The sequence below is a fragment of the Carettochelys insculpta genome, chromosome 19 (genome assembly GCF_033958435.1).
Source record: "Carettochelys insculpta isolate YL-2023 chromosome 19, ASM3395843v1, whole genome shotgun sequence".
Taxonomy (NCBI): domain Eukaryota; kingdom Metazoa; phylum Chordata; order Testudines; family Carettochelyidae; genus Carettochelys; species Carettochelys insculpta.
The window spans coordinates 4,594,123-4,700,746 of NC_134155.1; the positions used below are offsets into that span (position 1 = coordinate 4,594,123).

Here is a 106,624-nt window from a genome sequence, read left to right on the forward strand (position 1 = left end):
TGAAAAACGTGACATTCTCCCTCTCCCCCGCATAGCCGATGCCAGAGGCCCTCCTGTGCACGCATTTGATGTGTCCTCCTCTTAGGCTCGGGAGTGAAGTAATTAAAACAGAGATTTTTCTCTGGTCCCTCTTGCCCAGACGCTGTCACCAGCTGCCGCGTTTGGGAGGCTGGTTATTTTCTCTCTCCTTGGCCCATGCGTTGCTCTTGCAAAAATCTGCCCAGGGAACCTTGTGTCTCTCACACGCACAATACATGAGCTTGGCCCCTGTGGTGTGTCCCCATCCCAGCCGCAAGCCCCCTTGTGCATTGCTACGGCCCCTTCTCTCCAGCAGGGGGAAGCAGGGCTCCTCGGCAGGGCGGCGCCCCTGGCGCAGGGAGATGAGCTCACTCCTTCCTCTCCACGTGGGCCGGGCCGTAGTACCCACATGGCCGGGGCTGGCTGGGTGAGTCGGGGGGCCCCCGGCAAACGCCCTTCCGGCGAGAGCTGCTGGCTCGTCCCCGGGGGAGCCCGGTGGCTGCAAACAAGGCCAGAGCAGCCCAGAGAAGGAGCTGGAAGGAGGGGCCCTGCCCCCATCCCGTTCTTCCTTTGGGGAGGCCTAACTGCTCCTGGGGTTGGAGGAGGGCGCTTCCCCCTATGGAGACGGGCCTAGGGGGGTGCTAAATTCCCGCCAGCTGCCGGGAAAGGGGGCTGCAGAAACTACCGAGGGGAGGGGAGTTCCCCTGGCGCCCCCTCTGCAGGTGGCGCCCAGTTTGGGCTGAGAGATTTCCTGGATGTGGGTAGCAAGGAGCTGCCCCACCGTCCAGCCCCGGGGGCAGAGTTTGGAGGGGAAGATGGGGGTTGAGCTACAGATGGGAGGCGTTGGCTGAGTGGCCTGAGCTTTGGGATTACTCGTTCAAAGGAGCCCAAGGCAGCGTGCCCAGGTAACGTGGGGGTGCTCCCTGGTGCTAACAGGCTGAGGGTGGCTCAGCTGGCTGGCAGGGATGGGTGTCAGGTACAAAATGGGCTACGCTATCGCTGCTGGGTAGCCTGGACCTTTGTGCCCATTTCCAACCTGTGACATGGGGGTAATGTTCAGGGGGGCAGGTGGGAGGGTTATTGGCAGGGAAGCACGTAGAGACCCTCCCATGACAGTCGCTGTGGAAAGTTCCTGGTCATGGGGCCTGTGGAGCAGCTCTCTGAGTGGGGTGTGCTCAGCGGCAAGTGAGTTTGCTGTTGTGGGTCACTGTCAGATCGCCCTTTGGAGCAGCGGGTGTGGTTCTGAGCGCTGCGGAGCTTTGTCTGGTGTGGGGCCTGCCCCCTGATACAGGAACACACTTGCAGGTCACCGTGATGGAAGGGGATGTGCAGAGGCTGCTGATCCAGTTCAAAGATGAGGCTGGCGAGATCCTGGGGTCCCCCTTTGATGTTCCTATCAGTATAACACCCGAGAAGCTGCAGCTGGTCTGCAACGCACTCCTCCAGAAGGTACAGCCCATGGGCCTGCCTGTGCCCCCACATCCAGTCGCTTTGGTGGGGGAGCAGCTGGCTGCAGGGGTCTCATGCCAGCCTGGTGTGGCGAGTGCCCAGAGGGATGGGGCTTTTCTTGGCAGGGCTTAGAACCACGTCTGCTGGGCCAGGGCTGCAGGGCGTTAACTCAGCAAGATCTGGACCACGTGGCCAGGGCTCCCAGTCAGACAGCAGTGGGAAAGTCAGAGATTAGGAGTGGGGTCTCTGCTGCTGGGCCCACAGCTTTGCCCCTGCTGGTAGTATGAACACCATTCATACCACGGTCTGAGCCTGTTCCCCCTCTTTCCCCCACTCCGCTGCTCAGAGATAGGCACAGAGATGGATGGGGGAGGTGAGCGGGGGAGTTTTCCCATCTACCCTGGGCAGATTTGTCAGCTATTGCCTTGATTCTGAGTGAGTGCTGCCCTGGGCAAGGGGGAACAAGATGTGCCTGGGACCCCAAATTGTTTTCCTTTTTGGGGGTGAGGAGACCAAGGCTGTGTGAACCAGTCCTGGCTAAATCTGTCCCTGGCTAGTGCCTCAGCTTCTTTTCCTCCAGGATGAGCCGCTGCCGTTGGTCTTCTATGTCCACAATGCTGAAATCATCACATCGCTGGAGAAGACGCTGGCAGGGCAGGTGGTGGAGACGGAGAGAGTCCTGGATGTCATCTACCAGCCCCAGGCTGTGTTCAAAGTGCGGGCGGTGACACGATGCACTAGCTCCTTGGAGGGCCACACTGAAGCCGTCATCTCTGTGTCCTTCAGCCCCACTGGAAAGTAAGGGGGGCAGCCAGAAGGCCAGAGTGTGCCAGGCAGGGCAGCACCGAATGGGTGGGCTGGCCGAGGAATGGGGTTGCCGAGGGTTCTGACCGCCTGGTGATGGGGAGACAGGCTACAGTGTGGGGAGCAGACACAGGACGAGTGGTGGCTCTACCTGCCGCCTGAGCCTAGACAGCTTGTTCCTCCCTGTCTCAGGTATCTGGCGAGTGGATCTGGCGACACCACCGTGCGCTTCTGGGACCTCAGCACGGAGACACCGCACTTCACAGCCAAAGGTGAGCACAGGGGGAGAGGGGAGGCATCGGGGGATGTTCTCAGTCTGTGCCCATCCCTCCCGATAGCCTGGCTGGGCAGCAGAGCGCAGTACTGGGTTCCCTCAGTCACTCATGCACCAGAAGCTACTGGCGGCTCTGTGGTCACCCCAGCCACGGGCCTCTCCAAAGCGGGCTCCCCTCTGGGGGCAGGCTGCTGAGCTGGGCTCATTGCAGTGACTTGCCTCCCTGGCTCAGCTCCCTGATGTGTGCGTGTGAGCCCCTTGCCTGTGGCCCTGGGGCTGTGGGCCCGGCCCCGGCCCCGGCGAGGTGCTCATCCCAGAGCGAGCACCATGTGCACTGCCCCACATGTCTCCAGGCCTCAATTCCTAGGCCCAGGCCTTCCCCAGCCTTGGCAAGGCCTCCCTGCACATGCTCGGGAAGTGCCCAGGCCACCACTCAGCAGCAAGAGCACCTGCCTGCCATGAACCTGCAAAGCAGACAGGTCCAGGGCGAGGCAGGGGAGTCCCGCTGCCTGTGGGGACAGGGACAGTCCCGGGAGGAGGGCCAGCCTCACCCCTGCACTCTCTCCTCTTGGCAGGTCACAGGCACTGGGTCCTCAGCATCGCCTGGGCGCCTGATGGCAGGAAGCTGGCATCAGGATGCAAAAACAACCAGGTCAGTTTTGGCAGAGGTGCAGGGTGGCCTGAGCTCTACCATCGCAGGTTAGCTCCTTGCTTCGGGCCTGACTGCTGCCTGGAAATGGGCCCCGAGGAGGCAGCTCTACTCTTAAAGAACAGCAGTGGGCCATGCCTGGGCCTTTAGTATGTGGATCTATGATGTTCGTGCTACTGAGAGGTTTGGTTATTTCAGAAGCCCAGCTGGTCACTGCCCGCTCAGGGCCTGCTGGGCCCCCTCCCGAGTACTCTTCTCTCTGGGACCGGCTGTGCCTGAGTGCAGTGGCCGTTCAGGACAGTGAGTTGCTTGAGATAGGGATGTGAGACTGAGAAGATCTGCTTCTGTGCCCAGCTCTTCAGAACCCTCCTGGTGCAATCTTGGGCCAGGTCCTTCCTCTCGTCAGGCCTAGGTTTTCCCATCTGTAAAATGGGGATAATAATCCTTCCTCTCCCTCTCGGGTCTTGCTGTATGCTTGTACAGCGTCTAGCACAGCAAGGCTCCAGTCACGGCTGGCATCTCTAGGCCTTGTGGAGTGCTGCCAACAGCTACTCATCACTCAGCCGCTGACATGCTTGGGAAAATGCTGCTTCACTCTGAGTAACCTGGGATTGCGCCACTGCTGAGAAGAGAGGGACTGGCTTCCCCGGGGCCTGTTCAGAGAAATGAGACCCCAGAGCCAGAGCAGTGCCAGGGGTGGCCCCTTTGTACAATTAACTCTTCATTAGCTGCATGCCAAGCATGTGCAGTAAGAGGCTACACCGGAGGGCTACCTCCAGGGTTCTCTGTAAGCTGAGCACATGGGCGGCCACTCAGGAGAGAATCGGGTGCCACCCAGCTGATAAGCAGAGTGCCCCAGTGTGAGTTCTGTGGGAGGTTCACATCCACACAGGCTTCAGTTCAGAGAACAAAATTTACTGTGCTCATGGATGTTAAAAAATAGAGGTAACCCCACAAGCTGTTCTGCTCTGGCTTCTGGCTTCCTCTGGGCTCTCAACCAGCAGACGATCAATGCCTCAGCTCTGTTGACGACCCTTTCTTCCGGGGCTGAGAAAAAGACAGTGCATGTCCTGCCCAGCGGAGTCGGGCAGGAGGAACTATTGAACATGTTGTGGCTCTCCTGAGGCTCAACAAACCCTTGCTGGCCCCGGGTACTGACAGCTCCGGCTGGCTGTCGAAGAGAGCTGGGTCACTTGATTGCTGATTGTTTCGCTGCCCTGTGGGCTGAGACGGGGGAATGAAAATCTCCAGCTGACTGAGTCACAGCCGAGGTCCGGAAGGGAAGCTGCTCGCCCCTCTTCCTCCTGCTGCCTATGCCAAGGGGCATCCCGGCACCTCTGGTTGGGAAGGGCAGGGCCACCTTTTCCCATGGACTGGGCTATCCCTGGGAAGCAGGGCTGCGGCGTCCCTGACTTACCCGTCTCACTCTGTCATCCAGATATTTCTCTGGGACCCGGACACAGGGAATCAGATTGGCAGGGTGCTCACCGGACACTCCAAATGGATCACATGGCTCTGCTGGGAACCGCTCCACATGTAAGTGAGCTTCCAGCCATCCTCCTTGCTTTTCCTGGGGGAAAGGCCTGCCCCCTGCCTTGGGGATGGCCCTGCCTGCTGTGGCCCAGCTGCCATGGCAGTGGACAGAGTAGATTTCTGCAGAAGGAGGCTGAAGAGCGGCCTTTGGGTGCCAGTGGTTTGGGGGCCTGGCTGGGAGGCCGGAGATACAGGTTCCAGCCCCGACTCTCTTGCCAACCTACAACGCAACTGGGGGGGTCATCGTGGTTCTCTGGTGAGGCTGTATCTGGAATAGTGTGTCTGATTTTGGTCCCGTCCGCCCCGTTGCCAAAAGGGTGTGGACGCATGGGGGAGAGTGCAGCTGAGGGCAACAAACAGGTTTAGGGGACTGGAGCATGTGACCTACGAGGAGAGGCTGAGGGATTTAGGGTTATTTAGTCTACAGATGGGAAGAGTGAGTGGGGATTTGACAGGGGCCTTCAGCTACCTGCCGGGAGTTACAAAGAGGATGGAGAGAGGCTGTTTTCAGATGATGGAACGAGGAGCAATGGTCTCAAGTAGCAGTGAGGGAGGTCTAGGTTGGATATTACAAAAAATCTGTTTCACTGGGAGGGTGGTGCAGCACTGGAATTGGGCTCCCTGGAGAGGTGGTAGGAGAGAGTCAGCTGCCACTCGCTGATGAGCAGAGCGCCCACAGCTGGCAGCATGTGTCCATTGGTCGTGCACATCCCCATATGCCTGGGTGCATATAACAAAATTTATTTCACACACAGATTTAAAAAAAAGTTAGAGGGAACCCTGGTGGCAAGGTTCTGATTCCTCTGACACACTCCAGGGAACCTGTCAGCGGTGCCGTGTGTCCAGCCGGGGTCAATTGCCAGGAATTTACCTTTTGTCTGGAAAGGGGCCTCCAGCCTCTCACCAGTGCATTGGCTGAGAGCTGGGGAGGTGGGCAGAGTGCCCTTGCCGCAAGCTTTGTCCATCCCTGTGGGTCTCCCAGCCAAGAACTCATCCCGCCTGCCCCTTCTGAGCTCCAGAGCAGAGAGTAGACAAGGGAGTTGCCTTTCTGTAAGGAAGCCCTTATCTCCTCTCCAGCGGTGGCACTGATCCAGGCAAGGCGGATGCTTGGGAAGAGGAGCAGGCTGGTGTGGCTACCCTGTACCTTAATGGCTTCATTTTTCCTTCCTTCCAGAAACCCCGAGTGCCACTACTTGGCCAGTGCCTCCAAGGACTGCAGCATCCGTATCTGGGACACTGTGGCAGGCCGGTGCGACAAGGTCCTCACCGGGCACACGCAGTCAGTCACGTGCGTGAGGTGGGGTGGGGACGGACTGCTCTACTCCTCCTCCCAGGACAGGACCATCAAGGTCTGGAGAGGCCAGGATGTAAGTGCCACGGCCTGGCAGGGGCCGGCTTTTGACGCAGGGCACCTGGGCAGGGACGCTGCTTACGTAAAATGAGGCATCAAACCGTAATTGTTGTGCCACCTAAAAGCCAGAAGTAACCCAGTGGTGCAATGTCCTGCAGCAGCCTGAGGCCCATTCAGGTTCTACCCGCGCTGTGGGTCCTCGGCCCCCCGTGCCTCTTGGGCACCAGAACCCCTCACTTCCCTGTTCTTCCCCCCTCCCAGTGGTGAAGTAGCCCGGAATCAGCTGTTTGCAGCGTTCCAGCCCTGGGAGGGAGGGGGAGGAGCGGCGACGGAGCGTGAATCAGGTGATTCGGACGTTCCAGATGTGCCGGGTGGGAGGAGGGGAGGTGCAGGGCTCTGGTGCCCCAGTGCGTGAGAGGCGTGGGGGTGGGGCAGACAGGGGCCCTGCGTGCTGCGGGCAGACCCCAGTGGACTGCATGTGGCCCTTGGGCCCCAGGTAACCCAGCACTGCGGTAGCTGCCTACGCTGTCTTGCATTCTGGGCAGAGGCAGCCCATGCTGCCCAGGACTCAGCAGTGCCCCCTTCTGCTGGCTTCTCGGAGCTGCAGGGCTGCTTTCCCCTTGGAATCTGGTCTGCTCCTTGGCAGAGCAGTTTGGTGGTTGTGTGGGGAGGGGATCCTTGGAGCAGCTGTGGAAATGGGAATGCCCCCAGAACGATGGCGGCCCGGCAGGCGTGGGTCTGGCGCTGCTTGCTAGTGCTAGGGGAGGGGGTTTTCCCCAGGGGCTGTGGTGCTTGGTAACGTAGGCTGGACCCATCTGCAAGAGGGAGGCAGTGCTGGCCCCCATGGGCGTCACACCTTGGCCCTGTCCATCGGGAGTGATGCTGGAAGACAGCACGGCCCTCACTGGAAGCTGGGCTGAGAGCCCGGGGCTTCCTGTTTTCCTGTCTTGGTGCTTCCTGGAGCAGATTGAAGGGGAGGCTGGAACATCTCCTTGTCTGAGCCCAGCACTGATTTAACATGGAGCTGGAACGTCCCATGGCCTGACCCTCGTGCTACCTGCAACTGTTTGAAGGTGGGGCCAGGAACTGACATGCCCCAAGGCCTGACTCGGGCACTGCTCATAGCTGATGGAGGGTGGGCCCAGGAGGTCCAGTGCTTTAAGCCTTGTGCTGCCCCTGTCTCTTTGTGAGTCCCTTTCTAAGCAGGCCAATGTTCTGCTTGCAGGGAGTTCTCTGCCGCACCCTGCAGGGCCATGCGCACTGGGTGAACACCATGGCCCTGAGCACAGACTACGTTCTCCGCACTGGGGCCTTTGAACCTGCTGAAGCCTCTGTCAACCCACAGGATATGAGCGGCACTCGTAAGAGCTTTATGTCCCTCGCAGGCCAGAGAGGAACAGGGGATGGAGGCAGTGTGGCCTGGCGGGTGGGGCACGGCACAGGCTTCAATTCCCAGGTCCGATCCAGCTTCTCTGTTTCTCTGATGGGAAAATAAATCCCCGAGTGCCAGAGACGGTGAACACTACACACAGCGCTGTCATTTATTGGAAAAAGTGTAACCCCCTTAAGAGGGCATTGTTTTAACACCCCTCCCCCCACCCCAAATTCCCTGTCCAAACCCTTCCTGACCCACAAACCTGGCAGGAGGAGGCGTCTCCGATTCTGGTGCTAGGGCCGTTACGCGGTTCCTTAACCCTCCTGCTCGCTGATCTCCCTCTCTCCGCCTCGCAGTGGCAGAACTGAAGCAGAGGGCACAGCACAGGTACGACCAAGTCAGGGTGAGTCTCCAGGAGGAAAACCCCCTCTCCCTCCATGAGCAAACGTAAATGAATAACTGGTGAAGCTTTGCCCTGGTCACGTCTGTGTCGGGTGCGCCTCTTCGAGGGCGAGGTGCTGTTAGCGTGAGCCGAGCTCGGTGCTGATTGTGTGTTTGTCGCAGGGGCAGGGACCGGAAAGGCTGGTGTCTGGATCAGATGACTTCACGCTGTTCCTCTGGGTCCCCGCAGAGGACAAGAAGGCGCTGGAGCGAATGACAGGCCACCAGGCCCTGATCAACCAGGTGCTCTTCTCCCCAGACACCCGGGTGATCGCCAGCGCGTCCTTTGACAAGTCCATCAAGCTCTGGGATGGCAGGACGGGGAGGTAGGTTCTCTCGTTCTGTGATAGCCGCCATGTCAGTCTGCGCAGGAGCACAGAAGTTCCCTCATCCCCTTGCCGTGTCCGAGTCAGGACCCTCTGCAGCCTTCCTTTCTCTCTCACCTACACCCCTCTGCTTTTGAGCTAGTACACCTAGTGGTTAGAGCCCTTGGGCACTGCGCTCCCCGTTCGCCGCTCTCCCACTGACTACCCGTAAGCTTGGGCAAGCCTGTGTACTTCTCTGGTTCAGCACACGCATGTTTAGTTCCCAGCCTCTCCCTCTCTCTGTCAGGTACCTCACCTCCCTGAGAGGGCATGTCTCTGCCGTGTACCAGATCGCCTGGTCGGCCGACAGCCGCCTGCTGGTGAGCGGGAGCAGCGACAGCACGCTGAAGGTCTGGGACACCAAGGTGGGGAAGTTGGCCATCGACCTCCCTGGCCATGCTGACGAGGTAGGAGGCCGTTCTTGGAGGGGCTCACGCTAGGCCACCCTGGAGGAGGCAGAGGGCTCTCAAACTCTGTGGCCCCCATCAGTGTCTGGGAAAAGCTGGGGCTTAGCGTTCTTCCCTGGCACGGGGGCTCTGTGGCTCCAAAGGAGAGAGACACCCGGGACAGGAACTCCTCTCTCTCCTTGGTGTAGGTGTTTGCTGTGGACTGGAGCCCAGACGGACAGAGAGTGGCAAGCGGAGGGAAAGATAAGTGTTTAAGGATGTAAGTACCCCGGGGCCTGTCCCCCGAGGCGCAGAGCACAGCTTGTGTGCGCTCTGTATATTAACACAGCCTGCAAAGGAGCACACTGAGGGGCACGGTCTCTGTACAGCACCCCGCAGCCCCCAGTGGAAGTCTCACCCAGCAATCAGGACTGCTGTTGATAGTCTTGTAACAGCACCAGGAGCCCAGTGGAGTTCAGGGCACCGTCCTGCCATGACTTGGGGTTTTGTGGGGGGTGAGGGGTAGTGGGGGAGAGCTTTAATTTTCTTTGCAAAGCAAAACACTGAGAAACTTTTCCCCAAAAAATCTTGTTTGCTTGAAAAGTCAATTTTCCATCAAAAATCAGTGTTGATGAAATTTCTTTCACACCCCCCCGCCCCCCAGGAATGGGAAGGAAAAGGTTAACAGGATATCACATTTACACACTAAACATCCTGATAGGGAGGGACAGCCCCCATCCCAGAGAGGTCACAATCAAGACCGCTTCAGGTGAGCAGCTCATTCCACTTAGCTAAACCATTTGGTTCTTTGCGTAATGGGGCCAGTGGACTCCGGACAAGATGTCATTGTGTGAACGGAAGAAGGGACTAGACTGAATAATCGTAACACTCCCTCCCTGTGAGTCCAGTCAGCCAGTCCCATATCTTCCTGTTGGCCACACAGTCACCACCACAGGTGAATGACTCAAGACGTGTTGGTCCTGCTGTTTTCCTAAAACCGTCTCCCTCACCAAACCCACTTCCTACTGTAGCTATCTCCTGCTCTGCTCACCTCCTGCCTTTGTGCAACACTTGTGTTGCACTCAGCTCTGATACGCCCACTCCTGAGGGTCTGGGGCCTGCCACTAGCCTTGGTCTCCTGCCCCAGGCTGAGCACAAAGGGAACCAGGACCTTGCTGGAGCACCAAGAACCCTCTAGCAGGCACCTCCTCCTGGTTTTTCCTGCCTTTGAAGGAGGCTTTTCCCTTGCAGGATCGGGGCTGCTGGGCCAAATTCCAGCTGTATTTCCGTGCATGTCTATCCTTCCGCCCTGGGGGAGGCAGCCCTTTTGCGTGCCCCAGGAGGGGGGCATAGACATGCATAGTAGTGAATAGGAGTGCAGAATTCAGCCCCAGTCTCCGTACCAGCTGTTGTTGCTGCACTAGTAGTTGGCTGGTCTTGGAGAAGGGCAGCAGAGCCCTTGGTCTCAGATCATCTCTTTGCAGCCTTGTTCTCCCTGACAGATCAGTGCATACGGAGATATACCCCCCGTTCCGTGGCCAGTTCACCTCATTCACCTATAAATCTAGTGTGGGGCGCCTGGCTGGGCTGCTCTGTGGCTGCCTGTGTGAGAGCAGGAGCCAGAGCTGTGCTCATGACCCCAATGTCTCTTGCTTTGGCAGATGGAGAAGATAGGAGCCGTGAAGAGCCACCCACGGATCCCGACTGACCTGTACAGTGTGGCCAGGCCTGGCAGCTCACCCGCACAGCGTGGGCTGTGGTGCCTGCCTCTTACACACCGTACAAGCATTCCCTGATTAACTTCCCTGAAGGGAGATTTGAATTCAGATCTAATACGAGCCCAGGGACTTGCCATGGTGGAGCCCAGGTGGCTTTGTCTGCAGCCCTCAGTTCCCCTGGACCTCTCTGAGCTCCAGTTCAGCCTGGTGGCTTTTGACGCTACAGCAGCCTGTTCTCTCTGGAGAGGCAAGTGCCGGGTTGGGGTGGGGGGGGAGCGGGGTCTGGTCAGGCTTTTTGCTTTCCCTGCAAATGGAGCCAGGGGAGCCAAAGCCAGGGGGGACAGAGCAGCCTGTCCTTTCCTGACCTCCGGGGAAGAGAGAGACTGGGGAAAACCATCACATTTACCTTGCAAAATTTTACACACCCGCTTTGCGGGCGGGCAGGGCAAAGAGCTGTTTAATGGGTGTGGAAGAGACCCTTGGCCGCCTACATCAGCAGGGGAGGAGAACAAGCTGGGCTGGTAAACTTCCCCTTAACTCATTGCTCACTCTTGGCAATGGTTCAACTTGCCTTAGTCTAAGGAGCCAACTTGTGACTCTGTTCTCAGCCAGCGTGGGAGGGAGCAGGTGCTGCACGGCATTTCCAGGGCTTGGTTGTGCTTTGAATTGCAGGGAAGTGGCTGGGCCCAGCTTGTTCCCTGCATAGCCCCTGGCTCAGGGGTATCATGCCCTGGGAACAGCACAGGAGGCTCCTACGATGTCTTTTCCGTCCTCTTGGGGGTTGGCTGTTGTTCTGCGATTATCTGTGGCGGCTGCTCCCGCGTCTTTGGAAGCACTGGGAAAATGCCCCTTGGCTTCCATGGTGCAGGGTTGGCCCTTCCTGAGGTTATCTAGTGCATTCCCTCTGCCTGATGGTGTGCAGCAGGGGGCTGAGCCACGTGTCCTGTTCAAAACCAGTGTGTTCACAGGTGTACAGATGTTTCTGACCAATGTGGGAAGGGTTCAGTTAACACAGCCCAACAGTCTTTCTGGGAGGCTGGTCTCCCTGGCTTTAATTTTTACCTCCTGTGAAGTTTAAGGGGAATGAATCTGATTTAAAAAAGGAACAGATAAAATACTGGCGAGCTCTCTGTCGCAATTGCAATACATTTACATTGAAGATAAAGACATTCTCGCTTTGGCGCTGCTTTGTTGTGGTTTGTGCTGGATGTTCAGAAAACAGTTCTTTGGGGTTGTTTTCAAACTCCATAGTAAATCAGAGAGTTGATTGATCCTGGTTTTGAGGTTGCCACACAAACCGAACACAGAGTGGAGGATGCCAACCACGGGCTTGGAAGGGAGGAGGCCAATGATTTGGGCTGTAGCTGAGGACTTCGGAGATGTGAGTTCGTCTCCCTCCTCTGCAACAGGCCTTCCCTCTGACCTTGGGCAAGTCATTTAGTCTCACTCTGTGCATTAGTTGGTAATGGGGAAGGTAATACTGAGCTACCTCCCAGGTGTGTGGCGAGGATAAATACAATAAAGCTTATGCTAAGAGCTGAGGAAAAAAAAGGTGGTGTGGGCTGTTTTGTTTTTTTTTGTGGGGGGCGGGGGTGTTTCGGTTCTTGGCAATTTGGCAGTGTGTGAGCTGTGTTAAACTGAAAGCAAAATGTACATTTTAAAAAAAAGTAAAATGCCCCAAGCCAAATGAAACACATTATTTTACCATAAACAAAATGTTTTGTTTCCATTTCCGGTGGGCTTTTTGGAACACTTTTTAATGTTTAAAAATAAGTTAAAGAAAACTTCTTTTGAAACAAAAAGTTGTTTCATATTGGAAGGTTTCATTTTTTTTTTACGTCCAAATGAAATGTTTTGATTTTTGTTCTACTTTCTGAATTTTCTAGGTTGTTTATTTCAACCAAAACAATTGGGCAAAACCAACACAAATTCACTAATTGTTTCCGTGCCCCCAAAATGGAGTCTCTTGCTTAAAAAGTTGCAGTCAAAATAATTTGCCCACCTCTAATGAGGGTCCTATAGTAACGGGGAGCCACTTATGCACCCAAAGGAGTAATGAGGCTCGTATCGCTCAGCAGGGAAGGACTCCGCTGTGGCATATCATGAGACCCTGAAATTAATGGAGCCAGAGTTGTTCTGTGAAAAAGTTACCTTCACAACAACTCTGGGCAGGTCTACACTAGCCCAGAAGATCGACTCACTCAGGGTCAATCTTCCGGGGTTCGATTTTACGCTTCTAGCAGGGATGCACGAAATTGACCTCTCAGGGGTCTACAGTTGACCGCCGTAGTCCGTGACAGATGTAAGGAAAGCGGATGGGAGAAAGGTTTTCATCAACCTTGTTCAGTAGGGGTGGCCAAGTAAGCTGAGAGCAGATAGGTGAATTCTAGCTACGCAATTGCCATAGCTAGAATTGCATATCTGCAGTCGACTTACTTTCCTCAGTGTAGATGTAGCCTATGTCTTGCACGTCACTCCAGACTGCACTTAGTGCTACTTAGCACCTAATTAGAGATCACATGTGCATTCATATTACCATAGCTCCTAGGAGCACTATTCATGGACCAGGACCTCATGGTGGCCCTGTACAAAGCAATCCAAAAACAGTCCCTTTCCCCGCAAGAGCTGACAGTCTGGTGCTGTCGTTCTTCAGCCCCAGAGCCTGACCCACTCGAGGAGTGGCTCTTTTCATTCCTCCAGGTGTGTCCTTAGAGTACCTCATCTGCCATGAGATTGCTGAGCCTGCTCTAGCACATCACTGTGGTAGGCACCAGGTAGCAGTGTAAGGCTTAAGTCAAAGCCCTATGAGATGTTTGGAGCCACCTCAGCAAACAAGCCCTGCACTGCTAGCTGTGTTGATCTATACTCAGCTGCCCTAGAGCCTGGCGTGGCCACACATGCTGGAGCAGTGAGGGAGATTTATGTATCTGCCAGGACGCTTTTGGCTTCCCAAACAAATCATTTTGTCCTCAGGCCACCTCCGAACCTCAATAATGCAGCTCCAAGTTGTCACCATCTCTTCTGCCCTTCTTCTCTGTTCTGGTGTCAGCATTCGCTGCGGCCCAGAATGCATGGAAAAGCTCCTGCACGTTGGCTGCAAAACCATTGCCTATGCAACAGAGTCAAAAAACCAATCGGGAGGATTCTTCTCGAAACAGTGCTGCTACAGGTGGAACCTCTCTAGTCCGGCATTCTCTTGCCCGGAGTATCTGTAATCTGGTTTGAGTTTAGTTAGTTGGATGATGACTTATCGTGAGTGTGGCCACGTTTCCTGTGGTTCCATAAAGATTGTTTACAGCCACCAGTCCTGGCTCTCTGTGCTCTAATTTACCCCTTGAATGTCTTCTAAGAGTCCAGTAAGCAGTAGAAGTGTTGGTAATGCTGCTAGACAATATTGACCTCCCGAAGTCCAGCAAATTCTCTTGTTCGGCACCAGTCAGTTCCCCAGGTGGCTGGATATGAGAGGTTCAACCTGTATCATTATTAGGAACTAATTGGCCTTCAATATTTTTACCATTTACACAGCACCAGTTTTCCTGTAAATAAACCCATAGTCCTTCCTATTTTTACTCATGAAAGAGCCCATGGTGACTTTTGTAAGAATATTGCGGTAAGCTCAATATCCCAATCAACCTTCAGTTTGTGTCTTGCTGGCTAGCTAGACCCTTCTCCCTGGAGTTTGGTGTGGATACAGCATTCCTCACTTCCTATCTCAGACTCTTTTGTAGGGCTGTTGTGCTGTGTTAATCTACGGCTGTGTTCCACCCCAGAGGCTGCTGCCTTTTTGAGGGTTGGTAAAGTGAGCAAGATACAACACTCCTCTTCTTCCAGGTGATGGTGTGAGCTTCCATGCCACCAAAGTGGAGTCTCTCGCTTAAAAAATTGCAGTCAAAATAACTTGCCCACCTCTAACGAGGGTCCTGTTGTAACAGGGGGACCACTTATGTACCCCCGTTGATGGTGTCTTCTTCCGGGTGGTAGAGTGGTCACTGATTATTGAAGCACTGAGAACTTGAGTAAAAGATGCTATAAATGTGCAAAATATCATTACTTGTAATAAAATCAAAATTTGAGGCAAGAATCTCATTTTTCACCTAAGATCCTTGGTGTGTTTTTAACAATCAAACGTCTCTTTGTAAAATACCTAGCCTTTGTCTTGGGAAAGCACTGCCACAGCCCTTCCTGGCAGGATGACAGCTCTGCTGGCCAGCTTGCCAAAATGCTTGTCCTGAAATGTTTAGGTTTTCCAGAGCCAATGCTGGGTGTAAATGTCAATACAAGTGCCCTTGTGTTTTCAGGCCAATTTCAGCTGAATTGTTTATGAGCTGTACCGCAAAAGTGTGCCTATTGCACAGGTATTAGCGTTCCTTGTCTGACACAGGAATTAAGTGCCTCCAGCTACCGCGGACTTCCTATTCCAAGGGTTTCTCCTCCTGCTTTCCGATATTGTGCCTGCGTCTACGCCACCGTTAAAACGCCATAGAACTGCCCCATTAATGCAGTACCTCTTTGCGCCTTGTGGTTTCTGAGGGCTTTGTGATGATGAGGGGGGAATTGCTCAGCTCTGTGAAGGAAAGTTTTGGGCCTGTGAGTGAAAAGTCAGGAGGAAGAAGCGGTGAGGGCAGTCGCTTTTCTCAGACGGGAATCAAACACACCTGCACTGCAGAGATTCTTGAGCCAGCCATGTGATGGAGCTCAAGATCCTTTGGTCACGTGTACGTGAGGCCTGGACTGCCTGCTGGTGTACACCATCAGTGCTCCAGCCTCTTCCAGCCAACGCAGAAGGCTCATGTAGTGGCTTATCTGTCATCTGCAAAACTGCAGAATCCCTCGAGCCTTCAAATGCCAACAAACTTAGTTCATCGCTTGGTTTTTCCCAGGTCAATAAACTTGACTCCCATGGGACTTACGGGCAGGGGTAAGTAACAGAGAGGTGGCCGTGTTAGTCTGTATTCTAACAAAACAAACCAGCAATCATGTAGCATTTTAACAAAATAATTTATTAGGTGATCAGCTTTCATTTCCAGAGCTGAAGAAGTGGGTCTACCCCACAAAAGCTCATCACCTAATAAATAATTTTGTTAGTCTTTAAAGTGCTACATGACTGCTGGTTTGTTGAGGCAGGGCAAAGGTAGAAGTCTTTCAGCGGAGACACTAAAACCCTAGCACCTTGTCTACTGTGTATGGAAGCTAAAGATCCTAAGGTGCTTTTTGTAACAGAGTTTGATAGTCCTTCACCAAAATTCCCTCTCCCTCTGCTTTGTGTGGGGTGTACTGTAAGCAGATTGGTGGCATCTGCATCACAGAGGTGGCTAACTTCCAGTGGCATTATAAGGACATGTTTGTAAGTTCTCAGATGTCCTTCAAGACGGAAACGTGGCTATGAAAAAATGCAAACATCTTCATTCCAGGCAGATGGAAGCAGGACTAACCTGTGTCATGTAAATACCAAAGAGTATTGAAATCTGTCCCCTCCCTGGAAGATACTGTAATTATTAATCTTGTATTTTAGATGGAGACTCTTCATGGCAGAGAGAGGAAATGACTTGCCAAGGACATGCAACGTTAGTGTCAGAGACAGGAGTACAACATGGGTTTCCTGACTCCCACTTGCCTTCTTTAACTTGATAGATCAGTGGCTCACAACATTTTCATGAGTGCGGACCTGTCACATCATCCCTCCAAACTCTTTGCGGACCCTAATCACCCCCCCATCCATTCACAGACCCCTATCAAAGCCAATTCTAGCTGCTACGTACACTTCATTAAATGAAACAGGAAACCACACCATAGATTTTTCAGACAGCTATTAACATTGGAAGAGATTTAATTGAAAAATAATTGCAACTTTGCAACCAACTTTGCAACTCATTTAAAACTTATTTTCTGTGATCACTTTTATTTATCTTTTTTTTTCCCCACAGACCTCCCACAATACCCTCCCAGACCCCCAAGTGTCCGCAGACCCCAGGTTGAGCACCACTGTGACAAATCACACTCCTTGACACACTGCATAACTTCAACACACAGGGAACTTGTAGGGTCGCTGTTTGTTTCTGGTGTAGTGCTGGTCGGGATAATTGGCTCCCTCCTGCGGAGATGTTCATTCCCTATACCTTTTGTGTCCTTGCCAGTGCCATATGACTGATAACTGCTCTCCAGGGGGTGCTGGGTGTGAAATGAGAGGCTCCTTTTATTTGTGCATTTTCCTGTTGCCTGATCCTCCCTCCTGGGCTTTGAATGGAGCTCTGGTGACTGTTGTGCATGCTGTTGGAGAGGTTAGAATACTCCCTTTTTTAGACCAATTTTTAAAATGTCACTTTGACCAGACAGAGCTAGAGTGAGGCCTTTATTGCCATTGTGGAGTGAACATCAGCAGTAACAGTACAGCTGCGTCTACACGTGCCGGCTACTTCGAAGTAGCCGCGACAACTTCGAAATGGCGCCCGCCACATCTACACGTGGCGAGCGCTATTTCGAAGTTGAAATCGACATAAGGCGGTGAGACGTCAAAGTCGCTATCCTCATGAGGAGATGGGAATAGCGCCCTACTTCGAAATTGAACGTCGAAGTAGGGCACGTGTAGCCAATCCGCGTCCCGCAACATCAAAGTAGCGGGGTCCGCCATGGCGGCCGTCAGCTGAGGGGTTGAGAGATGCTCTCTCCAGCCCCTGCAGGGCTCTGTGGTCACCGTGTGCAGCAGCCCTTAGCCCAGGGCTTCTGGCTGCTGCTGCTGCCGCTGGGGATCCATGCTGCATGCACAGGGTCTGCAACCAGTTGTTGGCTCTGTGGATCTTGTGCTGTTTAGTGCAAGTGTGTCTGGGAGGGGCCCTTTAAGGGAGCGGCTTGCTGTTGAGTCCACCCTGTGACCCTGTCTGCAGCTGTTCCTGGCACCCTTATTTCGATGTGGGCCGCTTTGGTGTGTAGACGCTCCCCTGCAGCGCCTACTTCGATGTAGTGCTGCCCAACGTCGACGGCACCAGCCCTGGAGGACGTGTAGAAGTTATTCATCGAAATAGCTTATTTCGATGTAGCATTCATGTGTAGACGTAGCTTATATGAGCTGTTCATTTACACTTCTTCCTGTTCTCCTGGAAGTGTGCCTCACCTCTGTGATCTCTGGGGTTCACCTCCTATAGGTGAGAGGGAGAAATACAGTTCACTTACTCTTTGGTCTCTCTACTGAGAGCACAAATGAAGGTGACACTTATGGATACCTGGTACTGAGCTGACACGCAGAAACTAATTTCAGACAGGCCAGCTGAGCTCCCAGTTCAAACTAGTGACCTAAGCCAGATCCTTAAAAATATGAAGGCTCCCAATGTCAATACAAGTTAGGAACGTAAATCCCTTTGAGGGGTCTGAACCCTAGAGTCAAACTACTCAGGTCTGTCATCTGAGCAAAATTTCCACTGATTTTCTGACTTTGCCACTCTGGAGCCAGTTATAAATCTCCATGCGATGAGCAGTAAATGTTACGCTGATTGAATTTTGCACCTTCTGCCTGTCACTGTTTTATTCTGGACCACTGATGTCCTGTACAGCTCCAGTCTTGCTCTCTGATGAAATTAAACCGTTCCAAGACAAGCAGATAAGGAAAGCAAAACAAACAGCTAGAGTAAAGCAGTGTGATCACTTGGTGTTGTGAAGGGAAATGAATGTATGATTTTTCTGGCTTAAACATTCTTAAAGTGATTATATGTCTCATGGCCTCTTTGTGTTGTCTTTCTTCCAAGCATGCTGTGTGAAGTAGAGCTGAAGGGCATGTTCTCTATAAGCCAATTTCTTGGTTAGCCACCCAGGAAAGATTCAGATGCTGTGCATCTGATTAGGAGAGCATTCGCAGCCAGCAGCATATGTTTCAACCAGTGTTACACATTGGCCCATGCCGTGGCGCACATAACAAAATTTATTCTGCCCATGTATGGAAAAAATTAGAGGGAAACCTGATGCAGGGTATATACCATTGTGGAGAGACAGGCTCATGTCTAAATGCAAAAACACAGTTAGTCATTTTCAAGAAACTGAATTCCTGAATCTGAATGTCTCACTTATTTAGATTGGTTTTGTTATTCTCCTGGTTTGATATATTTGATATTTAACTCAGTATTGTCAGTAGATATGCTTTTGGGTTACAGCCATCACCTTATATGATTATTAAACTGAATTCGTATGCAATTTTTTAAGCATTGATTTTATTTTTTGCCTTTATGCCGCTGACTTGCTGAATTTAATGTGCTCAGTTTCACATGTTGGTTCTTGTTTGTTAGCTCAGGCCTAAGATGCCATGATACAGAAAAAAAAAGTTTTTATGTTAAAAAAAATTCCTTTTGTTCTGTTCAAACTAAAGAATTTATATTGGTGTTTTATATCCCTACCTGCACATTTTCTTGTCTGTGAAGCCTAAAGTTGCCCTGTGTAAGGCTAACAGGGTCAGTATAATTTGCTGAGGCATGTCTTTTGTTTGCTTGGCTCTTAAAGAAAGGTTCTAATGGTTTTCACAGGAATGTTAAAAAAAAAAAATGTTGCAACTGTGGTGCATTAAAGAGAGGTTATTGAAAGCAGCAAAAAACAAAACCAAGCCCCACACCAATCAAAATAGAGCAATTAAGTCATGCTTCCCTGAATGTCTCGGGATACATGTGCCAGAATATAATATTGTTGTCACTGTTTCCAGATGCCAAAGTGGGGATTGAGCTACATATCACATGAGAGAATGTGTACTGATCTGGGCAGGACCCAGGTCACTAAACCTAAGTGGCAGCATTGACAGCTGTTTGCTAGGTGCACCTTGTGATGTTTATAACTGCTAGAGTGCCAAAAACAAAGCACAGGTGGTGTCTCCTATTCCAGGTATGTCAGTGTTTGCTGGAAGTCTGGCGCTCCAAAGGGGTGCAGCAGCGAGAGGGTTAATCCTCCATTACTGCTGACAGTGTGGAGAGAGGATGAGATCAGTGAACTCTAAGGAGTTATTTGAGGTAAAGGGAAAGCACTGGGCACAGAGATATAGGGATGCTGGTCCAAGCACAGGAGGCAGCTGGAAAAAGATGAAGGGGCAAAGAGAAACCGATGAGGGGAGGGGGGCAAGATTGTGAAAGGTCCTAGAAGTGAAAGTTAAAGGCTTCATGTGACTGGAATATGTTTTGCGATGTTTGAATTTGTAGAAATAACATTTCTAAAGCTATCAAAACAAAACAGCAGTCAAGTAGCACTTCAAAGATTAACAAAATAATGTATTAGGTGAGCTTTCGTGGGACAGACCCACTTCTTCAGACCGTAGCCAGACCAGAACAGACTCAATATTTAAGGCACAGAGAACCAAAAAGAGTAATCGAGGTGGACAAATCAGAAAAAAAATGATCAAGGTGAGCAAATCAGAGAGCAGAGGGGCAGATCAGAAAAAAAAAAACCCTTGATCATTTTTTTTCTGATTTGTCCACCTCGATTACTCTTTTTGGTTCTCTGTGCCTTAAATATTGAGTCTGTTCTGGTCTGGCTACGGTCTGAAGAAGTGGGTCTGTCCCACGAAAGCTCCCCTCATAAACTATTTTGCTAGTCTTTAAAGTGCTGGGATGAGAGGGATAGGGGGAGGTCTGGAAACCCCCACTGGGGATGCTGGGGTGCTGCGGTAAGGTGGGGTCTGGAAACCCCCACTGGGGATGCTGGGGTGCTGCGGTAAGGGGGGGAGTGCTGCAAACCCCCACTGGGGATGCGGGGGTGCTGCGGTAAGGGGGGGTGCTGCAAACCCCCACAGTAGAAGTGGGGGTGCTCTGACGGGGGACAGGTAAGCTCCGGGTATAAGAGGTGAGGGATGGACGATGGGGGTTCGGGCAAGCCCTACCTTCGGGCACGGAGCGCTGGAGAACCAGGGGTCGGTGGCTGAGCGGGGCTGTTACACCGGCTCCCGCCTGACGGACTCGTTGGCCTGCGGCGGAGGAAGCCCAGCGCCGGGATTTGCGCGCCGCGGCCTATAAGTGGCGCGGCGGCTCCCACTAGCCTAGTCGCAGCTGGGGCTGGCGGGTCCGGAGGCGGCGGCCTGAGACCGGCCCGCTGCCCGCGGGGATCGGCGGCGACAGGCCGGGCCGGGCCAGCCCTTCCCCTGCAGCCGCTGGTCGCAGCAGGCATGAGGCGCGGGTGCGGCCGCGGCCGCGGCCGCGGCGGGGACCCCTGAGGGTCTGACCCTCTCCAATCCTTCACCCCGCCTCGCGCTCCCCATGACAGACAGCGCCCGTCGCCTTGGAGACACCCGCCCGCCGCTCCCCGCCCGCCAGGCCCGGCGGGCTCCGCGCCGCCCCTAGCAGCATGCCCGCCGCTGCCCCCTCCCCCGGGGGCAGCCAGGAGAGAGCCCGCCTGCCGCCCCGCCGCGGGCTGCCCTGAGCCGCCCGGCCCTTCATGACCCCCGCGGGAGGATGGAGGCGGTGGGGGACTTTGAGTACAGCAAGAAGGACCTCATCGGGCACGGCGCCTTCGCCGTGGTCTTCAAGGGCCGCCACCGCAAGGTAACGGGGGGCGTCTTGAACGGGCCCCGGGATCCACCGCCTGCGCGAGAGGGGTGGGTGGCGATGCGGGTCCTGTTGCCTAGGCGACACCCTCCCCCACTCCGCCCCACCCCCCGGGAGTCTGGAGGAGGGGGCGGCTGGCCTTTGTGTGGCGTGTGACCCTCTCCACCGCTTGCCAAACCTCCCGAGCTCCGGGCTCGGACCTGTTACCGAGCAGAGCTCCACCTGCTGCCTGGGAGACGTTTGGAAGCTGCGTGGCTGCGTTGCCAGCTTGGGTACAGAGCAAATGCGGGGGCGGGGGGGCTGTTTGCCCCGTGCAATTGCTGTTTGGTGGCTCCCGTGTGCAGCTGCTGCCGGGGTGGGGAGTGGTGGTGACATCTGTAGGGACTGCTTTGTTTTGCAGCAGTCACCAGTGTTTATCTGTCTTGATAACTGGAGACCTCATGGAAAATTGGCTCCTCGGGGATTGACTGCAGATTTCTTAAATCGAAAGGTGTCCCCTTTCCCAGCCTTGCTTCCTGGTCACCCCAGATAGCATTAGTTCCATTACAGCCTCAGGCTGTTTATCATGAGGTTTTCGCCTATGTGTGTTGGGGTGGGGACAGAGAGAGCCACTGCCTCTGTTCTGATTTCCAAAGAAATGCGTGTAGTCAAGCAATATTTGGTCTGCTTTTATTCTTCATGGACGTTAGCGACATACTTTCAGAGGGCCCAGTATTTAGATTTTTTTTTCCCTCCTACAAACAAGTTCTTACAAAATTTAAGGGCAGTAGAAATGCTTCCACAACATTATAAATCATTATGCATAAGTATCAGATGTGTAGCTGTTAGTCTGTATGTGCAAAAAAAAGAAGTCCTGTGGCACCTGGGACTATAAGGTGCCACAGGACTTCTTACTGGTTTTAATTATGCATAACTCATTTTTAAACAAATAGTCCTCCCACGTTGTGTGCAGTGTAGACCTTGCAACATTAAGAGCTTGAAGGTGAAAGTGTGTAAACAGTGAAACTGACACAACAAATGTTGACCTTAGCTGTTGAAGATGAGAAGAAAAGAAAGAAGCCAGTAGTGAAAAACAGACTGGATTTACACAATCCTTTCCATTTTAACAATCTAAGGTGTAAACGTGATCTTGTTGTACTGGAATTGTCTCTCTCTGGAAACTGTTCACCATTGCAGCGTATAATGGTTTTGGTAGATGTGTAAAGTGTCAGTGAATGAAAATAACTAGAGCTATTGGTAGCCTTGATTGAAATTCACAAAAATAATTACAAAAGGGACAAATCAGGGATCCTTTTATTGTTTCCTCTGGCTAACTTATCCAGTCACTAATGGGGAAAAGTGAACCTCTTTCTGTTTTAAAAGACGTTTTTCCTTTGCAGAAAACTGACTGGGAAGTAGCCATAAAAAGCATCAACAAAAAGAATTTGTCAAAGTCACAAATCTTGCTTGGGAAAGAAATAAAAATCTTAAAGGTATGTTAATTTGCAGCATTTTTAAAGCCTTTTCAGTGTGCTTTATTTGAAAGGAAATGGGAATTTCAGTCCGGTTGTTACAAGAAGGGTGGCCATATAATCACTGTAGTTCTAGTTTTCATGGCTTTGTTAGTTGCAGCGGAAGTCAAGAAATGAATGGGCCAAGTAAATAGTCTGAATTTTTCTTTTATCTCTGGAAAAGTTTCCAGCACAGGTTTAAGATGCATAAAGGGCTGGTGGGGGGAGCTTCTGTTCTGTACCTTCTGTATGGATAGAAGATATTATACAGCTGCGGTGTTACTATGGCACCTTTCACTAGCACTATATTCCCTGCATATATAATGGGGGACAGGAGGAGAGAACACATCATCAATTTTTTTTTCTTTGTAAACATTACTTGAATTCTTTGCTTTCTGTGCTCAAAGGCCCAGGGTGGATATTTGAAAATTAGAATTTTTGTGTTGGGATTTGATTGTCAGGACAACTTCCACACTACTAAATAAAATGCTAACTCAAAATTCACAGCAAATGTTGGGTGGAGAAAACTTAATAGAAACCTGATTTATGCTGCCAGTTCTGAATTATGGGAAAATCTTCCATAGGGTTGTGCTCCATAGTGATCCTGTACCCCTGCTCTGCAAGCTTCCCTACCTGTCTCCTCTCCCCCTGTTTACTAGGCATCATATGCTTTATATTAATCTGCTATTTTTCAAGAATGTCATGACACATTGCTATCTGGAAAGTCCACTGTTATGAACATTATGGTGGCTCTGTTTGTTGTGTGCCTGTTGCATCCTCTTTAAAATAAGTTACAAAATTAAGTTTAGCCATTTGAGCTATCCTGGAGGTTTTGTTTAGCATCATTTTAACTTGTTTTCCAATTGCTTTATAAAGGGGAAGTTGTTGAGGTGAGAATAATAGACTAGTCAATTTATTTACCCCTCCCTAAGCAAGATGATGTGGGAGAATACAAAATACATTGTCAGGTTTTGGTATAAATTCAGGTATTTTATGATGTAATATTTAAAACAAAGCCTGGAAAATAAACTCTGGCAACACACTGTTAGAGAAATATACCCACCCCATGAGCTCTTCCTAGCACAATAAGTTGCTCATTAGCTGTTCAATATGTCAGACTGTATTTTCATAGTGTAATTATTTTATATTATAGGAGCTTCAGCATGAGAATATTGTGGCACTCTATGATGTCCAGGTAAAGAATCTGCCCTTTTTTTCCTGTAAAATTTGTATTAAAATATATCGTATGGATATGTTGGAAAAATACTTTTGTGCTTCCTTGAATGCTCAGATCATTCTGGTGTAAGATTTAATCACTTTTTAAAGGGGTGTTTGCTATTAAACAGGTATGGTTTCATATATGTAATAATTGTGAAAGGCTGCAGACCACAAAATATGAAGTTTGCATGGAGCACAGTGTCCTGGAGGCTGCAGGGTTCCAAGAGCAAGTGGAAGCTTGTGAATCTCTGCAGAGGCGGTTTGTGTAGTCTGGCCCAGAGGGAGAGCATCAGCTGGTGCTGATAGGTAACTGGCTGAAATTACATTAGCAGTAGCAGCTATTTTCCTTACTTAATTGGAAGATGGCGCCAAGGAAAATGTTGCTAACTGGGAAGTGGCAGCTGGCAGAGAATGAATGTTAGGACGTTCTTCTAACAGTTGTTGATTTGAAAGAGTGATTTTCAGCTAGTGAGGTGGATGGCAAGGACAAGTTCACATAATTTAAAATCCTAGCTGTAGAAGAGGGTCAGTGGCTTTGAGATCCCTGTACTGTGGAAATACGCTGTTTAATTCTGTATCAGTGGGGTGAAATCAAAAGGAATTGAAAACTTAGTGATGTGACAGTTATGTGTTGCTTATGTAGCTAACGGAAGAGACATACAATGAGGTATATAACACAGATGTGTGACTGGCCTCTAGAAACAGCTCCTGAGGCTTCCAAGTGTTTGGTACAGCTATGTATGAGATTATGTAAGTTATTCAGTTATCCTTTTCTACTTGAATAGGAGCTACGTGTTTATCTTTTGGACTTGATTCTAATCTTAAATACCGAGGCATATTTGTGAATAACATTGCTGTAAAGAATCCATGGGGCACGTCACCATTAAAATATAACTTTGTGTAGCTCCTGGTTGTGAACTGTGCTAAAGATAAACTATTTGGGGTGGATGGGGGGCAGATGGTAGGATGAGGACACCCCTTCCCCTTGTCCCCCTCCAAATTACACACTGCAATGTGCACGCTTTAGTATTTTTCCACTCTATTTCTTGTATTTGGGATTGTAGATCTCTCTTAACACTAGTTAACATCAAGACTACCTTAGAGTAGTGATAGCTTTTCTGCATTCGCTGCCCTGCTTCTTGAGGAGTTCAGGTCTGATGCTGAAGGTTGTTAAGTAGGAATTACAGACTCTCAGCATCTGGATTTGAATTATGTCTTCAACCATTGCAAAAGAAACTTTGACTCCTGAGCACTGGCTTTTGAGTTGTAAGGGGGGAGCCGACTTGTAACCTGTCACATTTTAGAGCTTTTAGTTCTACACATGTTCTGGTAATATGTTACCTATAAGCTGACAGGTGTTTACTTGAAAGAAAGAAGCAGCTTTGCAGTTCTCCTTTTAAGGCATGTTGTCTTGGTTTTCCATGTTTTGATGATCTAATTATTTACATATCTTTCCATTACAAATGGCAACTGATCTAATTCTCTTCCTGATTTATTCACAGAACTCTCACTAGTGTGCAGTGAAGGGAGAATAGTATCCCACATTTGTTTTTGGGAAGCCATTTTTTTGTATACATTTTATTTGGCAACATGAGTCTGACTGTCCTGGTCTGTTGCAGGTGGAAAGGTGCAAATATTAAATGTTAGTTATGAGACTTTTTGTACCATCAGGCCTGTATTCTCAGTTTGAGGTAGGGTCTGCTTGTCATTCAACCTTGCGCTTAACGGGCACAGTTGTAAGTAGGAAAGGGGCAGACTGCATGTCAGACCTTTTATGTATTTCAGACACATGCATAGCAATATGTAAAGCTTGACCTGCTGAGGTTGGTTCTACTGATGAAATATGTTCTATAGAGTATGACATTCACACAAACGGGACTTTAAATTTATGTACAGTGTGATGTTTGTGACCTACTATACAGTAATTTATAGCCCAGAAAGAAAAGTCACTATGGGGGGGAATCACACATCTGGTAACCATTGTACTTAGTCACTTGCTGTAGTGTGTCATGTTCTAGCATGTATTGCACTTTTTGTTTGCCATTACATCAAACATCTTGGGAATAAAATATAGTAGATTAAATCAAGCCAATATCAAATTACAGAAACTACAGTCTATGGGTCTGAATGATGGAGCCACTGGAGTCTGAATCACAGTCGGGAGTTCCCAGTGTGACTGGGAGTCTTAGTTTTGTAGGTCTGTCAGTCTAGCTTTCGTAAATCTTAGGCAGTTTGAAGCAGAAAATGTTCATGTTTTAAACAGCACTGTTTGGCAGACCAGTTTACTAAATAATCAAAGAACTGACTTTAATTTACTAGGTCTTCTGAGTGAAAATTATGTGGAGAAAAATATAAATGTATGTTAATGCAGAATAAATATCTTCAGTACCATTTAGTGTTAAGTGATTTATTTACACAATGCAGTTACAGCTGTACTTTTGTTTACATTCTATTCTGGAATGTATCAAATCTGTGAATTAGAGATACCTTAAAATGAATCACTGAATTCCTGATTTTGAAATAATTCTCATGTTTGATACATTTCAAGGATGCTCGTTTTCTATCACAGATTCCCTCTCCTTTTATCTCTATCCAGATCCACTTTTGTTGATATTGCATTGCCTATCTGGTGTCCCACGGTTGGTATTGTGAATCATAGTCTGCCAAAGCTTTTCATTAAATCTAAAAAGACCTTGATTGTGAACAATCCTGCTGTAAGCACATGGGTGTTTGGAAGCATCAGACATTGCTCTGACTTCATCTTTCTGAATTCAGAGGCTTAATATACAACTTAGCATATGTAGCCTTCACTCCATTACAATACTAAAAATGCCCATTCATCTGAAAATGTTCCCAAATGAATTGGTGAGCCATTAATGTGTCTGGATGGCTTGGCATTAATATTATGTTGTATTGATGCCAGCACGATAATTACGATTGATTTCCATAAGGTGACTGCGTGCAGCATTGGCAGATAGGAGCTGTAGTTAAGCATTTCATACAAGCAGAGACATACTTGCTATTAATGCTGTCTTGGGAGCCAAGAGATCTGTAGTGAGCTGTAGTATTAGAGAGTCTGCAGCTAGTTTTTAGTGAAGTTGATATGTAGAACAGATTGGTAGTGTGGACAGTAGTTCCTCAGAATTGTATTGAAATGCTATAATGCATATATTTAAAACTGATAAGGCCACAGTTACTAGAGATGTAAAATCCTGCTTAATTCATTGGTAAAATAAATTTAACCAGTTAACCAATTAAAATGGAGGGGGGGAGATGGAAGAGGACCCCTCCAGCCAAGCTGGGTTGGAGCCTCTCCCCTTGGCACCTGCAGCACTCCAGTGGCTGCTGTGGACCAGAGTGGCTCTGTCCAGACTGGAGTGCTCCCTGCCTGCAGCGCTCCTGGGTGGCGCTGGTGTGGATGAGGGCTGCTCTGCCCACGCAGGAGAATCTCACCTCCTTTGCCTGTGGCAGAACCCTCCAGTTAACTGTAACCAGAAGTCTCATCTGTTTAAGATGAGGCTTACCAGTTAACAATTAACATCCCTAACAGTCACCTGTCCCTGTATCGGTCCGTTAAGGACCAGTAGGGAAGGTTAAATGCCCAAAACGGGTTTAAGCTGGTGGTGCTTATTTTATTTCTGGAAACTTTTAAAAATATTTGTCATCTTATGTGAACAAAAGAAGAGTTATTGAGAGAATGAGGTTGAGATTCCAGGGCTTTGACGAGCTAATTTAAATATTTTATTTTTAAAACATCTTCACATAAGAATACCTGTATTTCATTAGTCTTTTAGGATATGAGAGAGTTCTGCCTTTATTTTTAAAGTTTTAAGTTTGCAATTAAAAGTAACATTATATTTGTTTTGTAGATCTTGAGTCCAACCTTCTAGGTCTTGCTGAAAAGTGGATTACTCCCAACCCCCTAAGCAGCATTAAGAACCTGTCTTTCCTGCTTTAGGAACAGAGACTCCTGATATCGGATCTTGACAGTTAATAAAAAACAAAAACAAAAAAAAAAAAACCAAAAAAAAAAACCACCCTCCTTCCCCAAAGTTTTAACCTGCCTTTTGTAAAATGCATTGAGATCCTTGCGTAAAAGTTGTCACTTAAGTGAAAAATATAGTTATTGATACACAAAAATGTACTGTATTGGAAAGTCTCTGTTTAGAATGAGCTATATTTAGGCTGCGCTTTTTTAGCGAAAGTGCGTGTTTCAAATGGAGATGGATCCTTTACATTGAGCTAAACTGCTTCTGTCTTAGTAAATTATCATTCAGAAAGTTATTTAAAATGTCAGACATCTGAATAAAAGTGGAACATACATGTTGGCAGTAGTGACATAATGGAGTAGGAACAGTAAAAGCTGTGTGATCTGGCACTCAGATAAATGGGACATTCTGTTAACTGGCATTCAAGGCAGCTGTCCTGGGGCTGGCTGCTGTGTGGGGTCAGCTGCACTGCTGAGGTTGGCAGCAGCGGGGCGCTCCTCCCTTACCCCCCCCCGCCCCAGGCAACCAGCAAATTTGACTATTCTGCAACCCCTGTTCCTGAGGGATGTGTGATAATCAAGCTTCTATTGTAAAAATATTCATCATATGGAGACTGGAGTTTGCTGCTTGAATAGCAGATCAGAAATCCTTGATTTCTGGTCTGTTATTAGAGAAATAACCTTTCTTTAAAGATACTGCCTTTGCAGAGTTTCCCTTTTCTGGGGCTTAGTTTACTGGTGGCCAGAATACCCTTAGCACTCCCTCTCATCCCTGAGGGCAGTGGTAGCAAGACGGAGCACAAACCCACCAGTATGTTGGCCGCAGTGCGTTGCTACCTGCGTAAATGTAAGTACTAACATTTGAACATTTCAATCAGTTGCTTCTTAGACTATAGTTGAGGAAGAAATTTCCTGTTGAGACTGCATTTTTGTGTCACTCTCTTTTAGCATCATTAGTGGTGTACCCTTACTACATTTATCCACAACTTACTCAGTCTGGCACGGCTACCTAAATTTTTGAGTTGGTTGCTTCAGTCACCCTAGCACATTCTTGTTCTTTGCTTCTTCTGGGGCTTGCTCCAGCACCTACTTTGGTGAAACTGCCTTTTTATTTCTTGTCGCACTTCAGCATGGGCCTCAGTGCCTGTCTGGTGCTTTCAGCACAGCATTCTTCTCAGAGCATCAACGTCTAAGGTAAGATGCTCCAGCTGTGTGTTTCTCTGGTTCTTGTCTGTTCCTGCTCCACTGTCTCAGCACAGCCATTCCATGTAGACCCTTAACTATTTCTGGGCTGGTCCACAAAACCACAATCCTCTCTTCTTTGTTTTAAATCACTCCCAAAATCCATTTCTTCTCTGATGCCACAAAGAAGTGTATGCTTTATATTCATTTCTCAACATACAAGTTTTTTGATTCAATATGTTATGCAGTAACTTCACAGAACAACTGAGTAATCTGTTGTTTCTCACCTACATCACTTTACTCTTTTGTTCTGTGGCATCTTGTGTCATATCCAATACTGTTTGGTAAGCTTCTTAGGGTAAAGATGTTTTCTCTTCTGGGAGACACCTCACAAGCTTTTAGGCACTGTTTAAATAGTTCATTTCCTACCTACTAAATAAGACCCTTATGGGTGATAAGTTCCAAATACTCTATTTCCTTGACTTCCCTATTGTTGGGAATGCAGCTCCGTGGAAAATACAATCAGCTTTTGAAGAGAAGGCTGCAGGCAACTAAAAGTCATGTATTTTTAAATAGAAAAGTTGAAAAAGTCACGCAAGAATCTCAATTTGTAAATCACACAACTTCGGAGTAAGTAGCTGGAAGACTCACTGCCATATTGCGAGCCTTTGAAGAATGAGGTAGAAGTAGGATCTAAAATTGGTGGGTTGTGAGACAGAACTGAGAGATAAGGAGAACCTTTTGAAAGTTTATTTGATCCTGTTGAAGCAAGGCTAATACATTGTCCTCAACTTACCCTGCAGTGCCTGATTATTACAGTTTGCGTATTATGGCCCTATTTCAAGCACTGATAAGTGGGTAGGTGCAGTGGAATCATTTGTGAAAGGCAGATGTTTGGTGTGACAGGGACATAATTTTGTCTTTACAGTATTTTGTATTAAGTAGTAGATCATTCTAAGAATGACTAGAATCATAGATTCTAAGACTACTCCCTTTAATTCCTCCTATAGCTGTTAAGTGCAGCATTTTACATAGCAGAAAGTGACTGGCATTGCTATCTTAGTACATTTTGCATGGCTGATTGCTCTTTTATATGAGTAATTGTCAGTATGTATGCTATTTGATCCTAGAGTTAGATGTCAACTGACATTTTGTCTAAGACATAACGTTTAGGCAGGACTGAACAAATGTTTGGACCTAAGTGGAGGATTGTTGTAGTACTGTATACACAGCAAAAATCTTAACCCATGACTGCATTGCTATGAGAAATAGCTAAATATTGTTGATCAAACTCTTATTAACTGAATCATTACGGCTTTTGCCGAATACTTCAGTGTCCCAGAGGGGTGAGAAATAGGCTTGGTCTAGAAATTGTGACATCTATGTCAAGTTAATTTTCTCATTGGTTAATCAGAAGATGATAGGTATACAAGCTGTCAGGCAGATGTCCGTACAGTTGGGACTCAGGTCATGAATGTGTGTTTGGAACTAATAAAGCAAGAGAATATCCATTTGATTTACTGCCATTTTTAGGAGGCTGGGGAATGTTAACAGGGTCCTTACTGAAATTATTCTTCTGGATGTTAAAATAATTGGTAACCCTTTAAGATTATTCTCTGCAGATGTTAATTCATTACAGAGAACACACTTATAAACCAAAAGAAATCTGGAATATATAACTAGAGCTATAGTTTATCAATGCCCACAACTGCTGTTCTTGGATATTGACTTGCATTTGCTTTCTGAAAAATGAATATGTTCTAAATGGAAATATTTTATTCTGTGCTACACCCCTGATCTTGGCTGGGACTTTATTCATTCCTCATCATGAGATATCGTCTCAATATCAGGGATTAAAAGAGAGTGAGTGTTAATTGACTTAATACATAATATTCCCCTCCTAAATATATGCATTTAGCTTTCAGAAGATCTGGAATGTTTTGTTAGTATTTTCTGTCTTCACTTCTCCTTGCTTGAGAAACCCTGAGTCAGTTAATTCAGGAGCATCAGTTGCAAAAAGGGGGACTGGAGACAGTGAAGCAAACCATGTAAAGGAAAAATAAGTTTGAATAGACTAGCAGGACATAAATTTGTTATGCATGTTATTCATCTAAAGCGAGTAGAAGCATCGGCTGGAACAGTGACAGCTGTAATGATTCTGTGATGTGTTTGTAAATTTGAAATCTGTTTATAAATGTTGAAAAAGGAGCTTTCAAAACCAGCTTTCAGTTCAGTTTTCTTGAATGTTAGGTCTGTAACACATTGGGTCACTGTACTTTTTCATTTTGAATGCTTTGTCTTACTCACTGTTCAGCAAGTCAAACCAAAGATAGGTTGAGGGGAATAATGGAGGATGTGACTGGTTCTGCTAATCAGCAAAATAATTCAAAAGGTTTCTGCATGTATCCCAGCATGGAGTTTACATTATTCTTGGTGTCCAAAAATACAGTTGACTGCTTGATGTGTACGAGATAAATCTATTGTGAATTTGGATGGTAATATGAGCCAGTTCAGCTCCATATTAGGGATCTTGTATTGGTGGATTGAGCTTGGGGTAAACTCAAATACTCTGTATGGTTGGTCAATCTAATGCCAGCAATCGACAAATTGTTGCTGACAGGATGTGAACTAGGTCTGACTTTTGATCAGATGGTAAAAGTCTCCTTGTGAATCATTGAATCTACTCATTTGACTGGTGGAAAGGATTCATCCATCTTAAATTAACGGTACCCACTTATGATTAAGAAAGTTTATCTGAAATAATAATTGTTACTAGCTATTTTATTTGGCCTCCAAAACACACAAAAAGCCCTTATCTAGAAATAGCGGTTACAGAAACACTACATAACTGCCTTAGTTTATGGAGAAAAAACAGATTTGCAATGGAGCTAACTTTGTTTAAACAACCATGTGAAACAACACAGATGTACCTGTACATGGCAAATCTTGGTGTATTTTTCCCATCTTATTTTATTGTGCTCTAGCATCTCATCCAAACTTGTATCTAAAGTAGGGGTACAAGTTATGAAGAAACTTGAAGGTAACTATGTCACCAGTGAAAGCAAAATGTTGTTGTATATGAAGGATTAGAGCTCTACTGTGGTCTAAAACAAACAGCAGTGTGTAGGGACAGATCCAAGTATAATTACATCATGCGACTCCTCAGGCCAACTAAAGGACGGACCCTTATACCATAATGTTTATCAGGTTGAACATAATCATTGCTGCAACTTGCTGTTGTGATAATCTGTGTCTTAAAGATGTTATTCACGTGAGTACAGCTCGGAGTTGTGCTCAACCCAGCACTCCATCTGTTTGGCTTCGTCAGCGATGACTTCACCAGATTTGGATTTCAGAGGTGCCATCTTGTTCTGGGTGGGTCCTAATGCCTCCTTCATACCCTCATACATTCCTCTGAGTTTACCAAAGTCAGCACAGGTCTGGATGTTGCTGCATAGCTGGAGCCAGTGGTTGTTGGCACAGCGCCTGGCTGTCTGCTGTACTGTTCTTCTGGCCGCTCTAAGTGCTTGCTGGGTACTCTGGCTCGGTGAGCGTTTGTACTCCAGGGCTACGTTTACACGTGCCGCAAACTTCGAAATGGCCACGCAAATGGCCATTTCGAAGTTTACTAATGAAGCGCTGAAATGCATATTCAGCGCTTCATTAGCATGAGGGCTGCCGCGGCGCTTCAAAATTGACGCGCCTTGCCGCCGCGCGGCGCGTCCAGACGGGGCCCCTTTTCGAAAGGATGCCGCCTACTTCAAAGTCCCCTTATTCCCATGACTTCGAAGTAGGCGGCATCCTTTCGAAAAGGGGCCCGGTCTGGACGCGCCGCGCGGCGGCAAGGCGCATCAATTTTGAAGCGCCGCGGCAGCCCGCATGCTAATGAAGCGCTGAATATGCATTTCAGCGCTTCATTAGTAAACTTCGAAATGGCCTTTGCGTGGCCATTTCGAAGTTTGGGGCACGTGTAGACACGGACCAGGAGTGCAGCGTGCTTCTTTTCAATTACTGGAATCATCTCATCGGAGTTAGCTTCGAACCAGGCGTTCGTGTTTCTAGCTCTTCTTCCAAACACCGAAAAGGCCATGTTGTAAACTGTGTCTCTCAGATGTTGCCATTTGGATGTCACATCGGTGCCCCCAGGCCTGCTACGCAGATTTTCCTGGAGGGTGTCTCTGAACTTTTCAGCTTTCTCAAGAGTTTGCTGTCTTTCTGGCGTCAATGCGGGGCCTTCCAGCAGGTTTAGAGCGGTACAGCTTCTTGGGTCTCGGCTTGAGCTTGGAGCAAACTAGACTGTGATACAGATCATTCGCAGCACTATGATAGTTGCATGTCAGAAGGACGTTTTTGCATCACTGGTAAACTGTTCGCTCGCGTCATCCTTGGCAGAGGGTGTACCCCAAATCGCAGTGCGGATTCCGCGCAGAGAGGTCTACCGTTGACATGGTCTTCTCTCTAAGGCAGCTGCAGGAGAAGTGCAAGGAGCAGAGGAAGCCACTCTACATAGCCTTCATTGACCTGACCAAGGCCTTTGACTTGGTCAGCAGGGATGGTCTGTTCAAACTGCTCCACAAGATAGGCTGTCCTCCATAGTTACTCAAGATGATCCAGTCGTTCCACGAAGACATGAGAGGAACCATCCAATATGACGGCGCATTATTGGATGCTTTCAGAATCAGGAGTGACATCAAACAAGGATGCGTGCTTGCTCTGACATTGTTCAGGATCTTCTTCGCATTCCTCCTGAAGCATGCCTTTGGATCTTCAACAGAGGGCATCTTGCTGCACACAAGATCTGATGGGAAACTGTTTAACCTTGCAAGGCTGAAAGCTAAGTCTAAGGTGCGAGAAGTCCTCATCAGAGACATGCTGTTCGCAGACGATGCTGCTGTAGTGTCTCACACAGAAGACCAGCTTCAAAAACTGCTGGATCAGTTCTCCAAAGCGTGCAAGGACTTTGGGCTTACCATCAGCCAAAAGAAGACAAACGTACTCGGTCTGGATGTTGCTGAATCCCTATCAATCAGCATTGACAACTATACGTTAGAGGTCATCCACGAGTTCATTTACCTCGGGTCCACCATCACTGACACCCTGTCATTGGACACTGAGCTAAATAGGAGGATCGGAAAAGCGGCCACAACTCTGTCCAGACTCAGCAAAAGAGTGTGGAATAACAACAAGCTGTACACTCACACCAAAATGCAAGTCTACAGAGCCTGCATCCCCAGCACCCTCCTTTATGGCAGCGAGACTTGGACCCTGTATGCCCGCCAGGAAAAGAGGCTGAACATCTTCCACTTGCGCTGCCTCAGGCGCATCCTTGGAATATCATGGAAGGACAGAGTGACCAACACCGCCGTCCTCGAGCAAGCTGGAATCCCAACCATGCACACCCTCCTCAGGCAGTGTCGGCTCCGCTGGCTTGGCCACGTCCACAGGATGAATGATGGAAGGATTCCAAAAGACATCCTGTATGGTGAGCTAGCCTCTGGCAAAAGACCTCTCTGACACCCCCAGTTGCACTACAACGATGTCTGCAAGAGAGACCTCAGAGAGGTAGACATCGAGCTGGACAACTGGGAAGAACTAGCAGATGACCACGGCAGATGGAGGCAGGGGTTACACAAGGGCCTTCAGAAGGGCGAGATGAGGATCAGACAGCTAGCAGAGGAGAAGCAAGCGCACAGAAAGCACACTAAGGACTTGCCAGACACCCACCACATCTGCAAGAGATGCAGCAAGGACTGTCACTCTTGTGTGGGTCTTCACAGTCACAGTAGGCGCTGTAAATGAAGTCCTCAATTGAAACTATAAAGGGCGTGATCCATAGTCTATGCAGACTGAAGGATGCCTACTACTGCTAAAGGTGTTATGTAAGGTGGATGTGCAAATTGGTAAGTCTAGTCAGTAATATTGTGTGGTGTATCTATGGGGAATGTATAAAGAATTACGTGTGTGTGTGTGTGTGTGTGCTGGAAATAAGTTCCTAAAATGTGTTGGGTAGATCGTGCCTAAGTCCAGTCTTTCTTGCACAGATGGTTTTATGGTCTTGACTATATCTTCAAAGTAAAGTAAAGAAAGTGAGACCAAAGACAGTGAAAACATGTTTTAAAAACAAAGCCATGAGGCAAGCAGGTGGGAGACTGACCCCACTGATTTAAGTAATATAGATTGTCTCCAAATAAATTGTCTGAACTCTAGAGCAGAGACAGGTTGAAATTTCATTTAAAACTACATTTCATATACACAGTTCTAAAAATTTAAATATTGTAGGAATTGATGGGGATGAACTTAGACAAAACAGAAATTCAGTTCGGTGTTTGGTCTGGGGCTCTCTGAGGGTGAGACGTTTTGAGTTAAGGTCAACGGGTTTGGTGAAGGGGAGAGGATTGCCAAATAACTGAGTTTGTAATCTTGATCCATTGCCACTTTCTACTGTTTCCCAGAGAAAATAAATGAAATCCTTTACTAATAGCCACAAGGGACACATGGGCTGCCTTCGGCGTGGGCAGCTAGCTTTTGAAGAGTGGCTGTGGAAACTGCAAAAACCAGCCCAGTTTTCTCAAATTCCCATGTACAAAAATGTGTGTTTCTGATCCAGCGCTGTCTGGCACCAGCCACCTCCCCAGCAGTCTAAGGGGAGTGTCTGAATATTTGTGGCATTACTGTGTTTGCTTTGATTTTTAAGTGATATTAAACTACCACTTTTTAGATTTCTCTTGCTTAGTTGGAGAAGGAACAGTTGCTTTCATGGGACAATTAAAGAGCCTCCTATTTCTGAACAGAGCAGTTTCAGTTGAAAAGATACAGCTTCACAGGGAATTCTGGAAAATTGGCTGTCTAATTCTTCAGTGAATAAATAACCAGCATTAACTGATTGTTGGATCTTGTCATGAGTTGCTGTTTTTGCACAAAGAAAACTGCATAGCTTGACTTGCAAATACAGTGAAATCTTCTGTTCCAGATTGTTCAGATTTTTTTCTCCATGAGTGGAGCATTGATGTATCATTCTATTTGCAAGTAGAAAGTAGATGGTGGAACTTGATGGGGGAGGAATTGCTTTGTAAAAGGGCAAGACAATTGAAACAGAATTTCAAGAGTTGGAGCACAGTATGATCTGACCAGTGTGGACAAGGTCAGTTCAATCAGCATGGATGTTGTTGACTCCCAACAGTTGATGAGAAGGTGGGAATACCAAAAGAGGACAAATTACTCTTTGCAGTGAGCTAGCCACTCCCAGTCTCTAGCCCAGTGATGGAAAAGCTGCAGGCCTCATGCAGCCCTCTCGGTTTTCACCTGTGATTCACACACTAGGGCTCGGGAGCCCCACACTTCCTACTCCTCCCTCTCCCTCTCAACACCTTTTGGAGTGCCATGAATCTGCTGATCTGCACTGCTTTCCTGCTCTTCCCCCTCACTCCCAGAGCTTGAACGCCATGGATGGCTCTGTGCTGCCCCTGGAAGCGGTGGCATGTCCCCCTCTGGCTCCTACACAGAAGGGCCAGATGACTTTGTGCGTTGCCCACACTTGCAGGTGCTGCCCCAGAAGTTCCAACTGGTTGTGGTTCCCAGCCAACAGGCGCTGCAGACCCTGTGTTTGGGGTTGGGGCAGTGTGGAGCGCCCATGCCTGTACCTGTGCCTAGGAGCCAGACATGTACCAGTCTTGGAAACACTGCATTACCAAGCTGATGCATGGAGTGGCTGAAGCAAGCTACTACGCCAAGTTTCCACACTCAAAAATCCACACAATACACAGTTCTCACAGAGAATGTAGGAGGTATTACACTGAGAAGAGTAGGTTAATGAGTTTTATTGAGTGAATGTTTACAACAAATTAACAGCCAAATTGCATAGGATGAGAAATAAAACACACAAGTCATCTGCAGTGCAGAGATGGGTTACAGCAATAAAAAGCACTGAACGTGGTTAACAACTATAGATCGTAGCCTGCCTTGCCTGGATACATGTGTTTTGTAAATTTATATTTTTAGCCAATATGTAACCCCTGGGCAAATATCCATAACATATAAGAGTCTTAATCTGTCAACATAAATAAATACAGTTACGGAGGAGTTTGCCCCTCTTGGGGTAAGTCCTAAGATTTCAGGAAAAAAAAAAAGCTCAGTCCAATTTAACTCAGTCCATCAGGCCATGGAAGCCAATTCTTCCCCTGACACAGTCTCTTGTCCTCAGCCATGTCCCTCAGCAGTTGTCTCATGTTCCTCTGTCCAGCTGCCTTTTTCTGTATGGAACAAACATTAACGTATCTAACAAAACGAAGCAGCAGAAATGTTGCAATTTGAAGACTAACAAAATTATTTATTTGGTGAAGTGGGTCTGTCCCACGAAAGCTCATCATCAGATCAATCTAATTTCCAATACAGACTGACATTTATAAATACAGAATTACAATAAAAACTGACAAATCAAGTACATAGAACTAAAGGCGGGGGCAGAGAGGTGGGGGATGTTGTGTCCTGCTTGAGATAATTACGCGCATCAAAGGAAGGGAAGCAGTCCTTGTAATGCGTTCAGGTAATTGGTGTCTTGGACAGGACACTCAGCAACCCCCATCTTCAGTCTATGTATTTCATTTGTCAGTTTTTATTGCAGGTTTCCTTTTCTTTTTTTTGACCTCTGTACTTATAAATGTCGGTCTGCATTGGAAAGGAGATTGATCTGATGAAGTGGGTGCTACATTTCTGCTGTTGTGTTTTGTTGGAGTAGACTGACAGCTACTTCTCTGTTGCTATTAAAATATCAAGTTCATCTTTCAAGTGAATAGAACTTAAGAACCTTCTGTAAAAACGAACTCCAAGAATTAGAATGCTGTTACTATTTGTCAGTAATTTGTTTTCAGTGTTCTTATGTAATTTTTCATTTTTCAGTCTTAGTTCATGATACCGGCTGAAATGTCAAGGGTCATTGAGGAAAAGCTTCATTTTGTTCTACGCAGGAATAGAAATGCTCAGCTTTAAACAAGCCTTATCATAATGAAAAAACATATACAGCGGAGAATCTTGGTTTTTTTCCCTCATTTGTAGTATACTTTTGGAATTTGAGTCCAGACCCATAAGAGGTTATGTACTATTTGATTGTCACACTTAGGCAAGTCAGCTCCCTTGTTTTAGGGCTGATCCAGTGCTTCTTGAAGTCGTTGGACAGGCTCCCACTGATGGCGTTGGTCTTTGGACCAGGCTTATAAAAGCCCAATTTTTTGTTGTACACTGAACTCTCAGCAAGAAAAAACAATCATGTTTACCAGTTGTCAGTGAACCCCTGAAAAATCACTTCATAGTTGAACAGAAGTTCGTGACTGTATGCTCAGATTTAAAAAGTTAACACATTTTCACGTAAGTACAGAAAAGACTGACTAATTTCACAGCTGCTGTTTTGCTGGATACTGCCCTTTCTGACCCCTTTTTGGTACTGGTATATGTACAGATAGTTCCTGACATATGAACAGGTTACGTTCCGAACACCTGGTCGTAACTCCGTTTGATCGTAAGTCGGAAATACCCTTCTACTGTAATCCCTCGAATTTCATGTAAATTGGAGAGGGATTGGGGCCCTGGGAGCAGGCAGCGGGATTAAGCCTGGGGTGGGTTAGGGCAGCAGGGGTGGTGGGAGGGGGCAGTTGAGCTGATGCTTGCAGTGAGTTGGGGCGGGTATTGAGCCGGGGCTGGTGGGTAGAGGGGTTAGGGCTGGAGCCCCAAGCACTGGGGGTTGGGAGCTGGGGCTGTGGGAGATGGGGGCGGGGGAATGAACGGTGGGGTTGAACAGGGGGAACTGCGGCAGGGGTGGGTTGAGCTGGCAGGGGGAGTAGAGGCTCCGCATATGCTGGCGGAGCCTCAAGCGTGGCAGGGGGTGAGCCAGGGCCACAGGAGGCAGGGGTTGAGCTGAGTGGGGGATTTCAGCAACAGGGGCGGGGTCCATTGGTGCAGGGCTGTAGAGTGAAAGGAGGTCGGAGCCCCGCCGGGTGCTGGGAGTCGGAGCCCCAGGTGGGGGGGGGGTTTGAAGGGGGGTGATCTGGGGTGGGGTGCTTGAGTGGGGTCCAGGTTGGAGCCCTGCACTTGCTGTGATCTAGGACGACACAGCTGTTGGGGGGATTGGGGCTGGGTTGGGGGGGGTGTCAAGGCCTGGGTTTACGGGGGGGGTTGGGGCACAAGGTTGGAGCTGGTCTGCAGGTGTTGGAGGTGAGCCCCCGGCATGCAGGTGGAGCCCCCTGCTGGGGGAGGTGAGCTGGGGGGCATGGGGGCATGAGCTGGAGGTTGGTCGGAAGTACGAATGGTCGGAAGTCGATGTGTTCGTAAATCAGCGAGTGCCTCTGTGTATAATTCTGCTTCCAAATGTGGAATGTCCCTTATCCTGTAGGGCAGGCAGCCAAACTCAAAGCCTACTGATGGCCACACAAACAAAAACAGATGTTGCTTTCAGGGCCACCAAAGAAAATCTTCTGTCAGAAAGTTGTAATTTATTATAGATTATATTTTAGGTGTATCTTATAATTTTTCAGGTCTTGTTTGAATACAATACAATAATTTTAATTGGGAATTCAATAATTAGGATGAAACTGATTTTTTTAATATTAATAGTTCATAAAAGTTGATGCATAAGATTATTTGTTCAAATATAATAACTTTTAATTTGCATATAAATTTAGGGTACTTCTCACCTTGGCTGGCTCCTGGCCCGGGGGCTGGAAAGGCTGCCGGGGTTTCCCCGGCCTTCGCCAGGTCCCTGGGGCTGGAGCTGCTGGTGGGGCTCCACACCCAGCTAGTACCTAGCCCCTGGGGCCGCAAAAAAAAATTTGATGGGGCCTCATGCGGCCTGCAAGTTCTATATGCTTGCTGTAGGGTGTGCTACCTTCCTCCTCCTCAAAAACACCTTTCAACAGACCTTGAAACCACCCCACCCTTCACATCACTTCCATTGCACGGGGATTGATTTCACTGTGCTGCTTTAGAGGAATCATGAGGTTTTTGTACATTCTTTTCTCCCTCTCACTTATTACCTTCTCCCAGCTCCCTCTGACTCTTCCTGCATTGTCTACTGTTATTATCCGATCAAAATGCAAATTCTGAGACAAGGACTAAGTTTTGTTTGTATATTAAAAGCCGTGGAACACCTGTGGTGTTTAGAAGCATATTACAAAATTGAGAATGAATTAATATAGAAATATCAGTTTTGCAGTGCGCTGTTACCAATGCATACAAATTGGGTTGGCTGTTGGTCAGATGAACAGACTTTCCCTAAAGTTCCACAATTCAAAGCATGATAAGTTGCATTCCGACTTGCAAAGAGTATGTACAATTTACAGATGGGGGTTAGCTAATCAGAATAACTCTTACCCAATTACCAGTCTGAGATTCCCAATTCCAAAGAGATGAGAACCTTGGAAAATCTCACTAGGGCTGCCGTATCAGTTTTCAGCCTTGTGGCCAGATGCTTAAATCTGCATCTGGGGCATGTCTCAGCCCAGGATTCATTTGGGAGATAATTTCCAGAGGTATGTAAGTAGCCTGAGTTAAGTACCCTGCGAGTTTGATAGCCCGTTCAGATATCCAGTTTATTCTAGGCATTTGGCAAACTGATTTGTGAGTGACTTTCAGCTTTTCAGGAGGCAGGACCAATGCTTATTTGGCTGAGGAGCTGGGAACCTTACTTTGAAATTTCTTTTAGGCTACTTCTGCACTATAGCGATCCTTTGAAAGAAATTCTTCTGGAATTTTCTTTTGATAGCGCACGTCCCCATACAAAAACACAGATTGAAAAAATTGATATTCTTTTGGTAGAGAGTGTGTGGCCTCTGCGCTTTCAAAATAACAGCCCAGGGATAAAAAAAAATCTGGTGCCATGAGGACTGCGCGTTTGAAAAAAGGGCTCCTGGGGCATCTACGTGTTTCTTTTTTTTTTCCTTGAAAGAATCTTTTGGAAAAAAAGCGCTCTTCCTTATCTGGGAGAAGAAGAGGACCCTGGAAAAAGTGCTGTGTTCTTCCAACTTAATATTGAAAGAACACATTTTGTGTGTAGACACTTTGTGGGATTTTGTGGAAGAGCCCTGGCTTTTTTGAAGAAACTCGCTAGTATTTAGATGTGGCCTTAGAAAGGATTGGCTGGCTCTGGAAAAATCTTAGGCAGCCTTTTACTGTGGCCACTAGTTCAAATTTGACCCAGGATGTTTATAACCAGCAGATGTTATATAATGGCTGATTATTTGGACTGGTGTCTACTTAAGGGGGTGTCCAGTATGTGGAGACACCTTATTAATGTAGTGTTGGCTGAGAAGTCAAGGACTGAGTAGATATGAAGGCTAAAGGAACCATATGTGAATGATGTACACACTGTTGCTCTGTTTGCTATGCGTTTTATGTGGATAGACATTGTCTGGCAATCCTCATGAGAACTAGTAAGCACTTTTAAAAAGATAAAATCTCTAAGGACTTGGGACTTCAGTTGGTACACTAAAACGTATCGATTTTGGGTAAGATAATTTCAGTTAATTGAAGATCTAACACTACATTTGGTTAGCGCAGGGTTGGTTGGTTGGTTTTCTCAGTTGGTTTTGTTTTGAAGGCTCTTTCTTGTCATCTACCTAAATAAAATTCATTGTGCTTTTCTTTCAGGAAATGCCCAATTGTGTCTTTTTGGTAATGGAGGTATGTATTTGTGTATGGCTTTTGTTTAATTAGATTTGACTTAGCCTTCCTTTACAAAAATGCAATAAAATGGATTGACTAAGCAGATATACCTGCAATGTAAACTTACCCATCTGAAATTTATAAATTTGAAGGCTGGACCATTAATTTCATATGCTCTGTTAAAGACAATAGGAATTGTGTGTGTTCTATAAATTATGCAGCATTTCTCTCACAATGCTGTAATTCTTAATGGAATGTTTCCATTATATACCAGAATTGATAGCTATGACTATTTGACAAAAATAATTTTAAAGTCAAACAGCTGGAAAAGATTTTCTAGATTTTTATTATGAAAAACATATAAGAAATTAAAATTTACATCTAATGAAGAGAGTGAACGTTCAGCCATGTACATTTTCAATACAAGCCTTTTTTTTCTTTTCAACAGTATTGTAATGGCGGAGATTTAGCAGATTACTTACAAGGTATTTGATTATCATGTGTCTCAGTACACTGTCATGCTAAACATTGTACTCTGCAATTGTAAAACCATCAGTATTTCTTTTTTGATTGTGATGTAGATATTTCATAGGTGTGTTTTTTCTAATAAAGCTAATGTAATTTCATAACTGTGTAGATGCAGAATGTGGTATTTAAGTCCTGCTTTCTAAAGGTCACTTTTATAGTGAAGCAGCTAATGTTGAATACCTTAAGTGACTTCTGTTTAAATGAAGTCTAAGTATGTTGCAACCAATTTTTACTTAACTCATTTTCCAAGTGTAAGGAGGAGTTTGCACCTTTAGAAAGGTATAATGAGGGTGTGTGTTGGTGACTATTTTCTTTTCGAGGTATTTCTTAGCACTCAGCACTTCCTGATACAAAAAGCAAATGGAAAAACTGTTATAATCCTGTATATAAAAGCAATCCAATTTACTACTTCTGGTTAAGTTCCAGGATATTCAAGCTTATTCTTTTGTGGCGTCCAAGCACACAGGAAATCGGAGAGCTCTTGTGTGGCTGAATTAGGCGAATGTGCTTAGTAAGGTGAAAGTTACTATGAATATTAGGCCAGAAGGTCATGTTTTTTTGGTTAGCAACGTGGATTAATTTGTATGCACCCTACAAATTCCTGTCAGTTGTTCCACTTTCTAATGTAAGTTACACTCCCACCACCTGTTTCAAAAATATAGTCTTTCTAGTGAAATTTCTCAATAACATTAATAGTGAACAGGTTTAAAACAGAAAGTACTTCTTCAAACTGCCCACAGGTTGTGGAACTCATTGGCCATCACAGCACCCTCTGGCAAAGCTATAACAGGGTTTAAAAAGGAAATAAGTTGAGGGAGGATAGGTCCAACAATGGATGTTCACTGTGATGGTGGGGGATTTCCCTAGCCACTAGTTGCCAGGAGCTGAGAGTGGACTTACTGATTTCCTGTTTTCATTCCCTCAAAGCACCTGGCGTTGGCCATTGTTGGAAACAGGACACTGGGCTAGAGGGACCATTGGTTTTGACCCAGTATTGCTGTACTTACATTTGGTAACTGTTCTTAAATCTAATGGAAGAAGTATTCCAATTACCAAGGGCACAACATGGAGCCGTGCAGGACATGCTGCACATACAGGTCCATGGCCAGAGGGGTGTCCAGTCCAGAGAAGCCTGCCCGCTGGGGCACTCAACTGCAGTTGCTCCCAGCGAGACGCCTAGGGCTCTCCTGCAGGCTGGCTTGCTAAGAAGCAGGCAGTGAGGCAAGTGAAAGTGGCTGGCTGAGGGTGTTTCCCTCCCTTGGTCTGGGTCTGCTGAAAGGACTTTTGTGTACCAATAGCTGCTATAACTACACCTGGGCTATACTAAGGGCTTGATCTTTCTTCCTTTTGAAATTACTGGAGAAACACTCCACTTGACTTCAAAGAGAGGTTGTTGGACCATAAGTTTAGTGGTGCGTGGGTGTGTTTTTGTTTGCTTTTTGTTTGTTTTTTTAACCTATGTATTTTTCCATACTGCATGGTATGTCCTTACACAAGTCATCTGTCTTTCTAAGAGCTGCACAGTAGCTTTTGTTTTCTTTAAAGCAGGGTTGCCATGCATGCATGTTGTTTCCAGTGTAACTTAGCCTTGCATGGAATGTAATTTAATTGAGAGAACAGGTGTAGGATTTAACATTGGTAGCTTGGTCTTGCACATATTTTATACTTGTGCAATTCTAATGTTTAATAAACTGTTTTCCTGTTGCTTTGCTCCTATAGTTCTATAGTTCAGATGGTTGAGCTTTCTGCAATAATGACAAGTTTCATGATCAAAATACCACAAAGCTGGGTAGACTACTGTAAATACAGATAATTCAGAAATACTGTTAGTGCTGTAGCTGTGGAAATGCATATTAAATGTGTAATTGGAGGTTATTCATATATAGAAAAACTTGAAAATGCCATTGTTATGTATTGAATGCAGGAATGTGACTGGTTTTCTTTTAGAATTCCAGTGAAGCTCAGTATGTTACATTTTACTCCATTTTGCTCATGATAATTACAGGTGGTGGTATTTTCTCATGTGTTTTCAGCTAAAGGAACGCTTAGTGAAGACACCATCCGAGTTTTCCTCCAGCAGATTGCAGCTGCTATGCGTATACTACATAGTAAGGGAATAATTCATAGGGATCTTAAACCACAGAACATCTTGTTGTCTTATGCAAGTCGTAGGAAGTCAAGCGTCAGTGGCATACGAATCAAAATAGGTAAATTCTTTTTTTCCTTAAAAGATAAACTTCAAATGCAGAGAAATCCTGTTTTGATTGTGGCTTTATATTGCAGTCAAATGCAGGGTTCTGCTTTAGGAATTTGTTCATTAAATTCCCGCAAATCACACACAAATCTGAAGAGAAAAATATATGCTAGAAATGTATGCTAGCAGATGGGTTTCAGTATTAAGAAACTTGAATTGTAATGAACATTTTTATTAAAATTGTTCTTACAGGTATACTGAAGAAACATTTATAAAATCATTCTGATTAATGGTTCTGTTAAACTATTTTAATTGAGAAAACATGAGTCTTTTGGTTCACTCTAGTTTTAAAAATTTGCTTAACTTTTAGACCATTTGAGAATTTGTGTGAATCAGTGGTTTGTATTTTGGCAGTAGCAGTCCAAAGACTTCTTTTTAAAGAGATTCTATGTGTAGTTTTTTTGTTAGGAAGGGGTATAGGATTGTAATTGAAATGCGATATGAACTGTTCTGTATACCTGTTGCCCTACCCTGACTTAATTTCTGAAAATGTTCCATTTCAATGAATTAGGGCAGTGAGTTTTCATTTAAACAGACATTTTTTTCTTAATTTGTTTCTTTTTTGTTGGACTAGGGCATATCCTAAACAGATCTCTTGTTTTCGACAAATTCATTCTCGTCTTCTAATCAGTACAGAAAGGGCAAATTCTTATCCTTGTTGATATATTTGGTTATTCTGCAGCTCTCTTGTTTGTGCAGAATGATTCAGATATTTGAAATTTAAATTTCCAAACTTTTACCTGATGTGATTTTAATTAAGCAAACTGTGTATTCATCACTCTAATGAACCATTTATATTTAGTAACTAACTTTAATCCTTTCCTGCTGATGCCAAACAGTGTACTCTGCAGCTGGAGAGTTGGCTGAGTAGCAGTGTGTACAAATGGTGCTGTTGCTATTTCTTGGCTTGCTGTTAGGGAGACTGGTGCATTGTTCCTTCTTGCTTCTCTTCCCATTTATAACACAACCTTCTGCTACTCCACTAAGCTGACATTTTGTGATGCTACACTTAATTTTCCCTCTAACTGGTGATTACAAGAGATGACGAAGGATAAATGCTTTGCAGACTGCATAGGTTTAAGCATTATTTTTCTTTCCAGTGACACTGTATTTCTTTAAACAGCTGATTTTGGCTTTGCTCGTTACCTGCATAGTAACATGATGGCTGCCACTTTGTGCGGGTCCCCTATGTACATGGTGAGTGCCAGTTTTTAAGCTGCATGCTATATTTGATACACACTGTTATCAAAGAAATAGGATTTGATATCTGGAGGCAGGTGAGAGCATGCTGTTTAATGAGAAAGATGTTAAGGAGAACATACAATTTACCTTTTCACTATCCCTTCAGCATATGCTCTTTTGAGGCTTGTAGGGTATGTTAAAATGAGGGATTGAGTTAAAAACCTGAGCATTCTTTGGCAATACAGTACAGAAATATTCTGCTAAATTTATAATAAGTAATCTGTGTGGTGTTATGGATCATGAGACATGTTGATTTTTGCATACTACTTGATGCACTAGAGTCTTTTTGCTAATTGGCTTTGTACTTTCTGGTATTGCCTACTGAAATAGGACACTACCTGAATCCCAGTTTGTGTGGAATAAGAAGAGTCAGAGTGGGAGGAAGGGAAAATAGCTCGATTGCAAACATGGGAAGGAGACTTGGAGTAAATATAATTTCAGTAGTTGGAATGAAAATGACATTTGTGTAGTGTCCCTTCATACTCATCACTCCAGGTAGCAGTGTCACTGTAGCTGCCTTTTGTCTTTCCCAGGCAGTGTGGTCTAGTATATAAAATACTGGACTGGGACTCAGAGGACCTGAGTTCTAAGCTTGGCACTCCTGCTAGCCTGTGGGGTAACACTGGACAAGTTGTCACCTGTGTGTGTATCCAGTTTCCCTGCCTGTACAATGGTGGCACTGCTTTCTTTGTAAAGCACTTGAGATCTGCTAATAAACAGCAGTGTATAAGAATGAGGCAGTAATCAATTAACATATCACCATGCATACAAATTCCCTCCTTTTCCCAAAGTAATACCCCAAGATTTATTCCTCCCCTCCTTTCTGCCCCCTCACCCCCAATAGTGCATGTGTTCAGAGTTTAAAAGGTAAACAGCGTGGGGTCTGTCTGAGAATGGTATAGACTAAAATGTTATACTTTGTCTTATCGGGATATTGACCTTGGTTGTGGTAATCTGGACATTCAGTTATTGCAGTTTGTTTTGTGGGATCATCCTACTGCAGTATGATAAATGGGAACTATTTAATTTGTACCATTGTCTTGCAGTCTTTCATAGTCCTTTCTGTAATTGTCCTGTATTTTCCAGGCTCCTGAGGTTATTATGTCACAACACTATGATGCCAAGGCAGACCTGTGGAGCATAGGAACTGTGATTTATCAGTGTCTTGTTGGGAAGCCACCTTTTCAGGTTAGATTTATGTTCCCCTCCTCTCATTTGCACGGTCACTTTCATTTGACAGAAGCAGTGTGGCATTGCCAGTCATCCTAGAGGATGCATGCGGTCCTCTTAGTCTGCTGTTGGTTTTTCTCCAGGACAGGGCTGTCCTTAGGAAGTATTGGGCCCCTCTCCAGTACGGTTAAACTGGTGCCCCTGTGGCTGATGGCAGCTCTGGAGAGGGAGAGGATGATTTTTTTCAAGAAATGTGATTTTTATTGTCTTCGGCAACAGACTAATGAAATAGTTTAAAATCTGCTTTTAAAATAAGGTCCTGTAGAACTCTAACACAGTAAATTCAAGTATCAGAGAGGTAGCTGTGTTAGGCTGTAGCTTCAAGAACAGCAAGAAGTCTTGTGGCACCTTTATAGACTAACAGATATTTTGGCACATAATCTTTTTTGGGCAAAGACCCGCTTCATCAGATGCATGAGTGGGGGGAGTGGTTTCAGGGGGGTATTTAAAGAGTGGAGTCCCAGTAAAAGGGAGGGCCAGAGGTGACACGGTCTGTTCAGCAAGGTGGAAATGGCCCAGTACCCACAGTACTGATCAAAGGAGGAAAAAACAAGTCAGCTCAGACAGGGGGATGTGAGCCTTTGTCAGCATCTAATGGGGAGATATTAACACCCAGAGCAGAGAAGCTGTCTTTGTAAACTGCGAGCCACTCCCAGTCTCTGTTTGTTTAATCCTTGGTTAATGGAGTCAAATTTGCAAATAAATTGCATATGACTTCTGAAATTTTTTTGTTTCAGGACTGCCACCCTTAAATCTTCCACTGAGTGTCCAGGGAGATTGAAGTGTTCTCTCACAGGCTCCTGTATATTATCGTTCCTGATGTCTGATTTATGTCCATTTATTCTTTTATGGAGAGACTGTCCATTTTGGCCAATATAAATTGCAGTGGGGCATTGCTGGCACATGGTGGCATATATTATATTAGTAGACGTGCAGGTAAAGGAGCCCCTGATGGTATAGTTGATGTTAGGTCCTGTGATGATGTTGCTGGTGAAGATATGTGAGCACAGTTGGCAGCGAGGACCGTTGCAGGGGCTGGTTCCAGGCCCAGAGTCACTGGCTTGTGATTTGTAGTGGCTGGTGAGGATTTGTTTAAGGTTGGCAGGCTGTCTGTAGGCGAGGACAGGCCTGCCTCCCAAGGTCTGTGAGAGTGAAAGATCATTGTTCAGATGGGTTGTGGATCACTGATGATGCTCTGGAGAGGCCTTAGGTGGGAGCTGTATGTGATGGTCAGTGATGTTCTCTTGTTTCCCTTGCGAGGCCTGTCTTGTAGCAGGTGGCTTCTGGGTACCCATCTGGCTCTGTATCAATCTGTTTCTTCACTTCCTTAGGTGGGTATTGTAATTTGAGGAAAACTTGGTAAAGGTCTTGTAGAAGTTTGTCTCTGTCTGATGGATCAGAGCAAATACAGTTGTATCTTAGTGCCTGGCTGTAAACAATGGATCATGTAGTATGCACTGGATGGAAGATGGAGGCGTGTAGATAAGCATAGTGGTCTGTGGGTTTTCGGTATAGGTTGGTATTTATGTGACCGTCGCTTATCTGCACAGTAGTGTCCAGGAAGTGAATTTCTTGTGTGGACTGGTCCAAGCTAAGGTTAATGGTGGGGTGGAAACTGCTGAAAACTCTGGCCCTCCTTTTTACTGGGACCCCACTCTTTAAATACTCTTCTGAAACCACCACCCCCACTCATTCATCTGATGAAGTGGGTCTTTGCCCACAAAAGTTTATGCTCCAAAATATCTGTTAGTCTATAAGGTGCCACAAGACTTCTTGTTCTGACAATAAATTCAGAAACTGGCTGTTTACACCTGGGGTTGGAAAATGCCCGTTAAATGACTTCATTACCATTTGAGTGGCTGTTTGACAGGTTTCTGCTAATACATATGACAGTTTTTTCTCTCTTAAGTTAACTGGATCCTCTCCAGAGGGAGCAGAGCCACAGAAGAGGGATAGGAAGAAGTGGGTGGGTGGACATGAAGACAAAGTGCCCCATATTTTTAGGTGCTCTACAACTGTGTATTCTGTGTATGAGTAAGGACATTCGTGCTTCAAGGACCAGGTGGCTGTGGATACTCAGAAGAGAAGGAAGCTCACATTTCAGTAGTCAGGGATGCATAAACCCAAGGATACTCAATAAAATTGTGTTCTTAGCTCATATCTCCCTAAGATACTGTAAACTTCCTTCCACTTAGTAACAGAGAGGAAGCCGTGCTAGTCTATACACTATCAAAACAAAAAGCAGTCAAGTAGCACTTTAAAGACTAGCAAAATAGTTTATTAGGTGAGCTTTCGTGGGACAGGCCCACTTCTTCAGACCATAGCCAGACCAGAACAGACTCAATATTTAAGACACAGAGAACCAAAAACAGTAAGGGAGGAGGACAAATCAGAAAAAGATAATCAAGGTGAGCAAATCAGAGAGTGGAGGGGTGGGGGGGAAGGTCAAGCATTAGATTGAGCCAAGTATGCAGACGAGCCCCTGTAGTGACTCAGAAAGTTCCCATTACGATTTAAACCATCACAATTTTCCTTCCACTTATCCACTTGAATTGGCCAAGTCTTTTTTTCTGTGCATATGCAAAGATCTCACTGCTGAAGCAAGTATTCTAACAAATGCATGTTTTTTTATTTGACAGGCCAATAGTCCTCAAGACTTGAGAATGTTTTATGAAAAAAACAGAAATCTGATTCCTAGGTATGTCTATTTTGTGATAGTAATTGTATATTTGTGGAAACCAAGTGATTTGGATGTAACATCTTCTTTTAAAATACAATTATAGTCTCTTTGTGAAATCATATAAAGAAGGAACCATCTCACCCAACACATCTGCTATATGTGCCTGTCAGATCATATCTACTGACTTCAGTGACAAAAACATTTTTTACTATTCTTGTTAGTTCTACAGAGCCAATACAGATGTGGGCAAGTGAGTTAGCTGTGTATAGCATTACAGCAGAATTGCCATATCTTTACTGATGAATAAGCCAAAAAGATCATCCAGCTTCAGCCTCAAGTGTCAGATGCAGTTTGCAGGCTGACAGAAAATGGTTGGGTTTTCTTGTTTGTTTTCTAATGCAGGTTTGCTGTATAAATCATATGCAGGTCTGGGAATTGTTTCAGAGCATAATACTATGTAAAGTTCTTCACCTTGGTTTTATTTTGTTTTTCATTTGTTTTTGTAATGCTATTAGACAATATTGAACTTAGTCTGGCAAATTCTCTTGTCCAGCATGGGGTCAGATCCCGAGAGTGCCAGATTAGAGAGGTTCAACCTGTAGTTATTTTTTGGGTGCCTTCGTTCTTGAGTGCTCATCTGAAGACCTGTTAAGTGGGCCTGTTCTTCTGGAAATTTGGAGCAGTACTCCTTTTCAGGTGTCAGAAGTTGGGATCTCAGTGTGAGGTGTCCTAAATTACTAGTCATTTTGGGAAAAACAGCCAAACTCTGTAGTTCTCATCCAAAGACTTTGAAATGCAGAGCTTCTTCAAAGTCTGTGTTTGCATGGGAAGTCTCTTTCGTATGTCAGTTCATGGAGCTGAGAACTCCACTAAGAAAGGTGAATAAGCAGAAGACTATCGGGTAAGGGTGATTGAGTTTAACTTAATATATTGAAATTAAAAGTCTTAGTTTACTCCAGGCTTATCAAGTACAAATTCTCCTTGTGCCTGATTTTAATTGCAGACCAGCTGAGTTCTTACAACCTTTGTCTTGGAACTACTCTTTTCCTCTTTGCCACCCAACTTGCATTTCCTTTGTGATGCCAGGACCCAGTAGCAATTGGCATTTAATGTTGCTGTGTGACTTGGGAGCAATGTATTGCCTGGTACGTATAATGTACCATCCTTTCATTGCTCTGCTGAGTCCAAATGTGCGTCCTCTGTAAGGCAGCCGAATGTTGGTCGTGAAGATGCAGTATTGTTCCAGAATGTTGGTTTCCTGGTTTGCAATATAATATTAATATAAACTAATGCATATTTATTTTTCTTTCTTTTTATATACAGTGTTCCTAGGGAAACATCAGCATATCTGGCTGATCTGCTGTTGGGTTTACTTCAGAGAAATCAAAAAGATAGAATGGACTTTGGTATGTAACTTTTTAATAAACACTTCCAGGGACTCTACTTTCTCCGTTAAACTTGATCTTTATGTACAGAATAATTTTCCAGTAACCTGATTTAATTGAGTACAGACACAGGTGAAGTGTTTTTGTTTTTGTTGGGTTTTTTGCTCACTCATCTCAGGGGGCATTGTGTACTTAGCCACAAATCAGTAGATAATTAACATCCAAGTCACTTACCAGGAATGTCTTCATATCTACATGAAAACAAATCCACGCCTATGACTTTGAATTGTTTTCTAAGACCATTTATAAAATGTGGATTGGTGTTGCTTATCACTATCAATTGTGGTCTCTTTCTCCAGTGTTTAATTTGTCACGGTCAAGGGAAAAGTGGCAGTAGATAGAAAACAAACAACTGAGAGTGGGCAACTTCCGTTTTTAAATTGCTGGTTGCTCCTCTGGTGTTGGATACCTGCCCTAAGAATGGTTGTTGTGGAGCAGCCAATCATATTTTATTAAGTGGTAAACAACCTCTGATGCTCTGCTTATGTTTCCCGGATCATTTCTCAGAACTGGAATTTCATAAATAATAATTCTAAACATGAACCAATGTTATAGAACCTGTAAACATTTAAATGTTAATGATGAAAAAAGAAAAGGAGCTTTGAAATAGTGGGTTGGGGCACTATTTATAGCATGTCTTGTCTAATGTCTGGTTGTCCTCTATAATTGTTTGGGAATGTTCCTGACTAAATCCTTGTTCTGCCAAGCCAGATTTATATCTCTTACTGACCAGCTGACACATGGTAGCTGTATGCTGAGGAGAGCTGTGTGTTTCTGTCTGGCTTGGTTTGTAGACCGTTTTTGAATGGCTGCAGCTACTTTCATTGAGAGAGACCTTGAATTTCATGGCATGGTGATTTATAGTTTGATTTTACAATGTTCTTTTGGCTTATATTTGCTGAAAACATATTTTCCATATCACTTTGATTAGAATAATACAACTTCCAAAATTGGATTCTGTCTTTGTTTTCCCTTATAAAGTATATGCTGTCTGTCAGCTCACCCTTAACAGTGCTATATGGATCATGTCAGGTTTGAGCTGAATCTTGTATTAGTGTGTGTATGTAGAAGGATTGTGAAGGACTGCTGTAACACTAGCTTTGTTCATATTTGGCAGAGAATGAGTTTCCAAGTATCTGTTATGCCTGGTATGATTTTTCTATATTTTCTTAAGATTACAGTTAGTGTTAGTAAAGAATTGCCGATGACTAGCAAAGCATAGAAAGAGCAGTAAATAATCTGGTCCCAAATGTAATAGACATGGCTGTGAGCTTTCAAAATCTGAATGTGTTATGTGCTACTTACTCTCTATGTCATAAATACAACTTGATGGATTCTGCTTTTGAAACCGTGCCATCACAACTTAACTGCACACGAGTGAAGCATTGTATATCATTTATGAAAATGTGAAGCTGAATTATAGTTTGGCCTCTGTCATTCCTGTGTATGTTAAATAAGGAGGATGTGGAGGAGAATATTCACCGCAGGCTTTTGAATTCTTCACTAAATTCTTAAGACCCTCTTCATATTACAAATATTTTTAATTCGCTATGTTCTGCTACCAGGATCCGTGTAGGATATCTCAAACACAAAAGCATTTTACGTTATTCAGACCAAAAAAAACCCAATGAAGTGCTTGATCCTGCAGACTTTTACTACAGGGATTAGCTTTGTTGAAGTCAGTGATGATGTTTATAGTAGGTGATGCACCTAATAGAAAGTTTTGCAGAATAAGCCCTTTAGCAAATTTTTGTAAATGTGGATAAAATACTATATTGACTGTTCCAGAAGAAGTTGATTTGTAAATTTATATAGGTTAAGAGAAAAGTCAATGGATAGCAATTAATATTTGAATTACACTAATACACATCTGCTATCAGAAAGGGAAGCCCTGTTGTAGTGGGTGCTTCACTTGGTTTTCAGCACTGCTATCTAGAAAGAGTGGCTGGCAGTACTTTTGGTGCGAGCTTTGTCTCCCTTTGCTATGGGAAATGAGGTTGTCTTCAGCTCACTGACTGCTAAGAAAGGGCTTTGAAGTGGGATGGCAGGAATGATGAGTAAATGAATGAAGAGTGATCATCTGAATTACTTGTGTTTTGCAGAATATAAATAGCATTTGAAATTTTGCCTATCACAGGAGAACAGATTGGAACAGCATGTGCTATACCCAGCATCAAGAACTCTTCACCCTCAGCTAAAGTTAATCCTTAGGCCCTGCAGCTAGGCTCACTTCCTTGTATCGTGCTTTTGAAGAAAATGTTGTTGCAGAAAAGAGGTTGTGCGGCCCTGAGAGTCCTGGTGGTCTTGTCTCTTGCTTAAGTCTAGAGAACAACATTCTTGTTCTTTTTAAGCTTCTTAATTGAGCAAAGGAAAGTGCAAAGTGTCACAAAGATTTAGGACTGTCTTCCATAGTTGATTCATTTTCTCTGTCTAATTAGCTGACTGGTTCTTCTGGAAGTATAAAATAAACCATGCATAGCGCTACCAAACTGGATGTGCTGAAGCAATTAAACTATTTTGTTACACCCAGTTACTAACGACAAATGCAAGTATTTTTGTTGTTGAAGCAATAACCAGTGAATTGCTACAGTTCATTGAACAAATTGTTGAGAAAAATTAAATTAATTCTGCTTTGAGCTGTGCAACCAGCTGCAGAGATAGCATTTTCTGCCCCTTGGGGAGTGGAAGGGAGAATGCCATTTGCTGCTCTGGAATATCATTGATAGGGTCCAAAGTAGTTTGAGCCAGTTTATGGCCATAACTTGAGGGCTTGCAGGAGAGGGGGTACTTAGTGGTGTGAAAGTGAAGGGACCTTCCAGTCCTGACGAGCAGCACAATACTGAATTACTGTAGGGGTTCTGAATATGAAGATTTTCATTTGTTAGTGGCTGTACAAACATTACCTGTTTGTGCATATCAGTTATTTATGAGCCTAAAACTGAGTCATAAAATGTTGCTTAAACATCCAGTTTCATTCTCTCTGCAAGACGCTTCTTTACATCTTTTGGTGTATTTCCTTTCTGAGTGTAAGAGCAACAGATAACCTGGAAGACTTTAATCTTTTATAAACTTTTCCGCCTCTGGATGTGAAGTATTGATGCTGTGGAAGGCAACTACTTATTGCCATGTATGCTATAATGCAGATTCTAATATGGTTTGTAGTTTGATGCGCATCTGTGGTCACCTTTTTGTTTTTGCAGAAGCGTTCTTCAGCCACCCTTTCCTTGATCAGGTTTCAACAGTCAAAAAATGTAAGTAGCTGCGTTTTCCCACTTATCTCATAAGTGGGGCATGTTACAAAGAAGAATCCTATTGAGTAGCATGGGTTTGTTTTTTCTTGAAACCTCTTCCTGAGATCACCAACTGTGTTCCACTGTTAGTTAAAAATACTGTGGAATCGCTGAGTGTCATGTTTGAATTTTGGACCCAAATTGCCATTTATGCATTTCTTAGGCATTTCATCTGGTCTCAAGTGGCATTGTGTGAGCGTATTTCCCAAGGACATGAGTGCACTTAAAAGCTCTGAAGGAGTTAATTCATTTAGAGCAAGCAGTGGGGAAATCATTGCATTGTGTCTGTCTGTTTGAAAATCAATCTAACGAAATCTCAATCCTCTCTTACTCCTCCAGCTTGCCCAGTGCCTGTCCCCACATATGCAGGCTCAGTCTCTGGCAGCTCCTGTGGTAGTTCTCCTTGTCGTTTTGCATCTCCTCCCGTAAGTTCTCTGTTTTGCTTCCAAAGTAATGTCTATCAAAAACATATTCCTCCTTTTCTTTCTTTCTGTGTGTGTGTGTGTGTGTGTGTGTGTGTAAATTATGAAATCTTCTCTAACATGTTGTTTAATTTTGGTTCTTTAATAGTCTAAACAATTACCTTCAAAGAAAGCAGAGGTAGCAGTGCTGTACCTGGTGTAAAGGTTTGCTTTCCTTTTCCCACTCACGATGGCTTTTTAAGAAGTCTTCTCTAGAGCAGGGCTTTTCATACTTCATTGTACCATGACCCTTGTCTGACGGCAAAAATTATTACATGACCCCAGGAAGGGGGATTAATGCCCGAGCCCCTCCTCCATGGTCCGGGGTGGGCAAAGCCCAAGCCCTGCTAGCTGGGGGAGGTGTAGAGGAGCATGGCTGAAGCCAGGAGTGATGGGGTCTGAAACTGAAGCTCAAAGGCTTCAACCATGGGCAGGAGGGTTGTAACCCACGTTTCACTGTCCAGGGCTGAACCAGCAGAGCTCCGCAGTCCCTTGGTTTCAGCCTTTAGCATCAGGGCTTGCTCTTTGGCTTCTGCCTCAGGTCCTAGCAAGTCTAACCCCAGCCCTGGTGACCCCATTAAAACTGGGTTGCAATCAGAGTTTCCTCTAATTATCACACCCTGAGCAGAATACATTTTTTTACGTCCACCAATACGGAAGTGCTGTGCAACATGTCCCCTTCATATTGGTGCACATAACAAAATTCTTGGGGCCAAGGTGTTCGGAGCCAGGGAGGGCCTCAGGCCTGGTCAGACAGTGGGGGCGCAAGGGTTCCAGCTGAGGGTCAGGATCTGAGGTGGGGTTGAAGGGCTCAGGGCTGGGACAGAGGTTTGGAGTGGAAAGGCTCTGGCAGGGGGTAGAGGCTCTAGGGTGGGGCCGGGGATGAGGGACTCGGGGCTGGGAGTAGTGTTGACAACTTGGTCAGACTGCGTGGATTAGATGTCATTGCCACAAATGGGCTGCATCTACACTATCAATTTCTTTTAAAAGATTTGTCAAAAGAAGGGGGTTCTTTCGAAAGATCCTGCAGAGTGTCTACACACACACTGTTCTTTTAAAGATAAATTCGAACAATGCAGTGCTCCTTTCAAAATCACTCTTCCTCTCCTGTCTGAGGAAGTGTGCCCCCTTTCGCAAGCTTACTTTCAAAAGAAAACTTGTGTGGACGCTCCACAGGCCCTTTTTTTTTTTTTTTTTCCAAAAGAAGGGCCTGATTTTTGGATCCCTGGCCATCCGTTTGAAAGAGCAGGGGCTGTGCGGACAATCTCGCTCAAAAGAGCAGATTAATCTTTTGATCCTCTTTGCGCGTGCGCGCGCGCGTGTGTGTGTAGATGCACTCTCTTGAAAGAAGTTCTTTCTCAACAGATCTTCTGGAAGAGCTTCTTTTGAAAGTTCTCTGTAGTGTAGACATGGCCAAGTGTCTGGTCTGGGATACTTGGCAACCCTAGCTGGAACAGAAGGTTGAGGTTGAACGGGTCTGTCTAGAAATGCGAGCTCTGGGGTTGGGCTCGGGACTGGGAGGGGCGGGGTTGTGAATCTGGCCACTCCAGCCATTGTAGGGGGCAGGTCTCATGGGCTGTGGCAAGTGGAGGTCTAGGTTGCCCTCTCTGTGTTGTTTGGGGGTGCAGGGCCAGGCTGCGATGGATGGAGGGGTCTGGAGCCAGGCCCCAGCCACTGTAGAGCTGGGACACCCTGGCTTTAGCTGCGTTGGCCCAGAGCGAGGTGGGTCAGCCTTCCTTGGGCTGTCCCCAGTTCCTGGCTTGCCAGATGGCCTGCACAGGGCTAAATAGACAGGTGCATAGCCACACATCTTACAGGGAACTTAGCTCACCACCCACTTTGGGGTCCCAACCCACAGTTGGAGAACCTTGCACTAGATCATTAGCTCTGCTGGTATGAATTCCAACTCACTGAATGAGCTTCCCAGCTAATCCTTTTATAGCTGCTTTCTGGTACTAGGTCCTTTATGCTGCCACAGGCTGAAGGTGTCTAGCCCTTTCTGGAGTAAGTGCCACTGTCTCTTCATGGGTACAGGAAGAATGATTGATTGAATTAATAACTTCAGAGTCAATACTCATTACTTATCTGAATATCAGCTTCCTTCCTTCCTTCCTTATTCAACTTCCTTCTAGATTTCAAAAAGCTTTTTATGTGCGTGTTTAGTAATAAGGTTCCTCAACATCTGTAAAGGCTTTCAGAATTAACATTAGTATTTTTAAATTACTTTGGAGAATGCATGTGTTTCACCTTTATTTTGCTCCCTGTATTATTTCAGCTAGCTATGCACAGGGTAGCATTCACCCTATTGTAGTGGGAGCCTGCTCTCAAAAGCGGGAGCCTGCATTGTGAAACATTTGGGCTTACAGTGTTCACTTTTTCTTTAGTCTCTGCCAGACATGCAGCATATTCAAGAAGACAACTTATCTTCTCCACCTTTGGGTCCTCCGAACTATCTTCAGGTGTCCAGGGATTCGGCCAGCACCAGTAGCAAGAACTCTTCTTGTGACACAGATGACTTTGTGCTAGTTCCACACAACATCTCTTCAGATCACTCGTGTAAGCATCTTCTTCTTTGGATGTGTAAAAACTTTTCCCACACTCTCTTGCTTTTTCACATATTTTTATATCCTAGTATATTCCAAACCTATCTTAATAGCTCTTGGGGACTTGCTTTTTTGCTATTTTCTTTTGCTTTCCTTCCGAAGAATCCCCTGCTGTCTACGGCAGAGTGTTTTTCCTTATCTGTAAAAGAATGAGGCTTGGAGGTGGCACCAGAGGTAGAAGGGTTTGTTCTTGTGCAGGTAACCCAGCATCCTAGCTGTTGTTTTGTGCTGTTTCTCAGAGTGGCTAATGGAACTGATAGGCTGTATCTACACTAGCTCCCTACTTTGAAAGGAGCATGGTAAGTAGGGTGTCGGGAGATTCTCGATGAAGTGCTGTGGTGCATATTCAGCAATTCATTAAGCTAATTCTCTCCCACAGCAACTTCAAAGTGTTAAACGTGGAAGTGCCAGCTCGCATGTAGCTGCAGCTCACCTGCTGGTACTTTGAAGTTGTCCAGGCACTTCTAAGTACCGGTGGGTGAGCCGCAGCTACACGTGAGCTAGCACTTCGAAGTTTAAAACTTTGGTGTTGCCGGGGAAGGGGGGAGATGTGCTTAATGAAGTGCTGCCTATGCACTGTAGCACTTCATTAATAAACTCCCAATACCCTACTCGCCATCCTCCCTTTGAAGTAGGGAGGTAGTGTACACACAACCAAGAGGATAGAGAAGCCACTGCCACCCCCAGCAATGCCTCCGCCTACCCCTTTAATGTGAGCAGGTGACACATACAAGAGACATCACAAATGTTTAATGCCCATGGGAAGATATCTTCTGCCTCCATGATTGGTTAAGCTGATCATGCTGCACCCCCTCCCCCACAAAGCTTCATGGCCTCCAAGGGGCTGCCTAGTCCATTTTGTATGCCCCTGGTCTATGCCAAATTACTGTCTCAAGACCAAAAACAATGAAAGACCAGACATCACAACCATGCAGTTTCACACAAGGCTTGTACTGTATCTTGTATTTTCATTTTTGTTAAACTTTTCATAACTTCCTGTGGTGGGTGCCATATGAGGAGAGATTCAAAAGACTGGGACTTTTCAGCTTAGAAGAGAAGAGACTAAAGGGGGGATATGATAGAAGAAGCCTGTAAAATCATGACAGGTGTGGAGAAAGTGTATATAGAAAAGTTATTTACTTGTTCCCATTGCATAAGAACTAGGGGGTCACCAAATGAAATTAATGGGTGGCAGGTTTAAAACTAACAAAAGGAAGTTTTTCTTCATGTAGTACACAGAAGGCCTGTGGAACTCCTTGCCAGAGGATGTTGCGTAGACCTGGGTTCAAACCTTTAACAGGGTTCTAAAAAGACCCAGAGAAAGTCAAGGAGGTTACATCCATCAGTGGTCATTTAGCTAGGATGGGTAGGAACGGTGTCCCTAGCCTCTGTTTCTCAGAGGCTGGAAATGGATGACAAGAAAGGGATCACTCAATGACTGTGCACTCCTTCTGGCCACTGGCAGAAGACAGGGTATTGGGCTAGATGAACCTTTGGTCTGACCCAGTCTGGCTGTTCTTAGGCAATGGTAACATAATCCATGGATGTTTAGTGTGTTGTTTTAATCACCTGATTCCCCATGCAACTGTGAATGTCTCCCTTTTTAAAAAAAAGTTGTGCAATACCCTTGGCTCAGTTATTTTTTATTGTTCCAATGAGTTTGCACAAATTTGTGGTACAGGCTTTACAGGGCTGATAAGCTATACTTTGGGCCCTACCAATTTCACAACCATGAAATAAGTCATACCCCAGGGAAATCTCATGTCTCTTCTTCCTAGGAGCACCCCAGCAAAGAGGTCTCTTAGCTGTGGCTGGGCTGGAAAGGGACAGAACTTGTCCATCTCCTGTATAGCTGATCTTGAGGGGAGACAGACCAGATCCATCTCCAGATGTCTTTCCCTGCTGCATGGCACTCTGGGACTAGGCAGCAGCCCCAGAGGTTCCTGTAGCTGGAGGAGCTGGAGCCAGTCTTTCCTGTGTTTCTGGGAGCACCCCAGCAAAGTGGGCTCCTAGCGGCTAGTCCAGACAGGACTTGTTCTTCCCCTGCAGCGCCTTTCCTGGGTCTATCTCCAGACTATGGATAGTTTGTGCACCTCCCTCCTCCCCACTGTGTCCAGCACAGAAATGAGGGTGTCAGTCCAATGAATCTCTCACAAGACGTTTGCAGCTCCTCCCTGCCCACCTCCCCATCCCCCAAAGCTAGCCACTTTTGGACTGGAAGCCCCACAGTTGCAACCTTATGAAATTTCAGATTTAAATGTGGAATTTTACCAAATTTCAAATCCAGTGGCCATGCAATTTACCATAATATATCATGAATTTGGTAGGGCCCTAACTATACTCTAAGTAGTTATACTTTCCTTAAATGTTAGGGTAATTTGTGAATAAAATCTTTGACACAATTTTTCAAAAACAACTGTCTCTTACAGAGCCACTTTCTCTGCAATAGCTTAAGTTTGGTTAGATTTGGAGTATCTTCTGTCAGATAATCTGTGAAGCAAGAAATAATATGAATTGCTGCTAATATGACCATAAAGTATCTTAGCTTCCATGTATACAAACTGTTAATAGATATCAAAAGGATTTAACATAAGCAACAATATTGAAGGTGCGTCTTCAGGACTTGATTATATTATGTTGCTTTCAGTTTCTCTGCCTTTTTCTGTAGATGATATGCCATTGGTTGCAGCTGGCAGACGGGCTTCAAGTGATTTCATGATGTGTGGAGGGTATGTCTGCTGGGTTTTATTGAATGAAGTTTCATATTGTAAAATGATTTTTTTTCTTTTTGCATATAGTTCTTCAGGTATTCTGTGACATTGTTTGTGGCATCTCATTTTAACAGGCATTCACCATTAACCACTTCTGGAAGCTCAGGAACTTTACAGAAACCATCCTCAAGCTCTTCCCGGAGTAGTTCTTCTGGTTCAGTTAACAGGTATGTATGAGTTGATTTTTCATCATCTTAATGATTTTTCTGTTGCTGTAGAGTTTGGTAGGGTTTTTATTTTTGCTTTGTCTGCTTAGTCTGTAATATACCACACGGGCTCCATTTGGGTATTTAAGACATTAAAAGCCGTGGTTGAGCAATAAAAAAGGAGACTGTTGCAATTAAATGTTGATAAACTCGTACCTGAAACATGCAAGGTAGGTGAGATAATATCTCTGTGACCCAACTTCCAGAGGTGGAAGGGATACAAGCATTTGAGGTACACAGACAGGTGAGGAGTAAATCTCTGTAACTTGAAAGCTTATCTCTTTCACCCAGGGAATTTGGTCCTATAAAAGAGATTACCTCATCCACCTTGTGTCTTTGGTATGCTGCTGTCAGACTGGCTTTTCAGACAAACTTGCAAGCAGTAAGCGTTTGTAGTTGTTAGTGTCCCATCTACATTCTTCAGTATCTAGAAAATCTGTGTACTAGTTATTGGCAAGGAGACAATGGTTTATAATCTTCTTCTACATGTGGAATTCTGCTTTGCAATATACCTGCCTTAAATATTCAAAATACTTCCCTCTGACTGTAACTGAAGACAAAGTTCTGGATGGAGCTTGTAAGATGATGATGACAAATTACAGTTTTTCTTGACTTGGTGACATTTGGAAAATGGTGTGTGTTCCAATGCTACTATTAGAACCTATCTGGAAGAATTTCATTTTTCATTTGTGGATGATTATTCAAATATTGACTGTTTCTTTGACTTGTGCTAACGGTACAGGAAGATGACAGTGAACTTTTTTGTTGAGAAACGCTTGTCGTGAGACAAGAAGTTTATAAGTTTGTGCTGAACACAGTGTTTAGCAAATCTGCTGACAAAGTGGAGCTTGTATCTATTAATGGGAGATGACTAGAATAGCTTTTTTTTTTTTTTTTTTTAAGGCTTCTTTGTCTGAGTTGCATTATATGCAAAATACTGTAAATTAGAAGTCACTTTGGCTTTAATTTGAAGAATAAAGTAAATGTTAATTGAGTTATAAAAGTATTTTAGGTGCGTTTCCACATTGCTAGTGTCAGAGCCATTTATTTGTGCTGGCTAGAAACAGGTGTTCTTCTTCGAGTGGTCCCTGTGGGTGCTCCACAATAGGTGTCGGGCTCGCCCGGCGCCGCAGATCGGAAATCTTCCAGCATTTTCTCCTGGATCGCACATGTGCTGGCGCGCGCCGCCCCCCTGCACACCCCCGGCCTCATGCACGATCCGGTCCCCGCCAGTTCCTTCACAATTGCCATAGTAAGAGACCTAACAAAGAACCACCATGGCTAAACAGCCATGTTAAAAAGGCAGTGAGAGAGAAAAGGGCAGCTTTTAAAAAATGGAAGTCAAATCCTAGTGAGGAAAATAAAGGAACATAAACACTCCCAAATTAAGTGTCATAATGTAGTAAGAAAAGCCAAAAAAGATTTTGAGGAACAGCTAGCCAAAAATTCAAAAAACGATAGTAAAATGTTTTTTAAATACATTAGAAGCAGGAAGCCCGCTAAAAAAGCAGTGGGGCCCTTGGACGATAAAGATATAAAAGGAGCGATCAAAGAAGACAGTGCCATTGCGGAGCGATTAAATGATTTCTTTGCTTCGGTCTTCACGGCTGAGGATGTTACAGAGGTTCCTAAATCTGAGCCAGCCTTTTTAGGTGACAAATCTGAGGAACTCACTCAGATTGAAGTGACATTAGAGGAGGTTTTGGAGTTAATTGATAAGCTGAATAGTAACAAGTCTCCAGGACCAGACGGTATTCACCCAAGTGTTCTGAAAGAACTCAAATGTGAAATTGCGGAGTTATTAACAGTGGTTTGTAACCTATCCTTTAAATCCACTTTGGTACCAAATGACTGGAAGACGGCCAATATAACGCCAATATTTAAAAAAGGCTCTAGAGGAGACTCTGGCAATTATAGACCGATAAGTTTAACATCAGTACCAGGCAAATTAGTAGAAACACTAGTAAAGAATAAAATTGCAAGGCACGTAGAAGAGCACGAATTGTTGGGCAAAAGTCAGCATGGTTTCTGCAGAGGGAAGTCGTGTCTAACTAATCTATTAGAATTCTTTGAAGGGGTTAATAAACATGCGGACAAGGGGCACCCAGTGGACATAATATACCTAGATTTCCAGAAAGCCTTTGACACGGTCCCACACCAAAGGCTTTTATGTAAATTAGGCGGTCATGGGATAGGAGGAAAGATCCTTTCGTGGATCGGGAATTGGTTAAAAGACAGAAAACAAAGGGTGGGAATAAATGGTAAATTTTCACAATGGAGGAGGGTAACTAGTGGTGTTCCCCAGGGGTCAGACCTGGGACCAATCCTGTTCAACTTGTTCATCAATGATCTAGAAAATGAGGTAAGCAGTGAGGTGGCAAAGTTTGCAGATGACACCAAGTTGTTCAGGACAGTCAAAACGAAAAGGGATTGTGAAGAACTACAAAAAGATCTCAGCAAACTGAGTGATTGGGCAGCAAAATGGCAAATGAAATTTAATGTGGGTAAGTGTAAGGTAATGCATGTTGGAAAAAATAACCCAAATTACACGTACTACGTGATGGGGTCAAATTTAGCTACGACAGATCAGGAAAGGGATCTTGGAGTTATAGTGGATAGTTCTCTGAAGACATCCACGCAGTGTGCAGCGGCAGTTAGTAAGGCAAATAGGATGTTAGGAATTATTAAAAAAAGGGATCGATAATAAGACAAAAGATATCATACTTCCCCTATATAAAACTATGGTACGCCCACATCTCGAGTACTGCGTGCAGATGTGGTCTCCTCACCTCAAAAAAGATATATTGGCATTAGAAAAGGTTCAGAAAAGGGCGACTAAGATGATTAGGGGCTTGGAATGGGTCCCATATGGGGAGAGGCTAGAGAGACTGGGACTCTTCAGTTTGGAAAAGAGGCGATTGAGGGGCGATATGATAGAGGTATATAAAATCATGAATGGTATGGAGAAAGTGAATATAGAAAAATTATTTACCTTTTCCCATAATACAAGAACTAGGGGACACCAAATGAAATTGATGGGTAGTAGGTTCAAAACTAATAAAAGGAAATTTTTCTTCACACAGCGCAGTCAACCTGTGGAACTCCTTGCCCGAGGAGGCTGTGAAGGCTAGGACTCTATTAGGGTTTAAAAAAGAGCTTGATAAATTTTTGCAGGTTAGGTCCATAAATGGCTATTAGCCAGGGATAAAGTATGGTGCCCTAGCCTTCAGAACAAGGGCAGGAGATGGATGGCAGGTGATAAATCACTTGATCATTGTCTTCTGTTCTCCTTCTCTGGGGCACCTGGCATTGGCCACCGTCGGCAGATGGGATGCTGGGCTGGATGGACCTTTGGTCTGACCCAGTATGGCCATTCTTATGTTCTTATGTTATGTTCTTATCGGCTGCAGACGGAATCCGCTCAGGCTAAGGCCAGAGTCAGATTACTTAGTGGTTTTTTTCCACGTGTAATTTGTTGTTTTTCGGTTATTAAACAAAAAAAAAAAAAAAAAAAAAAACGGGAAAAGAGAGGAGCGGAGAAGAACAGAGCGGACGTGAAAGGCCATTAGGCCTCCCGCTGCTGCAGGCGGGTGATCACTCTTTGAGGAGGAAAGGCACGGATTAAGTGCTAAGTACCCTCTTAACAATAAAGGACTCACCACAATGTCCTCTTCAGGTTTTTACACAGCGTGAGTCATACTGTGAAGCTATGCTGGCCTCCGTGGGGCATAGCGAAGGCATCCGACGCCTGCAGGAATTGCAGGCTACCCGGCCGCGTTTCTCACTGTGCTCTGAGCTCCCCGACCCCCATGCAGAAATGGAGGGAACTCTCCCTGCCTCGATCCTTGCATCTGCAGCAAGCAGGACGAGCGGAGCACACAGCTACCAGCCGTCTTCCCTCCCTGGCTCGATCCTTGCCCTGCATCTGCAGCGAGCAGGATGAGCGGAGCACACAGCTACCGGCCGCATACTCAGGCGGCGGCACCGTCACAGGCGGCACAGTCCCCCGCGGCACCAGCGGTGCAGGGGTGCCAGGCACGGAGCCTGCAGGCACCGGAGGGGGATACCCGCGCAGCACCGCAGCTGACTGTGCCGAGCGTGGCGCTAACAGCGGGGCCGAGATTCCCGGCAGGGGAGGGGGCGGTGCCGGCCCCGCAGCAGAGGGGCGAGGCAACATCAAAAACCCGGCACCATAGTCCATCTCTGGACAGGGCTGCACTGCTGTTAGCACCAAGCCCTCCCTCTGTGATACACACGCCGCACCAAAGGCCTGTGTCTCCACCGGCCCATCAGGGGAAAAAGAAAAAAAAAAACGCCTTCTCCGTTCCTCCAGCCGATGTCACCACGGCTTGGGCCACCTTCACCATTTTCTGGGATTGGATCCCCCTGGAGTACTGTCACAAGCCAGTTTCACCTCTATCAGTGTCGCCTTGGAGGTCTTGCTCTCTCAGACATCGGGGGTACACACCCCGTGAGTGGTTCATGTCTCCATCTCCGGACCCTTGCCATGGGCGTCCCTATCAGGCTGGACACACAAACCACAGGCCTGCACCCAGGGGCAGGTCCCCACCCCCGGCCGCTCAATACCCCCGTGGGCGCTCCCGATCGGGGACAGAAACACAGTTGTCTCAAGGGGAGTTAAATTTAGAACCCCGAGACTTTCCTTCACAATCCTCCAGCGAGCAAGTGTGTCATCGCCTGCGGGAACCCGAGGGTTCAAGGGAGGTTTACCTTAGGGGTTTCTCCTCATCCTCCCCAGACGAGGCCATGGCCCCCAGGGATGTCTCTCCCTGGGATGACCTTAAACAGTTTCAGAAGCTGTTTTAAAGGGTGGCTTTCACGCATGACATTTAAATGGCACAGGTGCAGGAGAAACATCACAAACTCCTGGAAAATCTGAGACCCCCGGCTTCATCCAAAATTGCTATTCCGCTGGATGAAGCCATTCTGGAGTCAGCCATTACTATATGGCAGACTCCGGCCTCTGTTCCGCCTACGAATGGGAGAGCGGATAAGAAATACTTCGTCCCGGCAGAGGGCATGAAGTTCCTCTTCAGTCACCCACAACAAATTCTTTGGTGGTCGGGTCGTCCCAGCAGAGGTCAAAGGCTTCTCAGTACAAATTGGGGGATCAGACAAAGATGCTAAGAAGCTAGAGCTGTTTGGCAGGAAGGTATATTCCTCTCCTATCCTGCTATTGAGAGTGGCAAATTATGGGCACACCTAGCAAACCATAATTTTGATAATTACTCCGGGCTTACTCCCCTCAAGGATTCACTCCCGGAAGACAAAAAGCCGGTGTTAAAGGCGATTGTTCAAGAGGGCTACGCAGCATCGCAGACGGGAGTCCAGATTGTCCTGGACGTGGCGGACACGGCGGCATGCTCAACGACTACAGCAGTGGTCATGCATAGAGAATCCTGGCCCTAGACGTCGGGTATCTCGAGGGACCTACAGGCGAAGATCGTGGACCTTCCCTTTGATACACAAAAGCTGTTTTGCAGACTCAACCGACTCGGTCCCTCACTCCAGCAAGGACTCGAGAGCTACACTTAGAAGCTCAGGCATTTATACTCCCCCATACAGGAGGGAAAAATTTTATCCTCAGCAAAGACGCCACTCTTACAACCACAGCGTGCTCAATATCAAGGGGGCTACGGCCACGAGCGCTATCAATAGCGGCAACAGTACAGAACCCCTAGGCGACGTTCTCAACAAAGCCGTACGCCCTTGGGTCAGGCCTCAAAGGCTACAAGTTTGATGGGTGTGTCGGGGGCTGCACTATCAATACCCTCGCTCAATGCCACTCTCATCTCACGTTCCATCATCGCCTCAGACCGTTCCACTCCCAATGGCAAAAGATCACCACAAACATATGGGCGCTGGAGATCATAGCCACGGTTACGCGATCCCCTCCCAGTCGCTTCCACCGACGATGCCTCCCACCAGGCCTCACCTCAGGGGCGCTGCCACGAGGCGAGGCTCAAGCACAAGGTGACCCATCTTATATTCACAAGTGCGGTGGAAAGAGTGCCAGAATAATTCCAGGGGAAGGTTTTTATTCACGCTACTTCCTATCGGAGAAGAAAATGGGACACCGGAGGCCCATCTTCGATCTTTGGGGCCTCAACCGTTACTTGCGCAAGCAATGGTTTCAGATGATCACAGTTGCCTTGATACTCACGGCACTGGACGATGGAGACTGGGTTGCAGCACTCGACTTACGAGATGCTTACTTTCATATAACAATCCACCCGGCACACAGACGCTTCCTCCGCTTCACGGTCAGCCAGGAGCGCTTCCAGCACAGGGTTCTTCTGTTTGGCCTCTCCTCGGCCCCCAGAGTCTTACCAAAATCCTGGCAGTGGTGTCAGCCTACCTGCACAGACGGGGGGTGTTTATTTTTCCCATATCTGGGTGACTGCCTGCTAAGAGGGACCTCGAAGGCAGAGGTCTCGCGCATGATATGCGTCACAGCGAACACGTTTCTTCGCTGGGCCTAGTCATCAACCTCGCAAGTCGAAGTCTGAACCCACACAACATATAGAGTTCATAGGGGCACGCATCACCTCTATCACAGCAAGGGTGTACCTACCCGACGCCCACTTCCGCGCAATCAGTTCGCTGGTGCAAGTTATTACATACAGCCCCACGGTGCCGATCTTACCGTGCCTACAGCTGCTGGGCCATATGGCGGCAGCGACGTTTGTGGTACAGAATGCCAGGTTGCACATGTCAAGCCCATAGCATTGGCTGGCGAGCATTTACAAACCGGCATCCCACTCTGTCCACAGGGTGGTGTCGCCCGCAACAGAGGTGCGCAGATCCCTGGCGTGGTGGGAAAACCCCGAGAATCTGCTAGTGGGGGTGCCTTTTCACCAACCACGAATTTCTACTTTTCTTACTACCGACGCCTCCCACATGGGATGGGGAGCGCACATCGGCGACAAGGTAACGCAAGGGCTGTGGTTCCCTGCGGAACAGACACTGCACATATCCATACTGGAGCTCAGAGCAGTGTTCAACGCCTGCAAACATTTTCAAGATTACCTGCATGGCAAAGTAGTTGGGATTCAATACCAACAATACCTCCACTATGACCTACATCAATCAATAAGGAGGAGCACGATCCCATGCCCTATGTGCGGAAGCACTCCGATTGTGGAATCGGTGCATTGCCAACAACATAACGTTGAAAGCCTCGTACTTGCCGGGTGCGCACAACGTGAATGCAGACCAGCTGAGCAGGCATTTTGCAATCACGCACGAATGGCAGATCCGCTCCGATCTGCTACAGCGCATTTTTCGTACATGGGGGTTTCCCCAGATCGATATGTTTGCCACCCAGTACAACAACAACAACAACAACAAAAAAAAGTGTCCCCAGCACTGCTCCAGAGCAGGAGTGGGGCGGGGATCCCTGGGGGACGCTTTCATGTTTTTCATGGAAGGGCTCCCTACTTTACGCATTTCCCCCGCAGTTCTTATCCGCAAGGTCTTGCACAAAGTCGGAAGGGAGACAGCTCGCGCGATACTCATAGTCCCGCTTGGGATCGGCAGCAATGGTTTCCCTTGCTTCTGCACATGTCGGACCGCCCACCGCTCCCTCTACCGGTGGCGCCGGACTTACTCCCGCGGGATCAAGGGTCCATAGTGCACCCGCACCCTTAAGGTCTGCACCTACAAGCATGGCTAATCCATGGCTCAGCTCCTTAAAGAGCACATGTACGGAGGGAGCACAACAAGTCCTGGAATGTAGCCGAAGGACCTCCACCAGGAGGACTTACAAGCACAAATGGACTCGTTTCACAGCCTGGTGTTCTGCCAAGCAGTTAGCTCTCCTTGACGTTCCTATACCTGTAATATTAGAATACTTATTGGACCTCAAGAGAGGCGGGCTTTCTCTATCCTCGCTAAGGTCCACCTCGCCGCTATATCAGCCTTTTCGGCATACAGAGGAAGGGCCCATGGTATTCGCCCATCCTATCGTTACCAGGTTCTTGAAGGGGCTGGTAAACCTGTACCCCCTCCATCGTGGAATTTGGGCTTGGTGCTCAGCACGCTATCGGGTCCACCTTTTGAACCATTAGCCACAGTTCCCATATGTCTCCTTACGATAAAAACAACCTTCCTCCTTGCAACTATGTCAGCCAGCAGGGTGAGTGAGCTCGCGGCAGTGATGGCAGCGCCGCACTGCACAGTATTCTCAAAGGAGGCGGTAACTTTAAGGCTGCACCCAGCCTTTGTTCCAAAAGTCTCTCCGGAGTCCAATCTTAACGAGCCAATAGTTTTACTCTCGTTTTACCTGAAGCCTCACAGCTCCGGCAAGGAGGCACGCCTGCATCTCCTAAATGTGAGGAGGGCGTTGGCCTTCCACACAGACAGAACTAAGTCCTTCTGGAAAATGGACAGGCTTCTAGTCTTGCTCCTGGGTCAAAAGGAGAAGGTCTCTCTTCCCGGAGAATCTCAAAGCACATTGTGCCCTGTATAACAATGTGCTTCGAACTTCGAAAGACTCCTTTGCTGGCCCCGCCCAGGGCTCACTCCACCAGGGCCGTGGCGGCGTCAACAGCCTTATTCAAGGGCATCGCGTTAACAGACATCTGTAGAGCAGCGACCTGGTCATCCTATGACACCTTTGCCAAACATTATGCCCTGCCTTGGGTACTCTGAGAGGATACCCGTCTGTCGACAGCGGTCCTCTCGGGGGCAAGCTGCACATAAACCGATTACCCACCTCCTTACTTGGGTTACTGCTGGGTAGTCACCTATTGTGGAGCACCCACAGGGACCACTCGAAGAAGAAAGAGAAGTTACCCACCTGTAGTAATGATGGTTCTTCGAGATGTGTCCCCATGGGTGCTCCACCACCCGCCCATCCTCCCCGCTTCAGATCTCTGTCTAGTGTTTTTCAGGAGCATCCGAGGCGGTTGGTCAAGGAACTGGCGGGGACTGGATCGTGCATGCGACCGGGGGCGCGCAGAGGGGCGGCGCGCGCCGGCCCATGCGTGATCCAGGAGAAACTGCTGGAAGATTTCCGATCTGCGACACCGGGCGAGCCCGACACCTATTGTGGAGCACCCACGGGGACACATCTCGAAGAACCATCGTTACTACAGGTGAGTAACTCCTCTTTTGGTGTTCCAGCGACATATCTTTTTACTACTGGTTGATCAAATTTTGTATGAATAGTTTTGATTGCTGTAAGTGACCTAACAACCAAACTGCTTAAGAATATTGAGCCACTTTGGATATAGTTTGTTGAAAAAGTGTGTGTGTGTGTGTGTGTGTGTGTGTGTGAGACTGCTGAAGAGTAAGAGATTTTAGTTTTAATATCATTCAAACTGCAAGACAGTTTTGTTTTTCAAATTGGGAAATATTCAGTTTGAAGTTTTTCAGCAAGTATAATTAAGCAGTATGGAAAAATAATTTATCCTGATTAATTTGACTAAATGGCATAACTATCTGAATCACATATCAAGGGACTGGACCTTTGGTCGAGGTTTCCACTGCCCTTCAAGAATATCTGTATGTTTTGTCAATAAAATGACAAGGAGCAAAATAGGTCACAGAGTTGATTAACTACAAAGTCAGTTGGAGATGGAAAAAGAGGCAACTCTCCCTTTTTTTAGATCCAAATGAAGAACTTTGCACATGGGGGGGGGGTTGGGGGGGGAGGTGAGGAGAGAACTTCACCTAATGCAGTAGTGTGACCAAAAATCCCTATATAGCTACCCTCGGCTGCTGCTTCTTCATCTGTAGTAACTTCTGCTCCCCCCCTGCACTTGGAATTTAGAGAGGTGGGGCATCAACTTCTTGATATTGCCCCCACCATGCCACTAGATGCCTTTGAAGAGATTGTATGTGTACAGCCTAGCCTGTGTGCACAGAACCCTTAGGCCCTTCCATTCAGCACGTGGCCCTTAAGGCTGTGGTTTCATTTGTGTCTGGCAGATTTCACCACTGCCTCAGATGAGGTTCAGAATATCTTAATTGTTGCAAATCTGACAAACTTCTTAAAATTATAGGCTGACGATCTGCAGCCTGATGAGCACCAGAAAAGGGTTGACAGAGTATTATCTGCTCAAATGTGATTGGAATGACTCCTGAATTAATAACTGCATCTAGTTACTAAATAACAGCAAAAAGATTCAATATTCTCTGTTACTGGGAAGTATTATCCCCTGAGGAGTTGTAGACTATGCTATGTAGGAGGTATTTTCACAACAGTTTTATCCATTTGTTTTGTCTCTCTGTGTTGGAGTAAAGCAAGTGAAGAGGTTTAGTGAATGGGAAATCACTGTTCTATAAGGAAATGATATTTCATATAATGTAGCGGCTAAGTTGTGACTACAGCTGTTTTAAATATCAAGAATCCATATTTCAATAGAACCAAAGCCAGGCAATGTCTGCAGTGATAGCTCATTTCCTTCAGCTTAGGAAGATGGGTTGGAAAAAAGTTGCTTTTGTCAACTTGTCTGCCATTTCCATCTCCTGTGAGGGTGAATTTTTCTGAATAATTAATAACTTGGTACTTATGCCTGCCTCCAGCTCTCAGCTTTCTGTTATACCGACTGGCTGCTCCTTTGCTCCATCACTGAACCTTTCTTCCAGTGGCTTTCTATAGGTATTTGGAGAAGCATCTCATTAGACCAGACCATGGGTGTCGGAATAGCTCAAATCAAACTCCGGTGGGGTAGAATAGAAGGTTCATCTGGAATAGAAAGATAATTGAGTCCTCTTGAAATTGACTAGTTCAGGTGTCTGATTAGTGGTCGCTTCTGCACAGGAATGCATAGATGTGCTTTCCTTCTTTTAGTTTGTTTTCCATTCTGTTCCTCTGTTTGCTATTCTGCCTTCCCCTCTTCCTTTTGCTTGTTGCTTTTGCGCTCTTTTTCTTATCACTGCATTCTGTAAAGTTCCTTTGTGGCCCTGCCCCACGTATGCCCCGGTTGCTCCTGCTGCAAATCACAGGCTAAATTCCCTGCAAGGGTTCTCTTCTTGTCTCTTTGAGGGTGAGGGTAGGCTGAGGTTAATTTTTGGCCCTTACAGTCTGCTTTTTTTGGAAATATAATGAGGTGACATTTTCTCCCATTTCTTCAGTATCTGGGTGTATTTTGTCATCCAGTTGCTTGTAGCTTTATTCTGGAGAGAAATGTTCTGAGCCGTATGAGATGCAGGACTGGTTCCCAGTTTGTGAAGAAATCTGTTGGATTTTCATTTTCTTGGTATGTAAAACTTGCTGAAGAATTTCAGGTTATAAAAGTTGATGAGCCAAGATTGGAAGGAGTGGGAGTGTTTAGCAACAAGGCTAGCCAAAGGAGGTACATTCTAGAGGAATACTGTGACATTTGGCATATATGTGTCGATTTCCCCAACTGGTGAATAACCGTTTTTCTCCTGTACTGTGATTTGGGATGCTGTTAGTAAAATTCAGTGAAGAGTGAGATTCATTGGTCTAGAACAGCAGTGCTTACTCTGTCAGCGTGGAAGATTTGGGGTTTTGAGGAATGGAGGACATCAGTATTTATTCCCTGTGAGCTGTAGGATTGTGTAAACGCTTGGCAGAAATTCAGATGCTGCCCAGCTGATTAGCAGAGCACCGCGACATATTTGTGTTTCCCGTTGGGTGGTGCATATACTCACATGCTTCATTGTGCATAAATTTATTCTGCACATGGATGAAAAAATCCACACATGGATGGAAAAGATTAGAAGGAACATTGGAGGACAGTCTTCAAAATGCTATGCAAAATTTGGTGCCTTTAGGTAGTTTGTTTGCTGAAGCAGAATACCTAACACATGCTAGCATGTTTAACACAATAGTTACCCAATGGGAAGAATGAGAGAGCCACGAAAGACAGGAAGAAAACAGCATCTGAGACAGAAAGGAAGACCTTGAAGAGGACGGACAGATCTCACTGTTTTGTCTTGAAATAAGACAAACCAATCTTTAACACATTTAATATTGGGTATTCATAAGTTATCTTGTATTGGACAGAAGAAAATCTATGTGTTTTTAACATGAACAAATACATTATATATTAGAAAATTATTTAAATTAAATATCAATCAGACAATGGTTAAAAACAGTTTGCAATCCTTCTGATATTTTATTCCTTCCTGAGGTTGGTCATATGTACGAGGGATCAGATGATCTTACTCAGAGGAATCCTTTAATTTGAACTGGTGCTCACATTATGTTTTTATTTGAAAGTGGTGATAGCTAGTTAAATTGTTGTGCTGGAGAAAGCTGTTCCACATATCAAAAGTAACTTTGAGAGTTAAGTCACTGATACTTGTTATCTGTAGTACATAAAACTCAGGTGGGCTGTTGATGAAATGGTTCACTGTTCAGGTGTGTTGTGGTCATTCTGTGCTCATAGAAGTTGGTTATATAACGTGTTTTCTTCTCCTGAATTCATAATATCTCTTGTGAAATCTCTGATTGTGCCTAACTCAGTAGCTTCTGTAAACATTCCAGTCAATTTTGTTCTTGAACTTCCTGTTGTTTACACAGTGGCTTTTCCTAGAACCACGTTGTTTTGAAAGGTAGTGAACGGAGGAGTCTGACTGAGAGAGGACTGGAGTTCTGTAGATTTTGTGTTGCATGATTGAATCTTCCAGTTAGCATCTCACTTCTCTGCACTGAGTCAGAAAGCCAGCGTAAAAAAGGCTGATTAGTGGCAAACTGGCCTTGATCTTGCTTGTAAGTGATTGAGCTGTGTTGCCCAAATGCTCTACAAAACTGGAGTGTATTTGCATGTCTCTGGGATATCTTTAAATAGTACAAATTAGTGAGAGACCCACTTACCAGCAGTCATTTCCTCTCTTAATACCTTTGAACTTCAGACCGTGTCAGCCTTCAATATCCCCACGCAGCGAAACAGCACCGATTCCAGTTCCCACACAGTTACGGAATTATCAGCGTATAGAGCAGAATCTTACATCTACTGCCAGCCCTGTGTCAAACCCCCATGGATCACCGAGGTGAGTTAGTTTTTTTTTTCCCCCGCCCCCCTTGGCCTTCAATTGTGTTTTATATATGAAAAGATGGCCTGTTCTCTTGCATCATAAATTACTGCCAGAGTTACTTTTGTGTAAGCTGAATTATACACTGAATGTCAATGTTTTTCACCAGATAATTCAAAACAGACTTTAGAATGAGTACAAATGTTAGTTCACCACAAGCTGTGGCTACATGGCTGGTAGGAAAACCATACGTTATACTTGGTTTTTCCATTCTAAAATGTTGCCCAAGGAACTAAAAGGCTGAATTTTGCTCTCCTGTCCTCCTGTATTCTGTAGCTTTATGTCAGGCACTGAATTGTCAGTAATAAGTTCTTAATGGTTTTATTTCACAAGTTAACGATAGGATGAATACATGCTTTGTTTTACTAGGACATCAAGGGACAGATTATTGTTTGTGTATTAATTGGTGGTTCATAATAATAAAAAGCTCTTCTTGCGAACTAGACTTGCTGTTTCCTGACCCACTATGACTTTCAGTCTTTGTCCTGTATTCCAAAGAGCCTTGGGAATGGGAAAGAAACTGCCCCTTTCACAAGGTTTACTATTCTACTTTGATCAGAGAGATAGCCGAGTTAGTCTGTGTCTTCAAAAACAAAACAACAAGAAGTCCTGAGGTACCTTCTAGACAAACAGACGTTGTGGAGCATAAGCTGTCATGGGCAAAGACCTGGTTCGTCAGGTGCATGAGTGGAGTCCTCTGAAACCCCCCTGCTCGTGCATCTGACAAAGCGGGTCTTTGCCCACGAAAGCTTATGTTCCAAAATATCTGTTAGTCTATAAGGTGCCTGCTTGTTGTTTATGCTACTTTTGTTTGAGTAAGGTAAATGCTGCTATCATGACCATACAACGAGATAGGTCTCTGGCTTTCTGTCCCTTTATCAGTTTCTTCTTTTCTTGTCCTCTAACAGCCAGCCGCTTTGCTCCTTGTTTGCTGGTTAACCACACCATGTGCTTAGGTACTATTTGCAGTATGAGGATGGGATTTCCAGCCTGTTTCTCTTATTTCTGTACCCACTCAAGGCACACCCTTAAATTCAAGAGGCAGATTACTTGAAACCTCGTTTTTGTGTTAAAAATCAGTCTTATCTGGGCTTTTCATGATTTCTAATTTTGAGGCTATAATGCTGCAGTTTGGCAAGGGCCTTACTTTGTTTTTAATAACTTATTCCCAACAGCTGATCCACATACCCGGTGCAGTACTTCAAAATCTTGTGATGGGTATATTCTCAACTCCCTTTTCCTGCCTTAATGATCAACATTTGTGTTGGAGTCTGTTTCTGTTGCCTGCTTTCCCACTCAATTGTGCATGCAGCAATGGGAGTTCACAGGGGTTCATGCTCTGTTGTGGGCTTAGTCGCACAAGCTATTACAACTGGTGTCTGAAATGGCAAAATGAGTTGTCTAAAGATTGGGAACATTTGTGCTAAATGACTTCTAGTTTGTAATATATTGCAGCAGTGTCGAGTTGTGATTCCAATTTATGACCAAAGGATATAAAATGCTGCTTTGTTATTGGTGTACAGGGTTCAATTTAAGGCTCATTAAAATGGTATTTGGATAAGCTTCAACTTATATGTCAGCCCAAAAAGGTCAAGAGCTTGTTTTGGGTTTGATCTGTTTAGATCTGCGGCGGTGAGGCGGTCTAATACCAGCCCCATGGGCTTTCTGAAGATGGGTTCCTGTTCACCAGTACCAGCAGATACTGCGCAAGGTGTTGGACGGAGGTTGTCCACAGGGTCTTCCAGACCGTACTCCCCATCACCATTAGGTAACCTCACAATCAAGAGGTAATGAGAGGGGGTAGATCAGGAATAAAAGCTTTGATATGAGGGTACCTCGTAAATTCAAATATTGTCCATTTTGCTTTAATTTTCAAAAGTGGCTCAAGTTAAGTGATTGGAGAAAGCATGTTTAAAAGAAGCCTTCAGTCTGTTGTGCTCGTACAGTTTTCCTTGCTTTGTAAGTAAGGCAGACATGCAAACTTATATTTTTGCCTTTAATTTGCATAGTTGGAACCATACCTGAGCAACTGCTTGGGCACTGTTGCTGTGGTCAACCTCAAGGGCATGAATCCAGGAGTAGAAACGCCTCAGGTGAGTGGCATTAGACTGGGTTTCATTTCACTATAGACCTGAAAGCACAGAACAAATGGTTTTAGCCCCACTTAAAATAGCCTTTCTGTGCCTCCATAGCCTCACATAAATACTTTTTGGAAAAGGTATCTAGGTCACCATTCTCCATCCCTGTCATCTGACCATAAGAAACTGACTCATCTCTGTTGTTCACTATATTAAAGAACAACTCTTAATTCTACCCTCCTAAAGGCTGTTGACCCAGGATGGAAATTAACTTGGAATAAAATCAGTAGCAGTAATGTACTTCTAAAAATGTAGTTGTGATAAAGAGCATGTCATAAAGATTGGCAGCAAGGAATATCATGTCTGTTTTCAACATTCCCATCCTCATACCCTCAGGGAACTGATCAGTGCCTGACATTAGCCTTGCTAGGCATTCAATAAACTTACTTCTTCGAGTGGTCCCCGTGGGTGCTCCACAGCAGGTGTTGGACTCACCCTGGCACAGCAGATCGGAGATTTCCAAGCTATAGCTCGTCAGATCACGCATATGTAGCAACGTGCTGGCCCTTAGCGTGTTTGGTCATGCGTGTGATCCGGTCCATGCCAGTTTCTCTCAACCACCAGCGTCTGCAGACAGACTTTGCTTAGGCTCTGATGTCTGAAAAGATAAGACCCTTTATTTGTTTTACTGGTTTCTAGTTTTTTAAGAACTGTTCCTTAAAATCCCATGAAAGCTCACCTAATAAACTATTTTGCCAGTCTTTAAAGTGCTACTTGACTGCTTTTTGTTTTAAAATCCTTTACTGTATATAGTTTTTTTTTTCCTTAGAGAGAGAGAGAGAGAGAGAGAGAAGTAGTAGTAAGAAGTGGGGGGAAGCTCTGCCCACCAGAGTTTTCTTATCTTAGCATAGCCCTGTTAACACTTATCTACAAACTGTTTTGTTGTTCTTAGTACCTGTTAAGTACCCTCGTTAAAGTTAAGCTATATTAAGTCATTCAAAAAAAAAAGTCTCCGGTGGGCTTCAAGAAGTGCAAGTCATGCCATGCAGCCTCTGACTGCCAAGCAAATGTATTTGCTGTCTGGATGAGGGCCATGTGCCTCAAAAGTGTCTTCATTGCTCTAAACTCACTGCTAGAGCGAGGAAGGACAAAGAAATGAGGCTGAAGATGATTTTATTTGAAAAGGCTTTTCAGCCTGAAACAACCAATCTGACTCCCTCAGAAGGCCCATCAGCACCTCAAAAGTGGAAGGCGACTTCTCTGACCTCCACAGGTCATAAGAGAAAGAAAACGTCTCCTACTCAATCCTTGCCTGCCACAAGCAAGACGAGTGAGAGACAGAGCCGGGATGCATCTATATCTGAAGGACACGCTAGGCCCAGGGAACAGAAGACATTGCCTGGGTCTCCAGACTTCCAAAGATGCAGCACTGAAGATCCCTCAGGCATCTAAGCGGCCGGTGCTGGAGACTATGGCACTGAGGCAAACAACCCCGGCACTGAGAGCATCGGAACCAGAGGCCCTGGAACGGGGACTTGCGGTGCCAAAGACCTCTGGTTGTGCGGAACCGCAGGCCATGGTACCAAGTGCGGAACTGGCAGCACCAATACCTGTGCCGAAACCTTCGGCACCGGGCATGGCACCATCCGTATCGGCACCAGGGAAATCATGTTCTAAGACACAGCACTGAAGCCCCTCCCTGGACCTCTTTATTATACCATCCCCTCTGTCTCTGAGCTCTCCTCCATAGTCATACATACCAAGAAGACCCTTGATACCACCATCGCTGTTCCTTAGGCCACCGTCTCCATTCTGTGGCCTCCCTCTCCCTGGCTTGGACCCCCCTCTCACCTGACATTCGACAATCGCATCATCTACAAGGATACCCCTACAGGGTATCCCCACCCCTATCTATGTCATCTAGGCAGTCTCATTCCTTCCACCATCATAGATACAGGCAACACTCACATTCCAGATCCTCATCACCAGGCTTATGTCCCTGCCACTACGTACTCCCATGCTATCGGGAGGACTGTCACCGGCACTGATGTTACTCAAGGACCAGGGATAGATCACAGCATCCATGCCCCTCCATATAGACAATCCTCACTGCCTCCTCCAAGGAGGCAGCATCTATCCCCTCCAAGACAGGATCCAGAATCAGCTGTTGATCCGCCATTGGAACACCTAGGGGAGCTAACGCAGGAAGTGTCTGAAGAACAGACAGAGGTATATCAGATGGATGCCTCTTTGTCCTAGCCGGATGAGGCGGTCCATTGCAGGAGATTTATCCCCTCCGGATGACCTCAGGCAGTTTCAGGAACTGTTCAGAAGGGTTGCCCAGTCTCAGGTTATACAGTTGGTGGAGGTACAAGAGAGACAGCACAAACTTCTAAAAAATCTGAGACCTCCTACATCATCAAAGAGAGCCATCCCATTGGATGAGGCCATCACAGAGGCTGCTACAGACATCTGGCAAACTCCAGCTTCTATTCTGCCAATCAATAAGAGGGCAGACAAAAAGTACTTTGTGCTGTCAAAAGGAATGGAGTTTTTATTTAACCACCCCCAACCGAATTCCCTTGTCATGGAATCCTCCCAGCAGAGATCAAAGACACCACAATACAAATCTACTGTCAGATAAGGATGCAAAGAGACTAGATGTATTTGGGCGGAAGGTATATTCATCCTCCACTCTACTGCTACTTGTGGCTAACTATGCTGCACACCTCTCTAACCATAATTTTGATAATTATACAAAACTGATATCACTCATGAACTATCTCCCAGACGATAAGAAGCCAATCCTAAAGGCTATATTCCAGGAAGGGTACGCGACCTCACATACAGGAGTCCAAATTGCGCTCGACGTGGCGGACACGGCACATTCCACTGCCACTACCGTGGTGATGCAACAAGTATCCTGGCTGCAGACATCAGGAGTCCCTAAAGAATTACAAACAAAAGTTGAGGACCTTCCTTTTGATAGATTAAAACTGTTCACTGAAACCACGGACGCGGTCCTCCACTCCAGCAAGGACTCGAGAACCACGTTAAGAACGGTGGGTAAGTACACTCCTCCTTACAGGAGGAAGAGGTATTACCCATACCAGTGTCACTACGCCCTCCAACCTCAGCGCCCACAGTACCAGTGGGGTTATGACCCAGGCGCCAACAACATCAAAGACCATCTAGGCAACGTACCCAGCAAGGCTGTAACCCTGCACCACAGGCAGCCAGGCAGCAAGTTTAACTACTGCATCAAGGACTGCGACACCACACCCATCACTCAGTGCCAACAGTCGCTTCATCCCCTGTTTCACCACCGCCTCAGACCATTCTACCGGCAGTGAGAAAATTATCACCACAGACAAATGGGTACTAGAAATCATTGCTGTGGGATACACCATCCCATTCCGCACACTTCCGCCAACAAAACCCCCTACCCAGTCTCTCCTCAGGGACCCCTCTCACAAGACCTTGGTAAAACAAGAGGTCGATCATCTCATCTCCAGAGTAGCTGTGGAGAGAGTCCCGGACAAGTTCCAGGGGAAGAGTTTCTATTCATGTTACTTCCTCATGGAAAAGAAGAGGGAGCTGGCAACCAATACTAGACTTACAGGCTCTCAATCGTTAATCTGCAAGCAGCGTTTCAAGATGGTTACTATTACTTCTGTAGTCACAGCACTGGATGATGGGGATTGGTTCACAGCCCTCGACTTACAAGATGCGTACTTCCACATAACCATTCATCCTGCACACAGGTGTTTTTCTCCGTTTCACCGTGGGCAAAGTTCTGCCCTTCGGCCTGTCTTCACCGCCCAGAGTCTTTACAAAGACATTCTCAGTAGTGTCAGCTTTCCTGCATCATCAAGATGTCTTCATCTTCCCATACCTGGACGACTGCCTCTTTAAAGGTGCCTCGCGAGTGGATGTCTTATGCATGATAGACATTACTGTAAAGATGTTCCACTCCTTGGGCCCCATTATTGACTTCCAGAAGTCAATGATGGAATCTACACAGGACGTAGAGTTCATAGGAGCGCACCTCAGTTCCATCATGGCGAGAGTGTATCTACCATACATTTTCATGCTATCCAGTCTCTGATTCAGGTGCTGGTAGGCAACCCCACAGTACAAGTATTAACTTGCCTGCACCTTCTGGGACACATGGCCGCCGCCACATCTGTGGTACAGAATGCCAAGTTGCGCTTTCGTCACATCCAGCACTGGCTGGTGACCATGTATGTACCAACGAAACATACCTCTCACAAGAAGGTGTCGCCCACAATAACGGTGCAAAAGTCACTGAGATGGTGGGTGGACCCCAAGAATCTACTGGGGTCCACTTTCACCAACTGCAAACCACGTTTTTTCTTATGACTGATGCTTCCCACGTAGGATGGGGAGCACATATGGGAAACAGATCAGTGCAAGGGTGATGGTCCCATAGGGAGAAGGCAGTGCACATAAATATGCTGGAACTAAGGTCAGTGTTCAAGGCATGCAAGCGCTTCCTACAATACCTACAACACAAAGTAGTCGGCATCTATACTGACAACATTTCCATGATGTAGTATATCAATCGACAGGGCGGAGCCAGATCTCGCACACTGTGCGGAGGCTGTCCGCCTGTGAAACTGGTGCATTCCAAATGACGTAATCCTGAGAGCCTCATGCTTAACAGGCACCACCAATGTGCAGGCCGACCACCTGAACAGGCACTTTGCTCTCGATCACAGATCCGTCCTGATCTGCTTTGATATATCTTCCAGCATATGGGGGGTTTCCTCGAATAGACCTGTTTGCAACCTCCAACAACAAGAAATGCCCTCAATTTTGTTCCAGAGCAGGCATCAGTCTGGGCTCATTGGGGGATGTTTTCCTTCTGTCATGGAAGGGCCCCTTACTTTATGCATTCCCTCCTCCAGTACTCATCCACAAGGTCCTGGAAAAGGCAAGGATGGAGAGGGCATACTTGATACTTATAGCCCCAGCATGAGACTGTCAACACTGGTTTCCCCTGCTACAAAGTGTGTTGTGCTGCCAACCACTCCTCCTCCTGATTGTTTCAGACCTCCTCACACAGAACCAGGGAGCCCTGAGGCACCCTCAGCCTCAAACATTACACCTCAAGGCATGGCTAATCCTTGGCTCAGAGCCTTAGAGTCTTTATGCTTGGAAAGGGTTAAAGAGGCCCTAGAATGCAGCCCACGAGCCTCCACCCAGAAGACTTGTGTGTACAAGTGGAAACGCTTTACATCCTGGCGCTTATCCAAGCGATTGAACCCCGTAGAGGTCCTGGTTCCTGTGATGTTGGATTATCTACTGGATCTAAAACAAGGTGGAGGGGGCTCTCCCTGCCATCACTAAAGGTCCACCTGGCAGCTAGATCAGCCTTCCAGCACACAGTAGACTGATCAACTGTCTTCGCCCATCCTGTTACAGCACGGTTCCTGAAAGGCCTCATGAGTTTATACCCTCCTCACAAGCCAACAGCGCCCTCATGGAGCTTAGATCTGGTTCTGGACATGCTGTCTAGGCCACCCTTTGAACCCCTAGCCACCGTTTCACTTTGCCTACTTACCTTAAACACAACATTTCTTCTCACTGTCGCATCTGCCTGTAGAGTAAGCAAGCTGGCTGCAGTATAGGGCGGGGTCGCCATTACAAGTTTCTCCAAAGATGCGATAATACTACGTTTACATCCCGCGTTCCTCCCAAAGATCTCCTCGGAGTTCCATATTAATGAGCCGATAATTCTACCATCCTTCTATCCTAAGCCACATACCTCGAATAGGGAGGTGCAGCTTCCTGCACTTGATGTGAGGGGGGCACTGGCCTTCTATGTAGACAAAACCAAACCCTTCCGAAAGACGGACATACTGCTGGTGTCACTTGCACGCAGATCAAAAGTAGCAGGATTACCCCTCGCAAACAGTTTCAAATATTATCACGTCCTGCATAAAGATGTGCTACTCATTACATAAGACCCCTTTACCAATTCTCCCCAAGGCTCACTCCACTAGAGCAATGGCGGCTTCGACAGCCTTCTTCAGAGGAGTCCCCTTGAAGGACATTTGCAGAGCAGCAACATGGTCGTCCTGTGACATGTTTGCCAAGCACTAAGCACTTCATTGGCTACTGGAGGAGGGTGCACACCTACCGACAGCTGTCTTCTTAGGAGTAAGCCATACATAATCCAGTACCTACCACCATGATTTTGGGTCGCTGCTAGGTAGTCGCCTACTGTGGAGCACCCATGGGAACCACTCGAAGAAGAAAGAGAAGTTACTCACTTGTGTAGTAACGATGGTTCTTCGAGATGTGTCCCTGTGGGTGCTCCGCTACCCACCCGTTCCTCCCCACTTCCGAGTTCTGCTTTGTTTTTCAGAGGCACCCAGGGCAGTCATTTCAAGGAACTGGTGCGGACCGGATCACGCACGTGACCAAAAGTGCGTGGAGGGCCAGCGCTTTTCTACACACCCGTGATCTGACGAGGTACAGCTTGGAAATCTCTGATCCGCAGCACTGGGGCGAGCCCGATACCTACTGTGGAGCACCCCCGGGCACACATCTCAAAGAACCATCATTACTACACAAGTGAGTAACTTCTCTTTCCTCATAAATCATTAGGGCATTCAGGCAGCAAACCAAGGAAGGAGTAGATAGGGTTTTGTGATGCTTTATTTGTTTACCATTTAAGATGGATCCTTGCAGTAGCCTCAAAAGTGATGCATAGGGACTGCTCAAAACACACCACGTCATTTGTGAGGTTTAAATAGTGACTCGCAACCCATGTTCTTCCATTTCTCTCCTCTTCAAGGGACACCTGTGTCTGAACTATCTAAAATGTTAAGCGTCTTACTGTGAAATAGAAGGGATCGCAAGGGCCGTCTAGTTTAACATCTCGTCAAGATGCAGGATTTGTTGTGTCTACACCATCCAAGACAGATGGCTATCCAGCCTCTTTTTGAAAACCTCCAACAAAAGAGCCTCCACAACAGGGTAGATTTAAAAAATGAATTTTCTTTAAGTCCATCAATAAAATACTAAATTGCTAATTTTAAAAAATAGCACTTATCACAGACATGCTATCCATACGTTTACAGTCTCATAAAAATGAATTAATGGCTCTAGTCTGTCCAACATGACCACTAGCTCTCGCTTCTTGGAAGTTCTAGGTGTTCAATTTCTAGTTAGTCTGCTGAGAAAAAAGTAACATGCAAAGAAAGACACACTGGATAGGATTGTGTTTTGTTCTGGGATTATGTGGTGTTGGTGGACCTTGGCCAAGCACAACAGATGAGTTAGTTAAGATATTGTCTTAAAGACAGATAATATGTAAGAGAGGACGGAGACAGCATTGAAAGGAACAGTGGAGTGGACTAGAAAGAAGAAGAGAAGACATTATTCAGTGCACAGCGCTTCCGATGTTTCCCCATACTTTTGCAATATATAAATTGTCATGGCTCCTGGGTGTAAGAGACAACCTGCCAGGGAATAGTTTGAAGAAATTTGTTCCCTGAGTGAAAAAGGAAAACGTGTCAAATGTAAGCAGTGAAAGAAGAAAATGTAGGACCTCGCTACAAGAATAAACTGTAGGAAAGACTGCTTCTTGGAAAACAGTGATGTGGATATGGATCAGGTGGTTAGTAACTTAAATGCTTCACTTTGCAGTGGATCATTCTTCTATGGCTTTTAACGTATGTGTGATTTGAAAAGTAAATTCCCAAGCTGTTTGCTGTCTTGGATTTTGCTAGAAAGAAAAGTTTAATTTCACTAATCCTTATGGCTTGTCTAATTAGATAAGTAGGTTTAGCATCTATCACTCAAGTATACAACACAGAAAGCTGCACTAAGAGCAATCTAGAGTTGGCAGTTGCCCACTGAATGTCAGTTTCTTGTTTTATATAACCTAATACATTCCCCTTATTTTAGAACATCATTGTCACAGACCATAATGCTGATGCCATAAATATGTTCCCTATGTTACATCAGCTTAACTCAGTTTTTCCAAGGGAACCCCACTGTGTACTTGTTCTCTCAAAAAATAGACGCGCCAGTGAGTTCAGTAGGGCTTATTCCAAAATTAAAGGCTCTCTAAGCACAGTCAGTCTTAGGGTTTTTTTTTTGGTGACTTAATTTAAATCAGTGACTATTTTTGGCAACTTTTAAATTGTGATTTAAATCAATCCACCCTGATTCACAAGCTCCCTTAGCAATTTGCTCCATTTGCCTATTTTTCTTAGATCTAGGAATCTTTTCCTGGGATTTAATCTAAATCTGCTAGACTGTAGTTAAGCTATGTTGTTGAAATATTTTTGTTTACTTGAAACTTGTTTCCCAAAATTGCCCTCTGGTAAAGAAATCTTTGACTTTTAGGACAAATATAGCTAGTAGCCAAACATTTTTAATATTCAACAACTGTTTGGCCTGTGTGAAATGAGTTCCATGTCAGCTGTGGTGCCGTATCACAGAAATAATCAGCGCAGTTAGTATTCATATTAGCAGTCTCCACAGACGTCAAAGAATGTGACTAGGTGTCCAGACTGAAATATCTGTCCTCTTACTCCAAAAGATGATTCCTCCTGTATATGTTTAAGCCACTGTATAAGGAAGCTTGCACTCTTGTTGTGCATGTTGCCGTTCTTGTCTTAAATAAGGATTTATAGGTTTGTTCTTTTAGCTCCAGCAACAAATTCACTTAAATGTGTACCCTGCCACAAGTAAATTCTTCTATTTTTGTAGCCTCTTGAATGTTTAAAATCTTTTATCTCTTATTAATGATCTATTTAAATCCTTTTATATTTGACTTGTACCAGCTCTTAACATTAAAAGATTATGGTATTTTTTAATTTTAAAATACCATGAACTGCAGTTTTATGTCTTATGCATTTCAGTAGGTATTCAAATTCAAAAGCCATGGACATCACGGCTGCCAGAGATGTAGTGAGATACATCTGCCTCCATTTCTGAGCAATTGAAAATGCTCTCCTGAATATAGATCTTATGCTAATTAAGCAGTTGTTGTTGGCCAACCAAGGCAAGAGAGCCATTTACATAAGAATGTAAAACTTGGAACTCAGAAATTTCAGCCAATGGCACTTTGAGATTTCATTTCTGAGTAGCAGACGATGGCTGTGTTTACACAAGCCAAAAACTTCGAAATGGCCATGCAAATGGCCATTTCGAAGTTTTTGGCTCGTGTGGATGTAGCCAATGAGTTTCTAAACTCTCCAGCAGAAGAGTGAAGAGATATCAAACTGTCCAAACTGCTGGCTAAGAATTCAGGGGGAGAAACTCACATAAGCATTGTGGACAGGCCAGTTATTGCCTAGGCAGTCATTGCTTAATGGACTGTAGTCAAATCAAGGTGAGTGAGGTCCTGTTCATATTAACTATAGTGAATATAGGCCTCCTAAGTTAGTTAAAAGACTTGACTAAATAGTTATAGGCACTTTACTGAACAAACTTGGAAGAAGGTTTGAATGGCATTGGAAGAACTGGTTTCTGAAGCAGATGGTTCAAAAAGCTGTTGATTTAGCTGCCTTTTGAGAAACGGACGTATTCCCATGTTACTATACAATTTAGCATGAATAACCACCAAAGAAATTAACCACTGAGGTATGTTTTTGAAGTTCTGCAACTTAAAACAAGTGAGATTGTCAGCACTTCCCTGTCAGAGTTATTTTAAGATTATGGAGATAGATGTGTTATCTGGAAGGCTGTGACCATGAGACTTCATCATTACGTTCAGTCCTTACTTGGTGCATTACTTCATCTGAAGTGTAAGAAGATGCCATCAGATTTCAAGCTATGTAACTGATGGGATTGGTAACTGGCTATTTTAAGTTTGAGGCTTGATGTTAACGAGTGAGTTGGATTTCCATCAGGAACGCTCAGAATTTACGGCATCACATTTTAATGATCCATCTGCAACTTCTGTACAGACAGAAAATAACTCCTTGATGAAAGGACAGGGCACCTCTGTTTGGGTGAAACTTCTGAGAGAATATGCCTGACCCAGAGCACATTATTAAATCAAATGGGTCTTACAGTTCTTTGGTCTGAGTTGGCACAAGAGACACCTAACATTCCTGCCAAGGAGTAGGTTTGTTTGGGTCATGGAAGGTTTTTAAGAAATATTCCCTTTCTTTGAGGAATAGAAAATAAATCCAGATGATAGCTCTGTTCTTTGAGAAGCCATGAGATGAGTTGCCTTTTACGACTGGAGACTGTTTCATTGAAGTTTATTTAAAAAATAAAAAAAAAAAAAACTTTAAATCACTTTTGTGACGTGATCATAAGCTTGTCAGGATGGGTTCCCTTCCTCACTTCCTGTACTTTTTTTTTCTTACTAATTTCCATTGTAGCTAAGTAGTGTTGTATATGAAAAGCTTTTCTTTGGTAAGAACTTCCATTGTTTCAAGTAACTTCTTCGTGATAAGGTCCTATAAATGTTCTCTTCACATACTACATGCAGTAGTGTAATTACAGTACCCTTTCTTTAATCTGTGCTGTTGGCAGCTTTAATTGAGAGTTAGGCACGTGTGGTGCTGTATCTGCTGGAGCTGACCATTTCCTTTGTTATGTCTGATCTCTACAGAGGTGTCGACCTTGTAGTGCATCACTCTTCCATGTATATCTGGCCTTTAGGTCAGACGCTGGCTTTCTGAATCCATTCCTCTTGCCTGCTGATAAACGTATCTCACAACAATAAAAACACTTCCAAATTAACTTCATAGTTGCTGCTTGACTGATTTTTGCAGGGCTGCTTTTGAAACCACAGCTAACAGAACTTCACTTTCTTCTTGCTGCCTTTCCCCAGGTTCTCCAGTACCTGTGTCTCAGTCGCCACAGTCCCTTTTGATGGGAGCCAGGCTTCAGAGTGCTCCAACACTAACCGATATCTACCAGAACAAGCAGAAGCTTCGAAAGCAGCATTCAGATCCTGTGTGCCCATCATATACAGGCTATGGGTATAGCTATTCTCCACAGCCAAGCAGGCCCGTCAGTCTGGGAACATCACCTACAAAACATCTGGGATCATCACCAAGGAGCTCAGACTGGCTATTTAAAACTCCATTACCAACCATTATTGGCTCTCCCACTAAGGTGTTGCATTTAATTCTGTTTAAAAAAAAATGTTTTCCTGCAGCTATATCAGCATCTGAGAGTACTCCCTCGTATGCTGACCAGAGTTCAATGCTTGTTTAGGCAACTGCTCCTTTCAAGATACCGAAGACTCAAGCCTCCTCAAACTTGTTGGCCTTGGTTAGTCGTCAGGGTTCAGCAGATGTCCCACTGCAGTCTAAAGACATGGCTGACACAAGGGACTTCACACACTTCCATTTGACACAAGGAAATGAAAAACAGGCAGTAGAGCAGAACAGCAAGGCTCCCTTTGGCAGGTAGAAATCATATCTGTTTACAACTTGCAGACATTGTGTAAGCACATGTTGTCTACAGAATTGCCACTCTGTTCTGAACCCAGAGTGCTGTAACACACCATTTTTAGCCTATGGTTTGTTTTGCTATGGAGATGTTAGAGGTTAGTGTGTACCACAGAAACCTCGAGCCATGTAAAAAATAGCATTGGCTTCCTAGACTGCTTCACTGTTTTGCTGTTAACTTCCCTTTTTTTGTTTTGTTCCAGTTTGGGGTTCTAGTCCTCCCCATTGGCCCTCACAGTTTTCACTTCAGAATTCTGATAAACTTATGGCTAACTGTGATACACCCTCCTAACCTCTGGGCTCCTTGCACAGTTTAATTATTTTATCCAGTTTTATACTTCTGTAGTGATGTTACACATCTGATTTAAAGAATTCTCTGTAGTATCATCTGTCAAAAAGCCAGCCTCAGTTGTGAGAAATAAAAGAGGCTACACTGAGAATTTTTCCCATTGTCATTTGCTTTGCTATGTAGATCTGTCAGTACTGGAAAGTTGTCAGATCAACAAGTGAAGACTACCCTTGGTGGCCAGTTATATCAGGGCAGCACAGACAGCCTCAATACTGAGCGACCAATGGATACAGGTAAAGAATAGATTAAATGAGATATTGGAGTTTAGAGCATACAACATAGTAAAGATTTATCTCAACAACCAAGCTGTCGTTCCATCAGCATTAGGAGTTTTTATGGACATTGTCTCTGGTTAGAAGTATCAGAGGGGTAGCTGTGTTAGTCTGTCTCCACAAAAACAAGAAGTCCTGTGGCACCTTATAGACTAATATATCTATTGGAGCATAAACTTTTGTAGGCAAAGACTCACTTTGTCAGGTGAATGCCCCAATATATCTGTTAGCCTGTAAGGTGCCACAGGACTTATCCTTGTTTTCTCTGGTTAGAGTGGCTGCTGCTTCACTAGCACAAATTTTCGGTTTGATGATAACGTGGCACATGTGTAAACTTCAAAAGGTGTGTGTGTGTGTGTGTGTGTGTGTGTGTGTTGAATATCTCTAAAAAGCACCATATATAGCTGGGACACTCCACAAATAGCATCACAGAGCTGCCCTAATGATAAAAATACCAGAACTATGTATAGTCATTTTTTTCCCATTATCTCTATTGTAACAGCATCTTTTTATTCCAGCTTATTTTCCCATGGAGGTTAGCTTCCGTGATGCTGACTTGTCTTATAAGGATAGTAATTACGCTTTTCCATAAGGCAGCCAACTGAGGATGCTGTGCTGGCCATGTCGCTAGAGTTACCAAGGGTTTGGGTTTTGGTTTTTAAACTAGGGGGCTATCTATTGAGGGCCTGCTTGTATTTTTTAGGGGGAGGGGAGCAGGAGGGGAATGGCATCCTTGCCTGCATGTTTTATTTTATATAACATCTATTGCCATAAGGTCTGAGCACTATCTCCAGTTCTCTTTCCACCAGAGAAGAGTGTAGTGCTAAGAGCGACTTTAGTTCACATAGAAGGGGATGCAAAAATTTAAGGGTGCGTCTTAGTTCTGTTTGTGTTCAGCCATATGGGCCAGCCCTACTTGTGGCACGTGGTGGTGTTTGCTGTTAGATTTTGAAGATGGATTCATATTTCCCCAGTCAATCTTTTCAAAGTCTGGGTATGTTTCAGAGCGCCGTGTGCTGTTTCATAAGGACATACACATCCTGTAATCCTTTTATTCTAGCTCCAGCAGGGGCCTGTGGCATTACAGTGGCATCTCCTTCCATGGGAACTGGAGCAAGTTCTAGAGCAGTAATGTTTACTGTGGGTTCTCCTCCAAATAGTGTCACTCCTCCAACTTGCACCCATATGGTCCTCAGAACCAGAACAACTTCAGGTAAGACACCCCTTAAAACAATGACTAGTAGGTAATAGAATGCTGAAATGAGTTAGGTCACTGGAACGGGGACCGGACTCTTTGCCTGTGCCTGTGAGTTGCACAGCCCGCAGCAGGGCCTCCAGGACAGTCCTGTAGCCAGTGTTGTTAAATAATAAAGTCTAGAGAGAAATGTCAGTCTAAGGCAGGGGTGGGGAACCCCCAACCTAGGGTCCAGATCCAGACTGTGGATTGCCTAGATCCAAACCCTGAGATTTGGAGCTCCCTCACTCTTGCCCTAGCATCTGGCGCAGAGTGAATTTGGAGGTGTGGAGCCCTGAGCCTCAGACGGGAGGTACCAGATCCAGGTCACAGGCTCTGCTGTTGGGTGGGAGGCAGCTCTGCAAGATTCTGTGGAATTCCAGCTTATAGGAGCAGTGGAGGGCAGAGCCTGGGAGCTGGGGGAAGGGGCTCTGGGCCATGTGCATCTGGGGCTGCTGAAAAGGTAATCTGCACCCTCGTTACCCAGATCCCATGCCCCTCACCCTATCCCATGCCCCACTTCTATCCAACCTCCCCATACCACCACCACCACCACCACCACCACCCTCCTACGCCCACCCTCCCTCCCACCCCTACTTTGCTCCTGACCCCTCCCAGACCCTAAACCCTAAATCCTCCTGCACTCCCTCCCTCATAGATTCCCCCACCCACAGGCCACTCCTGCACTCCACTCTGGCCCAGATCACCCACCCCCATCCTGCTCCTTCACTGTACCCTCCCTCCCACCTAGATGCTACACCCCATGCCCACTTCTTGGCAGCCCCTCCCACACTGAGCCCCTCATTCCCCTTGCACACCAGCCTCAGAGCTTAGGGGGGCCCACAAAAGATGCTAGCTCTTGCAATGTCTACACCACACAGTGTCGATGGGAGACACGCTTAACGGCTTACGTTACTTTTCTCATCCGGGGGAGCATGCCGGGATAGACTGGAGAGTACTCGGCAGTCGATTTGGCAGGTCTTCCTTAGACTTGCCACATTGACCACTGGTGTCTCATTATTTGCTGCTCGGATCCCAGCTGTAGTGTCCTCTGTCTTTTCCCTCCTGAAAGAGAGGGGTAGAGCTGCTACTTCAGCATTCTGCAGTGCACATTTGTGACAGCTTCACGGTGTCCGGCTCTGTGGTAGGTTCTAACCTTGTGTCAGATGTCGCACGTGGTTGGTTGTTCCTGTTTCTACCCTTTGGTGATGTACACTGTGCAAAGAATAATGCACAAGGTTCCAAGCATGCAGGATTCCAGCACATCTTCATGTGTGCTGTGAAATATAGAAGCCAGCAGGCTACATGCTTTCCTCTTCTTGAAGTGTAGGTGGTCAGTGTATCTGCGCTTTTGAAGGGAGCTTTTGTGACTTCACTCTGTTGAGTTTGCCCAGACGCCTGCAGCCAGAATCCTTGTCAGCCCATTGCTTTTTCTCCTCACCATGCCCATTTTCTAAATCTTCACTATCCAGAAAGGAAGGCTGCTTAGGTGCTGACAGACAGTGTAAAGCAAATTCCCCCAGGTGAATTTGTGGTGACTTCTGCTTTATCCTTTACTATCAACTTTAGCCCAGAACTGCCAGTTGGACCAACTTGTTGGACTAAATGTGTTTTTATTTTTCCTGTAGTTGGATCAAACAGTTCTGGAGGATCTCTCTGCTCCACTAGTGGCCGTGTATATATGGGCTCCCCTCCTGGTATTTATATGGGCTCATCTCCGCCTGGAGCAGAGGCAGCTCCAAGTCTGAAATACATGTCTTATGGTACTTCACCTCCCAGCTTAGAAGGTTTTATCACTTTTGAAGCACCTGAACTGCCTGAGGAAACATTAATGGAGGTACAGAAAAATTAATGTCCTGCTTTGTCATGTTTAATGCCAGTAAACAATTACTTGGAAATAAGGCTGAGGAGCTACCTCCAGTAATGCATTTAATAGTTTTGTCTTTATTGGATAATAGCTCTTTTTAGAGCTTGAGAATATCAGTTTGTCCTTTTGTGGCTGACGGTTATTCTTGTGTTGCCTGTATTTGAGAGATTTAAAAATGAAGGTGTGGGATTTGGTTTTACAAAGTTTTTTCAACCAATAGGATTTTTTCAGTGACAAATCAATTTTACGTATGTGCTTACAGTGACAATGCACACCTTGGCATGGCTTACTGCTTTTTAGAGCCAGCACATAGGAGAAAACACTTCTTAGGGCTGCAAAAGAAATCTGTTTTTAAAATTGCGTGGTAGAGTGACAATTAAAAACCATTTTAGAATCTTATACCATTGTTGACTATGGTATTATGCTTGAAATGCAAACTTTTCAGGGTAGAGCTGTTTGATTAGCATTTACACACTGTTGGAATGTGTTTTGTGCATTTAGTGCTATGTAAATTTATGTACATGTTGAACCTTTCTAGTCAAGCACCCTCGGGACCTGACCAGGGCTGGACGAGAGAATTTGCCAGACAGTATTGTCTAGCAGCATTACCAACTCTTCCACTGCTTACTGGGCTCTTACAAGACATTTAGGGGTCAATTACAACTAAATAACAGCTCAGAACACTGTGACTCGTGGCTGGAAACAAACTTTATGGGACCACGGGGAACTTGGCTGCACCTATGATAAGTGGATGTCCAGCTGACAGAAATCGTGCTGGATTGTGAATGTTGCTGGACAAAAGGATTAGATTAGATTAGAGAGGTTCAACCTATATTTTGAATTTAGTGACATAATTATTTCTGCCACAGTTGTAGCTTAGAAATACAGTATTTAGAACTATGCTCTTTCTGCACAGATTTTACAGCACCACTTGAGTTTTGATGTGCAAATTTTGGAACCTAATATTTTTAGGATGGGTATTAGTAATGCTTTATCTCAGCCGTGCGGTGGGTCAGCTGTAGGGGAGGGCTTGGAATACAGGTTTGTATAGCCAAATGGAAGTAGTTCAATTTTATTTGTAAATTGTGCCAACATGTCAATCACAACAAACTTACTGATTCTAGATCTGACTTTAAATTGGAATAAAGCAGATGTTAAACACTGAAGCTTTCATGCAACTCTATTATAGACCTCATATAGATTTCAGAATGTAAGTTGCACATTTGTTTTGGTTTCTCCTAAAAGTGACTGTGTGTATGCATGTGGTGCTGGTAATCTCATTATTTTTTTGTTTTTAAAATAATAAATAAAAGAAACTTAAGTTCTTTAGTCACTCTACAGATTGGTTTCAACAAACATAGAGCTTAGCATCCTGACTGCTTTGAGCCTTTGTTGCAAGGTTTTAACATACATTTTCAATATGTTTTAAATGCAAGATAATTCCTCTTGATTCCCTTTGACTTAGTTTGTTCTTGGGTTCCTGTTATTGGTATTAATACTATGTGTTTTTGCATAGTGTTGCCAAGATGCTGACTGTTCCCCATGTAGGTGATGTGTACTTGCCACATGCCTTATTGCAATTAAATTGTTTTCTCCTTTTCTGCTGACAGAGAGAACACACGGATACACTGAGGCATCTGAACCTGATGCTGACATTTACAGAATGTGTGCTGGACCTGACAGCCGTACGCGGTGGAAACCCAGAACTGTGCACCTCTGCAGTGTCGTCGTATCAGATTCAAGAGAGTGTGGTTGTTGATCAAATAAGCCGGCTAAGCAAAGAATGGGGGTAGGTATTACTGAATTTCACATAAATTTATTTATTCAATCAAATTATCTGTGGGTGGTGATCCTCCTCCCGAAATGACCTTTCTGCTTTATGGAGCATTCGGTGTGAGTGCGGACTTTTTTTTGTCAACTGAAAAGCAAAAATGCCCAATAAAGAGGACAGAGAAAAGATGGACGTGAGCTGGCAGGTACATAACTAGGAATCCTGAAAGAGAGAGTGTGTGGGGGGGAATGCTTGTTTTTTTTCCTGTGAACAGTCAGATGAGTGGATGGCGAGATTGGTGCCTGCCTGCTTGGAGCAGTTATTCTTTGTCATGCATAGGAACTGGGCTCCAGTTTTCACACACACCCCCCTTACAGGGGAGAAGGGACCTTTTTCCGTGACTCCGTCATGGGCCATCTCTGCCTGACCAGGAGCTCCATGGGGAGTCGCAGCTCAGTCATGATGTAAAACCTTTTGAAATGAGGAAAATAAGGTGAAAATGTTGATGCGGAGAGAGGAAATCTGTCACGTATCCCTTTCTGGAAGCAATAAAAGAGCGATGTTCCCAAATATCGGAACTATGAAAGTAACTCCTGGGTCGGGGGTGAAGTAACACTCAAGGGAAATGGCCAGCTGAGGCTTTCTAGATGGATGCTGGACTCATATAACTAACCTACAAACTGGGATTCTTCCGTTTTTGTACTTGAAAGCCATGTTTATAATCAGGCTCTCTTCTTCTGGCCAGTGAGATGAATTCTCTCACAGCTAATGCTACACAGAGCACTGGGTGGCTTTTCATTTCGTACACCTGTTTCTGCACTCCCCAACAGCTATTTCCTGCCAGCCCATAGTATGGCCACCAAAGCCATTGATAGGGTGTCTGGTTAATATCCGAGTGTCTGTCTGGCTGTGGGCTGAATATCTGTATTTGAATAAGAATAAAAATCTTTCAAAACCATCAATCCTAAAATTTATTTTTTCCAGGCAAGTAGAGCAGCTGGTGTTGTATATGAAAGCAGCACAGCTACTAGCATCTTCTCTGCACCTGGCCAAAGCACAGATCAAATCCGGGAAACTGAACCCATCCAGTGCTGTTAAGCAAGGTATGTGCAACCATTACTTTTAAGATGCTGATCATTTCACCTTCCTTTGCTTTTTTTGAAATATTGACACTTATTTGTCCCATCACTAAAGAGACTCAAGACAGTCAGGATCTCGCTGTGGCCAGGCACTATACTCATTTTCTGCTGCAGCTGGAATCACAGAATGCTATGACTGGAGGGGACCTTGAGAGGTCGTGAGGTCTAGTCCCCTGCACACGCGGCAGGACCAAGTTTTTCCAAATGTCCAACTTAAACCTCCCTCACAGCAATTTAAGCCCATTGCTTTTTGTCCTACCCTAGTGTTTAAGAAGGACAAGTTTTCTCCCCTCTCCTTATAACAACCTTGTAGGAACTTGAAAGCTGTTAGGTCCCCTCTCTTGTCTCTCTTCCAAACCAAACAGACCTGATTCTTTCAATAGGCACAAACGAAACTTCAATTAAACCATCTGGGCAAAGAGGTATCAGTGCTTTCCAGATGTGATCATGTTTGCTTGTACTTTAGAAAGAGAAATGCAGACACACAATCTCCTGATTGCTATGATAAAAATATGGTAGCGGTTAGGGAGTGGTTAATTATTAACATGAAGAGAAAATGATTTGATATACTCTTCTGATCACAAAAATGACATTGCGGAGAGTAAAATTAAACAAACAGGCTCACTTGATTAGCAAGCCCACCTATAAAGCTGAAGTTAAATGTTTTAACCTCTCCTTAACACTGACTTTCTCCAGTTGTCAAAAGTCTGAATGAACGCTATAAATTCTGCATCACCATGTGCAAGAAGCTGACAGAAAAGCTGAATCGTTTCTTCTCTGACAAGCAAAGATTTGTAGATGAAATCAACAGTGTAACGGCAGAGAAGCTCATCTACAACTGTGTTGTGGAAATGGTAAATCATTCGTTTCATCTAAGTGCAGCGTATTGAGAAGAGTAACAGTAGTAACACTTGGTGATGTGTGCAACTTTCAATCTAACCTAATAGCACTACATCTTTGTCCTTAATTCTGTTTGTGCCAGGGCTAATGTAATCTTCCCCGGATGATTTCTAAAGTTCCTACCTGATACACGTGCTCTGAAGTTTTCCCACACACCAGCAGGTTTCGTATATAGACCTCACAAAAGGCACTGCTAAGATACACAATCTGTGATGGGACTCTGTACGGAGTGTCACACAATAAAGCTTACTGGAGCATACGAACAGAACACAAATAACTTGCTAATCACCTGGCTTTATTTTAGGAAGCTGTTTAATCTTGGGGGTGTTTGAAGTGTTTCAGTAGGTTTTTACAAAACAAAAATGTTAATAAAGAAACATGGGGAAAAGGTATCAGTGTATGTGACAAGCTTTCAGTGCATAAATATTTGGTGAAGTCAGGGAACAAAGTGTGTCAAGTGTCGCATTAAGAGACTTAATTATATTTCAGATCAGGGGAAGTGAAATGGAGTGTTCTAAATAGTGGGGTCAGATGTGAGATCTTGGCAAGCATTCACTGTACTTAACCTTCCTGACTCGGTAAACGCAACTGAATTAACTTGTCTCCCTCACAAGTAAAATAAGCTCAGTCACAAGTGTGTATGTGTGAGGTAGTTAGAAGCTGAAATGTACATACATATATGCGGTACCATGCTTAGGATTACAGGATCAGAAAGCATTTCACATCTATATACGCAGGACTCTGTTCATCCCAATGCCACACTGAAATTGACTTTCCTGAACTTCTCCATAAAGTTATATTAAAAAAGATAAAATCAGACCATCTTATTTAAGGTACAGATGCACTGTTAAATTAGCAGTCTCAGAGTGATGCTCATTTATCAGCCAGTTCTCTGGGACACCTTTTTATAACAGTATTTAGAACAATTCATATTTCTGCTGCTAATGAATGCCTCTAGGTTCAGTCAGCAGCACTAGACGAGATGTTTCAGCAGACGGAAGATATTGCATATCGATACCACAAAGCAGCCCTGCTGCTGGAAGGACTGGCTAAGATACTCCAGGACCCTGCAGATGTGGAAAATGTTCACAAATGTAAGTTACCGAGGCAAATGTATTTTGTGCATCTTGGTGGTAATTGAAAATTCTGGGGAGAATTGATGAGGGTAAAAACTTGATCCTCTTCGAAAAGCAGGAAGTGTTTCTTTACTATGGAAACAGCAACAGCTGGCTTTAGAGAGCAGAATAAATAGGTCTAACGTCTTGGGTGAAATTCTGGCCTAGTTGCAGTCAATGGGAGTTTTGTCCTTCTCTTCTGTAGACGTAGGATTTCACCTCTAGTATTATTTACCAATTCCTGGCAATCCATACAGAGCCTCTTCACCAGGCAAATGCTGCTTTGTCTCAAAGCCATTTGCAGCACTGTACTAGTGGCAGAAGCTATTATTGGTGACCAAGAGGAGTTTAAAGTGAAAGATGTGTTCCTCTGATTTCTATGTTCCAGAAGTAGAAACCTGGGGAAGTGAAGAGCAAAAGTACAACTGTCATAAATTCAATTTAAAAATTAAATCCAAATGATAAATTTTGGACTTCTGAAACAGGACTAACTAAACACCAATACTGAATAAAAATCCATGTGCTAAACTTTGTGTTTAACTTCCTTAATGAAATTCTCTGACTGGAGATGAACTTTCTTTGGCTGATATTTATTACCTGCCTTACATATTTAACTCCTGGGTCAGATATATGGAGTGCAAGATGAGCACTTCTGTTTGTATATATTTTAAATATATGTAGATGTGTATTTTCATTATTAGGCAGAGCCTCTAAAAACAGCAAGCGGGCAGCTTGGATGGCTTTCGGATGTTCCACCTTAAGCTGATGCTGCTACTTAACCTGCAGACCCATGTCTTTTTTTTTTTTTTTGAGGCAGTGATTTTATTCTTTCTGCATTGAAATTAATTTGTGCTTGATGTGTTCACAACTTGACCATAATTTATCATTTGTCTTATTTTCAGGTAAATCTAGTATTGAGCGCCGGCTCTCTGCACTTTGCTATAGCACAGTGGCTGTATATGAACAGTAGCAGTACTTTCAGGACCAGGTGGTATGAATGCAAGGGACCACTCAGTGATATACTTTTTGGTGGGGGGGGTCTACAGCTTCATTGTTGTCATTTTCCCACTTCCCTGTGGAAGACAGTTTTTAAAGCTCCATGGTGACTACCAAAGAAACGGCAGTAATTTCAAAGAGGAAAAAACCCAAAAGTACACTTGTAGAAAACCTGCCTTACTGATACGGTCACTTGTCCCATTTTCCTCCTAACAACAGAATTTAAAAGAAATTGGTCTTCACATTTCTTACTGAACTTTGTACAGGTACATTTAACTAAATCGATCAGTTTTGTTTTTCTTATTGAGAACTATTCAGAATGGATCCTTCTTCACAAAGTATACAAAGCTATGTTTTCCGTAGGAAGATTCCACTCAAAAGTTTGTGGAAGACTGTTTCCTAGTTTTCCCATATCAACCTGTTGAAGGTATGATATTCCAAATGCATAAACCCACAGTTTGAATATTTTGTGGCTGAGCTTGTTTGGACCCAAGCTCACGTCTTGTAAAGACAGCTCATCAGTTAGTAGGAGAAAGGTAAAAAGTAAGCGCCTTTTAAAGGAGAGAAGGAAGAGGTCAGTGGGAGGAAATTTGCTCCATTTCTTCAGAATCCTCAGAGGGTTTTATCAGCTGATGTGGATACAACTTGAGGCTCTTCTTCCAAAATACTTTGTATTGCACTAATGTACTAATGCAACTGTACATTCATTTTTGAAGAACTATTAATTTAAAAAAAAGAGAAAAGGCACAATGGACTTTGCTGAACAAGTTTCATTTCAGTGTATGTAAAATCCTTTTCAGAATTTCAAATGTAGCTTCTAGAAGACTTTCAGACAAACTGTAAAAACTTGTATTCATGTGAACCTTTCCATTTTATACCTATTTGTCTAATACTTGAGTAACTACTGCTACAGACTTCCTCAGTAATAGAAATGTTTTGAGTTGCTGGTTGTTTGGTTGCATCTTTTTTTGTGCATGTAATATGTGCATTATTGCTTGTAATCTCTGTGAGTATATCAACAACTCTCTGTATCCTGTTCCTTTGGACAGTATTAAAACAAATACTGTAAACTGAGAGGCTCTGTTAGGAGCTGTGTGAAACTAGAAATAAGGTTGGGAATTGGGAAGCTGATTTAGTGATGTGGGAGTTCTATATACAGTGCATGAAAAATCAGGATATTTGGGTATGTATTTTTAGGGAGAGATGGGAAGCTTCCCATAGCCTCCTGGGCACTTATCATTTCCAGCATCCCTTCAGAACATCAGGACAGCAATTCACAAAGTATTTGGGCAGATCAACTTCTGGAAATGGTTCTTATATTTTACTTTTGAATTTTTTCTTTTTGGCTACTCAACTGCTTGAATACTTGAATAAACCATTCTCCAGGGCAAAATCATACTTTATCCTCTTTCAAATACCGTGGTTCAGAACTGTTTGACAAAATTGTACAGTTCTCACACATCAATATTGCTTTAGAGTACTGATAACCATGTATTTCCTTTATTTTGACAAAGTAATGTACTTTTACCCTTATTTATCTGTATGAAACTCCAACAATTAATTTGAAAGTGTTTATTTATATACTGTTTGTATTTTTAGGTCTTTAATACAGTGTTTCTACCTCTCCTTTGTAACTGCATGCATTATTCTTGAAACTAGGTAATAACTCACTGAACTGTTGCATAATAGCCTTTTTATTATGGCCTGTAAAGATGTATATTCTGGTAGAATAAAGACTGACACCAGATGTGTTTCTAGGGTACAACCTAAGTTTGTCTCTTACATGATAATTGGGGGCTGCTGTATTCAAAAAACACTCTGCAATATCAGCTGATGTTTAAATCAAGGACTTGCTTCAGAGGCCAAGTGTGCAGGTGGCAGCAGGTGGCCGCAGTGTAATGGGGCCTTGCATTCCTGCTTATGCTCAGCCTCTTTGGTGATTCAGTGGTTTCCTGCATGACATGTACTGAAGTTCGCTTTCCTTAAAGCAAAGCTGTTAATACTGATTTTTTTTTAAAATGCCATAGATATGACAACCAATATGCTAAGCAGATATCTGCATAAGAGCTGGAAATGTTTCTCTGAGACCTGTCTTAATGGCTGTCAGCGAGGAAGCTCTGTGTTCGAGTTGCTATAAACACAGGAAATTACATACAACTGACTGACTGGCTGGTGCTAACTGACATTTCTGCCAGCTAAAAGTTACAAAAGTTGGTCTTTTCCAGTGTGCTTCTGAAGCTCCTTCCCCAGTTGAGCATGGTAGAGTAGCTGGGAAAGGACTTTTTTTCTTGTGTGCGCTATCAAGATTTTCCAGCATTTACCAGAAAAACACAAAAAAGCTGCTCAGAACTGGACCCTGGTTAGAAAAGAAAATTGAAAAGGAGCAGCATGGAGGGCTGCTGGAATATGTGAACGTGCCTTTGGCCCTAATACAAAGGTCTAGGAGACAGGCGGCTTTTCCTAAGAATCATTGTCGTCTTTCAAAGAATTCAGGCTCTCCCTTGCTCTCTCTCTCATCTGCTCTTGCCAACAGTCTACAGCTGCACAAACAGGAGGGAGAAGAAAGAGACATTCTTGTTCATTGTTTCTCAGCATGAGACAACCAGTGTTGAATATGGCCTGGCTTTCTGGGTAAATTTCTGACACAGATCCTGAAGTTGTCTCCTAGCTTCAGCAATCCGTACTGAACAGCAAGCATCTGATTCCACCAGAAGCTTTTTCTCACCATTTGGAAAAATTGAAATTGAGAGGAACCATTTCAACCCTTCAATACAATGTTCTAATTCAGGTGCAATGGATTTCTTATTCCCTTAAGAGGACCATGTTCAGGATTACCTTTTTTTTCCCCTTTCCATAGTACATTGTGTCCATTGAGCAGCTTGAAAACTCATTTACATTGTGACTTTCCTGATTTTTACAATGGAAAAGCTGAGTTCCCTTCTATTCCTCTGGCGCAATGAATTCCAGGTAAATTCACTGCGTAGATCCCAGGAAAACCAAATATTTCAACCCACCAGTGAAATTTCAAAACAATCTCTCTTCTACTATTTTCCCTCCTGTACCACATTTTGTTAGGTCAAGTATGTAGCACTAACTGTTGCGCCAGTTGATATTTTGAAAAGTATCTTCCAGTTCTTTAGCTTGCACTTCAGAGAGGAGGGCAGATCCGGGAAGAACGTGACACCATTTGCCCAGCAGAATAGAAGTAGTTGGGCCAACTTTTCTCCTAGACTAAGGAAAGTTGGATGATTTCGTTTTCCAAGCCTGTTGGTAGCCTGGCTTTCCAATGCTCAAAGCATCGGACTAGCATGAGCCCTCATTCCTTTGTAATCTTATCTCCCCCTTTTCCTCCTTTTACTCTTCATTTCCTCGCTTTGAGATCTGCTTGATACTATCCTCTCAAATGGCCAAAACTTCCTGGGCTACTTTTAAATACTCTACTTTTATCCTAAACCACATCCCCTCTAATGCCTGAGCTTTTAGTTGATCTAATAAATGTACAGGGCATGTGCTTAGATACTCCTCACCCTAGAACAGTGATCTGCATCTGAGTACCCTTTTTTCTAATATCTCTTGTTCAGTAGCAGCCCAGGCTAACTAAATTTTGGCACTGCCAGTCTGTACAACCATGTTTTCAATAGCCTTTTGTAGGCAGCAGACTTCCCCCCATCTTCAGTTGAAAGCAAATTGAATGCAAATGTTGCTGCTGAGTCTTGTTCAAGTCTATGCCCCATCACTCTTCTCTTTTTTGCTTGCTTTCACATTTTCCATTGCTCCAGCTATGTCTGCAATACAGCTCACAGATGGTTGCTTTGTACAACTGTATGTTGCTCCCTCAGACATGAGGTCAGCCACTGCCCCCAGAACAAGTGACACCATAAAATGAATTGAGCTGTGTTTATTCACTTAGAAAGAAAGAAGCCGAGGCGCCTAACACAGCTATTTCTCCTTTACCTCCATGTGTACACTGTCCAGCTTCCTGGAATTGTAGCTTCTCTACCTCTCCTCTATCTTGTTTCACCTCTGGTCTGACTTTTGTGACTCTCTTAATGCACCCAGACAATTCTATAGGCAGTGGATACCTAGCGCAGGTTTTGTGCAGTAAAACTAGGCATCAGCTTGCCAAACCAAACTAACTTTAATGCAGATGCGGGTAAAAAAGAGTAGTGAAGACAGTGTGGACTTCGGCACAAGCCTGGCACAGATCTGGGCCCATACTTGGCTCCCTGGTCTTCACAGTACTGTCTTTATTCCTTCCCTCTTGCCCAGGCTAGCTAGATACAAGCTAGCTCAGGTAGACAGCCCACATGTAGTTCTTGAGATGCAAATTGAGGATCACTGTCCAGGAACCTGCCAAACCCTCTAAAACCCAATGCACGTTTTCTCACCCTGAAGGAAAAGGCTGTGAATGCAGTTTGGATTTGTCCTGTGATCTCAAATGGAACATGTTCTGTGAACCAAAATGGGGCATATTCTAGACCTGATGCGGTTTCACAGCAAATGAGATCATCCAGGAAGGAAGGATCATTAGCCTAACCAGGGTCCAGCCCATGTCAGCCTTGGAGGCTGAAATCAACATCTTGGATTGCATCCAGGAACATGTAAGAAGCCAGCGCAAATGAGGAGATCCATATGAGGCCACTTTCATTTAATAGAGGGTTTATTGTGGTTACTTAGTGTAAAATATGATGGATGTGTTTAAGTAGGGCAGGCATACACAGCTGACAAGCATTAATGAATGATGAATGTGCGTGAAAGGTATTGGCAAAATAAGGCTGTAATGCTGGGCTCACAGACTGAGGCCTGTAAGCTTGGAACTTAGCCTTCCGCTCAGGTGTAGGGATAGTTGATATTAAGTAAAGGACCCAGGAGTAACTCTGTACTCAGGTAAGAACTTTTTAATACGTTTTATACACTGAGTATTGACGGGTTTATAAACCCTTGCCATGTAAATATCAGAAATTTAACAAGGATTACAACAATGTGCTGCTGTTTAAAAGAGACAGCATAAAGTGATCAGTCCTCCAGTTAACAGAGTGTGACTGTTCTGGAGTGAGTGTCATTCCAACACCTGTGCTGCGGTAGATCTGGTGAGCTTTATTAATCCTATGAGAACTCTCTTGAAAGTTGAATAATCTTAGGCTGTCACTTCAGTGCTGAGTGACTCCCATCTGCTGCTGCTCGAGGCACCATGGAACTCCAGAGTGAGGCCCTGCCTCTGAAGGGAAATATTTTGGCCCCTTATGGATAAGTTTTGGTACCACAGATACCTGGGAGAGCATGCTCAATGGACCCAAGGAATTATCGCATCACATCATGTGACCAAACTGAGGCAATAGCTGGCAGTCAAGTGCCTCCATCTTAGCTTTGGAAGTTGCTGGACATGAGTCAAGTGTAGTTCAAGTGATTGCTCATGTCCATTTCAAGCTGGGTGTGCATGGGAAGCTTTTTGCCATAGCCAGCAGCTGTAGGGTTGGTGTGGTGCCCCCTGAAATGGCACCAATTACAGCAACCCAATATATGCATTGCCCAACCCTTCCCCCTCCCAGCTCAGTTCCTTCTCACCACGCTGTCGGTCGTTGGAGCTCTTGCTTTCTCTGCTCAATTCTTTAGCTAGTAGCCTACTGTAGTGTAAATAGTTCTTGAAGTATAAATAGGTTTAGTGCTTGATAGTTAGTTAATCTTAGTGTTTTAACTAATAGCTGAGACAGGGCTTCCCCCTTGGTGCTGGGGAATGCCTGGCTCCCCAGGCTTTAAGACTTGTTCAAAATGCTGCAAATGTGTGCCCAAAAGTGACCCCCCCCATTCAGCCTGTTTGATTTGCTTTGGGGAAGGACACTTGTGTGATCGTTGTCCAATTTGTAAGTCCTTTAAGCCCAGAACTTTGAAAGATAGGACCCAAGGCCTTAAAGTCCTCTTAATGGAGGTGGCTCTTAAGTTTCAAGAGCCTCCAGCAGAAGCCGAGTGGAGTCTGTTCAGTACAAAGTGCACCGGTGCCATCAACCACAGTGCTGCCTATGGACTCTCGGCACCGAGAGCAGGTGCAGGCACCAGCACCTTCTTGGTGCCATAGGAGTCTCTCTCTGGTGCCAGTGAAGAGGAGTAGGAAGCACAAGAGGCATCACTCGCCAAAGTCAAAGCAGGGCAGCCTCAAGTCCAAGGCTCCGGCACCCACTGCTGAAGGGCAGGTGGTGCATCCACGGAAGGCAGCGCGGCAGGCGCCGGACTTGCCCTCGATGCCGGAGACGTTTTGAGCAGCACGAGGACTTCTGCAGATGACGGTGCCGGGTCCTTCTCAGTCTATGGAGGACAGGAATCGTGACACTGAAACAGAGCGATTGGAGCTCATGGACGTGTCACCAGCACCAACCCCTGTGCTCATGTCAATGCCGACACTGACACCGTATTCAGGGCTGAGCACTCCCAAGGGAGTAAACCCCGACAGAAAATCCGGAGTGGAGTCCGAAGGCGGTTCGGTGTCAACTTCTGGCACTGTCCTGGCAACTCCTGCAGCTGAGCTGGTACAAGACGTGGAGGTTATCCTCTCCTTTGGACTATATCAGTAAAGCCGAGAGGGGGACACTGGTGTCTGGGCATCCCAGAGTCTCCATAATAAGTGCCCAGGCTCGCGCCCGGAGAGGTACTCCAGCATCGCTGAACAGCGTTGCATCAACACGGGAGGCAACAGATAGATACCGGTTATAAGCTCTTGCTCGATTGGCGTAGAGAACGAGCGCCAGGGGTTGCCTTCGACGGTGGGAGAGATCCTTGCATCTCACTGGACAGTCACCGCCCGCCTCAAGCTGCGCAGCCCCCAGCCAATAGGGTACTGTCCCGCCACAGTTCACCTGCCTCGCTGGGTGCATGAGGCTTAAGGTTCCTGAACCTGACAAGTGACTGAAATTTGGGCACCAGGCAAACCAATAAGAAAATCAACAAGAAATGAGAAACATCAACAATTTAAGCTTGCTTGCTGGAGTGTGCGGACCATGCTGACCGGCTTGACTGAAGATCTTCAGGCCATCAGTGACACCCGCAAGACCGCTGTCATCAACGAGGAACTGAAGAGGCTCAGAGTTGATATCGCTGCACTGCAAGAGACCCGACTCGCAGATTCGGGATCTCTAAAGGAAAAGGACTACACCTTTTTCTGGCAGGGTAAAGCCCAAGTAGAACCCAGAGAGCATGGTGTTGGCTTTGCTGTCAGAAACACCCTTCTACAAATGGTTGATTTAGTCATGGGTGGATCAGAAAGACTTCTTCGGATCACACTTCAAACTTGTGCCGGTCCCGTCCACCTGATTGGCGCTTATGCTCCAACCCTGTACTCCACACCAGAAGTAAAAGACAAGTTCTATGACGTGCTTAGTGCTGCTGTAGCGCAAATACCTGCTCGTGAACAACTGTACATCTTGGGTGACTTCAGTGCAAGAGTTGGAGCTCATTGGGCCTCATGGCTTTCCTGCTTAGGACACTTCGGTGTGGGAAAAATTAATGACAATGAACAGCGTCTCCTTGAACTGTGCTCATACCACAATCTGTGCATCACAAACACATTCTTCCAAAGGAAGCCACAGCACAGAGTGTTTTGGAGACACCCACACTCGAAGCACTGGCATCAACTAGATGTGGTCATCACTAGGCGTAATAACCTCAAAAACGTCCTTCTGACACGCAGCTATCATAGTGCTGACTGTGATACAGATCACTCACTAGTTTGCTCCAAGCTCAAGCTGAGACCCAAGAAGCTGTACCGCTCTAAACCTGCTGGAAGGCCCCGCATTGACGCCAGAAAGACGGCAAACTCGGAGAAAGCTGAAAAGTTCAGAGAGACCCTCCAGGAAAATCTGCGCAGCAGCCCTGGGGGTGCCGATGCGACATCCAAATGGCAACATCTGAGGGATACAGTTTACAACACGGCCTTGTCGGTGTTTGGAAGAAGAGCTAGAAACACGAACGACTGGTTCGAAGCTAACGCCGATGAGATGATTCCAGTCATTGAAAAGAAGTGCGCTGCACTCCTGGAGTACAAGCGCTCACCGAGCCAGAGTACCCAGGAAGCACTTAGAGGCCAGAAGAACAGTACAGCAGACAGCCAGGCGCTGTGCCAACAACCACTGGCTCCAGCTATGCAGCAGCATCCAGACCTGTGCCGACTTTGGTAATCTCAGACGAATGGACGAGGGTATGAGGAAGGCATTAAGACCCACCCAGAACAAGATGGCACCTCTGAAATCCAAATCTGGTGAAGTCATTGCTGACAAAGCCAAACAGATGGAGCGCTGGGTTGAGCACTACTCCGAGCTGTACTCACGCGAGAACGTTGTGGTTGACGCAGCCCTCGATGCCGTCGAGCTCCTACCAGTAATGGACGAACTAGATCAAGAACCGACTGTGGATGAACTGAAGAGAGCCATCGACAGCATTGCAGCAGGAAAGGCCCCTGGTCAGGATGGTATACCACCAGAGTTAATCAAATGTGTCGCGGACACACTCCTGGAACCCCTACATGAGCTACTGTACCTGTGCTGGAAAGAGGGTGAGGTTCCACAGGATATGCGCGACGCTAATATTGTAACGTTGTATAAGAACAAAGGAGACAGAAGCAACTGCAACAACTACCGTGGAATCTCCCTCCTAAGCGTCACTGGTAAACTGTTCGCTCGCATCATCCTTGGCAGACTCCAGAAGATTGCTGAGAGGGTGTACCCCGAATCGCAGTGCGGATTCCGCGCAGAGAGGTCTACCATTGACATGGTCTTTTCTCTAAGGCAGCTGCAGGAGAAGTGCAGGGAGCAGAGGAAGCCACTCTACACAGCCTTCATCGACCTGACCAAGGCCTTTGACTTGGTCAGCAGGGATGGTCTGTTCAAACTGCTCCACAAGATAGGCTGTCCTCCACGGTTACTGAAGATGATCCAGTCATTCCACGAAGACATGAGAGGAACCATCCAATATGACAGCGCATTATCGGATGCTTTCAGAATCAGGAGCGGCATCAAAGAAGGATGCGTGCTTGCTCCGACATTGTTTGGGATCTTCTTCGCACTCCTCCTGAAGTATGCCTTTGGATCTTCAACAGAGGGCATCCTGCTGCACACAAGATCTGATGGGAAACTGTTTAACCTTGCAAGGCTGAAAGCTAAGTCTAAGGTGCAAGAAGTCCTCATCAGAGACATGCTGCTCGCAGACGATGCTGCTGTAGTGTCTCACACAGAAGACCAGTTTCAAAAACTACTGGATCAGTTCTCCAAAGCATGCAAGGACTTTGGGCTTACCATCAGCCTAAAGAGGACAAACGTACTCGGTCAGGATGTTGCTGAATCCCCATCAATCAGCATTGACAACTATACGTTAGAGGTCATCCACGAGTTCATTTACCTCGGGTGGTCCATCACTGACACTCTGTCGTTGGACACTGAGCTAAATAGGAGGATCGGAAAAGCGGCCACAACTCTGTCCAGATTCAGCAAGAGAGTGTGGAATAACAACAAGCTGTACACTCACACCAAAATGCAAATCTACAGAGCCTGCATCCTCAGCATCCTCCTTTATGGCAGCGAGACTTGGACCCTGTATGCCCGCCAGGAAAAGAGGCTGAACGTCTTCCACTTGTGCTGCCTCAGGTGCATCCTTGGAATATCATGGAAGGACAGAGTGACCAACACTGCTGTCCTCGAGCAAGCTGGAATCCCAACCATGCACACCCTCCTCAGGCAGCGTCGACTCCGCTGGCTTGGCCACGTCCACAGGATGAACGATGGAAGGGTTCCAAAAGACATCCTGTATGGTGAGCTTGCCTCTGGCAAAAGACCTCCCGGATGCCCCCAGTTGCGCTACAAAGATGTCTGCAAGAGAGACCTCAGAGAGGCAGACGTCGAGCTGGACAACTGGGAAGAACTAGCAGACGATCGCAGCAGATGGAGGCAGGGGTTGCACAAGGGCCTTCAGAAGGGCGAGATGAGGATCAGACAGCTAGCAGAGGAGAAGCGAGCACACAGAAAGCACAATAAGGACTTGCCAGACACCCACCACATCTGCAAGAGATGCAGCAAGGACTGTCACTCTCGTGTGGGTCTTCATAGTCACAATAGACGCTGTAAATCAAGTCCTCAATTGAAACTTTAAAGGGCGCGATCCATAGTCTGTGCAGACTGAAGGATGCCTACTACTTCCGTGCCAACCCAGCAGACTGGGCCAGTTTCGGGTATTCTATACTCTGGCACCAACTCCGATGGCCCCACCGTGGTCATCTGCTTGTGAATCGGAGTCGGACTCCTTTTATTCCTTTTACTCAAGCTCCAGACAGAGCAG

At 45.5% G+C, this 106,624-nt stretch overlaps 2 protein-coding genes across 5 annotated transcripts; both read left to right on the forward strand.

Annotated features, from left to right (window-relative positions):
- The first annotated feature begins 373 nt into the window (after window positions 1-373).
- Window positions 374-18,619, forward strand: NLE1 (notchless homolog 1). Of its 3 annotated transcripts, XR_012648103.1 has the most exons (14): window positions 374-445; window positions 1,324-1,467; window positions 2,048-2,265; window positions 2,464-2,543; window positions 3,121-3,197; window positions 4,633-4,730; window positions 5,902-6,094; window positions 7,304-7,439; window positions 7,810-7,856; window positions 8,018-8,220; window positions 8,507-8,666; window positions 8,855-8,925; window positions 10,307-10,610; window positions 15,876-18,619. XR_012648103.1 is itself a non-coding variant. In XM_075013608.1 (13 exons), exons 1-13 carry the CDS (start codon window positions 428-430, stop codon window positions 10,317-10,319), a joined length of 1,458 nt encoding a protein of 485 aa, XP_074869709.1. In that variant the 5' UTR covers window positions 374-427; the 3' UTR covers window positions 10,320-11,922. The 3 variants fall into 3 exon arrangements, 2 of the variants coding, with proteins under 2 accessions (XP_074869709.1, XP_074869710.1); XM_075013608.1 differs by lacking the exon at window positions 15,876-18,619 and having other exon boundaries at window positions 10,307-11,922; XM_075013609.1 differs by lacking the exons at window positions 374-445; window positions 15,876-18,619 and adding an exon at window positions 902-923 and having other exon boundaries at window positions 10,307-11,922.
- Window positions 18,620-20,386: 1,767 nt separating this feature from the next.
- Window positions 20,387-97,944, forward strand: ULK2 (unc-51 like autophagy activating kinase 2). Of its 2 annotated transcripts, none has more exons than XM_075013605.1 (28): window positions 20,387-20,862; window positions 22,245-22,337; window positions 23,509-23,550; window positions 41,377-41,409; window positions 41,840-41,876; window positions 43,953-44,126; window positions 45,297-45,370; window positions 46,502-46,603; window positions 49,285-49,343; window positions 50,649-50,731; window positions 53,971-54,021; window positions 54,400-54,485; window positions 56,906-57,077; window positions 59,772-59,853; window positions 59,970-60,062; window positions 72,954-73,091; window positions 74,756-74,901; window positions 75,143-75,226; window positions 86,043-86,329; window positions 86,432-86,625; window positions 87,140-87,249; window positions 88,349-88,501; window positions 90,151-90,359; window positions 92,000-92,178; window positions 93,145-93,263; window positions 93,996-94,153; window positions 95,158-95,293; window positions 96,217-97,944. In XM_075013605.1, the coding sequence occupies exons 1-28, from the start codon at window positions 20,773-20,775 to the stop codon at window positions 96,282-96,284; spliced, it is 3,252 nt and encodes a 1,083-aa protein (XP_074869706.1). In that variant the 5' UTR covers window positions 20,387-20,772; the 3' UTR covers window positions 96,285-97,944. The 2 variants fall into 2 exon arrangements, with proteins under 2 accessions (XP_074869706.1, XP_074869707.1); XM_075013606.1 differs by having other exon boundaries at window positions 59,793-59,853.
- The last annotated feature ends 8,680 nt before the right edge of the window (window positions 97,945-106,624 follow it).

Bases quoted from the DNA above. Each gene is read 5' to 3' on its own strand.
- NLE1 (XM_075013608.1), top strand. The intron at 2,544-3,120 runs GTGAGCACAGGG...TCCTCTTGGCAG, and splicing joins ACCGCACTTCACAGCCAAAG to GTCACAGGCACTGGGTCCTC. The intron at 6,095-7,303 runs GTAAGTGCCACG...TTCTGCTTGCAG, and splicing joins AGGTCTGGAGAGGCCAGGAT to GGAGTTCTCTGCCGCACCCT.
- ULK2 (XM_075013605.1), top strand. From the start codon at position 20,773: ATGGAGGCGGTGGGGGACTTTGAGTACAGCAAGAAGGACCTCATCGGG. The intron at 20,863-22,244 runs GTAACGGGGGGC...TTTCCTTTGCAG, and splicing joins TCAAGGGCCGCCACCGCAAG to AAAACTGACTGGGAAGTAGC. The intron at 49,344-50,648 runs GTATGTCTATTT...TTTTATATACAG, and splicing joins AACAGAAATCTGATTCCTAG to TGTTCCTAGGGAAACATCAG.